Genomic DNA, 144179 nt, shown 5'->3' with positions numbered 1-144179 from the left:
AATTGAGATGTCATGTGGTTTTAGTTCCTTAGCACTTGAAATGTACTCGAAAGGATAACTTTAAATGTCATGAGGGCACACGTAGGTAGTGTCTTAATTACATTGCGTTAGAGATTACATTATATTTTTTCCTAAGCAATGCACAGGTATGTATAATACACCAAACAAAGGGCATTCTAAATGTAGTATATGAACACTTTAACATATCTAGTGCTTGCTACTACAACTGCCTTTATAAGTCTGATATGCATTTGGCGCAGCTCTGAATAATTATAAACCATTAAACAACGTAGAAACGCTGATCCTGAGAGAAATGTATAATAGAAGAAAACATTAAACGCAACGTATATTTTGAAAGAACATGTTCATACCGAAGAAAGACAAGCAATCATCAAGTGTATGAACAATTCAGGTTTTTTATATGGCCACACTGAAAACACCCACACGAATCAAGTATGTGTCTGCATATATAGTCAAGTCCACGACAATTCAATGTTTTAATACAGGATGTGTGGTTCTGCGACATATGTAGGCCAGGCTTTATACACTGATGACTGCAACTTAACATTTCATTTCTATTCAGAGTGTGTACGTAGTCGTGCTAAAGCGCATCTGAATAATTCCAAATACTACAACTTAATAACCTGACATTAAAATTTCAATCAACAGGCAATTGAGAAGTCGTACTGTTCAAAATTATATGTTAAATTGCTATTTATATTTCCTTTCATTTTTATTTAATGAAATGTCTGAGAGATTCAATATAAATGAGTGTCTGGCATTTGTCACAGTAGTACACTATTAACATCGGCTCCGTGAAATTAACGTCTGTGCAAAATTATTAGCATTTCGAAATATTTCCGGTGATTTAAAAGTTATGGTGCAAACACTTGTTCATACAGCAAAGACAACTTACATTTTCTAAACTTTGACTTACTTTATTATTTAAAAGATTTAAAAAAAGTAAATGGCCAAAATTATTTTAGACGTTTAATCATTTACGAATATTTGTATATATTTTGATATCGAGCCTGCTGAAGCATGTAGCATGTTGATGTAATGGAAATAAGGGGGGGCACGCCCAGCAGCCATACAAGTTACCCTACCATGCTATGGTTTAATGATATAGGTATTTAAAGCCAATTTCCGTATCAATAGTGTTTCTTAAATGGTGCATTTGACAAGTGCCATACATTTCTGTCACATTAAAACAGTAGTTTCATCCAAAGAACGTTTTTGCTTGTAAGTGTAATTGATTAGAATGAATATGCTGGAACAAAGTGAGACTCTAGCTTATTTGAGTTCGCGGTTTCAAGTAATTAAGTATATAAAACTGACTGCTGTCCAAGTTTATCTGAACGTTGTGGAAGTGGTAATTGTTTGTATAATTGAATTTATTAAACGTGTTGCCATCTTTATCTTGTGAAGCTATTCACCTCAGTTTTCAATTAGCATAACTTTTAGATGCCTACACCGGACACCGGACACAGGATGTGTTCTACACGCCTTAATTTAGAGGTGTCTGAACTTTATATGCTGCGTTTGGGAAGTTCTGGGAGGCCTATGATTCGGTTTCTATAGGGGACATGTGGAGTACGATGCTTAAAGCTGGCATCGACGGCAAAATAGTTGCAAATTTGCAAATATATTTCAGGACATTTAATTATATATTTCATGCCATGAAAATGTCTCCGATCTCCTCAGCAATAACATCGGCTTTTTGAGGGAGCGTCAAATTCTTGTATAATGCTCTCCTTTTACCATAATTACTTCAAGAATTTTGTTCTCTTGGTAATCGGTCGACGATATAAAACATGATCCTAATATCGTACGCCGATGACATTTCTTAAGAGAGACACAGGAATGGCTCCAAGACACCTCTAAAGAAAATAGAGGACATCGACGGCTGGAGGGGTAGCTAAAACAAGTGGTAAGTGGTAACTATGGTTATTAATGGAAATAAATAGGTTAATAACGTTGAGCAATCAATACCAATAAATTAAATGGATAAGCATTATTATCATCATGTTGTTTTTAATGTGTTTTTTTTATTATCGATTATGTATGAAAAAAATGGCAATGTTTCAATGTTTCATAAATTCTTCGTCCATCTTTTTTACAGATCAAAATCAACCTCGAGGCTCACATGTCTAAATATGTAAAACTGACGCAGGTACAATACATGTTGATTTTGGTTACGAAAGTATTAATACATGTATTTCAATGATAAATAAACATTTGTTTTTGAATCGCTTCATCGCTCGCTCGCTCGAAAACAAATGAGAAAAAAAGAATAATATAAAATTTCTAATACTAAAAAATGCACTCGATCGCTCCTATTTTAATTTATCCAATGACCCTGACATCAATTTTGTATTTCCGAAGATGTTGGATAGTGGGTCAATCTGACTTGCATTGATCAGCCTCTTTCCGCGCAACCATCTTTTATGAGTTATTACATTCGTTTTTTCGTCGATCTCATTTCCTTCTGGAACCTGAACAGAACTAGATTTTCCCCAGATTAAATTCCTCCAATAGACAGGCATTGGAATGTCATGTCGGTTAAAATATGCATGTTTTTCCTTCTTTCATGTTTAAAATTGTTGAAAACTTTAAAGAAGTCAACGCGTTAAATGTATGAACACAATTGATAAAAATATAAGTATTTCCACCAAACAAACAAACTTATTAAGTTAATTGCTGAAATATAAATACCTTAACCTTGTACGTTCATGACTACACTTGTTTAGTGGAAATGTTTGAAGGACACTTAAGTTTAAACTTAGTATGTGACCTTTAAAGTTATACAGTCGAAACCCGTTGGTTCGAACACGCTGTAAAAGACCGACTTCTTTCAACTGAAGGTTAGCATTCCCGTTTGGCTCGAATTTCCCGAGACTCGAGGTATTTTCGCCGGTCCCTGGGAGTTCGAGCCAACGGGGTTCGACAAAAGTAAATATAGTTTTCTTTTTTGTTTCCTGTAGAAAAATCTGCCAACCTTTACTTATATACATTCGTTGCAAAGAGATGAATACGCTTTTTACTGGAACTATTTTTCGTTTCTAAAATCTTAACATAATTTCGAAATTAACGAGCCTATTTCACATACGTGATCCTATATGTAGGCCTTATTTTCGAACTATATAATTTTATATATACTTTTTTATTTGATTATATTATATTATATATAAATAATCAAATAAAAAGTAACATCATATGGGTATTCTTTTGTGATGTTACTTTTTTATTTTAGTATATAGGTTCTTGAACCGGCACTTTACTATTTTATATATCTTGCATGCCGGCGGTTTGGTCACAATGATCTATACGTATGTGAAAATAAAATCCAAATGGAAGTAAATATTTACAAGCTTTATTATTTAGCGCTTTACTTTTATTACTGTCAAAACATTTGACGAGTTTCGGTGACAGGGAACATTTTTTTAAATTAAAATATGTTCAATAATAATTCAACACGATACGTCAAAGTTTTAAACACACAAATAGCGGTGAACGCGTGTTTTTAAATTTAATTATTGAGGAAGTTTGTTTACATAAAATACTTTTATTGGAAATTACGCAATGTTTTAGCAAAATAACAAACCTTTGTTTCCTTAACGACACGCATCTTACATGATTTATTGTCTATCGTCGTCAAACGTATGTCAATTCCTTTCAGTCATAGACGTCGCTTGATAAATGTCCCCGCAATTAACGAAAACAATGTGTTTTCTAAACCAAAATGTGGTTGGAAAGTTTGGTTACAAATCATAACGCAGTTTATAGATGCAATCATTGACCGTGAAAAAATGTCGTAGACATGAAGTATATTTCATTTTATTAAAAATGTAATCAAGATTATATAAAATGATGTTCCACTGCAATGGGCAAATATAATGAGGATCAATGATTGACATGTGATTAAAAGTGCAATGCGATACAAGCAGCTGTAGAAAAATGTGCCTTTTTGAATGTTTTTAACATATTTATATTATTTTTTGAACGCGACTTTTACTATCAGCTTTTTACGTCAAAACAAATTTTAAATGTTTACTGCCTGAACGGACGTGGTGGAAACATGCATTGACTGCACGTGAAGTCCATGACGAAAACGTGTGCAATATGATTTTTTTTAATCTTATATATAAATCTCTACTTTTTACGATTATTATATTTTTCTGAGTGTTTTAATGTGAAAACTAGCACAATAGAACAGTCAAGAGACGAAAATGACATTAGATCCTGGACAACATGATTATCCGTACGGGAACAAGAAATAAACCTCGTAGATGGAGTCATGCTTGCGGTATGTTAAAATAGATTTAAGATTTGTTCACAAAACTCCACAGAAACGCTGACTCTTTAGAGAAATTTATAACAAGTGAATTTAAAAAAACAACGCATTATTAAATATGAAATCAAACCAAAGAAAGACAAGCAATCATCAAGTGCTTGAAAAATACTTGTGGTTTTGTAACACATATGTCGGTCAGCCCATCAACATTGATAAATGCAATTTCCCATTTCATAAGACATTTCTATTCTGATCTTATAAGAGTCGATTCTCAATATTTGTGCCTTAGCCCATCCGTGTATATACTTCCCTCTACGACGTAATAACCAAACTATATGCCAATAAACAGGCATTTGAGGTGTCGAACTGTTCAAAATTAGTTGATTTACTGCTGTCTATATTCACTTTTATTTTCTATTATAAAATATCTAAGAAATTTAGGAAAAAAAGACTGTGTGGGAGTTGTCACAGTAGAACGCCATTGACGTCGGCTCGGTGAAACTAACTTCTGTGCCAAATTACTACGTACATTTTCTGATCTTTTATATATTTTATTTCATTAAATGTCCAATTGTTTGCATTTTTTTATTTTCATATCTATTTATTATTAACTAATACTTATATTTTATTATTATTATTATTAATTTATATTAATATGAAATATATTACAGTATAGGGTATTTTTGAATTTTGTCAAATCTCATTTTATGTCTATGGCAATGTATTATAATTATTGATAATATACATGTTCAAGTATGTATAAAATATAATTTTGGCTAGTTGAAATTATTTATTGTGACTTAAATGAGCCTTTGTCATCAAGCCACTGTGGTTTACGTCAGATCCTTAACTTCAGATTCATGTCGTAGATGGCGTCATGTTTGCAGTACGTTAAAATCGAAACTAAATAAAAACAGTAGATCCCTGAAGGTAACTGATTGAATAAAAAAAATGTATCATTTAGTTATCCAGTTTGCAATATTTTGTTCAGTAAAAGAAAATAATAAAAGCAATATGATTAATGAAGTTGTGTAGCCCAGTTATGCATCAGTCAATTGTAACCACGGCCCCCCAGGTCCGGGCGTATACCGGGGATAGCCGGGGAAAAGGGTCGTGTTTTTACTTTCCAGGTGGCCCCGCAGGGCCGGGTGACCGCGGTGGTTTTGTCATAGCGCCAAATTAAGCCGAGATTGGGCCTTATATAGAGTCTCTGGGGTGTGGGGCATTTGTCCGGGGTTTAACCATCAGTTCGTCCCCGCACGGCGGGGATTTTACCCGGGGTTGGCTGGACCGAAAGTCAAAGTCCAGGCTATTCCCCGCACCTGGGGGGGGGGGGGCGTGGTTACAAATGACTGGTGCATTATTGAGATGTTTTAGACGAGGCCCGAATTTTTTGCAAGTGTCACAAACTTGAGTAGCTACCTTCAAAAAGCCAAATGTCTTGTTGTTTTGTAAACGTTGTGTAGGCGATATCAGTCTATTTCAGAGTCGAACGGTATTAGTTCATTTCCGACAGTAGTTTGGTAATCATCCGGTGTCCCAATCATGGTCAGGTGACTACTGGAGTAAATCTGTGTACCCCCAGGAAGTACCGCATGGCTCGATGTTGCACGTTTTCAATGGACTTCAACTTCCGGCATCCCCATACGCCATTACGATAATCAGGGATAGGCACTGCACATGAGTCAAATAGCTTTTCAAATGTTTTAAAGAGAAACGCTCGTGTTTTGTGGCCAAGTTTTTTTCCGGCAATGCGTTTGAGAATACTTATTTTATCATTATAACACTCTATGATATCAAAATTTCAGAAGTAAATACAATCAAAAAAGTATTTTGGTTTTAGTGGGGTGCGGAACCCAAGCCGGTAAAGTCAAGACAGAAAGATAACAGACGCCTTCACCAGTAGGCCACAAGGACTTATACAAAAGTAATGGATATTTTGATTTAACAATACATTGATAACATCACGTGATAATGTCAATCAACCAATCACGCAACAACGACACCTATTTGCTTGTGCTACACAAATCACGCGTGTATCTATAATGACTAAGGATTACTGGTCTTAATATGTTTATAATTTGTTCAAGCAATGTTTGTTATTGTGATCACCATTATGTTATGCACCATTTGAACAACGACTTTATGACAGAAATGTATGACATTTAACAGAAATCATTCATTCGCAACCTAAGCAAGAATTTTACCATTAATTTAACAGACACTTTGAGTTTAAAAAGTATCTTGATGTGAATATAAGATCGAACTGATTAACATTTGCATTATCTAGACTACGATTATGTCCGCACTTCCATGAAACAAAAGTTTAAACGTATACTTGTGTTGTGCCTTTAGATCGTAAATGTCAACTATGTCACGTGTTTATCCCTGGATCTGAATTCCAATTTATGTTTAACATTGAATTGTGTCACAACACCATTTTTACAGCTCATGGAATACATAAAATACATAATTATATATATTTATAATAGCAATTATGTTTGCATAAATATAATTCAAATTATTTGCTAAGAAATAGTTTAACTTAGCTACATGATGCCGTTTCTAAGGCATTCGGATACATTTGCATGTCACCGTTATCAAGGTCACGTGATTTTATTCATCACGTGACGAGATCTCGCGATAGTTCTTTCTCTTTGGCGATACTGTAGCGGCCGCTACAATTCAAAAACTCTTAACAATATCTAAATTAATCGTAGTATTTTGACAAGCATTCAGCGATGCCGGGACGCGGAAGAGGTGTGAAGAGAAGACGGCACCAGGTCGACCCGGACAGGACAGCTGACGTGCCTGAACAACGCGATGACGGAGGTAAAGATATCAATGTAACCGCCCCAAGGATCACTGATTTTGAATCCATTATAAGGGAATCTAACATAATAAATGGGTGTGGTGAGGCAGTTTGTAACGTACAACCATTACAGGACACAGGGAGCGTCTTATCAACGGTCGTAGCGTAAATCGTAATCGTAAACGCATCGTAACACCATGTCTAACATTACCAGTAGCGTCACGCAATTAGCACAGCAAATGAACGTCCCTACTATCATACGCCTGGCGGGCGACGATGTCGCCGCACATGTGCCAGAATCACTTAAACGCCAAATTATCAACGGCGACTATGTAAACCTTGCGCTTCTGTTGAAAGGCTCAGTCGAGCTTTCTGACCTTTGTGGCGGAGCCACTTTACATCTTTCTAATGACGGCCGGCTTGAGACGCGCCCGAAAGAATGTAAAGATAAGGTAACGAATATCGAGAAATGGACTGACGCGTTCATCATATATAGTGCAGTGTACATATCGGCCCATAAAGGTGCAACACAGGGTTTGTTCAAATATATGCGCGACATAAGAGAATGCGCTGCACGCCAAGGCGGCTTCGCGTGGCGCGCGTACGATGAGCAATTTCGGATACGGCAAGCAATCGAACCAGCCTCTTGGGCACGTATCAACAACGATCTCTGGTGGCGTTGTCTGTTAGTCCGCGATACCGCAACTCCCACAAATCCCACCCGCAAAACTCTTGTGTGCAATTATTTTAATGCGGGTCATTGTCACTGGGCGAACTGCAAATACTTACACTCATGTGCTAAATGCGGGGAAGGCCACCCGGCGGCCCATTGCCCTAGGTCACACACGATACAAAATATCCCCCGTTACCCTGCGGGAGCGACATTTCGTGCCCCCCGACCGAGGCGACCAGATCAGGCCTAATATAACGGTGGTCGACACCAGATTCGGTATTCTTCCATGTAATTTGAATGCGACTGAAATTGCCCCATCCCCCATCAACCTTAACACACTGTCAAAACTTCTTTTAAATTACAACGAGTCTGAGGCCGAATATTTGTTAAAAGGTTTCACACAAGGTTTTAGCCTACATTATCAAGGCCCTAGACAGGAGCGTATGTCAAAAAATCTAAAATCAGCAATGTCAAATCCGCATATAATACAGCAAACAATTAACAAGGAAATCACGGAAGGACGAGTCGCGGGACCGTTTACATATCAGCCACTGCCAAACTTTATAGTGTCGCCTATCGGTTTGGTTCCCAAAAAAAGCCCCGAATGAGTTCAGAATGATCCACCATTTATCTCAGCCTCATGGCACCTCGGTTAATGATTTCATAGATCCTAATCTGACATCTGTGCATTATACCAATTTTGATAAAGCGGTGGAGCTAATACAAGAGCTTGGCCAAGGTTGTCACTTGTTTAAGATGGACATAAAAACGCATTCAAGCTCATTCCAATAGAACCTCAAGATTTTCCGCTATTAGGTTTTCATTTTGAGGACTTCTTTTATTTTGATAAAACTTTGCCTTTTGGTGCGTCGATCTGCTGTGCAACATTTGAACGTTTCTCAACGTTTTTAGAACATTGTGTTAAATGTCGTTTGTCATCGGGTTCGTTGATACACTACCTAGATGATTTCCTGGGTGGTGATAGGTCAAAATCCGCTTGTTCGCAGGTGATGAACACATTTGAAAAGATCATGCATCAACTTAATGTACCCATGGCTTCGGATAAGACGGAAGGCCCAGCGGAAGTTCTGGTTTTCCTGGGTCTGGAATTAGACACTAGGCAAATGGTGGTTAGGATCCCAGGGGATAAAGTCAAGGAGGTCATATCCAAAATCCAGGCTATACTACAGAAAGATAAGGCAAAGGTGAAGGAAATTCAATCCCTCATTGGCTCTCTCAATTTTTGTTGCAGGGCCATTATGGCCGGGCGCCCTTTTTGCAGACGTCTCATCAACGCGATCTGTGGTTTCTCCAAGCCATTTTATTATGTCCGAATTAAAAAAGCAGTGAGGTTAGATCTGGCGATGTGGCTCTGGTTCTTTGAGAGATTTAACGGCGTATCGGTTTTTCACGACCGTTTTTGGTTGTCGAATGAGGACGTTCAGGAGGGCCAGGGCGTGGTTTTGGTTTGTTTTTTTCAGGGTCAGTGGTTATCAGCGGCTTGGCCTGAAGAATGGCATAACGAGGGTATAACAAAAGACATCACAGTCCTGGAAATATTTCCTATTTTAGTAGCTACATGTATCTGGGGCCCACGCCTTAGGAATAAGCGCATTAGGTTTAATTGCGATAACTCGGCCGTGGTACACATTTTAAACACGCTAACATCGAAATCTGACAGAGTTATGTCCATTGTTAGAACGATTACTCTGAAATCCCTCCAGTTTAACCTTCTTATTAGGGCCCAGCATGTAGCCGGCAATAACAACGGAATATGCGATGCTTTATCCCGGATTCAGATGGACAGGTTCAGACGCCTAGCTCCGGAAGCAGACCTGGAACCGCAGCTTCTTCCGGTACATCTGTGGAACGTCTTCAGCGTGGAGCCGTCGACCTTTTGCGACATGCCATTGCCCCTAACACAAATCAACATATAGAACAGGGTTAAATGCACTAAGGGGTTTCCGTCGGAAACTCAATTTCGACGATGTATGGCCAATTCCCGAACATCATATAGTAATGTTTATAACATACTGTTTTCAAAACAACTGCAGTGCAAGTACGATCCGGACATACATGGTCGGCATTAATTACTTTCATAAGTTGCAGAATTTTAAGGATTTTTTTTTAAGTTTTTGTTGTAAACAAACTGTTAGAGGGATGTAGCAGGGCAGGTCGACACCCGGAAGAAGCCGACAAAAGGCGCCCAATCACACTCTGTATTCTCATTTCAAAAACGGAGGCACTTCCTTTGGTGTGTTATGATGCATTCGAATCTAAATTATTCAAAGCTATTTTTACGTTGGCATACTTTGGGCTTTTCCGCATAAGCGAGCTAGTCGCCCCTGCAAACGCATGCGCAGGTAACCAAATACGCGGGGGTGATTTGTTCTTATTTGAGGACGGAATAAGAATAGGCGTACGCTTGGTCAGATCCAAAACTAGTCAACGCGGTCCGCCTATCACCTTTAAAATACCCAAACAAAGCATTGGGCCATGCCCTGTTAAAGCCGTTACTGATTACCTGGCTGTAGCGCCAATGTCCCATACTGCCTTTTGTCACATGGACGCCGCACCCGTTACTAGGCAACAAGTTACCGCAGTCTTAGAAAAATGTATTAAACGCGCGGGACTTGACACTTGTAAGCGTTTACAAAACGCATAGCTTCCGTATAGGTAGGGCTACTGATCTCGCGGCACATGGGTGTCCTCATGATATGATAACGAAACTTGGTCGGTGGTCGTCGGATTCATAAGAATATAGACACGCCGAACTGAATATGCCATTTAGGTCATTACTTGAGTATATGTATTTAATAGTGTGAGGATTAGGACACGTTGAATTAGACGGCCCGGGGAAATAGGTTAGGAGATAAAACCTCATATACATAAATAACATTACGGATACATATATAAATATATATATATATAGAGAGAGAGAGAGATAAATATATTTCGCAGACATATGGGTCCTGGGAGATTCAATCCCGCGTCGGGCCGGCGAGAGAGCACGATCGAGGGGTATACCAGATCTGAAGCTTCCCGCGTCAATTTCCTGGTGGGGAGTCGGCGGCCTCACCTGGCCTAAATTCAGGAGGTCGTTCGAAACAAAGGTTCTCTTGTGTTCTCCACCAAAGATCATAGTCATACATCTCGGGGGAAATGACTTAACCCAGGCTCCCTGTAACGTAATTTCAAACCAAATCGCAAAAGAAATCCGCTATCTTAGAGCGGCCTTTCCAAACGTAATAATAATTTGGGTTGACATTTTGGACCGCATGGACTGGCGCACACAGTCTTACTCAAAAAAAAAATAAAGCCAAAAGAAACCGCTTAAACAGACATGGTAGGAGCTGGGTTAGGCTTACGGGCGCGTTCGATGTTCTGTCGATCGATATTGACTCTACTACACCGGGGTTTTATCTGTCCGACGGGGTACATCTCTCGGACGTCGGACTAGAGTTTTATTTAGATTCAATGAAGGACATCCTTAAAAAAACATTTCTAAAACAACCGATCATTTGCGTGGCCTAGGCATCAGAATTTTGGAGGATAAATTTATTTCATTAAATTTATTGTGGCGTAAAATTCTGTCGGTTGGTTGACCGTTGGCACATAAATATTAATAAGTTTAATATAATAAATCATTTATTGACTATAAAATAATGACTACTGGATTTTTGACCTCTACCAGCGTTTAGTTTGAGCTAGTGCCAGCTCGTGTACAACTGTTAGGTTTAACATCTGTGAACAGTTTTTCTTATTTTACATTTACAAGCATTTAGGATGCTTCAACCGTCGGTCTTACGACCGACGGGATTTTACGTCACGCTGCGGCCAAAACTTGCCACTACTTAGGTTTTTGATAAATATGGTTCATACATATGTATATATGTATATGTCTAAAGGTTTCCATCAATAAAAGTAAACATATACCCACGTTTTGTTAGTTTTTATTTCGCATGATATAAATAATGTCATCAAACTTAATTATACTCTAAGATGTTTGCCTATATATATTTACATTGTTATGGTTAGACGTTCCGCCAGCATTGATGGAGTTGCTTCATAATTCTTAAAGCATGTTTTTGTATTGTATGTAATTGTCAAAGTTATTATTTATCACATGTACAACTTGTTCACATTTTATTCTATATGTTTTTGTTCAAGGCCAAAGGCTTATGTATTGCGGAAATTGTCAACAAAAATTAAAACTATTACTGAAAACCTTAACAGAATACCCATTTATTACTAAGTGTGTTTTAATTGTTTTCAATGTGAATAAAAAAAAACTTGGTAAAAAGTTTATTATGTTTTCAGGACATATAAAGTGTCTCGTTGTTTCAGTTAACAACAAATGAAACCCTTTTATATGTTTTGTTTAACACGCTTATTCATTTGTATTTGATTGCCAGATGCCACAGTGTACATCTGCGAGGAAAAATCCGCAACTTTTATATAATTACCGGTAAACAAATAATTCCGAGGTAAAGCAGTATTTAACGGCGCAGTATTAAACGCAGTCAACAAAGAGATAAAGTTACGCAGTTAATATAGACAGAGAAGGCCATGGAGAAACGTAGTTAACATATAATAAGGAGTTCTTCTATTTAACTAGACGGTTGCTTTGTAATCAAAAGCAGGTTGTCAAATTCAGTTTCACGACATTTGACATTGGGAAATAGATAAAATACACTTGAAACAGAAACAGTGGGACATTCACGATAGTGCGTAGTGTGGCCTTGACATCTGCAGATTGTCTCAATATGGTAAACATTTGTGGGTTGTTATTTCCGAATTCTTTAAGCGGTTCAAAAGATATGGAGCGGAAACGAAATATAGTCATATTATAGTCATATGACCTGTGACCACTAAGTGTGAACTTGACCGTAAACATGCGCTCGCATGCACATTGAATAGTCAAGTTTTGTGGTCAGTTATTTCAAAATCATTCAAGCGGTTCACGAGCTATGAAGCGGTCACGAAATGTCAATTTACCTTCGACCTCTTAGTATGACCTTGACCTTGAACTGAGTTAATTGTTTTATTTGTTCTGCACATCGTCAAAATGTGGAAAGCTTTTTTGCTTAGTCATTTCAAAATCCTTCAAGCGGTTCAAGAAATACGGAGAGGATTCGATTTGTGACGGACAGACGGACGAACATGCTCCTCCAGCAAAAACAATGTGGCGCCCAATTTATGGGGGAGACATAATGACATACATTAGAGTAGAATCTTATTTGAATTTGCACGTTAAAGCAGTTACTGATTTAGACTGTCAGTTGCCATATATTCCCGAAAATATATATATATTATAGTATTATATTTGGTCATAAATTATATAATCAAAATGAAATGAAAGCAGATTCATATTAAATGTGCTTCATTAAATCTTACGCTATATCAAATCCAAGTATTTAGTGCCGCACAAATTTAACTAATGGTAGACAGTAAAACTAATAAAAGCACAATAGAAAACACAACTCCTGAAAACTTTATTATGAAAGAGCATATAAAAATAAATGGAAATTCTTGGAATACAATTTCCAGACAAATAAAAGACGAGCAAATAATGAGCAATCATTTTAAATGTCCCCTTTCTGTCCGTGGCAATAGAAAACAACAACAACAAGAATCAAGTATTTGAGAGATGAACTTTCTCTTTGGCCTTGTGGAATGCCACTTCATCCCTGTACTTCAGATGATAGGGCTCGAACCGCCGGGTTAGGGGCTCGTGAGGGTCTGTCACCCCTGGGTCGTCAAACACCGTCGAGATTATCACCTTCCGCTGGGCACGGCCGGGGTTCCGGTTAATCTTCTCTCCATGGTAACTGAAAAAGTAAAGCATATCTAGCATTACTTCTTATTATAAGACTTATTTGTTTTAGTAAAAACTGTTTTTCTTTGACATGCTCACTCAGTAATATGCAATGTTGACAATTGTGTTGCCTGCACACCACTTCGCCTCGATGTGGCTGACATTTGTGACAATACATTCTAACGTATCTCAAAGGGACACATGCTGTGTAGAAGTTTTAAACCTACAACACAGTTGACTGCAAGGGTTACTCTGAGGTACGGATTGATTCTTGATAGCAAAACTTAGGACAATTGCATTGAAAATTTACGCCAAATACATGAGATTCCAATGAAACTTCTGAAAAGTATGTCACCATTGTTATGCGCAATGGCTTGAAATTCTCAATGCATGTAGCCTGTGCATTAAGCACAGTACTACAGCATATACATTTATTTAGTATATATCTCCTTTTTAGCATCCCACAATCCATTCCCGTGCCATATTAATGCGGTGTGCTGAGTGCTGTCTTTTACACAGTTTTTACGATTTGTTTTCAGGAACGAATTATATTCCTAAACAAATTATTCCAAAAGAATTCAAAGGCGGATTTGTGTTTAAATATATTGAAGTAAATGCACCTAAACATTTATTCATGCGACTGATTCATGACGTCAATTCAGGAATGGAAATTCCGGGAAATATCGTGTTAAACCTAAGTGCAGTTTTATTGTTAAAACCACTAATAGTTCGTTGAAATATGGATTTTATAAAAAGAGATATTCAATAAAAGGATTATGACAATAAAACGTGCATCTATCTCGGCAATGTCCCATCACAATATCACCTATGTATTAATAAGCTCAAGCGCATGCCATTTTCCAAAAGCCATGACCAACGGACTCGTGTATGCAGGCCTTGTTATTAATGTCGTCCACCCTATTCTCCATGCACGCTCCCTAACCCATCTTTAGAGTGCCTCTTCGCCTTACTTACCCAATCCCGCGCCGGTCCCGTGGGTGCTGGCCATCGTTGTCCAGGGCATCGGCCCTGCCCCTTATGGTAGATCCAAGTCCCTGTCCTTCCTTCCAGCCCTGAGTCTCCAGAATTCTTCTGCCCACTCCCTTTGTATGAACTTCGAACTTGCCGATCACTGTGCTATCCTCTGGCTCGTCCGTCTTTTGTTTCTTCTTTTTCTTTACGGCTATTCCTGGTAACAATAGAAACAGGAGTTCATTAAGGAAAACATTTTGATTAAGTTTCATGAGTATGTAACCATGTATAATGCCTCTAGTTTGTTCCAAAGATTTTTCAAGATTTGACCTAAGGACCTAGTTTCTGACCCCATGTGACCCACTTTTACAAGTGGTCGAGATATGATCAAGGGGAACATTCTGACTAAGTTTGAACATTTTCTGATCAATGCCTATCAAGATATGGTTCCGGACGGACGGACGGAAGGACGGACATCGCCAAAACAATATCCCCCTCCCGAAACCTTCGAATCGGCGAGGTATAATAACAATTGGTGTGCATTTGTTTTCTCTTGTTGATATACGAAAAGATGTTCAGTCAAAAATCTAAGAGTCTTCTATAATCAGCCACAAACTCACACCTCTATTTTGCAAATGAATGACACTCGATTGTTCAAAATGAGGTACTTAATTGTCAATTTGTAAATAACGGAAGTTCTGATGCTCAATCAAACAACCCAATAGTTCATTAAAGAGTTTGAGACATGCGTTCCTATCCCTACCTGCTGTGAACCTGTCGGTTTGCTCGACTCCCTCCCGGCGCCGCTTCTCTTGTCGCATCGCAAGGAAGTCCCTGGCGTCCTTGTCACCGGCGCCAGGCTCGTAGTAGCCGCTCATATCCACGTCCCAGTCGTCCGTGGTCTGCTCGTCAAAATCTGAATGTTTTTTTTTTAAATAATACTGATTTGAAATTCATAAAAAGAAAGATTATATAAAATATTTTTTAATGTTACTGTCCTTGCATTCAACTTTCAGAACAAAAGCATTCTACCCATTATTGCGTTCTTCACAATCAAAGAAATACTACGTAAGGAAAAGTCTCTACAACATGGCAGCAGCAGTTACCTCCTTCCAGTGCCTGCCAATACTGGGCATCAGTGTAAAAGACAAGGCCACTGCCGCCTTTCTCCCACTTGAGCTCGATATCCTCTTCAAACAGGCGCTCCTTGTTCCGCTCCTGGTTTGCCGGGTCATCCATCAGCGCCTCGTGCCGCTCCCACTCCTCGCATAGGTCCTGGTCCTAGAAATGTGATATACGGGACGATAAAGAATAGTTACTGTATTCTGTTTTTAGAAATGCAAGGTATCAGGAAATAACAACATCCTAGAGGGATTAAATTGTTGTTTTAAACGTGTACTAGTATTATGTTAACATAGATACTCACCAAGGATATGAAGCAAAGGACCCATATAAACTAACCTAAGATAAAGCAACGACGATGAACTTTCCTGAATATGGTGAATATTGTGTATATTGGTTCACCATTTTCAAAAGAAATTATATGATTTTTTTTTTGGTAAATATAAGAATTCACATTTCTGGTCGAGATGCAAGTAAATGTTATTGGCATTGGCTAATGGTTTTGTAAACAACAATTATAAAACTGATACAAAAAGGTTATTCCATATATGAGCTCATATATTTATATCTCTCACTCAAAACCGGTGCAATTACAATGTTTTATTGTATTGAGTGATCTATTCGAACAAACGAGAGTAATAAATCAGCTCACAACAGGTTCCAATGCTCGACTGTTTTTGTTTTTTTCATATAATAAAAACTAATGGCCGATCCTATTTACCTGGAATTTACCTAGTGTCAAGCTTTAAATATTGCCAGCATTAATTTTAAACAAGTTGATGTAAATTGAAACATGTCATTTAATGTTTGGTTTTATACTGTTTCTCTTCATTTTCTTGTTGACTTACAGATAACGTACATGTATATTAAAAAATGCTTCTGGCAAATTACCTCCTCTGGATCTTCATCTTCTCTCATCATTTTCTCTTCAATATTGAGATCCATTCTCCTGCGTGCTTCCTCATCTCTCCATGACTTCTTTTTACGCTTGCTAGTCGGAGTGGTCCCTGTACTGGTTTGCCTATTACCCTCCTCACCATTATTTGTATCTGCCTGAGTCCGACAATTATGAATTTTCTCAGAAACTAACGAATGTCCAGATCCTGTCATCACTTCAACATTATCACATAGAACGCCTTCTCTCACATCACCACCATAATCAAATGGTACACTTCCATATTGTTTGCTAGATCTAGTTTTGGGAAATGTAAGTCCCAACTTTTTAATAATTTTGGGGGGTAATCTACACTGTTTGATGAAGTCCAGAAAGACCATTGTCGGCGTGCCAACATTGCCATTTGGCATGATGTCTGGTGGGTTTAGTTCTGGCAGGGTTTTGAGATCATTTTCTGTAAACACCTCCCTCTCTGTAGGCACAATTTTACTCTCTCCTCTTGTTAGTAATTTTGGATCTTCTGAAAATATATAACGGTACCAATTTTTAAGTCTTCTTAATACTTATTACTCATAATGTAAAAATAGGAAAGTAAAAAAATAAGGAATGCTTGGAAATAGGTGTGGTTGCTTCAACCTGAACATACAGATCAGACAGATCTTATAATTAACAGACTATAACGTGGTCAAGGAAAAGACACCCTTTGACCAAATAAAATATGATGTTAATTCTAACATATGTCTTTGCATATCAACCAAGAGTCTTAGACTCTTTCTTTGCTCATAAGGCGACAAGTCAGCAATTATAAGAAGATATCATAGTCATGATAAACACAATTAAGATCCATACAGCAACCAAAGATTTTCTAAATGTTTATACTCTTAGGGCCAGAAGTTGAACCAGTTCTGCCATCAATCAAAGACAAGTAATATCTGCTTCTATCAACCATGGATTTCAAGAAAAGCAAAACGCCTATCAAAACACAAAGGGCGTACTGAAAGGCAAAAGAAACTGGCAAGGACCAACAGCACTTTAGATTCTAATCACTAAAGAAAAATATAAAAATGAATACAGAAAAGCCTATCTTAACTTAGCAAAAGACATAGTCAGCGTTAAAAACTCCCCAAAAGCTCAGGACCTATGTAGTAGGCAAAAAAAGTGACAGCAATGGAAATGCTCCACTGAAATCAATAGGGATGAGAGACAGTGATCTCAAAGACAAAGCCACCATTTAATTTTTAAACAACCAGTTCACGAGTGCCTTTATGGCAGAAGATATGTCATATATCCTACCATTGCAGGGTAAACCTTTCCCAGACATACATAACTTCACAGTAGGAGTCAACAGGGTCTGAAAATGCTAGCAAAAATGGATGTATACAAGGAAGCTGGCCGGATCACATTCCCACTATATTGTAGATGCTGAGAAGGTTAGACCGGCCTTAGCATTGGTTTATATGGCATCTCTTCAACAAGTTGATGTCCAAGCAGATTGAAGAATAGCAAACATGAAATCTTTATTTAAGATTGGTGACCACAGCGTACCTGCAAATTACAGGCCCACATCCCTAACTTCAGTCTGTTGTAAGAACCTCAAGCATTTCGTGCTTAACCAGGTAAAGATATAAAGAAAGATATGCTCTACATAAGATTGGGTTGTCCTGTCCACATAACAAAAAATAACTAGAAAAGTGTCCATAGAACAAAGATGCCCCCATATCCCACCTACACTTTCGTGCTATTATTCTGCCAGTAGGTTATGAAGTGTGACTATAAGAAAGGCAATACCAAACTTTCCATATAAATAAAAAAAACAATCCAAGAACATGACCCCTAAAGAAAACTCCAAACGGTTCCCAATTATTTATAAATTTATACCTTGGTGTAAATGGGACTCAGATACCAAAAACCAACATTAACCAGACTGAAGCTGTTCAATGGTTTGTCAAGGTTGACTAGAGGACAACCAGTAGTACAAGCAATATGCTGAGTTATCTTGACTGGCAAACCCTCTAAGAACGTCGCTTACACTAAAATCTGGTAAAGGCCTATAGAATAGTACATGGACTAGTACAGGTATTCTAAAATTTTAAAATCTTAATCAGTCTGGGTCATTTGATGCCCTCACCCACAAATAAAAACAGTGTTTTGACCCGAAAATCTTATTTCTAAAAAGAAATTCTGGAAGTTTACTATGTTGTTCCTAAACAAACAAGCATTTTCAGTGAAAAGATATCCCCCGCCAACGATGGCTTGTTTGTGCTTGATGGCTTGTTTGTGCTTGAAGGCTAAAAAAAATCTTAGAAAGAATAAGATAAGCACATTGGTTTATCCCTTTCCGAGCCAAATTATAAAATATCGACCGGGACTACTTAATGATAAAAAAATTTAACGAAATAAATCAGAGGGATTTACCAAAGAAGTTCATTGCAGGATGTTGGTTCATATAACATTCAAGTTTCATTAAATTCTAGCAGCTAGTTACTGAGAAACGGCTGCAAACAATGATTTTTTTAATAAATCAAGGGCAATAACTCTAAGGAAAATTGACCAATCCAAAAGAAAAATAGACAGGCATCATCACAGTATGTTGGTTCTTATTTATTCCAATGTCATGAAATTCTACCAGCTAGTTGCATAGAAAAGGCTGCAAACATGGATCTTTTAATAAATCAAGGGCAAATAACTGATATAGAAATTACACAATCCAAAATATAAATAAACAGGCATCAGCGCAGTATGTTGGTTCATATTTATTTCAAGTTTCAAGAATTTCTACCAACTAGTTACTGAGAAATGGCTGTAAATGAGAGTTTTTCAAAAAATCAAGGGCAATAACTCCAAGTACAATTGACCAATCCAAAAAGAAAATGTACAGGCATCATCCCAGTATAGTAAATCATATTTATTTTAAGTTTCATGAAATTCTGCCTGCTAGTGACTGAGAAATGGCTGTGAATGTGCGTTTTTCAAAAAATCAAGGGCAATAACTCCAAGGACAATTGACCAATCAAATTTTTTTTTGGACGGGCATCATTCCAGTATAGTGGTTCATATCTATTTTAAGTTTCATGAAATTATACCGGCTAGCTACTGAGAAAACGCAGTATTTCAATATCGCCCTCCCTATTTCATAGGCGGGGGATAAAAATTGTGAAAATACCAATCTTGGTTAAACTACACTAAACACCATGCAATATTTTTTTTGAGTTGTTGAATGCAAATTAATTCTAAAATAATATATTTTGATGTGTTTTATCTTATTATTTTATGATTTATTGGGTTGTGCTCCAGCTGAGCTATAAAAAACAGGAATTGGGCATTCTTCAGGTGCTTCAAATGTTATCTTTTAAATGTTTTTTTAAACCGTTAATGGTACAGTACTTCAATATACAATCAAACAACAGAATCATAATCAACAAACGGATTAATCATGTAATGCTTGTGATGTGTCAAATGGATAACTGGAAGAACATAATTTGTTTAATTGTGTCTCCTGTGATTTATAACATATTTAAACCGAATACAAGCGTCTGCCAATCAACAGATAATGAGTGATAATCAAAGTGGAACAAAACAGCTGGTCATGGTTTATTGTAGTCTAAAATAATAGACGTGTTATACAGGATTCTTCCAATCCCTAACGTCTAAACGGGAATGTGCAAAAAATGGGGGTGTTTTAAAAATATTGAAATTGTTTTAAGTGAAGTATTTTATGGTTGAAATTGATCATAAAGAGTTATATTCATATTTTACCATGTAAGTGAAATGTTATTTTGCACTAAACAAGCATTTAATGCATTAAAACAAGTTGTTTACCTTTCCAATAAAACAAAAGTTGACTGACACAGAAAACAATTATGCGAAGGGGAACAACTCGATACAATCGTAATAGCTCAGCCTCCTCCGACAAAGCTTCGAGATAGACCTCGTTATACAATCTTAACAACTCGGCCATGGCCGAAATGTTCCGAGCGATTTAAAACTGTGCCCTAAAGCCTTGCAGGTGCCCTTCATGTATATATCGTTATGTTTTGACAGAATGAAATGAAAAAAAGCCGTCAAACTTATAATTATAAGTTGGATATTTATTTTTTTGTGTACGGAACTAATATAAAATAACATTATCTGGTAATATTTCTTGTTTTTATGATATTTTATAGACGCTATATGCTTTAACCCGGAATCCTGATCGGAACAACTACCCACTTTTGATACTAAACAATTTGTACGTGAAAGATTTGCCATATCAAAAATCTAAAAAAAATCCGTCAACGTACAATTATTTGGACTAGGTTTATTGAGGTATATATGGGAATGAGTGCATGACAAACATGGTTTGTGTATTGCAATTTCTACATTTTATATGGACTTAGCTGATTTGGACTTATATTTTAGCCATTTTCTGATACTGAAATCAATCAGATGTGTTCGTGATTAGTACAGACTGGCAAATTATCGACTTTTAGAAGCTCTGGACTAGTAGACATTCCTTGTACCTTCTATAATCTCTCAGAATTGAGCAACAAAAGTCACTCCCTGAAGCTCCTTCTCAACATAAGGCTTGATATTTCTAGGTGCTCTTTATTTCCCTTGGACAAATGACAGTCAAACAACCTACCAGAGCTCATGACAACAGTCTAATCCCTAGAAGCTTTTAAGGGGACGCTAGCCAATACGCTGTTGAAGCTCTCATTCAGTGTGACACTGATTTTATTGTCTAAATGTACAATAAACACACTTTCATCCTTTTACCGGACACGACAATTGTGTAAAAATGCCTCAAAGTGGAGATTTATGTGTGGTAACGGAAGAAGAAGCAACTAGTCAGTGAAGTTAGATTATGAAATGCAACAGGTTATTGATCATTTATTAATTACCTTTTGCAGCTGGAACTCTTATTCTAAATACATAACATGCTTGTTTCATGATCTCTCCCTTTGCATCATACCAGTGTTTCCTGTTATACATCTTAAAAAACTCTAAAAACCGTGATTCAAGGATTTTAACTACACAACATGTTGAACGTTTTTCACACGATGAATCTGTCAGCTGTGAATTCGAATTTGTAGAAGTGACTGCTTCAGGCCTATGCCTAAAATGGAAACACATAAATCCTTTGGATTCTACGAATTGAGAAAAGTAGTCTCGCAGGTCCTTTGAGTGATATTCCATCGGTATATTGTTAATAATCGCGTAGCACACAGTCGTTTCCTGGTTTGTTGACTCCATCTTGATCATTATCGATAGAAACGCTTTTTATTCTGATTTTAATGAGCGCCTCCTTGACAAGAAATAACACATTTATCAAAACCGCACTTTGGTTAGATACTACTAATAAACTTTAAAATTAAGACGGATTTATTTCCCTGATATAAACTCTTTTTTAAGATTTATACTTTTTATGTTAAGAGTAAAATTTCTAATCACAACACTCACACATGGCGAAACAAGATTTTATGGCAGAGGAAAAAATGATATCATCTAAAATGTGTTATTGGATGCATTTTTTACTATATAATGTTTTTAAATACACTTCGACTATGGTCAGGGGGCATGTTCTCCCAAACTCCCAGTTGTATGGATGTGTCTAAAATGTGTTATCATATCCTTTTTGATACATACATGATTGAACATGTACAGTGAGAAAGGCAACACAACTTTACAACTATTACGTAAATTTCAGAATAAATACAGGATATGGTTATATACTTATAAACTTTTAAAAATATCTGCAGTCGTGTTATTTTACCGACAGACTGTCCAATTGTATGTCTGACAGTATTTTAGAGTGTTCGAGCTTCCATTTGTTCTTGATATCTGTTCCATATTTTTCTATATTAATGCACTAACAATACAAATGGTTCCAAAGAACAATTTCAGGGCAGAAGAAAGGTATGGCTTACCAAGTGGCTCAAATTGTACTTTCAATCAACAACAGAAAGATACAAATAACAGTATAGCTACAACTGTTCATTAAAAGCTTTGAATATAGATTTTGCATATAGTCTTTCAAATGTTCATATTTGTTGGGGATTTAAAAAGAATATTGTACAAGAACAATATACTGTGTATACATTTATATCCATACATTTAAAAAAAACACAATAACACAAAAATAAAAATTCACATAACAACATGGTATATATATAAATAACAAAGGTGCATGTATAAGAGTACAAAATTAAAAAGACTATCTGAAATAACCTGGCCAGAACAGAACAGTTGTCCGTTCACATTTTAAAACTCATTCACATATCGGCAGAAACAATTCTAGGATAAAAGGAAAAATGAATGTATAACCACTTTAAATATATAAAATTAAAATTCTTATATATATATAATTTTCTGTTTAAAAAATATTGTTCAAAACGATTTCCCTAATTCTCAAAGAAAATATTGTGACACATAAGGATCGTTCTACGTTTTTGTTTAAAAACCAAAATGTGTACACTGTATCTGCACAGACTATCACAAGATGGAGAGTTTTCTTTCCTTGGCAATTTTGGCTCGAGAACTGACGTCCATGGAGTAGACGGGGTCTCGGGGAAGAGGCAGGCCAGATGTAGCCCTTTGGGATATGTCAAACTGGAAATAACTCTCGTCTCCCTGGATACTGTGACCATAGCAACTGGTAAAATGTGACCTAGTCAGAAAAACAGTAATGATAAATTATTGTGATAATAGTTGAAGTACAAAAATGTACATCAGAATAATTAAATTACTTCCTTTAAATGAAAATGAATCATAAAGACTTAATATTCCACTTACATTACCTTTAATATAAATTGATTTAATTAACACTTTTGTAATCTGTTAAATACTCATTAAATTAAATTTGAACAGGGACACAAAATTACAAAAAAATGCAAAAGTGACACTCAATAAATTATTAAAATACAAAATAATTTTATATCTGTTCAAAGGATTCCAACAGTTAATATGTACATGTACATGTATGTCAAACTTTGTGACTGTTACCTGTATGTGACATCAGACAGGCACCTATTACTCTGAAAGTCTGAATGAAGACCAGCCAACATCTGGTGGAGGTTATTGCCCCGTCTGTCCCCTTGGCTTTGGTCAGATATCGTTCCTGAAATAGTCACCACTACATGTAGCATGCTTTGTATTTTACAGAAAATTAGCATTGCCTACAGGAAAATGATTTTTTTAACATCATGCCTGTTGGATCATACCATATGAAATGTATAGCATTTCAGCTGGCTTTCACATATGTAATAAAAGTACTAATATCAATATTTGTCATTTGCTCCATGCATTACACTTCATTTATGCAACTTTAATAATATAAATTCGAAAGTACTATTGTCTTACTTTTGAATGATATTTTCTCCATGCTTTAATACCTCTAAAACTATTTATATTCCAGCTCACAAGTATGTGATAAACTAAGGTTGTACCTTTCACATGTGCAGTGTATGTGCTGCAGTGTAGATACTTGTACAGATCGTGAGCATGGGCGTCACCTTTCACGTCCTCGGCTGCCGTCTCCAGGCACTCCTTGATGTGGAAGTCCAGGTCTGCTAGGCTCGCCAGTGAACCCTTCCACTGTGGAGTACACACGAATGTGTTTCTCACGCATTGGTACATGATAATATAAAACATGGGGAAAAGTACTTAACATGAACTACACATAACAATATCTATAAGAGTTATTGGTGAAATGAGTCTTAGTTTTTGCTACCAAAGTTGGTCATAAACTGAAATCAGAATCAATTTCAGTTAAAAAAGGATTTTAGAAAAGCTTATGTAAAAATTCCTGATTCACTGACAGTTTTGTTTCTCTTACCAATGCATGGAAGAGGTTTTCCTGCAACTGTTCTGGGTTTTCCATGAGCAGTAGCAGGGAGATATCCGCGTGACACTGTACATACACTGTTACATCATTCAGGCCCTCCATCTCATGGGTCCAGTAACGAGAGATTGTGCTATCCGTTGACACATCGCTGCTAAAGGATGACATAATCTCTGCTGTCCTGATCTTGATATGCGGTTTCTCCATATCAGTAAGCCCCTCAGTTTCTGTGCCAGACTCTATACCATCTCTGCCTGCAGACCTAAAGTCCATAATTTCTTGGTCTATGTTTGGAACACCAAACATCTTCTGTTTGTTGTAACTAGCTATGCAGTTAGAACACCTTACTAGCTGATTGTTTCTTGAATGATTTTGAGGACTTGATTGCAGTTCCAGACAGTTTATGCACGGCTCAATGTGTGCTAAAGAATAACCTTCATCCTCAGTCTCTATTTCAGATTCATATTTCTGAGACACAGGTGAAAATGATCGATCAATAATATCTATGTTTGGGTTCACATTTTCTTTCTCTTCCTCTATTTTGTAACCATTTGCTACTTCCTCATCACAATGTTCAGATCTTACATCTAAATTAACTTTTAAAGTTCCTTCTAAATGTTCTTCCTTTATAATCTCATCTTTATACGAGCTATTTCCTACCATTCCTGTGTGAATGTCAGCTGAATGTTTCAGGACTGAGTGCACACCTTCAGTTTTCACAACTTTCGTTTCGTGGTCAGACAGATTGTCATAAGATCTTACACTTCTCTCTTCAGAAGAAGACAGATTGAGCTTCACATGGATTTGGTCTGCACTTGAACTATTTTGTGGACATGATTCAGCTTTGGAATTTTTGTTTATCTGTTCACAAATAAATTTGTGGGTTGAATCACTCTCTACAGCTGCATTAGCACCAGGTGAATGCATGTTTTGTTTGGTATCAAGCTTTACATCTTCATCTTCATTATCCTCCAAGTCACTTATGGCCGGATCAGCATCTGCAGTTACTTGACCAGTGTCATAGTTACCCTGTTCAACATTATTACCTTGAGAATCAATGATATTATTTGTACCAGTCACTGTAATATGTGTAGTTACACTATTATTAGACTGGTTCCCCTCAGTGTCAGTATCTGACTCTTCCTCATGTTCACCATCCCCAGAGGAAGGCAACATCCTGTATTTTTCCTCTATCTGCGTGGCTGGCACCCCCTCATTTATCACCTCACCCTCGCTTTCCACAGCAGACTCGCCACTGCGGCACTCGACTATGGGCACATGTGACAGTGAGGTCCTTGTACCACGGTCAACGTCACGACCCCATGGGGACCTTTCTGCACTCAACACTTCTTGTTGCTTTCTTTGAATTGCTTTCTTTTGTTCGTTGGTGAGAGATGTTTTAAGAGTCTTTTGTGTGGCTGACTGGGGGTGCTCGTGTACAGGCAAGCCTAAAGCAGGGCAAGTCAAACGTCTTGTGAGTTTGCTTGGTTTGGACGGATTTGCTTTCTCTGCTGACAACCTCATGGGGTCTTTTTCACGGGATTGACTGAAGTCTGTGGCATTACAATGGTGCCTTGCAAGGGGATCCAGGGGGCAGATGTCATGATAGTCCTTGTCTTTTAGGAATATGGTCACAATTTTGCATCCCCTTGGTAACTCATAATCTGTAAAGATAACAAAACATTTCAATTTATTACCCAGTCAATACATTTTACTGTTCTTATGTTGTATATGAGAATAAGAATAAATGACTATTACTATGTTGTTACATTAAAGCCTGGAAGATTATTCTACTTGCTTGATTTGACTATTAATCAACTTGAGCATATCATTATATCCACAATATCCCTGGTAACTTACCAATATCTTTAGTTATGTGAGGCATCTAGAAATAGAAACATTGCACTTGTGAGTCAATGGAATGGTGAAGTCATATTTGTATACAGATGGATGAAATTATATTATGTAACTATCAAAGAAAATAACATTCATTTTATAACTTTAAAAGGTGTTTAAATTAACAATGCTATACTTAAAAGGTGTTTATATTACTGGTAACAATGTTATAAATATGAAGCATCATATTATTATACGAGTCTGACATGCCTTGTATCATACCTTGTTTCGGAGGTATGTAAGGTGTTTAGTAAGTTTGGGAGGAAGCTGAGTATTCAAGACACTGAAACAATGAATATATACAGATAAGGGAGGAATCACTCAGACACAGTACAAAGAATTGGCTCAGAGGCAACATGTTACATATCATGCTATACTGTATATTGAATCTGGCCAGAGCTATTCCTAAAACCCAGATCACCGTTCACTTGAAATTTTGTTCAGAAAGTCATTTCAGTGCTATTGTAGTGCAATATAATGTATGCAGTCATTACAAACACTTAAAAGTTTTGTTAATAATGTAATGTACCGGTATGCACATTTCATATATATAACCAAATATGAATTCCTTTATGTAAATGGAAGAATCGACAGTTCATTTTCCGTCCATACATATTGTAAGGCAGGTGTGTGACTGACAATTATTTGTTTTAAAAGCATGCTTTTAAAGTTAAAATAATTCTCATCATGAAAATAAGTTATTTATGCACCTAATTGTTAAAGATTTAAAAAAATATCAACTCCAATATTTAAAAACATTAGGATTTCATAAATGCCTGGTACAGTGCGAGGCCAGGGTTTAAGTAATAACCTGTAAACAGAGCAAAAGTGTTTAAAATCAGTCCAATAAGAAGCTCATTTTCTGTTTTCAAACTTCATTTTTGGCTTCCAATACCAGACATTCATCAAAGAAATACCAACCTGTTTTTGTAGAGGATCACTCCGGCTAGGACATAAGGCCTGCGTTGACTGGACTGCAGTATCTGGCTGGCTTGCAGGAATAATTGAGACCCCGCCTGTAATGTACATGTATCTTTATGCATAGCCTTTATCAGGAAGTTAAAAGGTTATTTAACACCCTACTTGCATTAAGAAAAAGTACTGGTTTACTTTGTTTAGCACTGAAGTCACTAAATATAAGACAGGTTTTAAATCCTTACTTCAATGCCTAAAACTAAGGTGTGACCAAAATATATTACACATATTTTGACCACATACATATCCGTTACAATAATGAAATTGTCAATGTCTGTGCCTATAAAGATCCTTTTGTATAAATTTAGAAGAAATTCAAAACATGTATGTTATAAAGATATTCAGAAACAAAATGAACATCATGTATCAAAACCCATTACATAACTGTTAACATAAAACCATACACACACTCAGAATGCTGAATCTGGGACAGTATTCGACAGATTTAAGTTTTTCGTACAGACTTATACTTTCTTTGAAATGTTGTGAAAAAGTGTTTGAAAAACACCTTAGTATATATGTTTCCATATTAAACAAATCCTTATTCCCCATACCGCATTTTGAGAGTGAAAGTTCTAAAAGTTTAAACATCAGTGGTCCTTTTTGCATATATTGAGTACAGCACCAGGTAATTACGGTATTTCACTACCCCTACCCTTGGCAGTTCAGTGTATGGCAAGCCCTGGAAGGTCTGTGAGATACTGTATCCCTGGCACGCTCCTGTCACCTCCAGCAGGGTCTTCCACACACGACCCAGCTCAGTTACAAACTCCCCTTGGCTCCCCTTCCAACGCTGAAAGCATAGAAAACATTGTAGCTCATGTTGGGTGTTCTCTAGGACTTTCCAGCTGGAGTTTGGACCCTCATGGTTGACAATTTTGAGGTCTCTGATAACTAAATGGGGTCCAAACTTCTTTGGTTCCACTCAATGACAGTTTAATTTGGCACTCCTAGGGCTGCACAGTACTAGCTTATCAAAGTGGAAGTCCCTTGATTGAAAATTGAGTCAGAGACTCAGGTTACCTGCGTCATGAAAATCTTTTGCTTTTGTAGCCATTTAATCACATTTATTATATTCTTCTGTTTAGTTAGATATTCTAGAATTATTTAAATGAGTAATATCACACATGTACGTACATATTGTTAGCTATATTTTCAAATTGATGAGAACAAACACTAATTTTTATGTCAGACAACAAAAACTTTTTCTAAGAAAATGTTGTTGTTTTTTACATTTAAGTCGAACAATGCTTCAAAATACTAAAGAGAATAGAACAATTTAGAACTTTTTTTGTGGTCAACAAACCTGCATCAAAGTGAATCACTTACCAGCTTGAGGCTGTCAATGCTGCCATGAAAGGTTACAAAGGCTTCATACAGGGCATCTAGTTTCGCGAGAAGAACTGAATCTGGTAGAAATTTGCCTCCTTGAAGAACCTGGAACAGAATGTGTTGCCAGTGAAGTATGCAGCAAACAGTTGTTTGTTACTGTCTTGTTTTAAGAAATATATAATGTCCACCATATAGAAATACTAGATATAATGTGCACATGTAGAAACACTTGATATAGTATACACATGTAGAAACACTTGACTAGATATAATGTACACATGAAGAAACACTAGATATAATGTACACCATGTAGAAAAACTAGATATAATGTACGCCATGTAGAAATACTAGCTATAATGTACACATGTAGAAACACTAGATATAATGTACGCCATGTAGAAACATTTCTATGGTTTAATCTTAGAAGTTACAGTTCCTTTATATTTCAAACACATTTATATTGTCTTCAAACTACCGGTATTAGTCTACAAATGTACATGTATGTTACCCTCATGCAGACATTAATCACGTGTATGCCAATAAGTTTGCTGATTAGTTTTCCATTTAAGTGAACACTGTTGTAAACAAGTTCAAATTAAAAAAAAATATATAGCAGGGCTGTCTTTAGGTTAAAAGGGAATGGGGTTGAGACCCTTTATGAGGCTCTTATGAAGGGAAACTATGCTGGAAAAAGGAAATTTCAAATAACACAAATAACTATTTTCCAAAAATAATATCAGGTTTAAAATAGGGATTCACATTCAAATTATAACTGAATTATGTTGACCAACAGCATATTGCAGCAGAAAAATGCCTCAATCATGGCATTATTGGTTGGATTGTGTCCTCTATTTCTTTACAGCACAGTCTGAAGGTAAATTTTGACACAAAAGAGGAAAAATATCAATTATGTACTTATTCTGTAAAAAAGTGCCAAATTTCTGCCAAAAAAACATAGAAAGACAGCCCTGGCCAGAGTGAGTAGTCAGTACCAAACTGTATGCTCCGGCTGTCTTTATGCCATATTTGTCTCGTTGAAACTTGAACACCCTTGGGGAAGATCTGCTGATGGTTTCCTGCAGATACTCTGTCAAACCCATCAACTGACAACACAGCTTAACCTGGTCATCTGCCGACCACTAAAATAAAAGACAATGTTCACATCATCAAGAATGTTACAGAGTAGGAGTATTCAATCCATTAACAAATATATTGACTTTTGGATGCTGGGTGACTCTATATTATCTTTTGTACCATTTGAAAGGGCACAATACAGTTATATCAGTACCTGTCATTTCATGCCAACTTTCAGTTGAAATTAAGACCAAAAATAAAACTTGAACTACTTTATAAATAATATATTTTAATTCATTTATTAGCAGTTTGGGAAAAATAACACAGAATCACATTGCATCAAAATTTAGCATTATGGTTTATGGACCTACCAGAAAACTAGATTATTAGTTGTTAGGAACAGGACCTGAATTAACAGGTTTAAAGGAGCAAACCTGTTGTAATATATTTTGATTTAAAGGGACTGTTCACCAGATTGGCACCAAAAAAAGTTTTCTAAAACGAATCTCAGGACAATTATCTAATAGAATGTGTTATGCTTTGATATCATAATTGTAAAAAAGTACCAAAATGTAAAAAAAAATTGTGTTGAAGACCAGGTTCAAACCTGTGTTGCCAAATTGCAGTCCAGCGTCGTATCCACAGAGCTACGATGGCTAACTCTAATTGGGTGACATAATTAAGCTATACACCTACCTAATCACGCATAAGGAATGAATTCTACCCGGTAGACATACCCAGTAATCTTTTTTAATGGAAAAATATGAAATAACTGCTAAACTTAAATAAATTGTAAACTATGTGGTACTTCAGTTAGTAAGTTTCAATGCATTGTACACATTGATGCCAAGTTTATGTCAGTTTTCGACAATTTTCTCTTTTTTTCGCTATTTTATCATACGGAGTACAGCCCCTTTAATAGAATAGTTTTTTTGTTGTGAAAATTCAAATTACAATAAAGTACAATTTTAAGACTGAACTGATTTTCGTTTTGAAGGCCTGTACAAGTCATGTGATAGTGATCATTTAATTGGATATGTATATGTAATTCCAAATTTACAATAGTTGGTCAAAGTAAAACATCACTTTTTTTATATGTGTATTTTACTTTAATATTTAAAACATATTTTACCACAGCCTTATTTCAGCAGAAACTTACATTTTCAGGTTGAAAATAAATGATGGCATCTTTCAAGTCATCTTCTTCCTTTTTCAGCATGTTGTGATCATAGATGAAAAATACAGATTCATTCACCCTGAAAGAGACAAATAAGTTATTTCTAGTTCAAGTCTTGTATTGACATGTTCATGAAAATATATAAACCAATCTAATATGTTCATTTATATTTTTTTGCAGGTTATCAACTATTTCAAACCCTTTTTGCCATCAGTCACTGTGAACATGTCCAGGAAAGTCCTAAATTTATTATAAATTTATAGATCTATCAATATATTGTATACACTATATCAGTATTTGCAGTGTAGTTCTGGACTACATATCAAACCATAAATACTTTGGATTCTATTTTTAGAATTATATGATGCTGGAGTACATGTAAACACTAAATGAAAGAGGCTACCAATACAGTGCCAAGTGAATTTTATCATTATCTAAGGAAACTAATATGAATTATTTGAAAATCTATGTAATTTGACTAGAACATAAGGTTAGAAGTAGGACACTCAAATTTTTCACCACAAATATTAACAAAAAATGACAAACAACACCTGGTAAAGTAGCGACGCAAATTATGATAATAATATGTGTGAGACCTCATTCAAAAGACTAATAAATGTATACAACCTGAAAATTTGATCGGGAAAGCCTTTTACTTAAACTTAGTTGTTCAACATATTGTAATTAATTATATACAGTAGGAAACAATCGGTTTTGTAAGCAAAATGGAAACAAAATGTGTTTTTATTTTGATCTCTTGCACAATTTTTTCTTGGCCTTATTTATAGTTTCTCTACAAATTCAAGAAAAATAGCATTTCTATTAATTACACTCACTCAACAATCCTAAAGCTTAATTTGTACTGAATTTGTGGAAATTTGAAATACTTTCAAATACTCCTTTTCTTGGCAAATTTGTTCGAAAACTTGACTTTTTGTTATAGATATATATGGCAATGTGGAAATCAGTGAAGTTAACCTTTAAAGGTTTTTTTTTTTTTTTTAAATGATTAAAAGAATACTGGTTGACGGTACATTTCCGAACAGGGCACAAATAACGAACACCAGCTAAAACATGCATTTGTTTACCGTGATCGATTATTCGATGATCTAGATCAATACAAAGGCTTGCCTTGGTCACATTTGCGAAGTTTCATCTTGTTTTGTTGAGTATTTTTCTAAAAAAATGCCATTCAATGTTTATATCTTTAAGATCAAAATGTAGCACACGGGGGAATGACTTCAGAGGGTGCACGCGCATCTTTAGGTTTTGCAGTTATGTTGACCTACATTTATGATATTTATAAATAGAAATCACGCTTTACATTTGAATTTCATGTTTTGAAAAACATCAGAAACAATAAAATAACTTTGTAGCTAAGTGTTTATTTAATATAGCATACTTATTAATTATAATTGTATAACCATGTATTTTCGCTTTTCAAGTGTTCGGTATTTGTGCCCTCCATAGCATAAATTTAAAGGTGATTTACTATCTATAAAATGAACGATTTTCGACATAAAATTGATGAGATCGTGAATCTGTTCTTTGACAGATGTTGTCACATTAACCAAAGATGTTTCATACGCAATTTTAACTTGCTACAACAAAAGCTCTCCAAGATAATTGTGAAAAACCTCAAAAAGTGTTCGGATTTGTGACCTTAGCCAGTATGATTAACTTTCTGAATAATCATATACTAAAGGCAATTTACAGAAACTGATGATTGATCAATAATCTTACAGATTATCAGTAAAGTGAGGAGCTCCTTCAACTGTGCGGATCAACAAAAATAGAAATAAAACACTGTAAATGACAATCCTGTGCTATACTTAGCCTAAAGTGCAGTAAAGACAGTTGTTTACGGACAGATGAGTTCTAAAATATGAATGTGAGCAGTGTAAAATATGGTAAAGTAAATCGCACATTATTATGACATCTATGGATTATGTCCACCTAATCCATATGTCAAAGTTTCTTTGCACTCTCATCACGATAGATGGTTAAAAGTGAGAAAAATTGTCAACGAAAATAGTGAAATAGCAGACCTCCCCTTGTCGGCCATTTTGAACAAAGTTGTCACATGACTGTAAAACCATGTGACCCTTAGGTCACACTGTAGTAAATTATTCAGTGTCCTTGCAAACATATAATTTGATGTAGGCTGTGACCAATATTAAAAAATCAATCCCACTCCCAGATGTAAGTTAATGAAAATGTGCTGCAACATATAAATGCCAAATGCTTGAACACTAGATTTAAATGCAGAATTTAATTGTGTGCCATCCACGGCCATGACATAGCCATACAGTAGACGGAAGTATACCGCCACGCCTTCTTCCAGGCTCAGGAGCGGGACCAGGTTTTGAAGGTAAAAGGGGCGTCACTTATATCCTATTTGACTTGCACTCTTCCCTCAGAATCGAAATTAATTTGTTTAAAGTGTTTGACAGTGTGTGTGGGGGGGGGATGTACTCTTCCCAGATTATTTTAACAATTTCTGGCCACCAATGGTCAGCGGCATCTATTTTATTACTGTTTTCTCCTATATTGAAATTAAAAGTTGAACTTGGACAAAAAAAAAAATATTTTTTTTTTTGGGGGGGGGGGGGTGCGCGCCGGCTGCCCCCACCCCACTGCAGCCGCTATTGAAGCTGATATTTCTCTGTGGAACCAGCTGAGAGAGCACATCGCCACTGGCCAGAACTGTCATTCAAGGATCCATTCAAGGATGGCCTATAGCTGGCCATCACTACCGGACTTTATACAGGTATTTAATATTTTCACACGCTGCACGCGCTGTACATAAACACCATGTGCATACATGTAACGATGCTCTAGAGTGGGCCCTGCGAGTTGTTTGGTAGGAGAAGGAAACAGTATGCAGACAAAAGCGGCTTCGCAGAGCATAGAATCACAGACGTGAAGTGCTTTTTCTTTAAAGCGAGCGGGGAGGGTCGGATACATCCGTGTCTCGAACGCTCCTCTGCAGTTTACGAATAAAATTTGCCAGATTACTGACCAAATTATTAATTAATACTAATTGATCCACGACCATATAAACCAGATGTAGTCTATCTGTCCGTGATGTATCTTAACCTTCGAGTATTGATTGCATCGTCATGTTTGCCATTTCAACGGAAATTATCAGCTTTGTTTATTTTTTTATTAAACCCTTATCTCTTGACTGTGTGTATAACGTAGTGGACTATAGATCCAGAGGCTCGATTCAGTTGCCACCGAAGTCTTGCTTTATCTAAAAACGGATATCAATCATGTTATTCCTTTAAAGTCTAGTTCGACAGCTAGAAGCTTTGCAATTACAAATCAGACTGGTTCATCGTTTTATATCATCACAGGCTTGATGAACATAGGTATATTTAAATATATTAAGTGCATCATCCGGGTATCATGGAAACATAGCTTGAATGAGTACTTTATCAGGATTTGTTTACATTACAGAAGCGCAAACCGCAGTTGTCACATAAAAAAATCAGATATACCTTTGAAGAGGAATATATTGCACATTTATGTATTTTCTTTATAACAGATTATAATGAAATCAATCTAAACAGGAACATGTCCAACCTAGAGCTAAATAAACAGCACACACAAGACGACATTATAGGGCTTTTACAACAATGCAGTCGGTAAAACTGAAATATTGGTGAGCTTGGCTAAGTCAGTGAAAAATCATTTAGGTATTTGGAGTACATTAGTTAAGCATAAAATAGTCATAGGAAATCAGAAATAAAACACATACTAAATGAAATTGAGACAACTTTTATTCAACATGGACTAAACATACAAAAATATATGTTTGGGCAAGATACAACATTTACGAAAAACGACAATAATTCATAATGATTGTCACTTTATTTTACTGGACCTTCTTATTTTAAGTGACACCTATTTGAGTCTAAGAGCTGAAAAAACAAACGTTGTCTTTACACAGCTTACTCCAGACGCTTACATACCAAATTAGTTAGTATCTGTTACCACCCATCTAACACTGTCACCCACAACGTTGTTGTATACGTGATAATGGGCGTGCTGTTACACAGATGTAAGACTACAACAACATTCTAGATGACTACACCGCTCGTTTATAAGTTCTTGTGCAAACTGCGTCCTTCGCTTTTAAAGTCTGAAACACAAGAATAAACAAGTGGCATAAATGCATTGCAACCTGAGCAAAGCGGAACACAATAAATAACGTGTTACTTATGTCTAACTACGACTATTTAAACATAATTAAGTGAGCAAATGTAGAGTATTACTTCACAGACAAAAGGAACAAGAAACGTAACTGATGATTACTTTCACGCTCGAAGTAATAACGTCCTTGTTTCCACTGACCCGACCGATCCTATTTTGTCTTCCCGACCATACACTTGTTTGCGATTTGATCGACATGTGGATTATTTTTTTTGGAAATTCCCTTAATAGTCAACATGTTAGAATTTGACCATTTACAATAGTGATATAACCTGATATAGGTCGATTTGGTACAGAATCCCGGCTCTCAAAAAAGGTAGGACTATCTTCCTTACCCTAGGTTTTGATGATGTTAGAGGAAACACAGATATGTGTTTTGCTTAATGGAATAGTGGGTCTCTTGCTCGGTATAACACAGGAATGCCAATGACGTTTTTGTTAATTGTTTGTATTCAAATTTACTCCTTAAAATAAGAGGGTTGTTAAGTCGGGCTGATGTTATGTTTCGGTAATTGTATCTGAACATCATTGTCACACCTCCAAACAGTGTCATTTGGTCTGCATTGACATAAACCAGATTGCTCTTTTCAAAAACAATGCCTAAAGGCGTTTTACCGAATCAAGAAAAGATGTACCCAAAAAGGAAGGAAGAACGGTAAAAAAGAAGTTTAGCTTATTCTTAAACATGTGTTACTTTCTTCGTCGTTATAAAGAGCTCTTCGGAGCATAAATTTACTTCATAATATTTTTTACCATAATCATGGTATCACCGTCCCACTCCCTGGTCAGTATTGAGTCCACCTCGCCCACCTGGGTCTGAATCAGTTTCTGCCCTTCCAGTGTCACGGTCGTCTGCAATGTGACCAATGACACACATACTGATTAATCGTTTTTAGGTTCACCTAATTTAAACCATTCGTTACGGCTACTGCTTGACATGTAATTATTCACTTATTTAATAAGCGCTTGCATTTCTGTCAATTCTGTGACAGAAATGAAATGGGGAAAAACTCATTATTCAATTGCAGTCAAGATTATGCTACAATATAGTGCTTAACTCTAATCATTTAACCCAACTTAAACCTTGATAAGAAATAATGCGAATTTAACATAATTAACATGCAACGGCGGGTCTGTAGTGAGTACCTTGAGTTTCCGACCGTCCCCTGTGACCTCCTCAAATTCCTCCCCAAGGACGAAGGCGATCTCAGTGTTCTTGAGCGTTGTAAGAGTCTTGATGGTCCATCGGTCCCCCTCCACCTCGACAATCTGGGTGGGCTTGATCGCTGCCGCCATCTTCCGCATCACCATGCCCACACCTGCAAAAGAGAGGGAGTAGTTTAACACAATGTAAGAGTATAGCTTTAATCTTTGAATTAATTTTAATGACAAATGATGTAAAAAGCATGCAGTGGAAACTGTGATTTAGACCCTACCAAATTGATTTTATGTTAAATAGCGACAGGTGTCTAAACCCGATTGAAAACCCAGTGCCATAAATGATAAATAAATCTTATTATTCATGTAACAAATGTATATAAACAAACGGTAGCAGATTTTTCAACTGAAAAAATAACATTTTTATTGTTTTCATTTTACAGGGCACAGAAAAGTGTGACTTTATTTATTGTGTATCAATATTATTTAAAAAAATAATCTCTAGAGTTTTCATTCTTTTGATTTTGGCAAAATTCTTATTTTATTTTGCGTGCTTGAGACCCAGCCATCCGATCCCGCTTAACATCTAATCCTTAGCATGGCCTTATCAAATTTACGCTCGGCCTAACTGAATTAACTCAAAACTTTCTTTCATTCTCTATAAGTAAGTAACTATTAAAATAATTCTTATATTTAGTGTCCAGACTCATGCCCCCACCATCGGGATCGCCGGACAGACTCACAAGTAATAATCATGTTAGAAGACCCCTGACAACCAAAAATCCGTATTAATGGTAAATCACAACCCCTAAATTTGCAATAAGTAACGGAAATAACTGCCACTTTTATAATTTTTCGAAGTGCCTTTTTTTACTTTCCCAGCATTAAGTAAGTTATAGTTAGCCGTTTTCCATTGTTCATTTGTTGTTTAATTGATCTGCGTATGTATCCTGTATACAGTAGCACGCAGGACTACATATTTTTGAATAAAGTTTCAAAGTTTCAAAAGCTCGTAAATGAACATTGGCTGATATGACGCCATTCGCACTGAACGGCCTGCCGACAATAAATCGTTTAAAAGACCACTTTTTTAAGAAAAAAAAATAACTTTAAAGCATTCAGTCGACAATACTGTAGATACATGTAAAACATGCAAGATATTCAAACAACTATACTTTCTTTAGTGTCGATCATTATATATTGTGCAGAAATGGAAGCAAACTATGTTCACGTTACAAAATGTTATATTTTCAATACTTGTATATTCAATTAAGTTTGAAATTCCCACGGCATTTTTCCATTGGTTTTGTGACCGCGTGTTAAGGTAGTTCAGTGCTATGTTGTACTATGCTTGTGACTATATTAGGATACTTGTTACCTAAAATGGAACAGCAAACCCTCAAATACTGCCACTTGAGGTATTTAGGTGATAACGTTAGGATAAGATGATCACAGCAACATGTTGTGACTACATTCTGTATAAACCTGATGTAGGATACTGTAGCTAATGTTTCAACGAACATGGTGCCTGTTCAGTTGTTGTTGTTGTTGTTGTTTGTAGGCGCACTGGCTGCCATTTGACTGAGTCATTTAATTTGAAGATCGATGTACTAAATGTCATTTAATAACCAAATACTGACAAAATTAACTATTTCGGACAAAACCCTGGTCACGTATACCGTATCCTTAAATCTTATCTACATAAAGTTAACCCGTTATAATGTTACTTAATTATTGAATGGAATTCGCAAAATATAACCTGTTAGTGTTTTGCAGCATGAAATGGTAACAGGTGGCATTTCTGGGCACTCTCAAGCCTGTTTTAGTCTTATATGATATTTATCTTTCAGAAAAAGTTTCGCGAATATTAAGTAGATATTTTTTTATCTAGATAATTAAAGTTCAAATTAGATGGTGAATAAGAATCAAACGTTATCGTGTTGTCTTAATGCAGTAATTAATAGTCAACCATACACTATACTTAAACATCTACGAAATAAAGCAAAATCAAAACTCTTACCCACGGCCTTCATGTATTCATCAAATCCTGTGGTATCAACCAGAGTCCATTTTCCTGCTGCAAAGTCAGCCATAATGTATTCCTTAGACAGACTTTCTCTCGTGAAAAAAAATATTGGAATATTATCCACTTGTACAAGCAGTATATCAAACCTAACCACGTGGTTACAATGCTATCTCTGACATTCACTTGTATTTCAAATACTGTTTGTCTGATATATGGACTCAAAAAGACTTATAGACTGGTGCGAGAGCTGACCCAATTACATATGTAAAGTTTGGAGCAAAATTTAAGAACCTTTCTCACGACTTCCGTTATCCCCGTGCCTACACGCAATGTTCCTGGGATTGGTTTTGTAAGAACCACTGGTAAGAAGATTCTGTTGCTTCAGGCTGCCATAGTTTATCCAGTTACAAATGATGGGAAATCTTTTAGGTCTTGAGATGTTGTCTCCAATCAATAATTGTTTCTAGCTCTCTTCAGTCATTTTGTCCCCAAAGTCGTGTCAATTCGTCAGACAAAGACAAATAGCTTGGAAGATTTGAATGCCAGTGAACATAAAACAAAATTATATAGGTCGTATTAGTTGTACTAGCATTCCGAATCTTGAGATTTTGACAGTTTCAGGGAAAAAGTTGCCATGATTCAAATTTACACAGCTGCATGCCCCCAACACCCAAAAGATTATTTATAATTATTTTACGATTGTTTTTAAAATATGCCTCTTACGGTTTAAAAGATTGACATTATTATGCCATGTGGTTTGAAAGAATGGCATACTATAGTTTGGGAGTGCTAAATTTATGCTGATCCATGTTTCTTTAATATTACATTAACAAAAGAAAATATGTCAAACTTTACCTTGTAATATGTTGGATAGGATCGATGGTGACATCCAGCGGCCAGCCTAATTATCCTATTCAGCCTCCATTTGGCTGGCCAAGGGTTTCACCCCTTTATCTATTCTGGTTGCATAATCGCCACTTCAGCCTCCTTTGTTATCTTTTACCATTTCATGCCGCATTAGCATGAGTGATGGTTCGCATTCGTAGTATACGATGAGCAAGCCAATTGAGTTCGATTCTTCGTACATCCTGGACATGTCGCAACAAAACTTGACGTGAAAAAATACGTTTGAAAGTTAATCCACGGACACAAGTGTTGCATTTATATGTTTCAAAGTGACCTATGTATCTGAAACTTTCGTGTACATATATATATAACAATTAACCGTTCGATGGCCGATAAGCGTCCAGATTAGATAAATGGGCTTATCAGTTGCCTGTTACGCCGTCGAGAATGTTGAACGTCTTTGTTTTGTGTTCTTCTTGTGAACAAAATAAGCTGACAGAACAGACAGAAAGCCCATAGGCAAAATCAGTTCAAACTAGTCTCGTTATCATGGAAATGCTTCTTAGATTTGCAGTGTACTGTGAGGGGAATTACCCGATCTGGATACGAAAGGACTCCCCTTCAGCGTTTCATTGTCAGGAAAAGTTTATCATTTTATTACGCAATCAAGAAATATTACACCTATTTTTCATTAACCTTCGTATATATATATATATATATATTCGTCCGGTCAATTAAAATATTAGGCTACATACAATCTTAAAACCATGGTTGTACTAGAAACACCGATACACGAAAGAAATCCTGTGTTTAAAACGGTACTGACTACAACATTTCCCCAGTACTACCCTTTTAATGTCGAGCACCAGACGAAGAAGCTACTGGTACCAAAGTGTATCTTTTTTGGTATGATGTGGGCCAGGGTTGAACCACTGACCCTCCTCATGCGAAGCTCTGTTGTCGTTTATCAAGGTCTGTCCGTGGTTCGTTATTGGCTTGCATTATGGCTTAACCCCGCCGTGACGTCATCACGACTTATATAGTGTTTAAATGCCATAAAAGACATAAGAAAGAAGTGACTGCAATTCGCAGGCAAATCCAAATATATGAAGACTTGAAGAAGAAGAAGTAAGGTACCCTGAATGTAGCTCTTTGCAAATACACCACTTGTTTCTTTAACGTGCTCGATGTAAAGCACCGTTACACGGAAAACAACTTACCTGGGTTTAACCAGTACTGAGTACACCATTTCCCCACTTTTGATTACACCATTTTCCTATTATTACCCTTTTAATTCCGAGCGTTAGGCAATAGAGCGACTGGTACCACATTTTTACCACTCTACTTCCTACATGTTTTGTATGCTACCGGGTATAGACGGTGTCGCCAAACTGTGTGACGCATTCACGTTATATATACCATGTGCTCATCGCAAAAATCGTAATTCATATATAATATTATTTGGGTTATTCTAAAATAATAGAAAAAACTCCTAAAATGCACTAGTTTATTCAAGAAGTTTTTAGATCTCCTAAAACCTGTGTTTTCAAAATCGGATAACGTTAAACAGTCGAGCAGATACAGATAACGATATTTCTTATAAATACATACTGTAAATGTGACATACAGTGTAACAGCTATATAATTTTGGGAGAAATTTGAAAAATAAAAAAGGTATTTTTCAATTATGTTTCTTCTTACATTAATTAACATTTCTTACACATTGACCAGCCTGGTTTTGAAATCATTGACAGTTACTTCCCTTGTTTATAGAACTGTATTAAATCATTGACAGTTACTTCCCTTGTTTATAAAACTGCACTTGTTCACAAAGATTTAAAAATATATATATTTGATGTTTGGTTTGTTTTCAAAAACTTATATATCTTTTTTTTTACATGGGTCAACAATGAACATTATTTTTCGCTTTAGTGGCTCGATTCTAGTTATTCTAAAATGCCGTCCAGTATTCTTATATATATATACATATTGTGTTAGGGATAAATTCAAGGTTTCTCACACCTGGTACCATACTGGCTGTAGATCCAACATTATTTTTAAAAATTCAGTGAAAGATTGATCTGGTATTCTAATCGTAATAATAGATTAATTATAATACTAATAATTGTACTTTATTTAACGAGTATAATATATTACTCATTGATAGATCAAACTCAAACAGAACACAAATCACAAACACATGTTAAAACATGCATTTACTTTAAAAGGTGATCGATAATTTTGTGATTAAAATCAATAATGACGCTTGCCTTAGCAACACAAGAGTAGTTTCGTCTAGTTCTGTTGAGTATTTTTCTAATAAATGCCATTCATTGTTTTAAACAGCGAAAAATTCAAAATGTGTCATATCTCTGCTAGAAATCATGTTTTACATATATGAAGTGTGTGTTGCATTATTGTTAATAATAATTTTAGGCACATGTATTTTTTCGCAAATTGACTTTGGCAGGAGTTAAGTACCAATTAAGTTTTTAATGTTAGTTTGTTTTCATTTCAGTTTAAATTAAGCACACACATCTTGTTCAGAAAAGTGAATCACTGGCCCAAAAAATGACTACAATAACAGTTCATTCTTTTGTCAAAATTTAGCAAAACTTGTTTAAAATGATGTATTATTTTAGAAAAAAACATCATTTATGAAGTATTTGGCAGTTGTGTCCTCTATAGCATACATCAAAGCGTGATTTACTTTCTGATTTACTGATTTACAGTGTTTGACATATTATGATTGAGAACCAGTACTTGAACAAATACATCTCATATAATTGTAAAAAAACTCCTTTTAAGTATTTGGATTTGGGTCCTCATTCAGTATTTCATATAAAACACTTAAATATATTTTTTTATAAAGTGGTCTTCTATGCAATCATATCACTAAGCAACAAAATATGTGCAAATATTTTCCAAACAAAACATACAGCATGCTATACTGTATGGTTATAATAAAACTGATAATAATAATAATTTTAATAATATATGTGTATATACAAATACATAATGATATTTTTACAATGTGGTCATCTATGCACTCTGATAAAAGTAATGGTATGATACTAATCATTAAAACATAATCGTCAAACACACTTAAAATCTATAAATTCATAGTGTCTAACATTATAATAAAAGCATTGATCTAACATTAGAATCTAAGCATTGATGTAGAAGAAACAGAACACCTCAGCCAGCATTGTATGAGCATAAGATACTTCTGCTTAAATCCTGCCAAAGAATTGATATTTCTTTCATAAATAGGGTATTACTCCACTTTCCATTGCAACATATGGGACAGCTTTAGTTACATATTAAGTATACTTTTCACATAAGAAATATCCTTATTGGTGGTGAAACTCAATGTGTCTGAATTGTTTTGTTTTTTGCAAACAATAAAAAATTGCATATAAAGAGTGAGCGTCAAAAAGCTGTTTTGAACATGAAGTTTTAATGTCATAATCATTTTGGGACTAAATACTGACAATAACAACAATTTCGGACACAAATCTGGATAGAATAGCTGGCATTATAAAAGGGAAGAGATGTTCAGTTTATAGGTTTGTTCTTGGCACAATTTCGTAGTGATTTAGGAAATACGGTAAAGATCAGTGACTGAGCTTATCCAAAATACACAATATGTTCCAATTGATTTCTAGCTGTAAATGAAAACAGAGATTCAAGTACTGCTATGGTATTTAGAACCTGTCCATAGGTACTTGGCCTTTCTATGACATCTGTTTGTGACCAGATTTTTATCAGAATGTTGTTTTTTCTTGTCAGTATTTGGTCCCAAAATGACTTTCAAACATCATTTCAGACCAAACAATGAGTCATATTCCTGTGGTAGAACTAGGACCCTCACTGTACTTGAGGGAAAAGGGGTTGCAGCTGTTAGAAGCAGGAATTTCAAGCCAATGGGAAGCTTATCGAAAGAAAAGAAACTGCACTATCAAAATCAACTCTTTTTTGTTCCAAAGGATTCTTGCAGTGTCTGTTGTGAGATCTCAAAATACAGTCCCCCCTCCCCCAATTTCATTGAAAAAATAGAATAGTTAGGAAGAAATTAAAAATATATTTTGGTTCTACTTTGTGTGAAACATATTATTTTATATCTCATTATCAATACTGGTATTGAAAACCTAGTGTATAATGTACTTGCAGAGAATGGTCCATGAGATAGAGAACTTCTATGGTGTGTATCTGCTGTATTGCCTCAATGAGCGATACAAGGGTAGGACTTACATCGGTTTCACGGTTGACCCAAATAGACGTATCAAGCAACACAACACAGGGGCACATGCAGGAGGTGCATACAAAACCAGTGGCAAAGGGCCATGGTGAGAACATATGTCATACAAAAACCATACCCATTATTACTTATGAAATTGGTTTATAATGAAAAGTAATACAATTAGTACATACTGGTAGTTACTTGTTTCCTTATAATTTTAAGAAAATGTTAAATGAATATATAATGTATTGACTGTGCTCATGTATGTTCGCTTTTATTAAATCAATTACACAGCTCTGCAAAGTAACTATTGTTGCAGGTATTGTACTAGATTGAACAACAATGAAAACAATTTACATTTTTAATTTATTTTAACATCACTTTCATTTGCCACTGTTAGCAAAATAAAACTTGTACATGTATTTTAACTCAACCTTTTTTCTTCTAGGGAAATGGTGCTGATTGTTCATGGGTTTCCGAATGAGATATCTGCATTAAGGGTAAAATAAATATCCAGTAACTACAATGTAATTTGTGATCACTGTAAATGAATGGAAACAAGTTCACAGACTGTTTTATAATAAACACTTGATTTCAAGTTTTCAACCAACTTTGTCAGCACACAGTAGAATTACACTTTTTTCAGAGACTCAGAATTATTAAACGTTGAATTTAATTTTAGAAATAAATCCCATCTTTCTCCTCAGTTCGAGTGGGCCTGGCAGCACCCAGAAAAATCCCGGAGGTTGAAACATTTGACTAAGAAAAGAAAAAGCGAGAAACAGTTTGACTACAGATTCAGGTATCATATATGCAAAGTTATAGATAAAACACACACACACAATATCTGTGTTTGCATTACAGCTCCATAAACCAATGCCATATTGTGTGATGTGCTATGTTGTTAAAGGATTGTTGTACGGCATACAGGTATACATGTAGTAACAAAGGAATGTGCACAATTACTGTATAGCAACAAAACAAAAATATCAACTTAAAGATAAGTTGCAGTGAAGTGCCAAACTTTTTCATTTAAAACCCTTTTGGTAAATGTTTCTGTAATGAAGTGTAAGTAGACTGTATAGAAAGAGAAACATTTTCATTTGATTCCATTATAAATACATACATGTATGTACATGCCATGCTGCAGAGACTCAATTTTTTTAGCTTGACAATTCAAAGAATAAGGAGAGCTATACTACTCACCCAAGCGTCAGCGTCACACCTTGGTTAAGGTTTTGCATGTAAGCACCTTTAAGTTATTATCTCAGTAAATACATTATTGAAACTTTAGATATGTATTCCCCACTATCTAACCTACTATATAAATGAATTTTTTGAATATAATGCTAATTATGGGTCTTTATTATTTGACTTATAAATTCTGGTTAAGGTTTTGCGTGTAAGCACACATAGGTTAATATCTCAGCAACTACTTGATGTATTGCATTAAGACTTTATACAATGGTTCTCAACCATCCAACCTACTTAATTAACCAAGTTAGATAACTCTAATTTGCATTTAATGCAAATTAATTGCCCTTTATTATTTGACATAGAAATTCTGGTTACGGTTTTGCATGTGACCTTTTTCAAGTCAATACCTAAGGGAATACATCATGTATTGCATTGAAACTTTATACACAGGCTTACAACCAATCAACCTTCTTAATTAATCAAGTAAGATAACACTATATTGCATATTTTATAATTTATGCCCCTTTATTATGTGACTTAGAAATTCTGGTTAAGGTTTTGCATGTTAGCACACATAGGTTAATATAATATCTCAGCAACTACTTGATGTATTGCATTGAGTCTTGATACAATGGTACTCAACCACCAAACATAGTTAAATAACCAAGTTAGATAACTGTATTTTGCAAATAATGGCCCTTCATTATTGGACTTAGAAATTCTTGTTAAAATTTTGCATGTAACTACATTTATGTTAATATCTCAGCAAATACATCATGTATTGCATTGAAATCTAAATTTACAGTGATCCATGCATGTTTCGCCAAATCTTTTCAATCCTCACACTGAAAAGCAGCGGAATAGTCGAGCGCGCTGTCTCTGTGACGGCTCTTGTTTTATTAATCTTTTAATTTAAAAAGATTGTATCATTGTTTATATTGTTTTATTAACTTGTGCAACAATGTCATAATCAGTGAAATTTTATTACCACACAGAATTGTGTCTGAGATGTTGCGGACAGCCCCCTGGAAGAGACTAGCCCTGACAATTCGTTGGCTGAAACAAGAGTTTTCCAGGGATTTCGACCCCAGCCTCACCCCTCCCTTACACATGGCTTTGGCATATGGACCTGTCAGAAGTACCAAAGTGAAACCAGGTTAGGATTTTCAACTTCTGTTTATCAGTGGCACACTTGTGCCATTATTATGAACACTATTGCCTCTGTTTATTCTCAACTCTATAGATATTTGGAAATGAAAACAGCCATATTCTTGCTTAAATGTTCAACCTTAATTTCTTAATGAGGCCATGTTCTAATGTATACAAATATGCAAGGTTTATGATGGATAATCTAATGCTGTGATATGTTTGAAAGGCTCAACAAAGGGAGGTAAATCTCCAAGCAAATCTGACAAAGGGAACAGCGATGAGATTGCTGTACCTTTAAGACGACATTCACGATGTGCTGTGTGCAAAGACATTTTACAGGTACAGGTTTGTCATGAAGTATTCACAAATGAATAAATTGTAAAGTGGAAAACAGTTTTAATGTGAAATGTTTGTATCATTTTAATGCAAATTTCACTCACTATTCTGGTCTGTGTTCTTAAAAAAATGCAAGGCATATTTTGCTTGTATTTCAAAGTTTGCATCATATGTCTTTGACTGTAGCAGGACCCAGATGAGGTAACAGTGAGCTGTTACCACCCCAGGTGCATGATGGTGTCCCACATTGTGTGTCTGGCAAATCGTTTTCTGTCCCGGGAGCGAAGAGTGGTCACCCAAGGAGAGCCAGAGGAGGTCACTCATATGGTTCCAGTGGAGGGAGCGTGTCCTCGATGCTCCCAGCCCCTCTTGTGGGGTGATGTGATCAGGCACAAACATGGCTGCTACCAGAACCTCACACAGGTAACTTAAAGGTTTATTCTTTAAAAGTATACAAGTATATAATGGTAATAGCTAAAAATATGTCAAATCTCAAGTGCCAGTTTGTTAAATTAACAGAATATATAAGGTATGTTTTTAGCACTTTATATAATTGTATTAAATTTGTCTTAATTTGTCGAAAGATTAGCAGAAGACTTGCTCAAATGATTAAGTCATTTGGACTAGATGTACCATCATACTTCACATCTTGAAGGCATGTTACTGTTGTTGCAGGCATTTGCTATTGATTACCTGAACTACATGTGGTAGTTGATAGACAATAAATTATCAGTTGTTTTCAGAAAGCTGATGAAGTTGATGGGGAGGAGATAGACCACTGGTCCAACGATCTGCTGTCCCAAAAGCCACCTTGATCTTGCCTACATGGAAATAGTCACCTTGACCTTGCCGGTTTTGGAACAGCATCCTTGACCTTGCCTATATGGGAACAGCCACATTGACCTTGCCTGTATGGGAACAGCCACATTGACCTTGCCTTTATGGGAACAGCCACCTTGACCTTGCCTGTATGGGAACAGCCACATTGACCTTGCCTGTATGGGAACAGCCACATTGACCTTGCCTGTATGGGAACAGCCACATTGACCTTGCCTTTATGGGAACAGCCACCTTGACCTTGCCTTTACGGGAACAGCCACCTTGACCTTGCCTTTATGGGAACAGCCACCTTGACTTTGCCTTTATGGGAAAAGCTCCATTGACCTTGCCTGTTTTGGAACAGGCACATTGACCTTGCCTTTATGGGAACAGCCATGTTGACCTTGCTTTTATGGGAACAGCCACCTTGACAGTACCTGTATGGAGCGGAGATGGAGTCTTTCTCATGATTGATATAAAGGCCATATAGAGGTGGTGTTGTACATCTTGAATTAACTCCTGCTAGTTTCTGAAATACTGTGACTGTTTCTTAAGAGAGTGAGTGTAATGGAAAGGAAGCATTACAAAATATGGATGTTCATCACAAAAGATAATCTTTAATACGAAATTCCAATATGAACTGTAATTAAACACATACATGACTGAGAGTAGATCTACAACAATATTTTGAATATATTTTATGTTCTTGAGTAAGGACAGATTATGAATAAAATTGATTGTGTATGTATACGTGTGTTTTAAAAACAAGTTGTAAAACATTTTTTTCTTTTCCGTTCTAAAGTCTTTTATATTGCCTCTTCAGAAAATAACTTATCACTTCTGTATGTAAATATGAACAGGCTCAAGTTAACTCTTGATTGTAAATATATTGCTCTATATTTGTCAAATTCATCTTCATAAACGGGTTGATTTACGCGTAACTTTGTAAAATAAACACTTGACTTAGCATTTTATATCTAACAGAAGCTCAGAAATGCAGTTGCATATATTTTGTTCCATGATATTCGCAGTGTGATGGAGTACATGTATTGTCACCACTTTCTATAGACATAAACTGGCTGCACAATCCACACATTACCGGTACTTTCTTTTGTAGCTTATTAATTATAAATGCAAGGGTTTTTTTATTGATTTTGTTGGATTGGTGTACCGTATGCACTGCTCATTTTAAATATGATTAATAGATTCTCTAATGCATCATATTTTTTATGATCCACCTGTATGTACACCTTATTAGCATGTTGCTATGACTGCTTCTTGTCTTATTGTTACCATGAATTATAATTTGTGGGTGTCAAAATAATCCTACAGTAGCCAACATACGTGTCCTGTGCTAAGGACTTGAGTAAACAGTCATTAAATGGCTGTCTTGTAACTCGATACAGTGTAAGCACGGCATGGTTTATTTGCATATCAGCTACCACTTTGTTCTTATAACATGTCAATGTGTGATAGGGTTAAACTTTTCGAGTTTGTTCAAATTTACCATTAAAGAAGGATCAAACACTTATAACTAACCATTATACTGAAAAATAAATAAAATTGATACATGACGAGTAAAAATGAAAAATATTTATATTGATTGCTTAAAGAAGATATTAATTTATTGGTGACATTATAATACTATGAATGTATTTAACTCCTTATTCTCTGCATACATTCTTATCAACTGTACCCGATCACCTGCTATTGACATGTGCTCTATATAGATCTGTTTATATTCATGTTGTTGCATTTTAATGCAAGCTGTATGTTTTAAATAAATGTGTTTTGCATTGAGTCTAGTTACACACTTAGAGATTTTAGCTGGGTTTTAAAAAGGGCAGAGTGATGCAGAAAAGGAGGACAGGATGATAAAAGTGATATGGGCACATTGTATTGGCCTGTGAAGAATCGAACATTGTAAATTTGATAAAAAAAATAGAAATGTGTTTAATTGAAGTTTTTGTGTCGCCTGAAAAGACGACATATAGGGGTTACTTTTGTCGGCGGCAGCGGCGTTGGCGGCGGCGTCCGCGTCCCATTTTCGCTTGTCCGGGGTATATCTCCTTAACTATTAGTGGTATCAACTTGAAATTTCATATGTAGATAGATCTAATTGAGGGCAAGTGCAGTGCACAAGAACTGTTACTCTTGCTCCCATATTTTTATAGTTATTGCCCTTTGTTATTGTTAATGCTTAAAGTTTTGTCCGGGGCTTATCTTGTAGAATATAAGAGTTATCAACTTGAAACTTCATATGTAGATAGATCTCATGGAGGGCAAGTGCAGTGCACAATAACAGTAACTCTTGCTTTCTTAGTTTTAAAGTTATTGCCCTTTGTTAATTTTCATGCTTAAAGTTTTGTCCGGGCATATCTTGAAGAATATAAGAGTTATCAATTTGAAACTTCATAGCTAGATAGATCTCATTGAAGGCAAGTGCAGTGCACCAGAACGGTTACTCTTGCTGCCATATTTTTAGAGTTATTGCCCTTTGTTAATTTTCATGCTTAGGTTTTGTCCGTGGCATATCTCGTAAACTATAGGAGGTATCAAACTGAAACTTATTCCGTAGATATATCTGATTGAGGGAAAGTGCAGTGCACAAAAACCGTAACTCCTGCATCTGTATGTTTTGAGTTAATGCCCTTTGTTAATTTTCAAGCTTAAATTTTGTCCGGGGCATTTCTCGAAAAGTATGAGTTATCAACTTGAAACTTTATAGATAGATAGATCTTACTGAAGGGGATCGCAGTGCACAAAAACTGTATCTCTTGCTTCCATATTAGAGTTATTGCCCTTTGTTAATTTTCATGTTTAACTTTACCTTGCACACTTTTTTAGCTCACCAGAAGACGAAGTGCTCAAGGTGAGCTATTGTGATCGGTCTTTGCCCGTCGTCCGTCCGTCAAAATTGCTTAAAGAACATCCCCTCTGAAACTACCTGGCCAAATTCAATGAAACTTGACAGGAAGCTTCCTTGGGTGTCCCTCTACAAAAATACAACAAGGGGTTACGATTGATTAACAACAACAACAACAAAATGGCTGACTTCCTGTTTTGCTTTTAAAAACATCTTCTCTGAAACTATCAGTCCAAATTCAGTGAAACTTTAAAGGAAGCTTCCTTGGGTGACCCTCTACAAAAATACAACAAGGGGTCATGATTGATCAACAACAACAGCAACAACAACAAAATGGCTGACTTCCTGTTTTGCTTTAAAAAACCCATCTCCTCTGAAACTACCACTCCAAATTCAATGAAACTTTACAGGAAGCTTCCTTGGGTGACCCTCTACAAAAATACAACAAGGGGTCACGATTAATCAACAACAACAACAAAATGGCCAACTTCCTGTTTTGCTTAAAAAAAAACATCTCATTGCATGACCCTTTACAAATATAAAACAAGGCATCGTCATCAGTAAAGATATGTTTAAATTGCAACATTTTTTATTGATGTTTTATCACATAGTTGTTCAGCCATCATAAACCGGTCTGGATAGCAGTTTAGACAGAAGCAAGACAGAGATGCTCATTTCACACCTGAAAACGTATTAATCCATTATCTTCAAATTATTTCTCAATGTCATTGACTTCAGTATTTATTGTGCTCATTTTTGCTTATATAACCAATTGCTTGCTCCTGGCTTAACGTTGTTACCTTCAGTTCAAATGCCACCTACACTTGAAAGTTAAATGGCAACATCATTGTCTATAAATGAATAAAATGCCAATCTAACAGCTATAATGTCGACAGTAAATAATTCGTCAGGCGACACATCCGACTCGCGGAGTTCTAGTTTTAACTTTCAGATATATTAAGTTTGTATATATTTATATTCATATAAGCTTTTAAAAAAAAGAAAATAAATATTTGATTTTCTAAAGCATTCAATTCCATGAAGGCAGAAGGGTGTCCATGCTGCTCTCCCGGAGGGCAGGTGGGTGCTCCCAATTAAGGGCTTGGTGCAGCACCCTTAAACCCTTCAGTATTCATATTTTGCTAACTATTTTTTGTTACCCATGCCTATATGCAATATGCATGGCTACAGAGTTGCCTTCTTTTTAATGATTTGTTTACTTATTTCCTTACACCCCTACTGCCGCGGTGATTATGTCCTTCTATACATCTGTTAGCTGTACGTGTCCTTAGATTCTATGGTTTACAGGGCAGGCTTTATTTACAATTTAATTTATTGTATTGAATTCAATTTAAACATCAATATAAATCCATTTAAGCATTGATTGAGGAATGTGGACCGTAAAGATGATTTCCACTGTGCCCCCCTTTCACGGATAATGTCATTAAGCAGTCAATTACGTATCATTGTATTTCAATCTTGGTTTTCTCGATATATTAAGTGCTTTTCTTTTGAAAAGCATTTGTATAGGAGACACTTGTCGATGAGATTTTCATAAGAAATTATTTTATATAGTTATTGAAATCTTGCCCATGCATCTTTGACATACGGTATAAAGATGTATGAAAATTATTACTTTGTAATAAATAATGTATAGGTATATAAATGAGCATTATGTTGTCTATGTATAATCAATTGTAAAAAAATGTAAAATAACATAAGTAAATATTCAATATCACCGTTTTTTCGGACGATTTGCCTCATATTATAAGGGCAATTGTAATACAATATATTTATTTGATATGGTCACTTTATTTTAATTGTTAAACTAATTGAAACAGGTCATTTGTTTGGCTGCAATTGACATAAAACGTTGGATATCTTGAAGCATTAGGTATACCAGGCATATGTGGAGTTGGTCATTATTCACTCCTATCAGTTGATGATATGGATCTTCATAATGTAGTTTACATGTTTCCCTATGTGTTTTTCTTATTTAAACTGCTTATGAACCACTTACATTATTGAAGTGTTTTAATAGTTGATATCTTGTTTCTAAGCAGCCAAGAATTCTTAATAGGGGCAGTATAATTATTTCCACAGGTATCAACCGGAATCTTATTGTCTGTCAATAATATTGATATAGAATATAAGGCGATTACTTTGGATTGTCTCTTGCCTTTACAACGCCGCTACCTTACAGAATACATTGCTTGTATGTTTAAACTTGAACTAATTCCGTATGGATCGATCGTCAATTTTAAAGCGGCTCAAATAGCGTTTAGTGTTCGGTAAGAGGTCTTCCAATACAGCGATTCATTAACAGCCCATAGACTCAAGCCTGGCAACAGGAGGGCTCGGTGTGATAGGAACTTGATCCTGGAGGTGTTACCCTGACTAATTACCCCGGTATCTGTGCCAGGAAATTGAACAACTGGAACTGTAATGTTGTAGGTGACATGGGACTGTAAACCTTGGGGATTTATGACATGCAGAAGATGAACGGTACCGTCACGGGCAAAGGTTTGTATACGTTAATTATGATCTATTTTGGGTTTAAAGAGCTCTCTACCTTGTGTACAGGGGCATAATGATATTCATCGTAAACAAAATGACAATCGTTATTTGATAGTTATCTATCTAGCACGTATACCGATACCCAAGTAGACACGAATTACCATAATCACGAAATGCCTGGCCAGAAAATGATTGATACTCGTACTCTTTATCACTATTTCCACAGTTCGTTCAAAAGTATTATATTTGGTTTCCAGACTTTTTCAACTTCGCTGCGTCTTGTACTGAAAGACTGCAAATCTCAAGTGTGGGAACATTTCAACGTCATTACAATAACTTAATGCAATAAAGTATATAATAAGCTTATATCGAGCAACAACCTTTTCACTTTAGATTGCATGCAAAAGTCCTTAATCTGCGTTAAAAAATTGGCTCTGTACCAGTTTCTCATACAGGGCTGATGGTTAAATAGCTGACCGTTTCCAAGACCTTCACACGCTTATATAAATGTTGACAACCAAAACATCCATTGTGTGGTCTGTACCAATAAATGTTAAACGATTTAAAGAAAACAAATTCATTTGATTATTGCTGTTAATGTGTTGGCTTTAAATTAGTTATGAATGACAAAGACCAGGTCATACTGGATACGATTTATTTGCCAGTTGTTATTATTATTTGTTATAGGTCCCTTTATTTGAAAACGTTAAGCCTCTTAACTTTCATTAAACTAAGCAAAATCTTGTATTCTTGCTTTAATTCTCTAATTCTTTAATTTAATCTTATGAATGTGGAATTTTAATCAGCTCTGTACAATTGCGTTATCTATTTCAAAGCCGATTTTTTTCTGTGATATTGAACTATTGATCAAACTGCTAAATTAGCACCATATCTCGAGAAAAAATCTACTTTAATCCATTTTATCATTTTAAGATAGCAGATCATGTGGGCAGGAACGATTTCATTTCGATCCATTTTGGTATCAGATAAATAGAACTTAACCCTAAAGATATGTTCCTTAAAGTTGTCAGGCTAATCGTTTAAAGGGAAAGTAATATATGTTATCTCATTTTCAGTAAGGCCGAAAACTGTTATTTGTTTCCACTAACATCTCGTAAAGAAAATAAGGTAGGAAGGAATAACTTTTTTCTGATAACCGGGAATCTGGACCAAACCGACCTATATCCTTGTATATCACTTTTGTAGAAAAAATAAAATATAAAATGGATTTTTTTTTAACTTGTCCCGACTCAAAAATTGCATTTTTTTTAGGAAATAACGAAACAAAGTCCACACTACGGCAAAAAAGAAGTGAAGGTTCACGAGGAAAAATAGAGTCGGTAGGGTTAGAGGAAACAAACGTTTATTTATACGCATGAGTGAAAAATCGAACACTGACTTGTAGACGACTGTTATTTTATTTGATATTTCGACCATAAGAGTATTTGTCAAATGTAAATACATTTTGATTCAAAATCTATTTACATTTGACAAATACACTTTTTGAACAATACATCGACTTCCTTTAATATACACCTACTTCCTTTAATAGTGAATGTATGCTTTTACCCTCAGCATGATGGCCATTTACCCGAGCAGCACACGTCCAAACCAAAAGCCCGTATATAATCGTACCGAATAAAAACCAAAAGCCCGTATATAATCGTACCGAATAAAACGTGCTATATCAAGGAGTTCGTGATGATTTATTAAACTTTTTATATTCCAAAGGTGGGAATTGTCGGTGTGATTATAACATAACGGATTTGCAATCTGTAAAGAAAGAATTCTCTGGCGTTCTACTAGCTTTGCATATTGTCCCCAATCAAACATGTTTATATTATTTGATAGTTAATTAAAGTATCATCAATACAACATATATACATCACCTATTAAATATACATTAGAATATGCATTGCCACTCAGTATATGAGTTATAAGAGACTATAGCACACAAAAAACAAAACTATACATTACTTATTTAACATCTAAAATCGATATATACAAAAGTAAGAAACTAGAAACCAATGCTAATCTTGTTTTAAAACTTAGTTAAATCAAACAAAATAAAATACTGAAAACATGAACGCGCACAAGCGTGCATACTTATGAAATGGGTGTAAAAAATCTGCAAGTCTCAAGTGTATCACCCCGGTCAGACCGTAGATGAACTGATTAGCACTTTATATGTGGTTTGCAAAGTTGCAATGATGTAACATGTCATTACTAGAAATTGCAAATCCAACTTGATTGAGATTTCTAAGTTCTCATTTAAGACAATGATGCTAATTACAACCCGTACTTAAATGACCGTTCTTTAATTACCAACAGCTAGTAGATATCGGGTTGAAATTACCATTACTATCAATTTGCTATCTTAATTGTTTTTAGTTTGAATGTACTGGTTCAATACTTTTTCAAAGCAATGCGAACTGTGTTTTAGATTTTCTCACGTGATTCGCTCAATCTGTCAACCTGGCATTTGTTACCAACAGGGCTTCTGTCAGACAATCTAGATTCTAAGTCATAAAGTGTCACAGGAGGAAAATCCCTGAGCCCTCAAGGAGAAAGGACTGGGTCTATATAATCATTTTATAAGATATATGCAGTTCTCCACTATCGTTTGGTGTATTCTCCGCAGACGCCGAGTGCAAATTCCACATCCGCCACCTGGACGATGTTGTGGACAAAAATGGCACCAGCATCCACAGAGCGGACCTGGAAAGGGCGCTGCGATACAAGCATCTCGATATCCCGGAGTTCAAGGTCGCCGAGACGCTTCTGAGGGGCGGAATTGACCTTGAAAATTTGCCATGCCAAAAACCCAAAGTAGTGCGAATGTTCGTCTGTTCGTCAGGACAAGGTAACCAGCCCAATTCTCATAATTGTAAACATTTTAAGAACAACCATCTATTTGTAAATAGAATGATAGATGGTACAAAGATTATTAATATTTGAGTAATTTTAAAGTTATTGAGTAACGTATTTGAAAAATAAAGTAGTCTCGTGTTTGCAGATTTTGAGGCGGAGCGTAGTTATCTGTTTGAGAGCGTGTATCCCCAGGTCCGCGAGTACTGCCGCACCAACCATGGAGTGGACTTTCAGGTATGTGTAGCCAATTGTTCTCATCTAACAATGTACTGTACATTTAGACAACACATTTGTTTTTTTGTTTTTATCTGTTAGGAGTGTGAGGGTAGGGGGGATGGTACAAGTGGTCTAGCGGTATGCACGTGTACAATACGTGTAGGTGTCCACTTCCCCCCCCCAAGCGTTCGCGAGTTCGAGCCCAACAATTAGGGCACCCGTACTGCGTTTTAGCCAGGGGCTGGACTTGAGTGCGATTTATTACACTTCACATTACTCTTATTACATGATATGCCTCATAATCGAGCTGTAATAATTTATTGTTAACTGTCTTTTTGTGAAATAAGGCGTTATTCCAGTCGGTGTATAGACCGTGTTGTTTTTTAGTTGGTGGACATGTACTGGGGCGACTCCTCGATGCCGGCATGTGACCCACACAAGATGGCCGCCGTGCACGAAGAACTATCACACTGTCAGCAGACATCCATGGGACCTAACTTCCTGGTACGCTCTCAAACTTTACACTCTTCATACTTTCTTATCAATAATCAAATGAATGAATTATACACAGGAATTTTGCACGACCACTTGTCCGCTTAAATATATATAATATGTAGATATTTCTTTGTGTTTTTGAACTAGCTCATTGCTGTAGTTTCTTGCACGGTGTTTTTTATGTGACCTGCTTTTGTTTTGCAGCTGTTTATCGGTCAAAAATACGGAGAGCCTCACGTGCCGGTGGAGATTCCAACTACCGACATGGACAGTATCCGCTCCGCGTTGGAAAAGAACGGAACTGACGTCACTTTGCTGGACAAGTGGTTTCGGAAAGAGATGAATGGAACTCCAGAAGTATATCGACTCGTTGATATAAATGGTAAGCATTCATCCGGCAAACTTTACAAACTATACATAAATTAACCATTCTTAGCGTATTGAAAGCTCAGATGACCCCACGTAACTCCACAACGGGCTCAAACGTCCATTTTCCTGGACCTATTGCAAGAAAACAGTATTTCTTTCAAATTTAATGAAAATGATAAAATGTACGCTTAATCTTAACTAACATTAATAAATGACAGTTTTGTTTCATTTCACAGGAGATTTCTCGCAGGAGTTCAGCGAACTTGTTCGATTGCTACAAACGGGATCGTCACTGACGAAAAACGTCCCTGAAATAAAATGTCCAATGTCAGGTATACAATCTCGTCAGTCATGGAAGTATAAGATACAATCCAGCGGTTTACAAAATAAAATAAAATCTTATCAAATAAATCAAAATCAGACGACTTAAAGCTTTTGACATACATGAAATGAATGGTGTACCTTCGGGCTTCGGGTATAAGACTATGGAAACTTTGTATGGACACGTACATGGACATAGACATGCAGACCTGTAAATAAGATGGTATTACATTTTGAATGACTGAGGTTTTTATGTTATTGCTTCAGACTTCGAGCTGCTGGTGCAAACAGGAATACTTGACCAGGACCGGAAGAGCAGGGACGTCAACTGTCTCGTGTATGTCCGCGACATCCGAAATATCGACGAGCACCTGGGAGCCAAGAACGCCGCAATGTTTGTGGACCTGGACACTGCGACGGGCACGTGGGACGCGGGCCGGAAGGGCGCCATGACGGCTCTTCGGTCGGTTGTAGAAAAAGGCGTTACTAGCGAAAACATGGTTAAGGCGGAAATCGAATTAAACGGTTGCACGCTTGATGAGGAGAAATCAGAACAATACGTGGCCGAAATTGGCAGACATTTCTACGAACGAGTGACACAACTTGTCAACCAGAGAATGCTCGAGCGAACACCAATGTACAAAGATGAACTGCTGTACGATATATGTTTGCACTGGGGTCAAGTAGGAAGATACACTGGACCCCTAGTGGCCCGCAAAGAGGTCCTAGATAGTATCAAGGGCTACCTTCTCAATGAAACCGACCAGCCACTTGTGTTTGTGGGTGCCCAAGGTTCAGGCAAAACTAGTTTGATCGCAAAGGCTGCAAATGACATAAACGAGGCAATTGCTAATTCTGACATTTCGATGCCAACATCCCTCATCGTCAGGTTTGTCGGGGAGACCGGCCTGTCGCGGGACATTCAGCCTTTTCTGTACAACGTGTGTCACCAACTGGCGTACGTCACCGGCCGTCGCCGCCAGGATGTGCCGTCCGAGTATCGCGCGCTCAAGAACCACTTCATAGATCTCGTGCAGCGAGGGGAGTACGGGGGTATGCTGGTTATTCTCATTGACGCTCTTGATGCAATGTCCAGTACAGACAGCGGCCATAAACTGGACTGGTTACCGTCTAGATTGGCATCGAATGTGAAAATTGTGATCACTGTTGACTCTGAAAACGAGGATATGGTTTCGAGACTTGAGAGCAAGGTGGAACAAGGCTTGATCGAAATACCCAACTTCACCGACGTAGTCTGTGAGGATCTTGTAAAACAATTGATAATAAACTGTAGCAAAACCAAGAAAACGGTGTGGTACGATGAATGGCGACGGATTCAAGCAATATTTAAGTCAGTATCGTCGCCGTTATACGCCAAATTGGTCTATGAGCAAATGGTTTGTACGTGGCGGCCGTTTGACGAAGTTAGCAAAGAACCTGTGCCAAAATGTATCGAGGATCATATCACGAAATTGTTCGAAAAGCTTGAGAAACGACATGGGCGCATATTTGTTCAGCGCGTTCTGGGATATTTGACTGCAGTGAGTAACGGTCTTAGCGAGTCTGAGTTGGAAGACATTTTGTCATTAGACGAAGATGTTCTCAATGACGCATACGAGAAAGTGGGCGAGTACTGGAGTATTCGGCGAATACCACAATTCTTCTGGCCACAGCTACGATACGATCTGGAACCATATATTGCCGTACGACAGATTGACGGTATCGCCACAATTACGTGGAGGTACAAAAAGTTCGCCGATGTCGCCGCTCGGAAATATTTACCTGATAATAGTGAAACTGTGAGGCAAATGTACTCCACAATGGCTGATTATTTCCTTGGCGAATGGTCCGGCACCCGCAAGAAACCGTACCAACATCCACCCATGCTGATGGCAAAGTACAAAATAGTAGACTGTGACGACGAAGGCTGTCGTCATGTTCCTTCACAGCCGTTGTGGTTTGGACAGTTTCTTAAGTTCAATACCAGGAAGCTTAATAACTTACCACATACTTTGCTGAAGTCTAGACGTTACGAAGATTTGAAGGCGTCAGTATTCTGCAACTATGAGTGGATTGCAAGCAAGCTGCGAACATCTACCGTACAGCGACTGATAGCTGATTTTGAAATGCTGGACGATAGAGAAGCGAATTTGGTAGCCGATGCGATTCGAATGTCCAAATCCGCACTTGCAATACGACCAGACGCACTTGGCACCGAGATAACGGGTCGTTTATTACCTCATATACACAAGTATCCATACATCAAAGATCTTATTCGCCAGTGTGACCTCGACGTTCAGCGGTGCTGCCCGCTCGTGCCAAACTCGCAGATCTACAGCGCCCCTGGTGGCCCTTTACAGTATGAATGTGACGTTGGTGGTTTTGATGACAGCAACCCAATTGACATCGACGTCTTTTCAAGCCCCGATGGAATACTTCTTGCTGCCAAGCCGACCTACAGCAGTCGGTTGCGCGTCTGGGAGCTCTCTAACGGAGAGGAGCGTCCAGATATAATGTTGCCCTTAGGTGCCGTCCGCCCATCCCGGGGAGGCAAATATATTAACATCTTTGTTGACGACTGCAAGTTGAAGACTTACCGATCCGATTCTGGTGTTTTCCATGGCGAAATGAGTTATGGTCCTGGAAAAATAGCACATGTTGACGTAGCGAGCAAGTATCTTGGACTTGTTCTCCAAAAGGGGGCCGGGCCTTACGTGTTTGATCTAGAGCGGAGTGAAATACTGCACAAATTCAGCTACCACACGCATGCAGTTGCAATAAGTGACAATGAAGCTTATGTTCTGTTCAATGCTGAAAGAAACATTCTGCTGTACGAGCTTCCGACTATGGAGAGACGGTGTGTTGCCACGGCAACGGACGTCGCTCATGACATCATCTTCATCAATGACATACCTAAGTGCTACGTAATGACAAAGACCAAATTATTAGAATCAATACAATTTGATGTTGTCAACAGAAAATCGAAGACGAAAACTATCCTTACAGACATGGAAGCTAAGGAGTGCATCCCATCAAACTCGAAGAACTTACTGATCGTCCGATGCAGTAAAACGCTGCACGTGGTCGACACGGTATTGGATCGTGTGCGAGCCCGGTTTCAGAAACTTCCGCCGGGCGTTTTTGTAGATAACAGCTCGCAGTTTAGTGGCGCTGGTTTCACTCCTGACGACAAGATGGTGGTTGCGGCACGCTACACGTATCTCATTATTTGGGACGCAGCAACCTGCTCTCCGATCCGTGTTCTACAGTCAGCGGTATCGCCAATGGTCAAGATATTTACGCCAGACAGCATAAACAAGGTGGTAACTCTGCTAAAAAACAACTCATTTCAAGTCTGGGACCTGGCAAACCTTGACCGAGACACGGATCACTCCGCCGAGGTCCACCAAGGTGCCGTCGTCTCAATGGCGGTCTCGTCCAGCACGGACTACATCCTGTCCCATGACAATGCCACGCCGGACGCTAAGCTGGTGTGCCTGCGGACGGGGAAGGTGGTGGACACCCTGCAGCACAGCGACAACGTCACGGACCGCGTACTGGAGGTACTGCTGTCGCCGGACGGCCAATACGCCGTCACAAGGGCGCGCCTCGTGGACACCAACGGCGGTATCGCCTCCACGTTCGACCTGGTCACTGATGATGTCATGTGGGAGGTAGAAACAGCATCAAAAGTGTTCCATGCCATGTCCAACAGGTAATGAAATGGCCCCTGTTGTGTAACACACCCGAACACAATATTGCCAAATATTTTCGTTTTCTTGTGGTAAGAAGAGTTTTCTACAAAAAAGATCCCCAAACATGCACTTGAGTTAAAAAGGAGTAATAAGTATCAATCTCATCTCTCACTCTAACCAGTTATATTGATACTACCTAAATGCGGTCCCCTTTTGTTAATCATTATGCTTTCTACTAATGTACAACTGGCTTTGCAATTGCAGGTACATTGTGTTCAGTCCTAGCTCGCATACGGCTGCGTTTGTCACCTGCGCCTTCTATAACCGATGTGATTGGAGCGAGAACATATATAACGTGTTCATTGTGTGCCCAGAGACATCTTCAAACTACACAATTGACTTTCCCTACCACACCGAGTTTGTTTCACCGCCACGGATTGTCACCGCTGGGAAAGATTCCTTCTTCGTCGCGGTCGTGCAGACCAGCGAGCGCACTGTTGACAAGACAACAAAACGCGAGTTGTCGCGCTGGAATGAAGTCCGCTTAGTCGTACAGAGGATGGATTCATCGCACAACCCAGAAGACCTTTTCTTGTACAGAGTTCAGAACTGGTCTAAGGAGGTTGGGAATAAAGATGTGTTTTTGGATTTCATTCCCGTGAACGAAGAGAAGATTTTGGTTGTGTATGCAAAAGATCTAGCTTCTTATGAGTTTGTCACAGATAAGGGAATTGTTCCGCCAAAAAATGTCAAAAAGGGAGCTTTTATGTTCGATGTAAAGTACAAAACTCCTCTCAAGCATTTCCCAGACTTTCTTTCTTGTAGTTCAAGCTTACGTGGTTTACAAATATCTAGTCAGTTTACCTATATCATGGACAGCGACTTACAAGTGTTCAAATACAGTACAAACTCATTCCACCGACAGATCACATCGTGCTCATTTGCGTCCGGTACTGTCCGCCCTGCGCTTGATGGACGGTACCTTATAGGTATATCAGGGGACCGACGGACCATCGTCGTCGTGCGAACCTCGGACGATAAGCCACTGGGCTCCATGTACGTGCACGGGCGCGCAACGTGCCTCGAGATGGCCGAGGATGACCGTACCGTCGTTGTCGGGTGCGAGGACGGAAGAATCATGATCATGAGCCTCATTTTGGAGTTCGCCGATCCGCTAAGAGAATACATTGAGAAACTTCCCAGCAGAGTCGACGACGAGTTTGAGGAGAATCTTATACTAACTGATGTCAGGCGCCTGTCCATGTCGACGCCCGACCAGCACAGACTGTCAGCTCGGCTCCGGGAGAAGGCGCGTGACGAGGAGCGCCGACCGCCGTCCTACACGACGCTGCAACGCGCCGTTACCATCTCCCGCCAAAACAACCGCTACAGGAACACACCTTCCTGTGCACAGCAGTGATATCGTGGAGCACCGTAGCATACAGTCGACAAAAATGGTGGACACTTTTTAGAAAATTGTTTGAAAATACTTTAAGATATAGCAATTAAGTGATACAATATGAATGATATTGAGAATAGGCCGGCTTCATTTGCCTAACTCAGGCAAATATTCATCTGCAATCGGGGCAATCAACTATTTCTCCACTTTGTTGTGCTTTTTTGGCACCTAAATGATTTTCTTCATGACTTTGATTCAAGTGTTGTAATTGTTACACGTTATCTTATACATACAATTCATTGTTACTCTGTCAACCTGAATCATTTGCTATTTTTGTTTATGATACATAGTTTATTTTTATAGTTGAATAGAGCATTTATTTAAGTGTTTAATCTTATGATGATAAGGTCTTGCATTGCTGCCAAGCAACTTCTGTGATATATGTAAGGTTAGATTCTAAATAAAATTCAATAGCAAAACAATAGATTACTTTCTACTTGTGCTTGTGTATACATATTAATGCTCTGTTATGAAGACAGCTTAAAGCTGATCTATATCATTCATTCCATTTCCGGAGAATAAACCAATACCATTTTGAGCAGCTAAGGTAGAGTTCTCTCTGGTGGGGCTCGAACGTGTGACCTCTTGAATGAGAAGGTGGGCAACTGACCATCTCAACCTCAAAAAACACTAATAGTATCTGGTAGCAAGAGCCTTTCACATCCAGCCTATTCAAAACATTAGCTCTCATGAGATCTGGATTAAATGATAAGTAAGTAAGTGTTGTGTGTTTACTTTTATTTCAATAACATCAAGGGAAAAACTCAGACAAGTCTAAAACAGCTCTCTACAATCAATAATGTGACAGATACGAAGGCTAATTACTCAAATTGCATTCAAGTAGACTACATCTTCAAGTAAACTACAACTGAGATTCATAAATAGAACAGCACTAACAAAGAGCATTTGGGATTAAAAAAGAGAGAGTTTAGGGGTCCTTGTGTACTAGTAAATTACCTGTAGAAAGCAATATGTATATAACACAATAGTTATACTGATGAAATGAGAGCCCTTATTACATAAACACACGCATTAATGGCCAGACAGTTCTTAAATATGCTGGTTTAAAGCACCAAATTAACTAAATATACAGAATGCGAGTCTTGTGGATCACATACAAAAGCAATCTCAAAAAGTAACAAAAAAAGATGTTTAAGTAATCACTTCATTTTGTGCAACATCAACAACATACTAGTATAATAATAACAATTTCACAATATCAAATTTAGATCTAGTGCCTATCCCTCATTAGAGACAGTTTAATAACAGAATCCAAAGATATAAATAAAATGTGTATATTATATTCAACAATTTATCAAAATATTTAATATAATACTAAAAAGAATATCAGTGTTCTTAACATTTATTGAGAGTAAAAATTAGAAATAACGAGTTGAATAATTGATAATAAATTAGATTAAAAATGTCTGTATTTATAAGATTGTTCACTAAGCACAGTGGGAGGGTTAGAGTTTATCTAGTAGGCGTGCTTCTCCACAAACAGCGACTGTCCAGCAGCTGCACTCTGGATGTCACCCTTGTATTGTCCCATTGCAGCAAGACCGTTGGCCTGAAAAATAGCAAAACATATTTAAACAAGAGATGTTTGTCAAACATTATGCCCTCCCCTCCCTGAGCGCTATGTTGTCAGGATTATTTGGACAATGGAATGAAATATGCATGGACCTCCAAGTCAAGTTTTAGGGCCATGGGTGCAGGCAGTGTCAAGTTATCACACAGACAAGCATTTTGCTTTCAAGGTCATTGGGACCTTCACCTTTGACCCGATGACCCCTTAAATGAATAGGGGTCATCAACTGGTCAGGCCCTACCTACAAGTCAAGTTGAGGGCCACCGGTGCAGGCATAGTTGAGTTATCACTCAGACAACCTTTTATCATTCAAGGTTAATGTGACTTTGACCTTTGGCCCAATGACCCCTAAAATCAAAAGGGGTCATCTTCTGGTCAGGCCGAACCTCTAAGTCAAGTTTGAGGGCCATGGGTGAAGGCATTGTCGAGTTTTCACTCGGACATATTTTTATCATTCAAGGACAATGTGACCTTGACCTTTTGCCCGATGAACCACAAAATCAATAGGGGTCATCTACTGGTCAGACCCAACCTACAAGGCATGATTGAGGGCCATGGGTGCAGGCATTGTCATATTAACAGACAACCTTTTATCATTCAAGGTCACTGACCTTGACCTTTGACCTCTAAAATCAATAGGGGTCATCTACTGGTCAAGCCCTATCTTCATGTCAAGTTTGATGACCATAAGTCTAGGCAGTGTTGATTAATCACTCAAAAAAGCTTTGGTCTACTAACGGACCGACCGACCGACATGTGCAAAGCAATATACATCTCTTCTTCGAAGGGGGACATAATAAAGTAGTTGGTATTGAATGCAGTTGGTACAAATACTAACATTGAGACATTGCAATTTTCAGACTTTATTCATTTGCGATAATGCCATTTCAACAGCAATTATGAGACCTTTTCACTGGGACTGCATATTAAGATTTTGAGTTTCATTTTTACCACAGAAACCACTTAAGTGACTGTGTACAAGAGCACCGCAAGATGATTCTGATACTTATCTAATTTTCTCAGTCAATCAGGGGCAATAACAATAAGCATTAACATACTTCACAATTCTAAATGTATATATATTAACAATTATATACCGGTAGTCAAGGCAAAGGTTAAAACTTTTCCATAACCAAAGACAGTGACACTGTGAAGGCTATAGTATAATATTACCTGACGTTTTTCAATGAAAAATAGACAAGCTAAAAAAATCATGAGACTTATTTCTTTTCTGTATTTTAACAGCAAAGTAACCAATAAAAGTACTTTGTATATCCTTCAAGCTCCAATCTTCACTATCATTGTGCTCAAAATGAAATGAGACTTTACCTTAGCCCTCATCAACAGCTCATTCTGTGCAGTTTTGACATTATCATCCTTGCCTTGCCAGGCCTTGAGAACAGAGGCCTGGAGGGCACGTCCGTATGAGAAGGTGAGGGCCCAGGGCTTGCGGCCAGGGAATGCGTTGATAGCGCTCAGGTTGATAGAGGCATCCTCCTCTGACTGTCCACCAGACAGGAATGTGACACCTGTACACGAAGATGATGCCATCATAAAGCAAACCAATTACAGGATATTCAACTACGACAGGATATTTATAGGGCTTTTTTAAACTGAAGTGTAACTGTTCACAGTTTAAGTAAACTAAAGAGTGACATGATTTATCTTGCTGTAAATATAACAACATATGTATAGGTAATAAACATTTCAAATTTAATAGTTAAGGAAGCACCTGTAGCTTGATTTTTAAAATTGTGATGTCTGTTATCCAGGCATACCCTGGGTGCAGTTGGGAACTTTTTTTTACACATAGATGTAATAGAGATCTTTACATAGTGTAGAGTCAAACAACTTTTACACAAATGATAAAAGTCACATGTGCTATTACATTCCATAGAGCTAGATTTTAACTTTCATAAAGAATTCATGTGAATTAAAGGACTTTTGGCACAAAGTTAATATTTCTGCATAAATTCATTATTGACATATAGCTTAGTGAATTTTGTTTGACTGCAATATCCAAAACATCCTGTGATGTGGAACATTTATTGTTGATGATTATTCAAACAAATGAACATAAAACAAGCTATACCTGCCACAGCAGGTGGTACGGTGCGGCTGAGAGCAGTGACGGTCGCCTTTGCAATGTCCTGGGCAGTGTACTTTGTGGTGCATGACTGACCAGCCGTCACCATGTTGGGCTTCAGCAATGTACCCTCCAGAAACACATGGTGGTCAGCCAGGGCCTTGTACTGGAACGCCAGCACCTGGAAACATTGTACATCTTATAGTAACATATCTGTTATGAAAGGTTAATGCAACAAGAACACAAGAGAGACACTTGACAATTAAATTTAGTTATTAGAAAAGCTTCTAAGAAACTGATAAAAGAATAATTTAAATTTACACGATACCTATTTCACGCTGGTTCGCCTCAATTGTAACTCACATCAAACAAAGAAAAGAATTAAAATTATTTAAACATAGGGACTTTCTATTCTCACTCATAAATGTCATGCAGATTTAATCTCAGCTATTACCTGTTCAGTGACTTTCTGTGCGGTGTACAGGTCATGCGTGCCATCAGGGAGAACCTCTGGCTCCACTATGGGTACCAAGCCATTCTGAAAAAATGAAAATACATCATTTGTATTTGGTAACCTTCCACTTTTTTGGTTTGCCCAAGAAACAGTTTTCCCAACTAACACATGTTATAACTATCTTACACTGGTATGACCTAAATGCAAATCACAACTAAGAGGCAAATCACAATAATGAGAAAACAAAGAGAAATCTAAGGTCTTTGTAATGCATATACCGGTTGATGCAATTCACTGTCAAGAAAAAAATGACAGGGCATACAAATACACATGCCCATAAGGCTGGAACTATTTGGTATTGAAAATTGATTAGCTCAAAGTCTGTTCAAGTGATTAAATTATTATAGTAAAAGTGACTTGATATTTCTCTGCAACAATTGTCTCAAGAAAGAAGAAATAAACTGACATTTTTGGATGATTTGCATTTTCCATTCTATACCTGAACCAAAAAGAAAGGATGTATAAGAGAAGTACATAATCTGACAAAGAGTGTTGATTATGATTACTATTTAAGCATATGCTAGATTGTTTTCCTTGTGCACAATAAATGCAGGAACGCATAAATGATGACATCTACAACTGGTAAAAGTCCTAGAAAATAGAGATTTGAATCAATGCCAACTTTTCTAGACAGGAAACATCCTTGGAGGTGAATTAGGATAACACTGCTGTCTAGTGATATTGATTCATGGATTCTGCACAAGCATGCAACAGTGATTTCTGGGATTCATTTCTGACAGCAGTGATGCATGTTTGTGAGTGAATATGTGATAAAAGTAGAATTTACAGCCAAAATCCTTATTCTTGGTATATCGATCTACTGCAAACCACTAAAACGTCTGTTCTGATTAACTCTGATATACCAGTACTAAAATTCCAGGTAGTCTGATCAGAATGATAGTAAGAACTACAATTGCCTTAACACATAAAGCTTAGGGACAAAGATTACAAACACAAACACATTTTTCCTAAATCAAAAATACATAAGTAACTAGAACTGTAAGCCAAAGGCTAACGAATACCCCCCAACCCTTCCCTGTCTAGGTTGTTTGCCCTGGCCTTAGTTATGGTATCATTAGAAAGCACAAGGCAATAATACAGGTGCACAAAATCACATATACAAAGGTTCACATCATGGTGATGGATAGCTGAAAGTTTGAGAAAAATATATTGAAAAATGACAAAGGAGTAGGCCACCAAAGCGAATATTGTAACAAATTTAAGGCCTGTATGCACCTAACTTCAGGACTTTTGATGGTCTTTTTAAGGACAAAATCAATTAAAGGTCTTTTTAAGGCCATGCAAACATTCTGATTAATACAGGTGCACCAAATCACATATTCAACAGTTCATATCATGGTCATTGACATCTGAAAGTTTGAAAAAGATTTATAGAAAAAATGAGAAAAAATGACCAAGGATTAGGCTAGACAAAGCTGTATAATTTTTGCCTATTTTAACTTATTCAGGGGCCATAATTGGAGACATGATCATGTGATTCCAACCACACTCACAGGGGCAAATGTTCTCACCATGGCTAAAAGTTTGAAAAAGATTCATTCAAAAATGACGAAGGAGTAGGACGAACAAAACTAATTTTACCCAATTTAACTCATTAAGGGGCCACAACTCCACTCAGGATCATGTGACTCCCACCAAATTCATGGAGGCAAAGGTTTACATCATGGCCATTAATATTTGAAAGTTTGAAAAAGATTTGCTCAATAGCTTCAAAGAAGAATCCTGGACAAAGCTAATTTTGCCCAATTTAACTCATTAAGGGGCCACAACTCCACTCAGGATCATGCGACTCTGACCAAATCCACGGAGGCACAGGTTTACATCATGGTCATTAATATTTGAAAGTTTGAAAAAGATTTGTTCAATAAGACGGACAGACAGACGGACAACCCGATTCCAGTATACCCCCCCAAACTTTGTTTTGGGGGGTATAACAACTCGCAACACAAATACATGATGCATCTCCTTGATGTAACAATAATTGCCTTAAGACATTACAACAGAAGCTACCTGTTGACAGATGGAAGCATATCGTGCAAGGACGTTTGCGTTCTCAATCATGGCCTGGTATGATGGGTTGTGGGAACCAATCTTCAGCACACACCGCCATTTGGCAAACTGGGCACCATCCTTCTTGTACTGGGCACACCGCTCAGACAAACCATCCAGACCTACACATTGATCAATTGTTATTAATGTTCTGACTTCAATGTAAATCTATTTAGCTATGTTGCAGTGTACACAATAAGATTCGAAATAAAAATAATAAGTGAATTTTAAGAAGAAAAAGTAGTACAGTAGCTGATCAGTTACTTAACTATTTCAAATGGTTCTACTGTAACTTATTGAGAACCCTGATGTTGTTATGAATACAAACTGTAATTTTCCATATGTGGTATTTTACCCCTTTTTTAATATAAGCTCTATCAATTACATGATGTTGTATTAAAGTAAGATTTAAGCATCAAAAATGTTTAACATGTAGTTGCAAGAAAGAGTGTACCTTGTGTTGTACATTCATCATCACTGCCAGCAAGGGGCACAACTCCTTTGTCGACCTTGATGCCGGGAATCATGCCTTTCTGCTGGAGGACCTTCACGAATGGAACACCTGAAAGTAAAACCTAGATGTAAAGCTCATAATAATCTTCAGATTTACCAATCTACATATAAAACTGATTTCAATGACTTAACTGTAAAATGAATGTTTATCAAAGACTCTTTTTTTACGTACCATCTTTGTTTTTCTGGTAGAAGGTCTCGTGGAACATGATGACACCGCTGACATTCTCCGCCAGAGCATCAGGTGAGGAGAACAAAACTTCACGGTAACGTCTTCTGTTTTCTTCTGTGTTCTCTACACCAATTGGTCCCAGGCGTTTACCCATGGATCCTACAGTAGCATTTACATGAAAATCAACATCATTTACCAAAAAAAATCAAAGCAGTACATTTTAACAGGTTTCATTGGTTATTCTTTACCAGAAAAGTCAAACACATTAAATTTAGACTTTGAAATAAGCACCACTCAAGCAGCAAGTTTATGCAAAAAAAATTTTTTCTCATACCGTAACACTTTTTCACTTCATCTTATAGTTGTACAATTCATTTCAAACCTGTTTGTATTCACATTTCAAATATGATAGAAAAGTTTGTTACAGGTCTTTTCAAGTAAAAATCGAAATTAAGTATCTAAATGTCACTCTTGAACTGCGATTACAAAGTTTACTTTACTGTTGACTGTTTTGGGGATAAAATATTTACAAGTCAAAGAATCATCTCACCTGTAGACTCATCAGCAGCTAAGATTCCCTTGCCGGGAGCCGTAATGGCATTGGCAATCTTACGGAGTTCATCTTCCTGCTCCGGAGTCAAGTACTGAGGGAAGATAGGCATGATGACCTTTTCTGTTGGCTCTTTTACACTACAGAATAGATCATAATATGCATTTATTAAGTAAGTGTAATCCAAATTACACCACATCCCCCAAGCAATGGTCAAAATAAGAATTGGTAATAGCAAGCAAAATAAAAGGTTCTTTGAAACAATTTTTTGAAATACCAGATTTCTTTACACAACTTGTATAAATAAACACCAGACGGTGGTTCGACACTCTTAGTACTGTTTGCAAGGCCCATCAGTTAAGTTATCCATAAAATGTGGAGAGCTAATATTTCTTTTCTGTTATCTGTTTTTTTTCACTGTTTGCTTGATTTAAGGTTTAGATATCACTAAGTCTTATAACTATTTCTTGACACAAATTTTGTTAGTTTGGCCTAAAATTTACATAGGATTCAGACTTTAGTCTGGTTGGCTTCAATCAATCATTCATTCTATATCTAAGGCACCAATATTTTTCAAAAAGATACTTAGTGATTTTCTCTCACTGTCAGCTTATGGATAATAATAACTGATCACTAAATCCGTTACTGAATTTATACCTTCAATTTGCTGTAATTTATTGACTCTTTTTCTAAATGTTTAGCATATATTAGTATACAAAAAAAACCTGTTTGGTCATCTACAATTTTTAAGCTTTTTGTAATTTCAATATTCTGATTACTAATCCAAATAATCATGATTTTGAAAGGTGATATGATTTGTTTATCAAATTTTTATTATATCAAAATTTATTGAAAAAAATTCTCCTATGATCAATCAAACTACTTGTTGTATTCTACAAAATTAAAGGTATTTATTTTCTACATTTGGGCAAAAACTCAACTTATTACAACCCCATTAGCATCACATGTGCCCTTCTATCTCAGATTTCAGTCAGCACTTTGACTTTACAGCATGAAGTTGATTCAATATAATAATTACATTTGTGAAACTGGAAAGAACATTAGTTTTACCAATCATTCAACTAAACGCTACTGAAAGATAAGTCCCCACCAGTAACTTTCAGCTCATGCTATTATGATGGTGCACAAGACCAAATCATTAAACATCAACTGATTAGAACCCAAGCATTTGCCAAGGTCAGAAAATATTTTCATTTTTTACTAATTCAATGGCATTATATCCTGGATACTTGTTTAAATTGGAAACTCATAGCAAAGAAGTTCCTTTTATTTGTTCTGTTCAATAAAACGATAGAAAAAACCGTAAGCACTCACCTTAAATGAAAGAAACCCGGTAAAAATGTCAATCAGGAATCAGCACTGCTTGCTGTCAAACTTGTAGAAGGGTCAAGGTTACCACAATGTCAAGGACGACTACTCAATTTGTCACTTCCGGAGAGTAAGAGAAGGGACGTAACTCTTAAAAGCGGAAATGTAAACAAACAAACCATATCTGCAAATTTTGCTTTGTTTTTCAATAGGTGAGTTTAAATAAATAAATCAAAATTTAGAAAATCCATTTGTTTTCATGGAATCGAAAATCAGAAAAAGATCTAACATATTTATGGATTATATGCATTTGTCATATATTTTCGCGACATCTCCAATTTCAAACCGAACTTAACGGACGTTTTATACGGGGTTCTTCCAATCCGTGCAGGACGAAGTGAACCATTTCACAAGTGAACCAGTTCCTTAGTGTACCAAGTGAACCACATATGTATTATATAGTGGCTATTGTGTGATGGCACACTGCCTGAAAGGTGATAATAACTAGTAATTATCGCCATTTGAATGCAAGACTTCACACATTTGCTACACTGTTAAAGATGTTTATTTAGCTGTTAGAAATTGACTTTTAAGCTTCATGACAATTAGTATAGTAGCTATTTTATGATAGTAACATAAATACAAGAGATGCATAAACATTATGATATTTATTACTTGATGCATTCAACATTATTGGCTATTACTAAGGTGTTTAAAAATTCAGTATTTTGTTATTATTATATCATAGGCTCAGATTATCTTTAAAATGCTAGCGAAATGCAGATGGATCCAGCCAAAATGTCATGAAACACCCACACTTATTTGTTTTTGGTACATGACTGAGGTGTAGTCCAAATAATTGTACGTTGACGGATTTTTTTTAGATTTTTGATATGGCAAATCCTTCACGTACAAATTGTTAAGTATCAAAAGTGGGTAGTTGTTCCGATCAGGATTCCGGGTTAAAGCATATAGCGTCTATAAAATATCATAAAAACAAGAAATATTACCAGATAATGTTATTTTATATTAGTTTCGTACACAAAAAAATAAATATCCAACTTATAATGATGAGTTTGACGGCTTTTTTTCATTTCATTCTGTCAAAACATAACGATATATACATGAAGGGTACCTGCAAGGCTTTAGGGCACAGTTTTAAATCACTCGGAACATTTCGGCCATGGCCGAGTTGTTACGATTGTATAACGAGGTCTATCTCGAAGCTTTGTCGGAGGAGGCCGAGCTATTACGATTGTATCGAGTTGTTCCCCTTCGCATAATTGTTGTCTGTGTCAGTCAACTTTCGTTTCATTGGAAAGGTAAACAACTTGTTTTAATGCACTTAATGCTTGTTTAGTGCAAAATAACATTTCACTTACATGGTAAAATATGAATATAACTCTTTATGATCAATTTCAACCATAAAATACTTCACTTAAAACAATTTCAATATTTTTAAAACACCCCCGTTTTTTTGCACATTCCCGTTTAGACGTTAGGGATTGGAAGAATCCCGTATAACACGTCTATTATTTTAGACTAGACTGAGGTGTAAATAACAAACATAGAGAATTTTTGAACATATATGGAATAAAATTCAACAAAGTAGGATGTATTGATAATATATTCATTATAAGGATTAAATAAAAAAGTATTTTGTTTTTCATTTTTCTTTTCCTTTTTTCAAAACATTGTTATATCAAAATACATAATTCTAATAAATAAACACTTTGATATGATTAACAATTTATCCATATCATCTATTAAATCATTTATACTCAGGAAAATAAACTCTGAAACATAATATCTAATTAAGAGAATATTCCCTATATAACATATAGATGGTTCACTTCGTCTCACCAAGTGGTTCACTTAGTCCTGGTTCACTTAGGAAGTGGTTCACTTCGTCCTACATTCCTTCCAATCCCTAACGTCTAACCAGGTTTGTGCAAAAACCGGGGGGTTTAAAAATATATTGAAATTGTGTTCAGTGAAGTATTTTATGTTTGAAATGGCTAATAAAGGGTTACATTTATATTTTACTATGTAAGTGCAAAGTTATTTTGCACAAAACAAGCATTGCCATTGGCCAACAACTTGGCAATGCCAATGGCTGAAGTGTTCCGATTGTTGTAAAACTGTGAACTGTAGCCTTCATGTTTATATCGTTATTTTTTGTTAGAGTAAATTATAAAATGAATGACCCATCAAACTCATAATTATTATTGGATATTTATTTTTTGTGTACGGAACTAATATAAAATAACATTACCTGGTAATATTTCTTGTTTTAATGATATATTAAAGACGCAATATGCTTTAACCCGGAATCCCTATCAGAATATCTACCCACTTTTGGTACAAAACAATTTGTAGGTGAAGGATTTGCAATATCGAAAAAAAAACTGTCAACGTACAATTATTTGGGCTAGAGCAATTAATGATTAAATATACTGCACATGATCAGGTGCGTATTGGCGTTCATGTGATAATGATATGTTGCGAGTGCATGTATGTTTCTGTCAGTTTGCTATCTTAGTAATTCATGTCAATTACTGAGACTGCTTCAAATAAAAGATTGTCGAGCAAGTGATAAAGGAGATGACTACACCAGAATTCGGCCTACAGAAGCCTGACAACCTGACACTAGCAACAAGTAATCACAGTGCCCAGATGATCCAGTTGACCTTGAATTTCAGTTAGAGCATGAATTCATCAGTCCTGTGTCTATCAGGTTGTTGAGTATGTGAAGCAGACCTAGATCAACGGATCCTATGGTGTCCAGAGATTGTGTCTTTGTTCTGAGAACAAATCAGAACAAACAACAACATCAATAGATGGCATAGTAGCATCAATACCACAGCTGGTAGACCCAACCTTGGATTCAATGTATTGTTCCCTCTCCTCCGTGGTGAATCTGAGAAGTCAACCTGCAGATCCGCTGGTTCAGCAGGCATCTTCTCACCCACATCAAACAGAAGCTAGGACTGCTACAAGGAGGACGAGCTCACCACCACCTCACTTCTTAAAGTTCTTCAAACACCCAGCAACATCGCCAGATTTGGACTTACCGCTCCATCAGACACTGTTCACAATGATGACATTACAAATTAAACAATCTTTGCCATATACATAAAGGATTGTTGCTAAATAAATAAGTATCGTTGAAATGTCGACTCGGAAACTAACTAATGGGCATTTATGTTTATTATTGACTTTGTCCTATATTACATGAATTTCATAATTTGACCATAAGTGAAGCTTACGTATTGAGATTGTTGTGTAAATAATGTACATGCTATACTGGGTTTTATTTATTTAACACCATCGAAAATTTCTTCATTTATTAACAAAAATATTTTATTCAAGTTCCTGTTTGTCACATAAATAAATTAAAAAATATGCAACTGTAACCTATTGAGATTTTTGTGTAAAATATGTATAAAATTATGCTAGAAATAAAAGACTTCACACACTCTGCTTGACAAAATACCCTTCAAAAATATGAAATCAATAAGATGGTCTACTGAAATTATTTCTTTCTTTGTGGTTGTTCACACTTTATACATGATAGGACATAATACTAAATAAATGCATAACAGTGTGTGTATACCTCGTGATAAATTACGTCATATATGCTATGTCGGAATGCAATATTTTGCTTAAAATAAAGACTTAAATCAAAGATAACTTTTCGCTCACTACACCATTTTAAATGAAACAAAGGCCAGTCTATGCCGCTTAAAGAGCCCCACCTTTGTTTGATAACCGGAGTTTGATAAGGTGATTAGTTTCATCAAACACTTGGACAAACCTGTTTCCAAAACAATGTTTCGACAGTGCTCCGTCAAACGGCCGTATCGTGAAAAGGTTTGTTGAAGTTTTATAAGAAACTAAACTCTCAATCAAATTTGGTAATAAACCGAAGGCGGGGCTCCGTAAGTGGCATAGACTGCGCTATGTTTCATTTAAAATCGTAAAGAAAATGAAAAGTTATCATTGTTTTAAGTCTTCAATAAAAGCAAATTATAGCCTTCCGACGTAGCATTTATGACGCAATTTATCACGTTGTATACACACACTGATTAATTGCTAATTTTAATAATGTTGATAAACTGTAAAAATATGTTGACAGAACAACCCGTACCCCTTTAATCAATGCAAAAGGCAGTAAACACTTGTAAAATCAGTAACAGTACTACTTTCATTAAAGAAATTTATAGTTTGCCGTGATTATCTTACAAAGTCTGTTAATACATGCAAGATTCGAATGTTGATCATGTAGTTAGTTTGACTGTTATTTATGCTTCACTTTTTGTTCTATCCTACTCCTAAGGTAGTCCACCCAAATGAATGTCATAGACGCTTGGATGGATTTTACACTTAGCAGTCTCCAGACAGATATACATAAATACATATACATGTCAAAATGATATAAAAGTATCCCTGAATGCTCATTATTGTGGCTAATGCGGTAGGCTACTGCTGATTATAAATCATACAAAGTGGTTTACATAGTTTTTAAGGCCTGATTGTTTTTCACAGTGAGATAGGATTTCCAAACGACAAATATACCTTTTCAGTCAGTTATTATAGTCTTAAAAACAGAAACAGCATCCAATAAGAGCCAAGGATACATTTTGGTAAACTTTAAACTAAAATGGATGGAAAAGTTCAACTCTCAATTAATCGTAATATAATAACAAATATTTTGTGCATTTTTTTTTTATTAAACATCTTTTCCCCTTTTATCATTTAATGCAGCTGAAACTGAAGTCCACTAGTTTTGAGCACAGACCAACTCCAAAATCTGTGGGGTCTGCATGGGTCTGTGAGATTCTGGGCTCAAAATTGTGTCTCTCATGCATTTATGGTTTGGGCTTACAATTCAATGTAGTTTTTAACCAGAATTAGGAATTATCCTAGAAAAAGTTGACTTATTGTTTGTTAATTAACATTTTGAGCTTATCTCTATTGTACTCCTACTGTGATAAGATAAGTATTGTCAAATAAAAAAAACCTGTTGATGGCGTCAACCTATTCCTGGAATAGACCCCTGAACTAAAACAAATATTGTTTTTCTAGGATTTCCCACAAGCCAGGGGGATTTCTTATTGCTCAATGGCTTCCAGAATCAGCCAGACAGTTGGGGTTCAGCTAACGAGCAGGAATGTTCTCACACTTGACGAACTGGAATTGTATGAGCTAACTCAGTTGGCTGGTGTTGTAATGGACCCAGAGACATTCAGGTATATAGTAATTGTCATTTTAAGTTCAACTTGTATTTTATAATAAAAGATATTGGCCCACTACTTGCATGATACATGTATAATACATTTATTTACAGGTTTGATTTTGTTATCTTGACAAAACCATGTAGGTTTTTTACTTTAAATAGCTTTTAACTGTTGTTATAAAATTTAATTATGAAGCTTGTTTTCATCAATTCACATTTAATAATTTTTATTATGTAAACATGCTATTTTTGATAATAGGGCATTGTAATGAGAATAACGACAATATCCAGATTATGAACATTCACCCAGCCCCAAGGGTTGTGTTACATAGAGATATAAAGGAAAAAAATTCTTGTATGAAACCAGAAGGCCTAGAGCTAAGTATTTGGTTTGTAACACATTTTTCTATCAGAAACAAACACACACTTTATTAAAAAAAATATTCAGTATTTTATTATTACTGTTATTATTATTATTAATTTAATTGGCAGGCTCATCCTTGACCTGCTGAAGATGAATGTCTCACCACAAGCCGTGCTGCAAATGTTGAAAACCATGTGTGCAGGCAAAAAGAAGGCACGTGCAGGGTCGGAGGATGGGGGTGAGGCAGAAAACATGGCCCCTCCCCGTTCAAGACAGGCTCCCAGAATACGCCACCCTAGTGCCGGTAGCTCACGAAGAACAGACCCTAAGAGATGATATTGACTGTCACATCCATGTATATTAAAAAAAAACTTTTAAACAATGATTTTAATCCCAGCTGGAAATGTTTTTCTGAAAAACAAGATATTTGAATTTCCTAAAAAATGAAAGTAAAATTTAAACATGTTTACTAAAATTTAGTGAAGTTCATCCAAGGTGTTAAGCATTAGTTTTGTGTTTTATTTTGCAATGTGTGATATGATATTTATTTTAATACTAGACTCACTAGATTAGAACATTAATACTTCTTGTAAGAGAAACAGTACAGGTGTAAATGAATGTGTTTTACCACATTTTTACATGCATGTAGTCTATTTTATTTTTGTACATAATAATATACTACATAATATGATAATAATGTACTACATAATATGATTGTCTTTTGTAATAAATTTAAGTTGGAAAAAGTACATTAGATATTGTAATCAGAACATCCGAGCAGGTCATGTTGTGTCACGCAGTCTGAAATAGATACTGAAATAAAACAGAAATGTAATAATGCTGCATACAAGGAGCAAATTTATGGATCTTCAACCTACCGGTATTCTTAAAATATAAATTGTCTTGAATTAAAGTCATTTATCAGTGTGCTTTAACCTTTTTATGTTATGTGTTATGAAAATTTGGAAATCATTTAGCTCAGAGGTTGTTATGCTGCACCCAGTTTGAAATCATGTCGGTCATATGTATTTAGGGAAAAGCACCAATGCCCTTTTTATGTGATATAACTGCAACTCTTATGATTTAAGTGAATGGAAAAACAGATTGTTCACCACATTGAGATGGCATGTTTACAACAAGATCCAGGTCTTTGAATCAACATTTTGGCTTATATTCTTCTTAAACATCTTTCATGAGATTGATCTATCCTTGGCGTGTATAAGAAATGCCTGGTCACTCCTAACCTTCTGGTATTTTATTTACAATCTTTACAATGGGCCTCACAGCAAAAAGAGTTGATTTAAACCTTGACAAGGAAACTTTCTCTTGGCCTCTAAAAAAAGTATGATTACTGGCCTGGTATTCGATATGATTCTTATCCTTATTCTTAGATATGCCTCAGTGATTTCTTTCAGTCTATTGGCCAGTTATATTTACAGTCCAATCAAAACACTCAGATTCTACTTTAAATTTAAGTCAAAGCAGGAAATTGAATGGCTGGCCCTTGGTCTGTTCTAAGGAAACTGACTCATACGATCTATAACAGCTTACTGCAGTCTCTACATTCAACTAGAGCTATCGCAGGGGTGATGACTATCCAAGCACGCTGACTTGGCAAGGGGATATTATTTATTGATTCAGACAGATATCAAAATATAAATCATAAGTGATTGATTATTTGATTATTTCTAGGAAAGTAATTCTTTTTTCTCACATATGGGCATCAGAATATTTATCAGCATGACATATAAGACCATTGTGAATATTGGTCATCTCTGGTGAAGAAACTAGGTCACTAGGTAAAAAATAAGAACATATTGTAAGTTTCTTTTTCCTTTCACAGAATCGTCAGTGTTCATCCAATATTCAAGAAACTTAGACAAAATATGTCTAAGCATGATATATAGAACCAAATCAAGAAATACCTGAATTAATAATATCAACCAGTTTTTATATGGGTCATCTCAGGTGAAAAATCTTCAATCTTCAGGAATCTTGGGTCAAAATATTTCTCAACATGACATTTTGAACCAGTGTGAACATGGGTCATCTCAGGTCAAAAACTAGGTCAGACCATTGTGAAATAGGGTCAGCAGCCATTACTATTTTATCTATAAACAAACATCATGCTGTAAAACTTCATTTATCAAAATGAAAGGTCAAGCTTTATTAACGTTTCCACATTAACCATATTGTCTTTTAAAAGAAGCCTCCTTGACCCGGCTGACTCATAATACTCAACACCAGGGTTAGTATTTACATGTGCCTGTTTGACACAAAGTTACGCTGTAAGTTATTCTTAAGTTATTGAGATGAAACAATTTGTTTATGTTACTTACAACAACCTTGACCCTACTGACCTCAAAGGTATTTGCAAAATATGTCTTCATGTAAGCTTTCTACACCAAAGTTTCATCATTATTCATCAATTCTATCTCAAGTTCATGAGAAGAGACCTTTTTTATTTTTAGAAAGTGACCTTGACCCTACTGACCTCAAAAATATTCCTCGGCCATATACAACATGGGGGGCTGACTGGCCAATCATTATAATGTCATATGATGTCAGTGGCGTGTAATATATTTTAAGTATTACACATGTGTACTATAACATTGCTATACTTCACGATTTTATCTAGTTTTAGAAGATTTCTTTTTTAGATTGTTCCATAAACTCCCATATAGCCCTAATAGTAACATTTTAGTTCAAGGGCACATAATGACTGCTGTCGACATAAATATGAATATACGGCATAAAAAAGCTTTATGGTGATCAAGTGAACCAAGTTTTAGAACAGTCCCTCTTAAACTGTGGAAGTTGTTTACTCCACAAACTTCAGTTCCATAATAGCTATAAAGTAAACAGACCAAACGCTTGAATGACTGGGGCACAACTGTTGAACTGTGTAAGGCACTTATACTTAATGTGGATCATGAGTACCAAAGTCTCCGAATAATCCCCCTAAAACTGCTCCATAGACTCGTTATAAACAAAAACAAGAATTTCAAGTGGACCTGTTGAACGACTGCTACAAATGATGATCACTACATAAAGCACTAGTATACTTTACCATGATGAAGAGTACCTAGTTCCCATACAACACCTATCAATCTGTAAAAGTAGTTTGCTTCACAAACTGCTTTGTAGCTTTAAAAAGAATAAGTTAAAGGGCCATAACTCTTTAAACAGTTTGCCATAACAGATGAAAGTGTGTACTTCACGGTGTTCTTGTGTACCAAGTTTCAGAACAATCTGTCAAAAGCTCTAGAATTTTTTTCTCCAGAAACAGTTTGCAAATACCTGCTTCCCCGTGACTGTCAAAATTTGTTTGTGGGTATATAATAACCAGATATTTGCAGTCACAGCAAATATTATTTCAAGGGTAATGTGAATTAAGAACAGTAATAACAAGATAATTTAAGTTTGTATTTATTTTCTACACAACTTGTATCACATAACTGATGAAAACAATCACAGTACAAGTTTATCACTGGATAGTGGAAACATGACTTTTCTATACAAGAATCTACAACAAGTATACCATTAAATAGCACATGTAACACAAAGGCATGGAGATTCATTAGCAGAGCTTTAAAATAACTTATCATTTCCTTCTTATTCAATTTCAATTTATTAAACATTTCTCTGACAAGTAATCAACATAACTAGCAAAATTATAATTCAAATGAAATGTTTGAAACTCATTGAAAATAAGAGTCTTGTTCTGCCATTGTTTCTCGCTTTATATATATTGGACAAAGGAACATCTTTTAACAAGCAATAAGCACATCCGTTTCCAGACCTTACATTAAAGTTACAGCATAATTATAAGGGAGTTATACATGTCTGCTAAAATCTTAATATTGGCTAGGTTAAGCCATCTGCAGCCAACTGTATAAAACTTGGAAAATTTGTCCACATCTAATCTTTATTCCTGTTTGCACATTTAAATGATATTATTGGTTAGTAGTAGTTATTGGATAAATATTGACCAATCAATAAACATTTTAGCTTACTTTGAACAAACCAAAAAACAACTAGTTTTATAGAATTGGCTACTGCAGTTACTCCAATATTCTTACACACAAATACCACTTAGAAACTATGAATACATGGAAAATAATGGGGGAGGGCTTTTCATTATAAACATAAATTTAAAACATAACAATTGGCTTCACAACACTGCAAAACATTATTTGAGTAACAAAACAAAAACTGAACAACATTGTACAATACATCAACAAACTTTTACAAAGAACTTATATAAAAGCCTAATATCAATAAAATACACCCATTGATCATCATATACATATTGCTGACTTCCAACAAACTGTTAAATATACATCTCTCGCCAAAAAAAGCAATTTTCATTCTTTTAGCGTACTACAACTATATATCTGAAAATATACAATATTTATAAATAGAATAAACACTAAGGTCATAACCACGGACCTATACAACGGTTTATAGGTCTGTGTAATAACTAAATAAATATTAAAAGATAATTAAAATTGTTGTTACCCACATTTGCAAATGAGCATACTTTTTCAGCACACAGTCACATAGTCACCATTTCTCAAAGAAACAAATTGTGTTTCTACGTTGTCATAGCAATGATACAGGTCATCTAAAATGGCTAACAGTGTTAATTCATATCAATTAATTCAATATGCTAATTGAAAAAATAGTGATCACCACAACATGTTTTGAGTGTGCCTTGTCACAATAAATATTCAAATTTGTAGAATCGCAGCATCTTAAATGAAATACTAAGCCATTTCTTACCCTAAGTAGTATGTGAGAATATGAATGATAAACACAACATGACTAGGGGGGAACTTTTGCTTCATCCAAGACAACAGTGTCCTTTTTCAAAATTAGCTAAATATATAGCTGTAAATGAAGTTTGGTACTGTTCCTATCCACTAAGTGGGTCTTCGCGGCAGTGTATGGCATACATGAGACGTTGTGTCATCACCTCTTGACTCGAGTATTGTGGCAGTTTGATCATGAACATGCATGTCTCTACTCTGATATATCGCTCATCTGGGGAACCTGGATAAATGAACAGATTTGAAGGAAAGAAAATTCTTTAATATTCATTCATTCTATTTTTTTTAAGTGTGAAAAAAACTCAAATACACAATTCTATATAACAGACAATGGGTTTGAATGAAAATATTGAAAGATCTGCTACCCAAATTTTTTAACTCAATTCAAACTGATTAAGACACTTTCTCATCCAAAAACAAGTACTCTTACATTTAAATTATACTAATTCACTTACAAGATACAAGAATCATTATTTAAAGTCGGGTATATGATAACAAGAAACATTAGCTCAATGAGCTATTTTCTGACATAAAGTGGATAGAGTGAGTGTATGTGAAGACAAGTAAACCAACTGCCTACCTCCCTGTCCATCCGGAGGGGCTATCTTCATGGGGTAGGGAGGCACATGGGCCGTATCAGCTCCCCCATCCTTGCAGGGGCACGTCTGGGGGATGCGTTCTTGATTGCTTGCAAACTTGATGAACCTGGCCAGGTCCTCATCCCCCAGGGACTCTAGTGCCAACCAGAAGTACTTGATGTGCCGGTCCGTTTCCATCAACCCCACCTGGTACATTGTGTGGGCCTGCGAGTACAAACAATATAACGCATAATTTTACATACTTTAAAAACAAATGGATGGTTGTTTTGTAAGAAAAAAATGACGGCTCCCCCTATGCACATCGTTACAGTATGTTGAATATAGGCATATGACCTTTGACCTGAACTATTTGTAACATGCGCTCTGCGCATCGTCTCAATATGGAAATCATTAGCAGTACTTGCATGCGACACATTGTCTCGGTATGTAAAACACATGTGGCAAGTTTTTTTAAAATCTGTCCATACAAGAACAAGTTACAGACCATACAGGAGAAGTTGAACCCAACACACAGATGGGCAGATGGTGTGATTTTGATTCGCCAACCTTTTGGGGCATACAAATAAGTGTTGCTTTTAATGAAGATATGATTGCATAACAATTCTTGTGCAATTTTTAGAAAACGGAAGACAATGAATTATGAATTACTTAATTTTAAATCCATAATAGGTCAGCTACTGGTGAAGTGCAACCTATTTCATGATAACATCATACAATTTTGCAGACTTTATACAGACAAGATTTTTTTTTCAAATATCCTATTTGACCTTTGACTTATTAACTTGAATAAAACAATAAGGGTCATCAACCGGACTAAGGTGACATATCACTGGAGTACTGGCCCAAAAATAATGGGGGTCATGTTCAAGGGCAAACTACTTATGGAGTTTCATGGTCATTGGTCAGTCTGTTCTTAGTTATTATGCAGACAATGTTTTCAAGTAACAGTTGACTGTTACCTTGACCTTTCAAACTAAAGGGATCATCTACATATTAAGGCCAACCACCCATCAGAAATTTCAACAAACATTGTTACAGGTATTTCAAAGTAGCCACACTAATTTCAAAAAACTAAAAGGGCAGGAAATGACATATTCAGAAGATTCTAAGATGCTCAGTAATGTTGAACGTACATTTCATTTTTTTTTCAATATTATCTTCATCAATGGAATATTACAGTACCATTAGTGTTGTTTAATCTCTTGAAGTAAAGTTACTAATTTTATTATTAAAAATAAAATGGGGATGTTGATGTTACACTTGAGACTGGGCTTGAACACAGGGTCTTAAAACATTTCGGGGAAATAAGTCTAAAATCAGGCCATCAGTTTCTGACAAAAATATTTTCACTTTTTCCTTGCTATGGACCAGAGTTGAGCATATAATACAAGTGTTTAAAAAAACTATGAAAGCTGCCCGTTGAAATTGACTGAGAAGTTTAAGAAGTTTAGGACATTTGAAGCAATTATTGACTTCTACCATTGACAACAGGCCAGCCTCAGAGCTGACCTTGTGCACCAGATGTGCTCTGGTGAGCTGAAATAAGTATAAGACAGACCTAGAATGGACTAATATCCTATGTTTCCCATCAAGAACTAGACAATCAATTTGACAGCCAAAATGTATCTTTTGCCCCGACCTTCAAGAAGTCTATGCTGACAGCAGGAAGCCCACAGGTCCTCATCTCCATGTCATGGGGGGCCATCAATGTTAGGAGCTGTAGGGGGAGCACTGTGGCCACACCCGCCTTCAGGGCCTCAATACGTTGCTGGTTCACAAGCTCCGACTGTCGTAATTCACGAATAGCATCTATGTACTGCTGACGGTTTTCCCAACTTAAAATCAAACATTCAAAATTAATTAAACATTCAAAATCCAGTGAAAGTCATATGTAAAATACTTAATATCATTTAAAACTAATCACATTTAATTGTTGCCAAACAGATTGTCAAAATATTAAGAAAACAAGACATTGTCAAAATGAGGTGGATTGTAACAATGTCATCCAATCTGTCTGCATAAAGTACAACATTTATATGTTTCAATCTATAAAACATATCAACTGATGAAAAAAAAGACATATTAACCATTCATAAGACCAAACAAATCCATATGAAAACAATGAATATGTATACAAGAACCCTCCCTGACTCGTTAAGCACAACAATAGGCCAATAGATCAATTATCCGGTGATTGAAGATGACCTCGACGACACACGTACCAATTAATGGATTAGTGTCAACATGTCCTGTGTTTTACGACCAGTGTCCCGGACAGGCAAAATAGCTGACTTACATTGGTAAAATTAAGATAATCGATTCCGAGATTGACTTTCCGGGACAAACATGCACCCTCCGTGACTCCATGACAGAGATACGATTTCCGGTATAATCCCGGACGTCCGGGACGTTTTCACATGTATGTATTAAGTCTTCATTCTGTCTTACCTGACAAGTATGTGCCTGCCGTTGGGCACCAGCTGTACTTCCTCCCCGGAGAGTGATGGATACACAAACCTCGGGTAGACGTCCGCACACAGGGCCAACAACTCTCCCTCGCTCTCGGCCTGACACAACAAACAAAACAAGAAAATAATAAATACATATTTTACTTATTTGAAATTGATTAATATTCAGTTAACAGTAGCATGTACATCTCATGAAACTGATTTGTCTGTAAGGTTAGAAAAAATTGGAGCAAAATGTTTTTGGAAAACATCATGGCTTTTATAAGCAGACCTATAAATTTAACAAACACAGTATTAAAATTAATGAGAACATGTTATAAACAAAGTGTTATAGAACAAGAGTTTATTTTATAAATACATGAGTAATGGAAAGAACATGTGAAAATCATTCATTTTACAATCTACATGTGTTTCAATAAGTCAGAGCAAAAAAATATTATTTTTAGAGTGATCAGTCTACACATATATTATCAGGCACCTACCAACTCTATCTTCTTCAGGTAGTTGTAGGTCAGGTGGTCAGCCTCCTTGATGTCCACAACAGAATCCATGGGAACACCCACCAGCGCTTTCCAGAATGAGGCCATCAGGTCCAGGCCAATAGGGATGTCAGCACGGATGGTGATACCCAACAACTACAATGTAACATTTGCTTATCTCCTGATCAGTGAAAATTAAATGGATAATTGCAGTCTGACTGTAATGCGCTGTTTTTGTTTATGAAATTTCAATTTATCAGTTGTTGGGAAATGCTTAGCTAGCTATCTGTCTATTCACAATAAAACACTTAAAACATTATGAAAGCCTAAAAACAACAATGAAAATCTACTACATCTTAAAACCAGCATAATTATATTCAGTGTTTTACTGACAACTGCATTTTTATTTGTAGGTAGTTTACCTGTCCTAGGAAGGTGACAAGATTCTGTTCTGATTGAGAGAGGAGTCCTGGTCGGAGAATACAGCGGCCCCTGTTGTTGGGCCCAGAAATGGGAACCAGCAGACCTAGGAGGGGCTCTTGGATCTCACGTGCCATCTTCCACAGGAAGTGACGGAATGAGCCACCTGTAATGAATAAATTTCATCAATTCTTTTTCTTTGAGTTATGCTACACATTTTCTATATGGTCACAAAGAACCTTTGACACTATATCTATATAAACTTTCCTTATGAATTATAATAATGAAAAATGAATTTCTATCATCTCATCTTAAAGGTACACGAGTTCAATAATTGCAAATGATGAAATATGGTTATTTCTTAAAGAAATTGGAATAACTTGTTGAATTTTACTTCTAAAATAGAATCTTCTCTAAATGTTATAAATGATTTTTTCAAGAATAGGCTCACAAGACGAAACACACTGCATACATAAATACCAATAAACATGGAAAGGTATCTCGTTTCTTGGTGTTTTAACTAATACACACTTGTTCCATGGACCTCCTCGCCAGTGAACTTGACGTTGAAGGCGTATGTGGGGTCTCCTCCAAGGGCCAGCCTCACACACAGCTGGCTGGAAGGTACCTGGGCCAGCTGGCGGTATGCCTGACAGTAGCTTGTGTTGGCACACACCTCCTGCTCTCCTGGAAACAACATTCATACACATGTTGGAGAACACTATTTGTTGGAGCAAAAATATGATTCATCTTCAACATTCTTTTTATTTTGTATTCTGATTAATACATGTATTTTACCAAAAACATGGGTTATTTAAGAAGCATATGACTATCTGACATTGAAATTTCTTACAAGACTTGCTATATTATATATTTTAACAAGAAAGGACTTAAAGCATCATTCTTGCAAACTTGTGTTAATTTGAACCCCTGATTCCCTTGAAAACAGTGTATAAAATAACCTGTAATGTCTTCCAGTGGATCTAGGCTGATTTCTGGTGCAGCCTGGTCTGGTTTTCTCTTGGCTGTGGCATTCAGTATTCTGTTTATGAGAGCACACTTGGTGTCATAGAAAATGAGACCTCTGACCTTGGACAGGAGGGCAGCAGTGCTGCGACTGTAGGTCTCCTGGGGTCGTAGGTCAATCAGGGGCAAGAAAAAGGTCTCCAGAGTGTTGTTAAGGGACTGGAGGAAGGCAAACCTCAGGCGAATGCTCTCTATTGGAATACCTACAACAACAGTAATATTTCGACAAAGAATAATGCTGTAGCCATTTTATGTCATTGATTTTAATATGTTTTGTTTAAACATATGTATTTGAACCTCATGTACAGAATACAGTACATAAATGAAATTAAACAATAGAATCTATAATAATAATAATGAATAAAAAACAAACTATGAATAACTAGATATATTTTTAGATACACCTACATATCTGTTCAAGTGTATATAAGTGTACAGGATCCAACAAACATAGAAAAAATTACTGTTATTTCAAAGGCTGACTAACCTTGCAAACATGCAAAGTTCTCGCTGGCGAGGTCAGCCTGGGTGACCAGTATCTCATGTGGGTGGAGCCTGGCAGGGGTGACGGCCAGTCGACGACAGAACGAGTTCACAAACTGGGTCAAGGATGCGTCTAACTCTGGTGTCCACTGGCGAGAAAACTGCTGCGCTTGACTGTTGTCTAGACATGCACACCTGAAAAGATTTGTGTTGTACATGTGATGTTTCTGTACATAAGAAGAGTCTATACAAGCTGCTCTATATTATTAAGATTTTTACAGTAATATGTGTAAACTGTTTTAGACATGGAAAACAATATTCTCAGTACCACCTGTGTGATACTACTGGTAATAAAAGTACCTCTCAAAGTGTATATCGAAGCCACACGAGAGGATGGCCCTCCAGACTGCCCGCACGTCCTGCTTTACCATGTCGGCCACATACTGCAGGAACCCATCCAGAGTCAGGCAGTGGCGCTCCTCTAACTTCTCAACACTGTCAGACTACAAACAAACAATCTTGTAAAGTGGTAGTTAATTAACTTTATCTATTTTACAAGTACATGACATTGTATCTGAGCTACATGTACATCAAAATCAATATTAAAGTTATTCTATAGCTGACTCAACGAACATTTTTTCAGTTTTATATACCAGGGTAAATTGATGTTTGTTAATAAATCGAAACCAGACCAAATCATCTATGAACATTTAAACTATATTTTATACTATTAAATAACCTTTGTTGGTTTTTCTGTGTCTGGGACTTCATCCTTTTCACTTTTCTCTCTATACTTCTTGTCCTTCGATGATGGTCTAGAAATTCAAAGTATAAAGAGTAATGATGCTTTTATCTTACAAAAGGAATAACTATCAACACATCAACACATATATCTTAGGTCAGTCTTCATCTGTCAGACAGTAAGTGTATAAAATGCTTAAAACTATTCAAAAGCAGTAAGCACCCTTTAAAGATGCAATTCAGTAGCATGACAAAGCATAACAAAAATAGTGTAACATATAATACAGAGAATCTTTCTGATCAGTTCAAATTACAGTTACTAACTTACTATCAACAGGCATAAATAGCTTGCTAAATCTTGTTTATCATTCAAGATTACTTTAAATGAAAACAAGAGCATCATATCACTAGTAGATGCCAAAACTTGTGGGTTTTTTTGAAAAGGGGCATAACTCCATAAAATATTATTTAAGCTAGAGTAATTGGCTTTGCTATACATTTGTGTACTGTCATTGGCAAAATGAAAGTGTACTAAACTTAATCTGAATACCATGACAGCATTTTGAGTTATGATCAAATATGTTTTTGAATGACACCACTGCTTCCGCCGCCCCGGCTATCTCAACTTTCTTAAAAAAAGGACATCCTTACTTCTCCACAAAGGCTACTAGTTTCTCCTTAGAGCTCTTCTGTGGTTTCTTCCCTTTACCCTTTCCCGCTCTGTCACTGCTTGGGGACCTGATACAGGTAACACAGTGATCAGATACAGCTTTACATGGCCTATTACAAGAGCTCTAGTTCTTTGAATCCACTACACATAGTGGTTATCCTAACTAAATACGATCATATCTTTATGGAATTTTACACATATTTAACAATGTTGTCTATAATTCTGCTTTGAATTGAAAATGAAATAAGGCTTTGGATGTACAAGAAAAATCTGGGTCATATTTAATACAAAAATACATGCGTATAAAATCCACCAACCCCTCTTTGTCTGGAGTGAGGACCATGCCATATCTCCTAAGGACCTGCATCACCTGTTCTGTTGTGGATTTCTTGGGAGGGCGAATGTTGCTGAAGAACGCACATAGCAGATTCTCTGGTGTGTGCTGCAGGATTTGCTCCTTGCTCAGGCAGATATAACCCGACTCCTGCCGAAACTCTGGGGATCCGTGACGCTGTTCAACGATGAAACAACTTGTGAACACTTCTGTAAGAGCAAGAGTAGCGGCATCTCCTATCTCTGTCTCATCTTTGTCTTGAAAGAACTTGAACTTAAGATAATTCTCCAAAGGAGTGTTTGCATTGTCTTCCTGACAGAGAAGGTTTGGCCCAACCATGGCAATGCTGGGCATCTCCAACACATCATCCTGGTCTACTGACGTGCCTTCAAACAACGACTGACTTTTAATTAAGCTTTTCTTAATGTTCTCAATTTTGGTCTTAGACATGACTGACACAACAGCATATCCCCTAAGTTTTGTTTCTCTGACTACATCGGTGTCCTTGTCTGGGGATTCTGGTTCTTCCTCTTTTGATTCTGTAGTGGCTGCAGCCTGTTTTGTTGCCTTATCTGGTTCACCACCTTCCGCTGTTGCTCCAGCACTTGTCTCTTCCTCTGAAGGCTTCACCTCAGCCTCAGCCTCTGGCACTTTGGCTGTAGATTCACTTGAAGCTTCATCCTTTAAACCTGCAGGCTTTACACTTTCAACAGTATCATATGGCAAGTAAATCTCATCTCTATCAATACCTCCATTAGACTTAAAGATAGATCTCAAAGCCTGTTTGACAAACTCAGGGTCTAGTTTTACTGGTATACCTGTGATGATAATCAGTCTCTGGTGGGCTGTTATTGCATTTAGCACCTGGTTGGCATCAGACACAGCATTCACTAGAGCAACTATTCCATTCTTCTCATTGAATGCCAGGCATCTCAGAATATGTGAGACAATGAGAGCCCTATGCATCCACAGTTCATCTTCTGGCTTGCCACCTTTACCATGTGGTGGCTTTGGGTCTTTACCACCCTCTCTCTCCTTCCCTTCCTTGGGAGGCCCGGGATCTTTGTATGGCCCTGGTTCCAAGGAAGCCCCAGATGCCAAGACAGTTGCCGATGCCGAGGCTGATGCAGTGGTAGCACTGGAGTCACTTGCTGATGGTGTGGCACTGGAACTGGCTGATCCTGCAGGAGCCGTGAGGTCCACCTCACTCTCACTGGGGCGCCGAGGCTCATCTCGCTTCTGGGCACTGTCTTTTCTGTCACGCTTTGCCTTCAGCTTCTTACGCCTGGCAAAAAACGTATTCAGACTATTTATGTAACATTGTTTCTGTGTAATGTGTGGTTACAAACATTTGCAAGTTCACACATGTTTTATATAAAATTTTATCAAATGTTTCATCAATGTGTAAATTTTAACTATTCATGAATGATCTACAATTCTTTTAATGCAGTCTAAAATTTAAAATCTCAGTAAAAGTAATAGAGAATTTTGCAGAGAAGTAGCAATACGTTCATATATGGAAGTTATTGCAATGTACATTATGACTAGAATACAATGCAGATTACTTTGATGAGTGTGTGGGGCTGGCAGGGGGGCGGGGCACAAGGTCTAGAGACAACCCATGGTCCACTCCTCGGGAACGACCCGTGGGTTTGTTCAGCTCCCCTACAGCAAGGTTCAGCTCCATCAGTGCATGGAAGTAGGTGGAAAACCTTCCCTGGTCTGTCACTCCAATACCCATACCTGTAAAACATGTTCATATCATTATTCTTTTCAAAAGAACCTACAATAGTGTCTTAACTGATATGATAAAGCACAATATTGTATATTTCAACCATGCTGACATCAAACAGGTTACACCCTATGTTATCGTCTTTTACACATGTATTAAGATTGTAAAAACCACACAATAGGACGATGTTGTTAATCATTTAATTACTCGTGACTTAAGCTTACAGCCTACAATTATTTATTTTAGATTGATAACAAAGAGACCAACAATTATGTATTGCAAAGTGTTGAAACAAGACCAAGACAAACCTGTGCCACTGGATGTGGTTTTAGTTTCCCAACCCTTTGTTTCAGTCTCATAGAGGATCTTAAGTTCATTCTGGAGTACAACCATAAGGCCTGTGTTGACATTCAGGTGTGGATGGGGGGACGGGAGACGGGTGCCATTACACCCCTCACTGTTGTGGTACACCCTGATCAGCTGGGCCAGGGCTTGAAAAACATACTCCTTCACAAGCGCAGGGGTGTCTGTCCTCCAAAGGTACAGACAGATCTGCTCAATCATGTGACTGAAGACTGGTGGAGTTATCACTATGTTATCAAGGTTCCACAGGCTATCATTTGGACTCTTGGTCTCCACTGGTTTGTGTTTATGCTTTTGTTGTTGTTGCTGTTGTTGTTGTGACTGGGATGAACTGGAGCTGGGCATGTCCCACAATCTGCTGGACTCTTCCTGCTTGGGCAGGGCACAGCTCTTGATACCACACCCATATTTCTCTGTGATCAGGGTCTCAATGTATGCCATGGAGAGGAGAAACTGTGGGGGCAGGGCGTGGATGGTGATTATGATTCCAGGGGGTGGGGACACCCCGACCTTGATGTGGATACAGTCACTGGGGATGATGGCAGGGGTGTACTGGTCTGCCTGGTTACTGGTGGAGGAAGTATCACGTGGGTAGCTCACTACCTCCTGTTTCGATACCTGACCTGTCTTCTTGATTCGCTGGCCAGTGTAGCAAAATATGCGGGCCCAGGGAGATTTGTACAGGGACGTCCTGAGTAAGACAAAAAACAGACCTAAGGAATTGCCATTCAACATACATGTTCATTCAAATGGGTTATATCTTTTCTTAATTTCATACAAAGGAAACTCTGAACATCTACGAATGGAAAACAATCAATCACAATCATGTTCAGACACAACACATATCTGACTAACTTACTCTTTCTTTGTGGACTTAGGGTCTGTTTTACAGGACACAACCAGGCAGGCAGCCCCTGGGAAGTACATGTCTGTCTGGGTTTTACTCTCACTCACTGGGAACTCTTCATAAGGAAACATCTCAGGGGCCGTCTGAAACAAGTCATTAGTTCATAACTATGGATGTTCTACACATTACATATCTGAATTTTAACAACATCATTACAATAATAAATGACTTGTGCTTTATCTTCTAACACCTAACATTACAAACCTGAGCCCCAACTTGCCTAACACGACACAGGAAATGTTCACACAAGTTCTAATTTATTTCCAACGATAATGAAAGTCTTTACAAAGAAAATGTTAACAATTGTATAACCTGAATTAATTTCTTAACTGTTGACATGTCACTATCATCAAATGCAAGGACCATAACTCTCACCTAACTATGTGCAGCTGCAAACAAAATCCCAGGCACACACCTAATTCACCCTAACAACATTACCCAAAGGTTTCATGACCCTAGGTCATATAGTTTTTGAGTTTTGAATAACACAACTTCAAAAATGCAAATTTATAGTAATTGAAGGGCCATAGCCTTCCCCTTACTATGAGTATCTGCAAACAAAACCCCAGGTGCACAACTTCATCATCTCAAGAACATTTTCCTAAAGGGGGTTAAAGACTCTAGTTAGATATTTTTTTGTGTTTTGAATGACTGAAGTTTGTATAATACTTAGGGACTGACTCACGAATGAAATGACAAGGGCAAATCCCCACCAGAAATGGGAGCATTAAAAAGATATGGCCCAACAAGAGTGACACTCACAAAATACGCCCATCAATAATTTCTTGGATTCTAAGACAACTTACTGTCACATTGGCCCTTTGAGAAGCAAGCTTTTCAAGAAGCAAATGATTTGGCACAATATGGCATTAACAGTAGAAATTTTTTATTTTAATTCGAGGGTTTCGAGTCAAAAGGTGCTAAAATGTCTATAATTTTCATAGGCACTTAGAACCTTTGGGGACCACGCCCAAATCATGCCCAAAGACGATCAACGTGTTCGGGATTTGAAAAACAACATTCATGTAAAAATCGTCTCCAAGAGATGATTCATCCTTAATCGTACCCAAGAGACAATCAGTGTGTACTTGGCAAAGCATTTATACCGGCAAACATTCTTGGTAAAGATTTTATAGCTACAAACCGAGGGGTGAATGCGAAAAGGTTCTAAGTGACATTAAATAAAGAAGCAGATAGAACCTTTTCGCTTTCACCCCTCGAAACATTTTCAGCAAGTTTGGTGAAGGTCAGATGAGAATTGTTCAAGTTAGAGAGTAGACAAAGCTTAAATGGGAAGGGCAGTAATCCTGAAGTGCTTCGGGGCATTTGGCTGATTATCATACTTGACCGATTTATTTTACCAACAAATATTTTCAGCAAGTTTGGTGAAGATCAGATGATAACTGTTCAAATTAGACAGTGGACAAAGCAAAAATGGCAAATTTTGACCAATTCAAGGGCCATAATCCTGAAGAGTCTGGCTGGTTATAGAACTTTGCCAAGAATATATACCAACAAACATTTATAGTAGCAAGTTTGGTGAAATTCGGATAAAAACTGTTCAAGTTTGAGAGTAGACAAAGCTAAAATGGCCAATTTTGATAAATTCAGGGGGCCATAACTCTGGAGTGCCTAAAGCGATTAGGATAGTTATCGAACTTGACCTAGATATTTCACCAACAAACACTTTCATGAAGTTTGGTGGAAATTGGATGAGAAATGTTCAAGTTAGAGAGCGGACAAAGCTAAAATGGACAATTTTGACAAATTCAGGGGGCCATAACTCTGGAGTGCCTAAAGCGATTTGGCTGGTTATTGAACTTGACCGAGATATTTCACCAACAAACACTTTCATGACGTTTGGTGGAAATTGGATAAGAAATGATCAAGTTAGAGAGCGGACAAAGCTAAAATGGACAATTTTGACAAATTCAGGGGGCCATAACTCTGGAGTGCCTAAAGCGATTTGGCTGGTTATCGAACTTGACCTAGATATTTCACCAACAAACACTTTCATGAAGTTTGGTGGAAATTGGATGAGAAATGTTCAAGTTAGAGAGCGGACAACATTGTGGAAACGCCCGCCCGCCCGCCCGCCATGGGTGTTCCCATAATACGGCCATCGTAAGATGGGCATATAAAAAAGAATATACATATTTGAATGTTAAATCACAAAAGGTATATGAACAAAGATTTATACAGTGGATATATTTTTATACATGAACAGTAGAGTCTCACCTGTAGGCATGTACATATCTGGTTGGTAAGCTCTATCAGGTAATCCTCTCCCTGACCGGCCGCCCTTGCAATCGCTGTTGCCAGCTCATGCTTCAATCTGAAATGGCAGCCGTATATGTACATACAGAACAATTGATCACAAAAGAATCTGTTGAAACAAGACTCTGACCATTTGAAATCAACCTCTTGTGTTCATAAAGGTACTACGGTAAGCGGTTCTTTATTAAATGTAACTCAGAATCATTCAACCCTTTAAAAAGTAGGATAACAGACTATATCATTTTTATTGAATGGAAGTTTATCTATAACAATATAGCAACCATACCTGTCTACATTGCTGTACATGAGGCTGGGGAGTGAGCAGCTGTGAGAGGCGAGGCAGTGTTGGGCGGAGTCCGTGAGCACCAGGGACTTGCCAGTGATTGTCCCATGCGGCTGGGGAGCCCTCAGCAGCTCATTGGATAACAGCTGGATGTTCTCTATGTCCAACTCCTTGAAACAGTAATATTCATTTGTAGATACAATGGTTACATGTGTTTGAAATTCACTGGATCTTTGTTAAAAGTAGGTCGGGATTTGGGGGACCGATAGGGGCCTCCCAAATCAGGTTTTAAAGGGGGCAGACTAAAGTAGCCAGGTGGGCTGACACTATTTGTTATTATTTACCCAGCTACCAGGTTATTATGAAAACCCTGTAGATATGGTTTTCATTGTCTAAAATATCAACGTTACATGTAGTTCACATCTTGTTTTTTTTTTAATTACTACAAAAGGTTCACAGATTCTACCACCCATTGTATAAACTGGAACTGCAACAGGAGGAACAAATATCCCCACATCCTGCCTGGACACAGGAATGGTAAACTATTTCCATCTGCCTTATCATCACCATTTTCATTTTTTGGTAAAATAAATTGGAAAAAAAATCTATACCTTCATGAAACATTTTTGAATTGCTATCAAAGTAAATCGTGATCTATATTTCATAGTGTTAACCTGTGTACCCAAAATCATTTAAATCCATTCTAACTGTCTGGAATTGTTTAGAAGATTCAAAGTAAAAAGGGGACAAAACTCTGTAATAAATGAGTGGTTTGTAACCAAAGTCAAACATGACCTGTATTTTATTGTGTTAAACTTGCATACCAAAAACTATTTTAATTTGTCAATTCTTTAATGAGTTATTGTAGTGCAAATTCTGTGTTAAAAGGGAGCCATGATCCTGTCAAAAATAGCTAGTTGGTAACCAATGTCAAACTTGATGTGTTTAACATGTGTTCCCTGTATATTTAAATCTGTTAAGCATTTCATGAGTTATTGTATGGACAAGACCAACAGAGCCACTGACAAGCTCACTCCTATAAACCACCTCCCTCAAATGTTGTTTTGTGGGTTATAACTTCATTATGTTGATAGTTTGTCTGGAAACAAGAATATACAAGCTAAGATATAGACGTTTGACTTGTGAATACTAAGCAGTTCTAATAATTGAGTGTTTTACCTGTAGTAGTGCAGCACTTGCAGCCATCCCTGATGCGAGGCTTGAAGAACACGAGAAGGCTCCCATAGCGGAGGAGTTACAGTGGTCTATCAGCTTCAACAGGGCTGTACGACAGTACATCCTGGCTAGAGTTCGCTCTGTCCTCATCAATTCTCTGTAATGTACACAAATTATGATCAATTAACAAAACTAATATATAAAAAGTTTACTGAAGCATGTAACATAAAAGACTAAAATAATTGTGCTTACCATTGTTTCTTATTTTCTGCACATACAACTCAAATATCAAGTCTCATACAGATGAGATTAAGACAATCGCAAGTCTATGAATGAAAACATCATATATTGCTTCAAAACACATAGCAACAACTTCTCAAACCTGTGAATGTTGACATTGCAAGTATCGAGTATTTGTCCACCAGTGATGGTTGACTTTCGATGCCCCTGGGGTGGTCTCTCCAGGGAGTTGAGGGGATACCAGTAGCGGACCAGCACACCCTCACTCCGCAGGTATGTCTCCACCTGAACCAGCTCATTGCCCTGGTATATTTAATGTTCAACAATGATGTCAGTGTTAAAAAAAACATATTTCATATGTGTAAAATCATGAATTAGCTCTATAGAATGATTACACACCAATATGATGTTTAATTTAGTGCTGTTAGCAGAATGTTTCCATTGACAATATTTTCAGTGATGATATCCCAACATTAAACTTGTGAGCAAATATCGCAGGAATGCACTAAATGATCTTAACTTACCGATTCAACATCTAGCACAGTGCCAGTGAGCCCAAATGTTTTAAGCATGGACCTGACAGCAAACTTTGGGAGGACTTGAGTGGCAGTGGCGCTGCCTCCCGTTGGGTCCTTGATCACGACGGTGGTTCCCTTGCGGACACGATCGATGGTAAACTTGGCCAAATCCTCCTTGATGTCCTCAATTGTTGGCAGGTGGAGGTCCCGTGGCATTCCACCATTCTCCTCATACAGGAACTCCACTGTCTGTCTTGCTATATCTGTCATTCCTGCCAGAGAAAGAATACTATTACAAATGTGGGTGAAGGAAAATCTTGAATGTGTAATTGTGATTTTTCTAAGAAATGTTATGGCAAAGTTCATATCTGACAAATCAATTATAATGCAATAGAGTTGTCTTCGCATGTATGTTATCAGTATATTTATTCAACAAAAGACTTACTGATCAGATGTATTATTTATATTGTCAATTTCAATATCAGCAATAAGTACCCAGCTGTAGAGCCCCTTTGATCTGCTCCAGGCCATCTTTCCTCTCAGCCTCGTTCCTAAACCTTCTTCTTATAACAGGGAACACCTTCTGTTCCCAGGCCTTGACAAGAAGGGCGTAGTGATCCTCCTGACTGTGGTCCTCCTCTGTGGATTCCTCATCACTCAGAGTGTCCTGGGCAGGCAGGCCAGCTCGTGGGTCCGGCCCTGTGCTCAACATGCTGTCATAGCTTTGGAACAACTTGTACACCTTGCTTGCCTCTGGGCTATATTCTAGAAATGATATCATTTTGGTCTTATTACCAACCAAGGTGTGTTCTATTCATCAAACCTATCTATTGATAACAATGCTACATATTTTTGGCATTAAAATTTCCACATAATTTGTACATGTAATTATAAATAATGCACATTAAGAGGTACTTAACTAAGATGTTGCATTTTACTGCGAAGGTGCAAATAACTTCTGTGTTTTAAATCCTGTGTTTTACTAGTTTACAAGAAAATACCTACCTTTGAGGGGTTTAGGTATGGGAACTGTTTTACATGCAGGCCCAGCAGGTGTGGAGATGTCAGTGATTTCACTGAGGTTACTGGGTGTGGAAGGGGCAGAAACTGCCCCCTCACTATCACTATCCGACGTTGTGTTGAATGGCAGGTGGTTGAAACTTTCTCGGATTTCTCGTGTCAGGTCATCAGCCTCGTCTGCAGCCTCCCTGTGCTGCTGTCCCTCGGCAAAAGCAAATGATCTTGTACCAAAGTTAGCCTTCACCCTTGTGGCCTGTAATGGCAATTGCATAATTCACAATACACAGTACTTGATACAATGCTGTAAAAAAATGTTATCAATGCATTCAAACAAAGGCAAATGTTTTGCCATCAAAAAAGCATCAAAATTAAGATTTAAAACATGTACTTATTTCATTGAATTTAAACTCATAACAGTCATTTTTCAATGTGTAAAAAAACAATTTGCAATTAAGTCCTCTAACTATGTGTACCTTTTTCTGGATGTGAACAACTGGGTACATGGCTCCAGCCACATCATCGATCCAAGGCTGGAGCTTGCGGCCATTATAAGTGAAGTAGACCTTCCCCTTGGGTGTTTCCCCGGGCATGGGTGCATTACCGTTCCTTTCCCAGCCAATACCAGCAACATCGCCCGCCCCAACCGTACAGTCCAGCCTCACACTGCGCCACTGTAGAAGGCTTGCTCCATTGTAGTGAACTGCCTTACCATTGCTGAAAAAAACCCATAAAAAGTTTAAATTCAAATCATCAATTTTTGTTCAGTAGGAAATACACATGAATCTTTTGTGTTTGCAAAGAAGGCTAACATGTTTTCACTACTTTTTGGCAATACTGTAAATATTTTAACTTTTCAACACCTCGACAATTTTACACAGGTTATTTTTAAATCTAAATGGTCTGATTAATGAAACTTTTTAAAACTGTTTCGCACAGGGGAATTTAAAAGTACATGAACAAAGATAAAATTTATACTGGAGAAGTTCACTTACTTCAGGAAGAGGCAAGTCCCCACAGGGTTTGTCCATGCCCCGTCCTTTTTCTCAGCCACAGGCGCAAACCCAAATGACACAAATGCAGAGCTCTCTTCTTGGCTGTCACCAAAGGAACAGATCTCTAACTCCCAGTAAAATGAAGGAGCCTAAATGAAAAACAACAATTTAGGTCAAAACATTGATACATGTGAATACACTGTATTACTAAAATACATGAGCTGAAACCAAAACAGTGCAACCATTTTTTTATTCACAGATCACAAAAAAAATGAGTGCATGATTTTATATTAATAGACGAAAGTTGAATGTGAAATAGTTGCAAATATGAAGAGTATTGATACATAAAGAATTTTAGACATGCAATTTGCTAACAACTAATGCTTTATACACCGGTAAATAAAAAGCAAAACTTGACTACATGTATACCGTAATAAATGGTATAACCTGTTGTGGTATGGGTATGTTGGCGTACACAATGGTCCCCCGTGGGAGGCCTCCACCTGCACTCGGGTCCCCCAGGAAGGTAACCCCAGACAGACTGTGGGAGAACAGGCAAGCCCGCACAGGAGGGAAATTTCGGTTAGGGTCCCAAGTCATCTCCTTGTTCTGAAAGTAAACCCATGTTTCTCTCTTTGGTAAGGATCATACATATTATTTTACGACATGAGAAATAACACAAACTAGAGCTGTCACAGGAGTGATGAATACCCCCAAATGCCGCCTGGACACAGGAATGGCAAACCATTTCTTTGAAAAGAGGCCATAACTCCAAGGTTACTGCACACTGCATCTTCTTTTATCATGCATGTATTGTTTATTTCTATTTTTACTAACAGTGACCTTGACCTTGGCCCCACCAGCCCCAATATCAAACTTGACCTGTTTCTTCTGATGTTACACATGTGTACCAAATTTTTTTTAAATCTGTCTAGCCTTTCATGAGTTATTGTCCGGAAACCATGAAAAACGACCGACCGACCGACCGACAAGCTCACTAACTTGATCTGTATCTTCTGATGTTACACCTGTGTACCAAAAATTGTTCAAATCCGTCTAGCCTTTCATGAGTTATCGTCCAGAAACCGTTTTTCTTTTTTTAGTAACAGTGACCTTGACCTTGGCCCCACCAGCCCCAATATCGAACTTGACCTGTATCTTCTGATGTTCCACCTGTGTACGAATTTTTTTTCAAATCTGTCAAGCCTTTCATGAGTTATTGTCCGGAAACCGTTTTTCTATTTTTAGTAACAGTGACCTTGACCTTGGCCCCACCAGCCCCAATATCGAACTTGACCTGTATCTTCTGATGTTACACCTGTGTACCAAAATTTTTCAAATCTGTCAAGCCTTTCATGAGTTATCGTCCAGAAACCATGAAAAACGACAGACCGACCGACGGACCGACAAGCTCACTCCTATATACCCCCTCAAACTTTGTTTGTGGGGGTATAATTAACTAGACATCTATTTATTCACATTTTCCATAAAAATAATTAATTGAATAGACATATGTATTTTATAGACATTATACAAAAATACTGCAATGTTTATAATACTGGCATGGCACATTCTATTACAAACATATTATATTTGCATGACACATAACAAAAGTAAATCGGTACAAAGGAAAAAATCATAGAAACTATAATGTGGAGATATTTGATCACAATGTTACTCTGCTAGGTTATGCCGTAGTCAGAGAATATGAGGAAAGACCCCAAGCGGCACGCCAACGACATGTGTTAACCAAATAAAAACTAATGCCTAATGCTGTGGTTATGATAATGTTTTGCGTAATTATATCCTTTATCCATATCCTTCACAATTTTCGCAAGATTCAAATTCTGAAAATTCCTAATAGCCAAAAATTAGGGGATACACGGGAGAAACCTAGTGAACACTATTCAGGCTTAACCCTGGCCCCGAATTACATTCCAATTTTTGCAATTGTAACCAACAGCATTTAATGGATATATTCCACCAATAACCTGCACGATCCATCCTCCCAACCCCATGGTCAAGGGAGATAAAACCTTGATTAAAAAAATACTGCAATATGATTTGAAGGAAAAACAACAACAAATGCAATTGTGTTAAAATTTCAAATCGTCACTAGAATAAGATACTGCTTCTTTGTCAAAGTCTCAGGCACAAGGCACAGATATAATACTAGAAATGACCTTTAAATGTGAATGTGTCAGTGCCTTAAAGTAGACTAAGCTGAAGGTTTGTGACAAAAGTTAGAAGGACTGTGTACAGAGGGCATATACTGTTGGGTTACAACAAAAAGCGATTTTGTTTTTCCATTGTGGACTGCATGATATTTACCATTTAACAGACAATTGGAACGACAATGTGTGTGTTTAGAATATTTATACATGTACATAAAATCAGCTTGAAAGATGATTGTTTTGGAAGTCTTACTATAGTTTCTCAACCACATGACTTACCCTGCTGTCGACCTTGCTGGGTGGTGGGGGTGGTTTGGCACAGTCTCTATACAGAGTCCTCAGTCTCTCACAATGGGCCTCAACCACAGGCTGACGTAACCCTGTGTAAAATACAGGAGGGTAAATACATATGTTTGACTTAAAACATTTGCAAACAATACATTATTGAATGATTTTCTTGCTTTCTCCATCAGTGCATCATTTTAAATGATTAAAAAATACAAAAAAATGGGAATTTCCCCTTAAAGTACATGTATGTTATCGTAAATGACTGCACAAAACTGCAAACAACAAGTCCCACATTTCCTACCTGTGCTGCAGTCCTTGGCAAGGGACTTGAGCATGTCAATGGTGGAACCACAGTGCTGTATGAACTGCTTGGTGAAGTCTATATCCTGGAGATAGAGCGCCAGCACCCCACACGCCCGCGTCTCTAGCTCACCTACCACTCGGCAGATCTGGTGTGGAAAAACAAATATGTGAAATGTTCATAAATTATTATATTAAAACATAAAATGTACTTGCTTATTTTCAAGTCATGTCTGCATTTGCTATACTCTCACACACATTTTAATACACTTTAAGCCCGATAGAATTTTTCAACAAGGTCTTAGACAAGATTTTAGATCTGTATTAAGAGAGGGAATACAACAGCTTTAAAATAACCTGATATAACCCTAACAAGGATAAGGTTTCACACCTTTTTCTACTTCACCCATTTTTCAAGACATTAAGGTTACCTGGTTTGATATGCTATTTCCATCATCAGAAAATGGCATAGCCTGCTGCAGGGCAGACACATTATCATCATGGGGCAGCAGAATAGCCTGCATGGCTGTCACCACTGCATCAGTCAGGGACAGGCAACGGCTGGCAAACATCTGCAAATAGATACACCATTTTTGGGACACTAAGAGAAGCATATGTGGCATAATTTTGTTTTATATTCTGACTGCACACCTCTCTTATCCAACTGTAAGTGAATAAACAGGGGCTGCAGAGACATAGCAACCTGTTAAGTACCCACCAGCTCTACACCAGTTGACAGTCAAACTATTGATGTGTCATAATGGTTTACATACAGAGAGCTTTCTAAATATAGCACATTCATTATCCTGTCATAGAATACTGCCAAAGAACCATAGTCATCAAAGCACAGAAATGGAATTTCTGACATGTAAGCAAACATTGAAATGGGGAAATTACCCTGTTTCTGACTGGCTGTACACGGGAGAAGGGGACCTGTATGTTGTCACTATAGCGTGGGGAGTATGTGCCTGGGGGGTCGGGGTCCAGCTTCAATGTGACCAGCCCTGTTTGCTGGGACATCGTCACTACAGTACCTGTAGAATTCTCAACATTGGCCACAACCTACAAGAAAGATAAATTGTAATTTATCACAAAGATTATTGATATTACATCAACATGACCTTAAGGGCCTAGTTTAAGCCTTCTATAAGTGACCCCACCAAATCTGTGTACAGTACACAACCTCTGTGTATTGATCTTAATTTACTTGCCTTGATCCCACTTACCAGATTTCTGTTCTGAGTATCCTGCTGTGCAGTTTTGGAGGTTTTATTATAAAAATGGACCTCAAATGGCCTTGAGCAAATTAATGAAAACACAGGAAATTGGCCCCTACTGTGACACCAGTGCAATTAGCAGACATGGGATTATCATGCCAAACATTCCTTAAGCTAGGCCTTTAAATGAAAGCCTCTAATTTCAGCATTAAAACCTAATTTGTAGAAGAGGTACAAGAATACAAATTAATAATGATGCTGTCTTCAAGTTTAAATAACCAAATAAACAAAACAAGGTGCCTTTATATACAAAAGGCTTATTTAAGGAATGCATATGTAAGTCCAGGTGTTTTACCTCAACCTTGCATCCTGGTTTGATTGACTCCTGGAATCCTCCGAGTGCACAGAGGGCGGCATTCACCTGCCTCGCCATGGACATGAGCTGGTGGGAGTGGCAGCGTGGGGAACTCAGACCCTCCAGAGAGTTCAACAACACTGGTAGGCCTGTGAGCGCATTGGTTAGCACCTGAACAAACAATAGTGAATTATTCATGGTGAATTGTTTATTATTGTACCTACTAATTTGTCCATGTATACAAAGGAAAACAATGCAGAGCACCAATATTTGTAATTCACAACTAATCACTACGCTCTTTTAAATCTTTATAAATAGATATTTTGAATCCCTATGTTGACAACAAAAATTATACATCAGCCACTTTGCCACCATGGCCATCACAATACCTTATTTTTCAACAGGCAACAAGCCCAAAACAAATACTTGTATCATAATTGAAGCCTGCTATCATACCCTGTGAACAGCATCTGACCAGGACTTCCCGGTGTCCGTGTGGTAGTCTGGGGTGTTCAACAGGCTGTGTAACAGCTCTATAACCTCCGCTGCCATACTGTTGGCCACATGGCCACTGATAAAGGGACGCAGAGGGTCAGTCCTAAAATACATAGAAGAATCGTTTTAATCATAAGCTGGATCAAAAATGGTTAAGCACCAAAGGTAGGCCACAAGATGAAGCAATTAACGCAATTAAAATTTTGAGCAAAAATCTCCATGCCACAGATAAGGTATTGCTGATGCCTTTTTTCTGCATGATAAATCCACATACCTAGCTAATTCAGAGTTTTTGTCTCTACAGATGATCTCTTTCTCTGTCTTTTTCTTGTCTCCAGTGGAGAGATCTGTGGGCGGGGAATCAACTGGGGGCCCTGTGGACACAACCAGTCCCATCTGGGCCCAGCGGGCTGCCTTCCTCAGGGCTGTCAAGGCATCCTCTGTCACAACTTCTGCCTTGTGGTTCTGATAAAAAAGATTTATTGAAAAATCCAACACAAACAGTCATAACCAATTATTGCAGAACATCATCATTCAGATATAAGATGTACATTATATCGCATGATGTATCCAATAAACATGATGTGAATGGGATCATTCCTATGTCATGTCACTTGTGGACAGGTTGTCTGTCGGAGGACGCTTTTCAGCGAAGGTCAAAGTAATACATGTGATTATACAACACTGTTGTATTATCTATTGATGAAATACAATACCTGTATGGACAATTGAACAATTTAATGACAACCAGGGTCATCTTAGTTATTGATGAAATACAATACCTGTATGGACAATTGAACAATTTAATGACAACCAGGGTCATCTTAGTTATTGATGAAATACAATACCTGTATGGACAATTGAACAATTTAATGACAACCGGGGTCATCTTAGTTATTGATGAAATACAATACCTGTATGGACAATTGAACAATTTAATGACAACCGGGGTCATCTTAGTTATTGATGAAATACAATACCTGTATGGACAATTGAACAATTTAATGACAACCAGGGTCATCTTAGTTATTGATGAAATACAATACCTGTATGGACAATTGAACAATTTAATGACAACCAGGGTCATCTTAATTATTGATGAAAGAAAATTGATATGATCTTGAAATTCTTTACCTGTTCAATAATTTCATAAGGTTATCCAATTTTCCACTGTCATTAATTTTCTATAGGACAATTCCCTTACCTTAGTCATCTCCCTGTCCAGTCTGACCACCTTCTCCATGTTTGGACCGGGACCTCCCAGACGGAAAGGTCTGTTGTCTGAACTGTAACAACATAATTATACAGTAAAATACTTACATCCAAAAGTATTACTTTCATGTAATTTAAAAGACTAAACACCCTGATCGTAAAGAAAATCAGAATGACCAACTTTAACAAAAGGCGGAAAGAAGCCAAATATATTTTATAATGCTATCACTGTTGCAAAACCGGGATGATATCACACAGAACAAGGACAAAGCAGCATAACTTTATCAAATAAATAATCTCCTTACCTGAGAAGAGGTTGGATGACTTCATGTGAGAACTGATCCTCTCTCTTGTGTATGAACACTGACAGACGGCCATTCTGGATGACCACATCATCACTGGAATCCTTATCTTTGTTCAAGTCTGAGTCCATAGACTGGGTACGACTAGCAACAGTTGCCAGATCACCTGGAAGAAAAAAAGTTATAATTATCATTCAAATTAGGTGCAGTCAAATCACTTTATAGATCACCTGGAAGAAAAAAAGTTTAATAATTCAAATTAGGTGCAGTCAAATCACTTTATAGATCACCTGGAAGAAAAATAAGTTAAATAATTCAAATTAGGTGCAGTCAAATCACTTTATTGATCACCTGGAAGAAAAATAAGTTAAATAATTCAAATTAAGTGCAGTCAAATCACTTTATGTAATCACAGTAGTATGACTATTATCTAGAGTAAGTGTTAAACAATACCAGTCTACAAAGGAGTAACATTGGTTCACTAGTAAATTTCTCTTAAAATAGACACCAGTATTGGTTTTTACTCGGGGAAAAGACTAAGAGTGAAATTCTGCAAGATATCAATTTATCACACAAACTACATGGATACCATACATAAGGTGTATACAAACCTGGCACAAGAAAGTCCCCAAGTCTGGCCAGCAGGAGTGATACAATCTTGGCAGGTGGGTCAGAGATAGGCCTGGATGTGTTCCAGTGGCTGGCTGCAAGGGCTTGACCCCAGGCGGGAAGCTCCACCTGCTCACACTCCATGGCGTCCATCAGCGGCAACGCCACCCGACACAGCTGCAGAATGATCAACACGAGCTTTGGCGAGGGCCTGGAATAGATTTAAAATATTAAATGGTCATTTAATATTATAGTTACACAATGTTAACATATCAAAAAGAGAATATTTAAAGCTATATTGCCATCAACTTGATAATAGTCCTACCTCTGATCTAGGAGCAGTGAGAGCAGTTTGGAGACACAGGCAGGCTGACTGAGGATGGCCTTGCCCATGTGAGAGCGGGAGAGGTTATTCAGAAGGGACAGGACCTCCTGTAAGGCCTCACTGCCTGCCGCCTCATTACCACTAGACTCTGTCGCACGTGCCAAATGGTTTGTTAGGAGTACAGACACCTGCCGAGCCAGACCAGAGTGCTCCAGGTCTTCATAAAGGGATCCTGCATAAATAGAAGAGTATATAAAATACTATTCAATCTATAAAGTGCCCACGGTTTAGTATTTTTGCCTTATCAATCATTGATGACAAACATACATGTACAACTAGCAATTTCAATGCAATAACACTTGTATTAAGCATACTGAAGAAAGGAAGTACTTTGTTTTAAAAGAATACAATTTCTAAAGAGTGGCCCTTAACAATTACTAACGTTTGCACTAAGGTGAGGACATGTATATACGAAGTTTAAATGTTTCAGCCTACCTTCCTCTGTCTCCCACATGACACATCTATTAGCGAGGACCTGGAAACCCGCCCAGGCCATGGCGGACACACGTTGTCTGGTGGACTGGCTCTCTCGACACTCCGACCGGTGGGATGCCAGGCTGCATAGCTTGTCCAGCAAGTGAACCAGACCAGAGCGTACTAAACACTTCTCCTCAGCCCTGTAGATGAACACATTTGTTTATTGATCTAGATGAGAATAAAAACTTTGCTGTCTGAGCTTTAAACCCAGAAGCTTATCATACAAGACCATTTGTAAGCAATGGAAATTGAATGATATTAAGAGTACTTGTTGGAGTTTATTTAATACCATAATTATGAGTGTCATGAAATCCTAGTATCAACAAATAACATTTAGAGAACCTTATACTAATATATGAGTTATGTTATTGACATTTTTCGAACAATTTTTAAACATGTTCATGTTAGTACTGAACATCTATGACCAACAATGTGTTATAATACACCTATAAATACCTGGTGTACGGTATGATACAGAGAAGTCCTATGCTGTTACAGCAGGCTATTGGATAGCGGGAGACAACCTGTACCACAGAGGTCATTGTCTCAGCAAACGCCTCCCGCACCTGGCTCACCATGCCACCACATGTCAGCTCCTCTACCCTGGATATAAAGAATACAGTTTATTTGAAAACTTTTGACAAAGATACAGTTGTTATTCTTTTATAGCCAGAGGTACAAATATATGGAGAAAAAAATAGTCAAAGGTTTTAATCAAATGTTATATCAATAACCTATATTATATTACATCATGCACTTAAAGGATCATTGAACAGTTTTTTGTTTTTTTAAAACACATTTTAAGTTATAGCACTTCAAAAGGCATGGGATATGTACAAAATCTCTTGAACACAACATTTAAATCATTCTCCCCACCTTGGTCCATGTCGGAGTACAGATGTGACGGCGGCCACCAGGTGAGTTGCTCCACCCACCCTGGAGGCAGCAGACAACAGTTCCTTCATGTGGATGAGGGCCTGCTTCCGTGTATTCCCACGCCACCAGCGTAGCTTAGCTGTGTGCAGGAAGGCTGCTGAGGAGACCTGAAAATTTGGAAATATATTTAATCATACCAAACTTTATGTAAAAAACATGTCAGAATGATAATAAAAAAAATAAATACCAACAAGGTGTTCTTCATGTGCACTCCTTTAATATTATTGAACTACTCCTCACAAAACATGTCACACTTTTATATTGATTAGTTGTTTGTAGAAAATACTAAAACAGAGAAAGTCTTACCTCTATTCAACTGTATTGCTAAATACTTACCGCCTTTTCTGGGTCAGACCCTATAAAGCTGAAGAGCTGACCAATGAGGATAACATGTGGGGGAAGGCCCTTTCCATCATTCTCCTCTACCAAGTCTTGTAACAGGCTCATAGGGCCCGCCTTCTGCTTCGGTCTGCGTCTGACAGTGGGGGATAATTATGTGATAACGTCAATAAAATGTTGGCTTGAACAATGCACAACAAATAACATAAAACTTGAATCTGTTTTCCTGAACAAGATATAATATAATTCTTGAGCAAGTGATTCATTATCATATTAACCTAATTACAAATTAATGAACAATCATTTGAATACGCATTAAGAATACCACTGGAAGCTTTCGACATTGAATTAGGCATATCAATGCAAATATATTAATGAAGTTTCAACAGACTGCAAACCAGATTCAAGTGAAACCCTTTTGATGTCATTACTAGAAAAGAAACATACCTGTGAATTTTCATGAGGTCAAGTATTGTATCATCCTGGAAACTGTCGACACCCGATGGGGCCGAGACACTCCTGGTAACCCCGGTATAGTGTACATCTGTGTCAGACTTCACCATCATATTAGAACCTGGCATTGCAATATAAGCTAGAACATTTAGTATATGGTGTTAGCATGGTTATCAATAGGAGTAAAACAAACAAAGACCAATTGACCAATGTACAACAATGTATTTCATTGTAGCATACAGCTGTCAAATTTTAATAAAAGAATTCAAGGAAGGCAGTCAAATGCTAAACAATTTAAACAAATATCGCCTCTGAATGTTCAAGCAGACTGTTAGCTCTAACCGTAACCCTAAGTATAGTAAAGTCAACCTGTCTTGATGGCCTGTATGCACTGTGAGACGGTGCGTGTGAGTGTCCCGGTGTCGGCAGGGGAGATGTTCACGTGCAGTAGCACGTCTAGACGGGCCAGAATCCCCTCCACCAGCTGTCTCGTCCGGGAAAATGGATCCCCCTCTGGACCCTCAGGCTGCATTACCTCCTCATGCAGTCGTGTTCTGAACACAGAGACACAGCACTACTTTCATAGAGGGAAACTCATGTATGTGCCAAATATATATGTTAAATTTCAGCACAGGCTTTGTGATACTAATAAATTAAACAATGATACAAATCAAACAACGCAAGGTATTTTTCAATCATTCAGTGGTATCAAATGGCCATATATACAAGGTATTTCAAACTTACCTTAGTTCCTTCACAGCATCCTCCAGTTTTGCAGGATCAACAGAGATGTCCTTCACAAAGCACAGCATTGACAATGACTTCAGTTGACTCTGGAAAGAAGAAGAATAAAAAATTCAAAGATAGACAAATTTACCCGTTTAAATTAATATAAGCTAAAGTAACAATCAACAATATAATTGTTTCAAAAATTCACCAGTTATTCATAGTAGCATACATTTTAATATATTTTTTTTTTTTAACAATAATTGAGGCAAAGCCAACCTCCTGCAGGTGGTAGTCGTGGAAGAAGGTGGGAGTGTCGAGGGTGCGGTCCTCACGTCTGTCAACCACCTCTGTATGCCAGCGCTGTTCCAGATCAGCCAGGGCCTACAGCACAAACACACGGTCAAGTATAAAGCGTGTACAAATTGGATAAGGAATAAGAAAAAAGACAGCTGTGTTAGAATGCAAATGCTGTAGCCAAAACAAAATGATCTCTTTGTTTTTACCACACTTTTCAGGGGACAAGCTGAGTCTAAAAACAATGGCTGTATGATCATTACTATGAGTGTTATAGTAATACCTGTAGTTGTCGAGTAAGGGCGTCAGTCTTCCTGCAGATCTCCTCCATGACACACTGCAGCAGCATAAACTCGTCCGTCTGGCTCTCCTTAGCTGGCGTGAAGAAACGCACAGTTTCCTCCAGTCCTAGGTGCTTAACAATCGCTGACACCACACGCTCCAGGATTACATCTGGCTTGATAGCTTCTCTAAAATGTAGTTATTTCTCTTATATACACGTCAGGTTTTATTTCTGGCCATTGATATTGCAGATATTTTGTTATGTTGACAATGACAAAAAGTATTGAGTTCCATCCAAAATTTTGACTAAAAATTTCCAATCAAATTCTACATTTTTTTTTAAGATGTCTGATTGTTTTTTTGTTTTGTTTTTTAGAAGTACTGTAGTTTTTCTTTGTTTAAGTCATAAGGGCTCACAAGTTAATGGTTTAAAAGAATGTTTCAGTTGTTACAATTTGTTGAGATATGCCTTCCATTTTATCCATATAGAATTATGCTTCGAAGTGGGTACTACCATCTCACAAAGCTACATGCCAAGTACTGTTTATTGTTTTCCCTCATAAAGGACCTAACGTAACATGACCAGTGTGAAATGTAGTCATAATAATGATTTCAATCAAATGTTCCAAACCTCATGCTTGGCCTCAGGTGTGGCGGGTGTCTGGGGGACATGCCAATCAGGTTCTTCATGATCTCACTGGGCAGCTTGATCCTGGGTATGCGGGGGCTCATGGGCGACTGGCTGGGATCTGCTGGGGTTGGGGCTTTAGATTGGAGCTTGGGTGAGCCCGGGGTTGTGCTGAATGAGCCAGACTGCCACACACACCTTGGGAATACAAATCATGTATTGAGACTAACCACATAACAGTTTATAACAGACTGGAAAAAGTAATACATTTAAAGACAGCAACCGAAAATATTCCAACAATTTAATAGAAATATTTTTTATCATTTTTATCAATGCTGTTAATGGTGAAAAAATATAAGAAAAGAAAAACCATAACTGTATTTTAATAATGGATTTTAACATAATTGTAAGACGAAACAAACCATCATGAAGCTAAGAATATGAGCTATTTTAGCCATAAAATACGATATACAGCTAATGATACCTCTGTAGGAGTTTAGACTTGAGGAGGTGTTGACAGGAGTCCTCGTCGCGTGTTTTCTCTGGCCCCTGGTACATGAGCTGCAGCATGGTACAGGCCAGCACAGATAAGCCCAGGGCTAGGTCAGCCAGGAATGGCAGACCTGTGGATATCTCCTCTGGTGTCTCCTGGAAAATAGTGAAAAAAGTATTTCACTAGAACCTACAAAGTGTATTACTCTGCATAAATGTTGACAGATTTTGCCCATAGAAAGAAATGTTATAATATATTTCATTAGAAACTCTTTGGTGATAGAATTGAACTTGAGCTATCACAGTCGTGATGAATACACCCAGATGCCGCCTGGACACAGAAATGGTTAAAGGTCAAGTGTAGGAGAGAAAAGTGAAATAAACGGCAGGAGCACAACAACTTAATCAGGTGCTGACCAACATTCCTATTAAGATTCATGAATGTAAGTGCAATACTTTTTTGGAGAAACACGCCACACAATATTTTACAGACCACTTTTTTCACAGTAATTGCAGGTGAACGACCAACATTTCTATGAAGTTTCATGACATGTGTATGTGCAAAACCTTTGCTACATGTGACAGAATATTTTTAAACCCAATTTTTTACTAAGTCAAGGGCCATAACTCTGGAAAAGACAAAGTATAATGTAATGACATAGTGTAATGTTACTGAAATGGCAGTTACTCAACAGCACATGCTGACTAAAATACCAATGAAGTTTCATGATTTTATAAACAATACTTTGGTGATTAATGAAACACCATTTTTTCAGAACTTTTTTACTGAGTCAAGGGTCATAAGTCTTGTTAGCCCAAATGAAATGTAACAAATATGGCTGGTGCACCACAGCCCTTGCTGACCAACATAATTATGCATTTTCATGTGTGTAGATAAATATTCTTTTGAGTTGCATATGACACAACATTTTTTGAGAAGAGATGTGACGACAATTTTCTACCAGAAAAACCGTTACCACATAAAACATATGTACATGTTTGCTCTACAGCCAACTTGAAGAAAGTGAGGCTTAGGCAGATATTAATTTGTTCATCTTAGTTTATGTTTTATGATTCTTTCAAAGGAAGTAATTTGCCACAAGGTCAATGCAAAAATGTGTTAAGCACTAGTGCATTTCCATTGTGAAACTGAAACCGAAAGTAAATAAACTTCCAGATAGCAAGTGTAGGATTTAAGTTCAAGGGCCCATGGAAAAGTATGTCAGACAATAGTACACACCATGAGTATAATGTTTACCAAGTATCAGAACAATAGTGGCTAACTTGTGGAAGAACGGTAGTTTTCCGACCTAAAAGTCCCATAAAGGAATAATTTAAAGTCACAGACCCTTAAACAGTTCTTTTTATTGTATGAATTTGTTGACTGTTTGACCCTTTATGTCTCTGTTGCTAAAAATATAGGTATATATTATATGCACATTTATCACCTACATTAACTTTGTTGTCTGTAGTATATTTCAATCGCCATTCACATCATGTTGTTTTATTTGTTTGTTCACAATGAATGTTTATGGCTGGTGGCCTTCATCAAATAAAGAATCACAAATAGATTGAACTCTATGACTTGGCTCATGCTCACAACTATGATGTTTGGCTGATCAGGCACAAGCACGCTTCATGGTGATCGTGTGAACAAGGTAGTTCTCTTAAAATATTTCAATAAAAAGTGTAAAATTTGAAATTTAAAGGCACATACCTCTTCTATGATAAGGTTGGGGCTTACAAAATTTATATCACCAAATATTACACATCATGGTGACATTGCGTATCAATATCAACACAATTCTGTAGAAGATCAATTCACAAACCAGTATAGTTACGGATGTAAAATTTAAAGACACTCTAAAGAAAATAGGTGGTTACTAACGAGCAATACTACGAGCCTCGTACAATCTTAAACAAATTGGCTGAAACTGACAAAAATGTGTTAGGGACTTGTACACTTCTTGCTCCACAAACATTTTGAAACAGACAGCTCGCCAGACTGACCAACCAACTGTATAATGACTCCAATACACCCCTCTTCAAACTTTGTTTGTGGGGGTTATACAGTGTGAAGCGTAAGAATAATATATACCTGAGCTCTGATGGTGACAAGGAATCCCCACATGGCTTTGTCTGGTGTGTTGTGTTCTCGACCACTCCTCATCTCAAATGACATGGTCACCGTGTCCCCTTCAACCTGCAATAGTACAGAATTTATAATTGAGGAAGCCACTATTCATTCGTTAAACTCTACCTCCATTGTCAATGGTTCTCCCAAGACTTCATGTTTTTCTCCAGATTACACGTTTCTTCCTAGACAACATGTTTCTCCTAAGACTACTTTTTTTTGCCTAGACTACACATTTCTCCCCAGACTTCACAATTTCCCAAGACTACACATTTCTCCCAATACTACACAATTCCTCAAGACTACAAGTTTCTCCTATAGACTACTCATTTCTCCAAAGACTTCTCTTTCTCCCTAGACTTCACATTTCTACTAAAACTACTGATTTCTCTCAAGACTACATGTCTCTCAAAAGACTACACATTTATCCCCATACTATTCATGTCTCCCCAGACTACTCATTTTACCCAAGACTATACCTTTCAGTAAAGACAACACATATCCCTAAGACTACACATTTCTCCCAAGACTACACATTTCTCTCAAGACTACACATTTCTCCCAGGATTACACATTTCTCCAAAGATGACATGTTTCTCCCAACACTAGACATTTTTTCCAAGACTACACATTTTTCCCCAGAGTACTCATTTTACCCAAGACTACACATTTCTTCCCAGACTACTCATTTTAACCAAGACTACACGTTTCTCCCAAGACAACACGTTTCTCCCAAGAATACACATTTCTCCTAAGACTACACATTTCTCCCCAGACTACACATTTCTTCTCAGACTACACATTTCTCTCCAGACTACACATTTCTCCCTAGACAACTGGTTCATAAATGATAAGAAGTAGCTCTTGCCATCAATAGGTATATACATAGTTATGAAAGAATAAACTACAGTTTCATGTATATAGGAACTAGTAAAAGCTTACATGTAAGTGTTTACATTTGTTGCCTTACAGCAAACCCAAATTTATTGAAATTGCCATTTTATTTTAAAAATTTTAGTACAAACATCAATAATTGCATTTGGTTTGTTTTAAAAATTAAATCAACGTTACATGTACCCTAACTAAATCTTTTGGCCATCCAGACCCGAGGACACTACGACTTCCAAAGCCAAATGTGTTCCCTCCGTACTCAGCAAGCTTCTTGGATGTGGTGTTGGCTCCAGCATAAAGTATCATCTGAAAAATAGGAGAATATCTGTTTACAATCATCTTGACAAGGGTCAACTTTTTTCAAATGGAAGTCAAGTTATTAAGGAGAACAAGTACATCTAACTACAATTTTCTACATGTTGTTCTATTTATATACAATTGTAACATAATATGAAATGCATGAAATAAAAACAAAAACCAAGATAAAAGGGCTGTCACCCATGTGTAAGAACTGCCAGGGTTGAAACTGTTTCATGAATTTATATAGAAAAGGTTTATAAGTACCATATTTGAATTTTGAATTTTATAATAATATTCGTTATGACTTTATAGGCATAACGACATTTATTTTTAGGAAATAAACCGCTCTATTTAAGTTCTGTAAGAATTGTTTAAGTAGTCGCAGTAATACACAACTTTGTAATTTTGACGCATTGTGGTCGTTTGTTTACACTTTCTGACAGTCGGAAGTGCAATTAATTTTTATAGACTGCTTTCGATTCTGGGATCGAATGTAATCAGATATCAAGATTTAAGGCTGAAATTATTAACCAGTCTGTCATAGCTCTTCCTTTCCGTTTTCGTCGTCTGTAGGATAGCATACAAAAATTTTAAATTTCGTATGATCCACCACCTTTCTTTCCCGGAAGGGGAGTCGGTAAACGATTATATAGATCCAAACCTAGCATCTGTACAATATACTGGTTTTGACGAAGCTGTTGCCATGATTCAAAGATTAGGAAAAAATTGCAAATTGTTCAAAATGGACATCAAAAATGCTTTTCGGCTAATTCCCATTAGGCAAGTCGATTTCGAACTGTTAGGCTTTAAACATAAAGAGCAATATTTCGTTGATAAGGCATTACCTTTTGGCGCTTCTATAAGTTGCAGCACCTTTGAAAGTTTTTCAACGTTAATAGAATATTGTGTTGGAAAAAAAATGTCATCAGGCGAGTTGCTGCACTATTTGGATGATTTTTTAGGGGGGGCCAAAAATGTAGAGGCTTGTGCGTCAATCATGCATATTTTTATAAATACTATGGCGGACATAAAAGTACCAATTGCGGAAGAAAAAACGGAGGGACCGACCGAAATATTAGTTTTTTCTAGGCTTAGAGCTGAATTCTAATAACATGACTGTTAAAATACCGCGAGATAAAATAGAGCAGGTCATCGAAAAGATAACTGTTGTCTTGGCTAAGCAAAAAACAACATTAAAGGCTATGCAATCTTTAATTGGCTCGTTAAATTTTTGTTGCAGAGCTATACCAATGGGTAGACCTTTCTGTCGGCGCCTAATTGACTCAATATGCGGTTTAACAAAACCGTATCATCACACAAGAGTTAATAAAGATATAAAAAACGATTTGTTGATGTGGCTCGAATTTTTTAGGTTGCATGACGGAGTTTCTATCTTTCACGACAGTTTTTGGATATCAAATGAGGATGTAGAGTTTTCCTCAGACAGTGCGGGAGGCGTAGGTTTGGGGTTTGGAATATATTTTCAAGGTGAATGGTGCAGTGCAAAATGGCCCGACTTCTGGCATAACTCAGGTTTGACTAGGGACATCACGTTACTCGAGTTATTCCCTATATTAGTTGCGTTCTTTATTTGGGAGGATAGGTTCACAAACAAAAAAATAAAGTTTAATTGCGATAATGCAGCGGTGGTTCAGATTATGAATAAACTTTCGTCTAAAAACCCCAATGTCATGCGCTTGGTTAGACTTCTAACCCTAAAATGCCTCAGATTAAATGCAGTGATAAAGGGACAACATGTTAGCGGGAAAAGTAACTTAATTTGCGATGCATTGTCTCGTTTTCAGTACGAGAAGTTCAGACTATTGGCCCCAAATGCAGAACGCGAACCGCGACAGGTACCCAGCCTTCTTTGGAAAATATTCAACATCGAGCTGGAAAACTTCTTGCGGCCAGAATAGCTCAGAATACACAATTGGCGTATGCTACTGGCCTGAACGCGTTCAAAATGTTTCGTGAAAAGTATATGATCGATCGAGATTGGCCAGCTAACGAACAACACATAGTTTTGTTCATTGCGTATAGTTTTGAAATAGGTCGCGCAGCGAGCACTATCGCAACATACATAGCAGCAATTAATTACTTTCATAAACTTCATGGATGGTTTGATTTTCAAAAGTCATTCATTATACAAAAAATGTTAGAAGGTTTTCGACGAGGTAGGCCATCAAAAGACAACCGCGCCCCCCTGACGAAAAACATCTTAAGGGAGGTATGTTCTGTACTAACAGAAGTTTGTTATACGTAATACAAGGCGAGTCTGTTTCACACAATGTTTACATTAGCATATTTTGGCCTTTTTCGCGTCAGTGAGTTAGTTTCGAGTAATTCCACGAGTAACCCGACATTGTTAACGGATGATTGCAAAATCAATTTGAAAAGTATTTCAATCACGTTAAAAACACACAAAACAAGTCAAAAAACGACTCCATTGACATTAAAGCTCCCAGCAGAAGCGGAAAAAACAATCTGCCCTGTTTTGGCGATGCGTGAATATTGTAAAACACGCGCTTTATCTAAGGGCCCTTTGTTCTGCCACAATAACGGGAGGGCGGTTACCAGGCAGCAAGTGGCAAGTGTTCTTTCTAAGTGCATTCAAAAAACTGCGTATGCGAGAGGCCATTACAGAACGCACAGTTTTAGAATAGGCCGGGCTACCAATTTGGCTTCATTGGGTATGTCAAATGAGCAAATTATGCAACTGGGCCGCTGGCGTTCGAATTGCTACAAGCGCTACATAAGACTGTAGCCAGTGAAGGCAGGATTTTACAGTATTTTTTAAACCGAAGAAAAATATATAGTTTATGTGTCTACAACATCTAGGTCTATCATAGGGCTGCTATTTACCACTTTTCAGACATCTGGATAGTTGGGGATTCCCTACCATATTGGGGTGGCGTCCGGGCGAGGGACACGGGGAAAGTGAACCTACGCACTTCATGCAAGTTAGGATGGTACGGGGTAAGGGGCCTTGGGTGGCACGGGCTGCCCCGTGCCATCGAAACTAAGGTATTGTTTCAAAGTCCACCAAGGGCTGTTTTTATTCACCTCGGTGGTAATGATCTCGTGTCAGAGTCAATTTTTAGACTCAAAAACATCATAAATAAGGAGCTCTGTTACATTAGAACCGCCTTCCCGGCCGCCACCATAGTATGGATAGATATAATTCAACGCCGCAAGTGGTTGGGTGCGAGCGATGCGAAAGCGATCGAACACAAACGGACGCGAATAAATAGATTGGGGAGGTTGATAGCTGCATCCGGGGGTCCGTCTGATGCGATTACTTGCGACCTTAAGGCAGGAGATCATTTCTTTAGAAATGACGGCGTCCATTTAAATGACTTCGGAATCGAATATTATCTCGATTACCTCAGAGACGCGATTTTAAAAATAAGTTAAAAACTTGAGCTGCTAATTATGTCGGGCGAATTTTTGGGGAAAACCAAGTTTCTGTGGTGGAAAAATTCAGCCAGCTGAGAGTAGGGCAACATTTAATCTACATGATCACTATATCAGTCAATAATCTTTTTGGTTAAATCCAATATTTTTTATGTTTGTTCCCAACTTGAAACTTGATGGCGGGGCTAAGCCCCATACCCATCGGTGAATTGGTGGTTACAGACAAACGGGCAAAAACATGTTAAGACGATAATTTACCGCAATATAATATACAAGTCCTTAGGTTGTTGCTCTTGTGTTATGGTAACACCTATGTTGCGTAACCCTGCAGGTTCTTGCGTGTTGTGTCTAGTAATTTGTGCGTTTAACCTTTAAACGCTGTGGAAACAGTTTGCTTTGCGTTTTGATTGCGTGTCAGCAGGCTCTTGCGTGTTGTGTCCAGTAATTTTTGCGTTTAACCTTTAAATGCTGTGGAAACAGTTTGCTTTGCGTTTTAATTGCGTGTCAGCAGGGTGTGTATTGCGTACAAACATTGCGTTAAGTTTAACTTTAAATATTTAGCAAAGGGGGGTAAAAATACAAATTATCTGCCCTTATCTCGGCTGGTTGTATTTTTAACAGACTGCTTGGCGCCTTAAAGCGAACCCTTGCAGTTCCGTTTTTTACGGCCGCATATGTCCACTTTTTGTTTTGAATTTTATTACAATAAGTACGTAGTACATTGATGTTATATATTGCGATGTCATCCACGATATTGTCTCTGTTTAAAAAGTTGCAACTCAATAAAATGATATGTTTAAGAGCTGGCGTTTGTTACAGTTTATTTCACTTATAAAATAATATGCATGAACTTCAATCATAAAATCAAATATCTATTCTCACCTTATCATAGTCATACTGTGAAGCACACCTGTTGTCAAACCTCAGGTAAAGGCATCGTGCCCCTGGGATGTGTATGGTCTCCTTGAACTTGTAGTTGTCCCGTACGGGGTGAATACTCTCCAAAGTCTTCCCAGAGGCCCAGGGTGCAGGAATCTTGAGCCCAGCCAAAAACCCTGCCTCCTCACCTACATCCTTTATGCCCACTCTGATGAGATAAAGACACTCATGTAGCAGCTTTTAGGATACCAGGCTGATAGGGACGAGGTGCAGATGTAGTAAAGCCTAATGTAGCAGCATTAGGGATAAAAAGCTGATAGGGGCGAGGTGCAGATGTAGTAAAGCCACATGTAGCAGCATTAGGGATAAAAAGCTGATAGGGGCGAGGTGCAGAGGCAGTAAAGAGGCTGATAGGGGCGAGGTGCAGAGGCAGTAAAGCTTCATGTAGCAGCTTTAGGGATACAAGGCCAATACGGACAATGTGCAGACGGAGCAAAGCCTCATGCAATTCAACTGCCAACACTTTGTTTACGTTACCTTAGTTTTTTCTTTAAACTCAGAACAACAAATTAAATGTTAAATTTCGACCAAAAATCAACAATTGACGTCATACCTTTCCACATTCTGGCCTATGATATCAATGATGTCAGAGTCTGGGTCCACCTCCACATCTTCCTGTAGTATGGCCTGTACCTGGCTTTTCAACAGCAGAGCAGCCTGCAGGCAACAAAGGAAAGACAAAATGTTACTATTACTTTCTTCAGATTGTATTATTAATACTTAAAACGTTACTAGTATACATGTTATAAACATGTCACAGAAACAAGAGATGTCACAGTAAGAGACAAATGTCCCCAAAGTGTCTTCCAGTTAAATGGATTATGCAATTACTAATATGCCTATCACGAAAAGCTATCATAAACTTTAAGACTATGCCAGCCCCAGAGTGTTTGATACCAAGTGTTAAGGAGTGTTGCAGTAAGAGGTAGGGACTTGGGTCTTGCAAACGACACATTATCTTTATGTAATGAACACATGTGCTAAGTTATTCTTAAATCCCTCCCAAGATGACAAAGTTAAAGCTTGGACACGGTACGGACACTGGACGGACAAACTTACACACTCACACTGAGCAATTTTAATATGCCCACCTTTGGGGGAATTAAACAATAAAAAAAATGTTACTTTTTAATTGGAATTCTATTAAAATTGCTGCTTCTGGGAGACAAACTCTCTAAATCTAATAAAACACATGCTATAACATGCCATAACTGTTACCTGGCTAGAGAGGACCACCAGCTCGACCAGCGTGGGCATGAGCGTGTCAGCAAGGCCGAGACACTGCAGGTTGGTATGTGTGAAGGACGTTACAAGGCCGGGTACCATATGGCCCAGCAGCGTTGCCTTGGCGAGCCGCTCTAGGCCCTGAAGTCGCCCCTCCAGGTCCTCAACGCCATGCTGGATCACACCCTGGCAGCATGTCAACAGAGTCTGCAACACCTGTACAGAGAGGAGAAGGTATAAAAACTCAGTGCTAATACAGCTTGTTTGTAAGGTTAACAGGTCACTTAGAACAAGGTTTGAAAATCTGATAATATTTACTATAAAAACTTTTAATAGACAAACAATAAGAAGTTGCTACAGACCAATTGGCAAACAGTTTACCGTAAATGACTGGGTATAAGACGATAGGGGGTATTAGACGCAGGGAAAAAAATCTGTGAAAAATCCGAGAAAAAAACTTTTAATCTATGTTTTTGGTTAAAAGACGCATAGAAAAAATGTCAAAATCGTCCGGCATTTTCAGCCACCATGTTTGTTGACAGTGACAAAAAAAATTTTTTTCGTGAAAATGGCGATGGTTATCTTTAAAACCATACGACTGTCGAGAATGAAAAGTTATGTTAAATGCAAAAAATATTTTGACAGTGCCCAACTTTGTTTTTTATATGTAAGTTTGATTATTGTTTAATTCAGTTTATTATTCAAAATAATATTGAATACCGTAATTCACAAGAGTTCGGACACCATAAATTAATTATTTTTTTCGCTCTCCGAATACATAGAAAATTATCATTTTTACATTTTATTTACATGTTTGTTTAACCTGCCTTTTTTCTTCATGTTTGGTTTTTACCACTTATTAATTTATCCGTAGTAATCAATGGTCATAAACTTATTTATTACGCCTATAAGTGTAAATCCTTCATGAAGTTAATTAAAACACCATTTTATACATGCACTGAACTGAATAAACACATTCTATTGGCTTCAGATCAAAGAGTCTCACTGTGTGACGTCACATAACTTACAGTTATACCCACGAGGATCTCGTGGAGAGCATGGACATTGCTATGCAGGATTAATGTACGATTATTGCTTCATATAGTCTATAAGTGTGGTACAAGTTTGAAAGCTTATTGGCAGATCGTTTTACAAACATGCCATGTCGATGTTTTCTTAATCCCTTGATTGCCCTTGTTGTTTGTTTAATCCTCAAATAAATATATCACACTTCCTTTTCAACAGGCAATAAATCGTTTAGGATGGGTAGTAACTAATTAAATTGTCACAGTGGTGTATACGGTTAGGTAATCTAGCCAGGCATTGTAAAGATAAAAATCAATAATCTTCGTCTGTGAAACTTGGTAACTATGAAAGTTATGATTGATGTATTTGGGAAATAATAATGGGTGTCCAAATATTTAGAGTGTACGAACTCTTAGGTGAATTATCGTAACTTTAATCGAAAAATATTTTTGTTGAAATTATAAACGTCTTACGATATACCGTATCCCGATCTTCAAGTGCCGTTTTAACCCGTATATACTCGATCAATATGACGCGAGTAACATCCCTTTCTACATAAATCTAAACAAACTCTCGGCTAGAAATTGACCTCAGAAAAAAAGTTCAAAAAATTGTTACTGGGTATTATACGCAGGCATTTTTTTGCATCAAAATCTGAGGGAAAAAAGTGCGTCTAATACCCAGTCATTTACGGTATTTACATATTTCTGAAAATTATGCTGTTCAATACTAAAATTTGCCTCACATTTATAAAGTTGCAAAATTGAGTATGTTCATGGTATATACATGTGTATAAGTAAGCATTATTGTACAAACTTAACTCCTGTCTATAAAAATATAAATGTGAAATCATTACCTCACATGCTCCTTTGAAAACATTCTTCGCAAAAGTCTTAAGGATATCTTGAACCATCTAAAATGAAGATGTACATTCAATCAAAGATGGTAATGTCTTAACTTTACTAAACCAAAGAATTCTGAAAACTGGTCAAAGAATCAAATCGCAAAACTATAAAAATTATGATAGGATACTTTTATAATGACCAGTATCACATCCTGGTTGATGTGTAAACATGTAAGAAATGATGTATACGTCACGATTATGAAGCCTTTGAGGCAGATGCATGTTAATACACCAAAATGTTTCATTTTGCCTTTGGGGGCTCAGGCTTTGCTTTGACTATTTAAATAGTTAAATGCCTATTGTTTTAATTCAAACAATACACAATACAGTATTCGGATATTTTCATCATTTAACTTTTGTACATGTTTATGTTCATGGGAAGGAATTTCATCATTCATGTTAATATTGCATTGGAAAGCTGAAGATGCAAATTATTATGCAAGATCTTTTATGAATTTTCAAACAAGAGGTAATGAAAATATTGGTTTATCAAGAGGCATAATTGACTGACATAATTGATCATCATCCAGTATTTCAGTACAACTGTTAGGACACATGCACATTGCCATTGTGTCCAAGGTTTCATTCTGAATGATTTCCAAAATACAGCTATCATTAAAATCATTGCACTCCCACAACAATGCTTTTGAAGACACTAAATCTATGACAATATGGCAACAACTTTCTTCGTAAAAAGGTGAACAAAAAGAAGCTATACCTGCAACTGTTCCTTATTGTCACTGTTAGTTTCCCCCTGGTCTGGTGAGGCATACAATACTGCCTCTCGTAGCAGGAAAGACTGCAGGGACATCAGGTACCTCTGACATGGACTGGCAACCTGAAACATTACAATAGTCTACAATGTACTCTCAAACATGGACTGGCAACCTGAAACACTACAATGGTCTACAATGTACCCTCAAACATGGACTGGCAACCTGAAACACTACAATGGTCTACAATGTACCCTCAAACATGGACTGGCAACCTGAAACATAACAACGGTCTACAATTTACCCTCAAACATAGACTGGCAACCTGCAACAATACAATGGTCTACAATGTACCTCTGACATAGACTGGCAACCTGCAACAATACAATGGTCTACAATGTACCCTCAAACATAGACTGGCAACCTATAACAATACAATGGTCTACAATGTACCTCTGACATAGACTGGCAACCTAAAACAATACAATGGTCTACAATGTACCTCTGATATAGACTGGCAACCTAAAACAATACAATGGTCTACAATGTACCTCTGACATTGTCTGGCAATCTGAAACAATACAATGGTCTACAATGTACCTCTGAAATGAACTGGCAACCTGAAACAATACAATGGTCTACAATGTACCTCTGACATAGACTGGCAACCTGAAACAATACAGTGGTCTACAATGTACTTATTAGTCTGTGTTATGCAAAAAAGCCTTGAGAACTCAATAACGCATGTGCATCTGATGAGCATTGATGTATAAATTCTTACAAGAAACTACTACAACAACAGAGTACTAGTGAATGTAAGCATATAATAACACAGAGATGTAGATTACCGGTATTTCTGTGAGCATATTGTCAAACTGCTGTTTGTCAGAGTTGACCCCTCGTTGTAGCAAACTGTTTGACTCCTTCAATGTCATCTTTATCAGGATCATAATCACATCATCTGGAAAGCTGGAATATAGTCTTCCACATTATTTTACGATTAATATTTTTCAACAAAATCAGCATGCTTTCAGGTGAAAAAATTAAACTTAAAGAACTTAACAGATCAGATGCCTTTTGCAAAACTTTTAGAAACATAATTTTGAAAACTTTATTTCATGAGAACATTATTTTCTTCAAAGTTAAATTAACACAAGTCTTTGTAATTATCAATATTGCATAATCTACAACTACCCACATGTACATGTACAACGAATTAACTACCTTATATTGATATACTGTTCAATGCGGGCAATCTGGCCCTTCAGTTGGTCTGTCAGATCTTCAAGTAGCTTGTCCCTTAGACAGCTCAGACCATGATGTCTTCCTATAACATGAAACAGCACATGGTTTAAACACTATTTTGTGTAAAAACATATAGAATTATGGACTGAAATTTATACTTTAAATAAACTGCATTTCATCTTTGCAAGGTTATCAGAAACAATCAAACACGGAATCAGTGCAAATACAAAAGCAAGTGGGTGTGTCCATGGCCTGTCAACAGAAAGTGAGCTGACAAAAACAAATCCAAATGAAATACCCATCACCAAGTGTAAGATATTGTAATATCCTTTAACCACCTACCTTCAGCCAGGAGTTGCCGCATGAGCTGTATGCGGGCCTCTCTTGTAGGATACAACACCATAACGCCATTGGCCAGCACGAGACAGGCCTCCCTCTGTATGGGTTCTACCTCAAGATGGGGGAAATCCTCTGAGTTGATTGTCACCAGGTTCCATACAGCAGTCCTAGCCAGAGATTAAAAAGCATCATAGTGTCTGTTTTATGCCTAACTTGTGTAAACTTACAAAATATATATCCTTTAATGATTGCAAAGCTAGTAATTGCAACATTATCCTAATCATGTTCACTTGCATAATAAATATAATCACAATTGTGCTGTTGGTGATTCCAGAAAGCCGAAAGAAAACCCCTTTGTCCAGCTTGGTGACTATCAACTACAGCAATTTCACATTCTGCCTTATTACAACTTATTTTCTAGAATCTTAAAGGTCTACAATTTGCTGTGCAAAACCCATATAAACATGGCAACAGTTGAGATCATCCAAAATACAATATTTTTAATGGAAAAAAATCACACCATATTGTCAATACCTTGTATTCTCTATAAGCTCCTGTTGATTTGTTTTCTCAGGTTTGAACACACTCATCTTGAATATCAGCTGTTAGTGAAATAAACATTTAGTACATTTAAAGAAGTTAATTATTATAAATATTTGACAAGTATTTATTCAGAAATCTGACAAGACAAATTTTACAGGTTGTACATTTCTTGATTAAGTGGGATAAGATGAACAGGATTTGATTATGTTAAACATATACATATTTAAACTGAATGTATGTTATAATCTAAAAACCAATGCGTATTCAAGATACTACACCATATTATCTGTATGACTTCAACAGCACAGTCAATGATCTTGGAGAGAGATAAGTTAAGCAAGGCCTGCTATGCATACATACTAAATATACATGTAAAGTTACTTAAAACTACTACTAAGACTAGCTATGGCATTGACTTGAGTTAGACCTGTTTCACCTTGGTTACACTCATCAGTAACAAATGACACTTGTAACATTCACATAGTCTATTGTTACCTGTAGGACAATAAGGGCACAGATGACAGTCTGTGAGTGTCCGGTGTTGAGTGAGCTGGACAGAATGTGACAGATGCGTGTGAGGTTGGTGAAGTCTACAGGGTATTGCTGGAGGCTGTAGGAGCCGAATGGGGTGTACATGAGGTCACTGTGCAGCTGGTGGAGACACATGCTGCCCACATGCTGCAGCAGACGCTGGATCACCACACCCAGGCTCACATCCTCACTGCTGCCAGGCTCTGTACATAATTTAAACATGTTTAATTAATTCATTACATTCATGTCATTTCAAAATCAGCAAATTTTATGAATTGTATCAGTAAAAATCATAGGATACATTTATGCTTACATTAACCCTTTACAGCCCCATACAACAGAATGGTTTTGACATTTGTACATATTTGGTAAAATTGAAATTATGTTTAAAACAGTGTATCACTAACACACGAAAACCTTCACTGTATATACTAGAGTATATATAAATTACAATATAAAGAGGAACTTTTTTCAGACATTGCTTAACAACATCAAATAGTTTATATGTAAGACAATATCAGCTGAGGTACATGTGTATGTAAATACTGTACCCTTCTTGTCTGACTGTGTCTGTGGGATATGTAGCCTGGCCCTGATGTGGTGTGGGGCCTGGTGGCCGGGGTTGTGGAACTGATCCACCCAGTCACTGCTACAAGCCCAGATCATGTTGTTCAGCTGGTCAAAACACACACCTGAATAGAAAAGAATTAGAGGCGTCATGAAGTGTGATGCCACGGCATTCCTGCTCATAACATTAAATAAATTGTTTTGTGAATATTCTGAAGTAACGTTTTCAGATATCATGCATATTGAATGTATGTACGTACCGAGTGAAGTTATGGGTGCCCCACGCGCAATAGCACAGCTTGGGGCATCCATCAGCTCTGGACGCTGGGAAAATTGGCCATCAGACAGGCTGAAACAGTGGTTGGTCGCCAGAGCTACAAACAAAACATCTTTCATTCATACCAGTATTCAGCTTTCATTTTGGATAAATTCTTTAACATGAGTCAATGAATTATGTAAGTCCTTATAATATACTGTGAAATCATAAATATTCATGGGACATTAATTTTCCTGGATTTTATTGGTTGGCTTATCCACTAATTCAAGATCCCAACAAAATGTTGATCTTTAATTCTGAAATCAAACTGTCTATGTAAAAGGGTATACATGAATATAAATGGTCGTGGTATACAATTTGTATACAGTGTTTATATTACTTTTGATATTATATATTCTTTTAGGATAATAACTTAAAGTCAATTATTAGTACTTGCATTCAGTTTTTTGTTTTGACATTGCCAGAACATTAAAACAACCTAATGTAAAACATGCTGAATATTAACCTCATGTGTTTGAGCATCACCACTTGACTTTTTTTCTTTAATCAAATACTTAATCAATTATTTCTGAGCTGCATAATTATTAAATGCAAAGGTAACAAGCAGACTTCCCAAAAGCCATCGGTCCGACAGACATGACTGGCAAATTTTGATCCAGTCCGACAATTTCAGAACAAAACTCTTTTCTTTATTCCTGGTTACCGGTTTTTATCGGTTTTAGCATGAGGGCCTTAGAAAAACATAACACGTGTTTCATTGGTCGCTTTCGGCACAGTGCCCATAGAATAACCAATTGGTGCGCATGTTACATACTGTCAGTCATTTGTGCATCCAACATGGCTTCTCTAACATTTTACGAATGGCAGTCAAAAAAAGAGATAATTATCAATCGATGCACGCTCTGAAAGGACAATGAATATGAAATGAAATGTCATGAAATCATTCTTTCGTGAAATGGCAAAGAAATAGGAAATGACTCGTTATTGACTAAGAAAAGCAAGTAATAACCTGCACTGATGATAGTGAAACTCAAACCTCCAGAAATATTAACATTCCATCCAATGAAAGCTATGGTAACTTTGCAGGAGGCATTTATTACTTCAATCCTTAAAAATATCTTTAAAATAGCTCTACCTTTAAAGAAATAATTTATTCTGTCAAAAAATAAATAAATCCATAATAAGGTTTCAAAGTGTAAGACATGCTTGGTAATCTAAATTGACCACTGTAATATAATATTTGGCATGTTCTAAAAGGCATTTTATTTGAGAAAAAATATAACTGTTGATAAAAGTTTATTTGTACATCCACTGTCCATGATAAATTTAACACTTTTAGACAGAGTCTATATGTGCCTGCATATAATCGAACAGACAACACCAGAACCATTGGCATCACAGGAGGTTGTCACCCTGTCCACACTGAAAATGTCTCTAGCATTTTTGAGCAGGGATTCCAGCAAGATACAATAGACCTCGCCTCAGAATTTTTACATGTCTGTCTGACAATGAGATAATACAGGATTCTGTAAAATTTTATCATATGATTGAAAGTCCTTACATCAGGCTCTTGAAATGGGCATTTAACACTCTTTGTGACAAACAGGAATTTAACCCCAATATTGATGAGGAGTGTATCGAATATCAAGATGAACTTTTGAATTTTGACAGACTGATGATTTATATCAGAGACATACTATAAAGCCTTTATTAAGAAATAAGCTGCTATTGATGAATAAAGCAATGTTATTACTTTGTTTTTGATCCTTTTGTTTCGGTCTGACAGATTTTCTTTCGGTCTGACAGATTTTTATGTCTTGTCAGACCGAATGTCTGCCCTTTTTTTTCAACTTTCGGGAAGTCTGAACAAGTTAACATAAAATAATAATTTTTTGAATGAAATAAAGATGAAATCAAGATTGACTGATATTAGCTTAACATTAACATGAATAACTATCAACAAGGACTACAATACTAAGAACTACGAACATGAGAACAGTACATGGGCACATTTACAGTATATGCAGTAGGACACTTAATGTTTCCCTTCCTGTATGTGGCTACTGGTATCTTATATGACTGTCTATTCAAAATCAAACACCCTTACTTTGTTTTCACAGTTTCCAAAAACACTTGACATTCAATTGCTTCATTATTTTGTATCCTTGATTCCTTATATATGACCGTTAAATTACCAATCAAGCGATAACTGACATGGCTATCTGTGCTAACTGGCATATCGTCATAAGAAAGTGTCATGAACTGCGAGATGTAGTTAAAACATTGCACGAGGTTGGTGCACGATGATTTTGCAGACGATTTAGGATTGCAGTTTCGATTTTTAGGTGTTGTTTGTAAAAAAAAAATATGAAAATAATTGACATTTCAAGTCCACGAATATAAATGATTTCACAGTATTTGAACTTTCATCACCCAGATCAATCCCCTGATCTTATGTATTTACTTATCTGGAAGCAGGATATCATAGTTTGATAAAAAGACATTAAGTTATTCTTCAAATACTGGTTATCAAACTTTTATCATACTCATGCCACTAGTATAAGACTGTTTACAACTTCAGACATTCAGAAAGCAGATTATTATTGCTTACATCTGAGCGAGGACAGTCCCCCTCCACTGCCAAACAGTGACCGTGCTGCGCTGCTTGCATTAGCCCCGGGGAGTGAGGTGAGCAGAACCACGTGGCTGCCCTCGATCAGTATGGGAGTCCGCATCAACACCTTTAGCAGGAGGCCGCAGGATGTGCTACCGGACTGCTGGTTACCTGAATCAGACAAGCCTACCTTCCAAAACAAGATCAGTGAATCTGCATACTGCTTAATTTTTGTATAGATTTTGTTTTTGCTACTATTAGTGATTCCACGAAAGTGTAAATTCAAAATTTTGCTTATTAACACATAAAATGCCTTTGATGCATTGAATGATCATGGCTTTAAGTGTGCCCAAATCCAAATCAAGTGCAATGTCTTTAGCCTGTTGATTGACTTCATACATCAAAGAAAACCGACTGCAGTCATCGGAAATTTGGCATTTACTTTGACTATTGACATATCATCATCAAATAACTACATAACAGGTGGCCTTATAACCTGGCAAAGCATCCATACATGTACACTTTGCATTTTTTTTTAAATCAACTGCCCAATAAAATTATAGGTTTAAGATAATGCTCACAAACACAGCATGGTTTCAAACAAATATCTTTGAAGCGCCAAAAACTTAGTTTGAAACTGCTTTTGACCTCGCGTTACCCAGATTCAAACTAATAAAGTATTTTATCAAGGCAAACATTCTGATTATGTTTTATGAAGATTGGACCAAACATATTGCAAAAGTATAGCCTCAAGAGTGTCCAAAATGTTTTCCTAAGATTTGACCTAATGAACTTGTTTTGACCCCATGTGATCTAGTTTCAAACTTATCCAAGATATTATAGAAGCAAATATTTTGAATTTATTGATGATTGGACAAAGGCTTTAAAAGTTATTGATTGAAAAGACCAATTTGAAGTAATTTCTATATATCTAAAGGGCGATAACTCTCGAGTGTCTTCAGTGATATGGCTGGTTATCGAACTTGTCCGAGATATTATGCCCATACACATTCTGAGTAAATCTGGTGATGATGGAACAAAGGCTTTTAAAGTTATTGAGCATACAGCATACTGGACGCTGTCTGCTGCCTGCCCCAACTGCCTGTTTTCCGCAGGTAAAACTATGATAATTATGTCCCTTTTTTAAAACGGGGGTGTATAACAGACCTAAAACTTGACCTAATAACTCACTTTCTGAGCACATGTGACTCAGTATTAAATTTGTCCAAAAGTTCAACAAGGGAAACATTCTGATTAGATTTGATGAATATTGCACCAATTATAATGCCTCTAGCTTGTTTCTAAGATTTGACTTAAAAACCTTGTTTAACAAGTGGTCAAGTTTCATCAAGGGAACATTCTGACCAAGTTTGAACATTAACTGATCCATCCCAACCAAGATATGGCTCTGGACAGAAAAAATGTGAGAGGAAAAACATTTAATTGTGAAAATAACTGTCCAATGGTCTCAAAAGCAGAATAAGACAGTACAAAGACAAAAAGGTAAGTATCATGCATAATCCTCCAATATAAATACCCTCATCTTTCTTGGCTGAGCCGTTCTCTGCCCCGGCCAGTGCTGCAAGAGCGCTGGTGGAGCCTCGATACATGGGTCGCAGCCTTGATATCAGGGTGTCATTGATTGCCTTGGCATCTGTTTCTTTTTTTGTTAAGATCAATCTTGGCTTCACAGGTCTGAGGGACTGGTTTTCACTCTGTACAGGTTATCAATATTGAAGTATTTAAGCAAAATATTGGTTTGAAGATTTAAGCATATAAATCTGATATTTGGTAGACAGGCAGATTTCCATTTAAAAACTATCCAATACTTAATAGTAAGCAAATAAATTGAACTAGTAACCTTATTACTAGGGTTAAATACCCTTGACAATGAAGCAGCGCAATTCTTTGCCAATGATAATGTAACATTATTAAATAATGATACAATTATCAAATACCACTAGCAGTTCAGGTATTAAACTGCTTTATTTAATCTTTATAAAAAATCACTGTTGTTTACATCTTATGTGATAATATCCCTGACAGTACAATTGAGGCTTATAAATATAAAAAGAAAAGAAAACCTGGTATTCAAAAGTATCCACATAAACTGGAATCCCTTTTGAGATTTTATCTCCACTTGAAGCCGGGCACCAAACCCAGTAGAAAAGGGCTCCGTCACTGCAGAATGCAACAGTTGTGCTGGGCCCAGACTCCAAATAACTCTCTGGTTTTGGGATGGTGCTTAATGGCTGAGGTACAGAAAGGAAGTAACATTTACTTATGTTGTAAATTACAAGATGCTGCATGAATAGTACTAGAATAACCTACTACAAATATGTCCATTAATATTGTAAAAATTAATGCATGTTTTGCTCCCTTCATTTTGCAGTATAATTTTCATTGGTAGATAAGCATAAATGCGGCGGATGATGCCTTATTTCTGGAAACTTCATAAGAGGAATTTGTTCAGAAAATCGTTAAAAATCAGGTCAATATCTAATACATGCCATATTTTTTAAGACAATTTTTGGTGTGATAATTATACTTTTACAAGCAGTTTTACTGAAAAGCAATGTATTTCGTAAAATTATGTTGTAAGAAAAAAATTTGTGCAAGGCAATCTAGACTTCATTTTTCCAAGACACACACAAAGAAAAAAAATTAGAAAAACGGGGGATATGGATTTTTCTCCCTAGCGAAGGGATATGGCATGTATACTGCTTAAAATCTAGAATATAATGTGTATATACATGAACAGAAAGTAAGTGGTCCTTACCTGTAATGTATATTTGTCTAGTATTTGAAAAAAGTTTGCATTTTCAGCTTCATTATCATATGCCTGTGGTCGGTACAGGAGACATTCATTTCCTACTGCAATTTTTCCAGGACCAATATCAGTGTTTCTGTTGTAAATGTACCCTCTGTAAAAGCAAATATAGATGTATATATCTATGGTTTAGGAATCTTGAATAGTCAGTGTAAAACTGTAAACCAAACAACATGCTGCAAGACATTAAGATATATACTCAGAATTCATGAAATACTACATGTCCCTACATCTACTAAAGCTTCGTTAAGTTTATTTTCAAATAAGAGCATTGCTCAGGGTAAGAAGTAAAAACATACCTTGTATTTGTGCGTTTGAAAAAGGCAAAAAGTAAAATATGATCTTAATTGCTTTTTACTTTGCTAAGCAATGTTAGTGCTTTATGTTATTTTTTCTTGTTTGCTTTTTATTTTTACCTTAAAGAGCCATGGAGTCCAGTTCCAACCTTAGCAAGGCCTTTTCCACTGGCATTGGTTGTATACAGGAACATTCCATCACAAGAAAGGCTTCGACCAACTTCTCCTTCATCTTAATTAAATGATATGTAACATATTTATTTCAACATCTTGCATATATATATTTTATTAAAATCAATACATTATACTGTAAATTGCATCATGACATGTTAAAATATATATCAGTTCTGCTAGTATTGTTACAGAAAGATACTGTTTATTATATGCATTTGAATGCTTAAAAGTAATGGCTAATGATTGTATTTAAAACAGATCATTTATGATTAAGTTTGATAAATAAAATACTTTTGTCTTTCTCTCCAGATTCCTTTTCTGTGCTGAGAAGATCTTCAAATCCCCAACACAGTATGTGCTTGGATCCCATCAAACTTGGTACATGTCCCTGACCACCCTCTGTTTGGATCAACTTTGAAAGAATATCAGCCACGGGAAGACTGACAATGTCTTTCAATGTCAACAGTAAATGGACTGTATGAATAAATGTCTTTAGATGTCCTCTGAAAAAAATGTGCAATAGAAATATTAATGTACCAACAAGGCCAATCAAGCAACAATTGAACATTATATTAATATAAAAGTTTTACTACAAATTTATCATATTTTATGTGAGAAACATGTTCATTTTGTTTTATAAATTTCATCAAAAAAATTACTCGCAAGAAAGCTGTATGTACCTTGCACTTGCAAGTGCAACTAAAGCAGAAGCAATTGTTTTCCGCTGAAGTTTGTCTTGAACAACTTGACTGTCATCTGATTCAGTTTGTTCCCCAAGCCAGCTACACAGAAGATTCTCAAGACCTTTTAAACAATCTCCAGGTTCTTTAGACAAGCTTAAGGGTGCACATTCTTGTAACAAATTAAGCAATACCCCAGATGTCACTCCACAAAGATGAGGGTCAATGCGGCTTTGAGACTGCAATAATGGCAAAACTAGCAAAACGCTGACCCTAGTTGAAAAGCTTGCTTGATCTGGATCTTTTAACAGTCCTTGTTTTCTTAACAGAGCAATGGTCTCCTCAGTAGTAGAGCTTTCTTTTTCACTTTCTTCATCCACTGTCATTTGCTTCTGTGCATTCCACAATCCTCTAAGTGCATTCAGTCTATATTCAAGCAATTTTGCATATGCATTATTATGTGTTCCACAAACAATGAGCAGCCTGTTTGCTAGATCTTTGGGGTCCTTTAAGTCAAAATTGATAACTTCATTTTCTGCATCTTGCGCATTGTTTACATCATGAGGAAGTTCCACTAAATCCGTAACGCGCATCAAACCGTCGTGCAAGAAGAGCGTTTCTTCCGTTACAGACAGCCATTGGCAGTTCTCTTGAGTTTGGCCAGCCATTTTCTGTAGTCCAGCAGTTTATTGCAATGACTTCATTCATGTGAGTTAAAAATACAGATTTGTCAAAATTATAAGTGTTTTCCGAGTTTCCATTTTAATAGGTGCTTGATTATGACATTGAATCTGTCAAAAATGGTTAAACCGGTTCTGAATGAAGAGGATCAGATTCTATCCCATTTGGTAAGTCCCCTTTACATCGTATTTCTTGTTTGTACAGTCACGGACATATAAACCATGTTTTCATCATTATGACAATAAAATTCCTTACATCACTTTTAAAAAGGGATTAGTGATTTAATAAAAAAAGGATCAAAACCGTTTATTGTATGGAAGAGATGATGCATTCTTGAAGAAACAAACTTTATCATGTTCCTTTATCTTGGATGTCTTTTTTTTAATAATTCCTGCTCATTCGTAGGCAAAAAACTTCAATTCCTAATTGAGAGTCAAAATAGCCTACTTTTGCCATTCTGAAGGGCACTGATCCCATTCCCAAAATGATGGGGACAAAAAAACCACTGGTATATCTTAATTCTAAAATTTGTCCGCGCCCATTGTACGGGATAACATATATACGTGCAGAAATAACTTTATTCATTGTATAGAAGACCTGTTTTTCATGTATCATTCCAGAAAGCACTGGAAGTAAACATAAAAAGGAATTGGGTCCAATTTACATTGATTGCAAACCGCGCCGATACGGTTCAGTTGAAGAACGTCTGCTTCGGGTGCGGAAGGTACCGGCTTCAGTCCCTGACCACGTCATACCCGACCCTGCCTGGCGCTAGGCAACAGATTGTGGAACTGGGTGATTGGGAGTGCTCGGCACTGCATTGTTAAAATCCAGGGAATTTGAATCTCGCGTAACAGTGCTTAGCAAAAGGCCCCCTGTAAGAACCAAATAGGACTTTTTGAAAAGTGCTACCTATAGGATGTAGGATCCGCTTGTATCTCAATAGTTAAGTGTTTGTTTATTGCAGTGTCACCTCTCTCAATTAAGGTCAAGCCATTTAGACACATTGCCCAACATTACTATCCTATATACCGTACGAGTGGCATGTAGGCAATCGGTACGTATTCATTTAACAAGCTGCTGGGTTCAATCTGTGACATTCTGCCAAGCTCGAACCTTTGACCTCTAGCCCCGCAGACGGACACCCTCAGCACAACGCATTGTTTCTACACAATGTTTCATCAACTCTGCTGATACAATAGTTGTGTTTGAAAAAAGCGGTCACTTCTAACTCGTGTCACCTTTGGTATACACATTTACTTGAAGTCGTCGCGCAGTCAATGATTGACATTCTCGTACACCAGTGCAATGATGCTATGCGTACAGGGGTTAGCTTTTTAATTGTCAAACCTCTAATGAATTAGAGAGATGATTGAGGGCAGCCGTATAAACTCAAAGAAACATACTATTGATTACTTTCATCCTCGTACGCACTGGTGGACGCGTTGATACACGTCAGTTTAAATCAATCGTAAATCTGTATGCAGATATACAGTTTTCAGGTGAGTATCTGAAGCATTTTAAATCAGATGCCCGGAATTACGAACTTAACGAAACTTTTTAAGATCTAAGTAACTTACATAAGCCGCGCCCATGCTAGCTTAGTGACTACTAGTTAGTTTGTGAGACGTACATATGTCAGGAGGAGAACAGCGGGAAATATTCTGTAAAATTTATCGCTCAATCTAGAATATCAAAGTGTTTTGTTTTTTGTTCTTGTAGTTCACCGATGAGGGAAGAGGGAACCTGAACACTGTGTGGACGTATGAGTGCTAGGAATGAGTCCATTGCAAGCATAGCGAGCACAAATATGTTGTGAGATTTAAAAAAGAGTAAAATAATGGTATAAATACTTTTAGAAAAAAATAAACAACTGCTAAAGGATTTTCTTATTAAGGTTGCAATAAAACAACCTCTCGTTAGACTCTCGTTTGTTTTGTTTGTTTTGTTTGGCATTTATTTCTTCAAACATTCATTTTCCAATTTTAGTGAGCTTGTGTGCGCAGCAGCGTACTTTGCGTGAATGTTGCCACAGCCTTCCTTAAGTAACTACATGTGTTGCTGAAGCAGTTTTGTTTGTTATAATTACTTTTCTTAATTAACCAAATTCTGTTTTTCTATTAATACGTGGTACGAAGCATATTTTAATCATTGTGAGTTACGTCCCCTTGTTATAGTTTTTTTGCGTTGGTAAATCGTTTGAGAAAAAACGTGTTTTTTTAATCAGAAAATAAGCCCAAAGACGTAATATATTATGAATCATTCGATTGTTTTCATGCAAACTTCTTGTTTTATTTCTATATTTTATGAAACAAATCTTATTTCTTAGGACAAACACTTAAAATCGATATTTTAGTAGTAATGCAGGTCTGAATTTGTAAACCGATTTTTACAGTTGGATATTTCGTACATTGTTGCATTCATTATTCTTTGTTTTGCAATTAAGTATATACATTTATGTTATTACAGTTTCGACGTGCATGTAATTGCGATCAATAAGAATACATGGATAGTCTGAGCTCTGGGCTTTTGTTTTTCTCTGCGCCTTGGACCAGTTGCGGTTATAACATGTAAGTATGGCCGACAGTAGGCGGGGTTTCTTTTCCTACTTTGGACGTTGACAGTGTTATAACTTTTAATTAACAGTGAGACTGCATTTTTTATAACGTTGTGCTTCTAAAAAGCATTATACCATCAAATAGTTGTGTTAACTGTTCGTCTAGCTGATTTATAACTACCAGAGCCCAAGGGCACTTACCATGTTGTGGTCTTACTCAAAGATTATTCAAAGCACAATATACGTACATACGCTAGGACCTAAGCTTATGAGTTAAGTTCAACATACATGTACTAGCTAGTGGTCACTTTCAACACTGTTTTCATGAGGAGACGCATATAATAAGAACATAGTTGAATTTAAGACTTTATGAGACTGTTTTGTTCAGTAATGAATGCCTTGGTTCAAAAAGGCACACTACTGAAAATGGCTCAGTTCCAGAAAAGGGCACACGTACAATTTTTGCTGGTTAATATTTTGTCTTTAGAATTATGACCGAAGTCTTTCATTAAAATATGTTATGGGAAAATCCGCTGTTTTAAAAAAGAAGAAATAAACAGTTTTCAAAATGACTTATTTTACATTTGTGATATGGGCCTAGTCCTTTCTGGTTCTGGGTATTTCTGGCCGTCATCCGTTAGGTAATGGTAAGTTATGTAGAAAACCCTTGGGTGAACTGCATTAGCGATTGCACGATAACTACATGCAGCTTGTCATGAAAGGGAGACTACTGCGTAGGACATTGGAAAAGCGTTGGCTGTGACCTCGAACTTCCAAGTATCGACTGCACCTGTTTTTTAGATTTAATCGAATATATTACTAAATATATTATATTTGTAGAAATGCCTATTTCGGCTAAAGAATTAGAAGAAAAATTGAAGAATGAGATACAAGCAACTCATTTGGTATGACAATTTGATATAATTAAGTAAATCCAACTATTTTTTTCATTTTTTCTTATGCTGTTCAATTCAACTTTCTATAAATTTCGGACAAACTTTTCGGATTTTTAGCAAGCAAATATTTTCCTATGCGACCCTTTTTCATGAAGTATTTTTCTCTCAATTTTAAGTTTCGTTTTAATGTTATTTACCATTGTTGTTAGTAACTTGCACATTTATACGTGAAGATGCGGATCTCCCAAGTCCATTTTGGCATTAACTAGTTGAGTTTCACTATGATTTATGAGGGGCTTAGCCACAATAACGGCCCTTTTTAACATTTATTATGTTTTTAGTCGCCAAAAAACAACTCTGAAGAGACTGTTTATATGGAATGTTGTGTAGAATTAATCATAGATCAGCGGTCTATAGAAGTTGATTCTTTACTGATGTAGTGTGTTTTACTGATGTAGTGTGTGTGGGCTAGAACTAGTCCACCTAAATGTCTGTCCTTGCGCAGAGAATCCTCGTGGCCACAATTTTTTAATTAACTCCAATTTCTTATTTAGACGAAAATATTATTGCCTACTATTCAGTTGGTTAGAGCTCCTAGTGTTCCAGCGGTCATAGGTTAGAGCCTCACACTGGGCACACTTTTACTCCAATGTTTACTTTACTGGTGGGAGAGGTAAACGGCAGTATTGCCTCAGAGGGCTCAGGTTTTAAATTCAAGCTTCATATACTGATAGATCTCATTGAGAAGAACCATAACTCTGTAGCAGCATTTTTGTAGTTATCACACTTTGTTAATTTCCTTTGTTTTCCTTAGTCAAAAGGTGAAGTTGGGACAGTTCTTAATTTGGTGGGGGATATGGCAGTCTGTGAATGCTCTAGTGTAATCTAGTTTTTAAAAAAACACCCACATACATGCCATATTTTCTGGAGACCATTCAGGGGGATTTGTTCAAAAGGCTGAAAATTCAGGGGGATTTTAGTTGTATTCAGGGGGAGTTTTTTAGCAGGTCTTAGTTGGCGAAATTTTTAAGTATTTTTAGACGCAAGTATGAAAAAATGTATTCACATATAGTTTGCTTTGAAAACCTCTAAACTTTTTCATTATACAGAATTATTTTATGTCATGATTTATCATATTTTTATGATACACTGTCATGTCATACTGTAATGCACTTGCAGAACAAAATATGTCATTGGAAAAATATGTTTTCGAGACAATTAAATTTTTACCTTCCTCCAAAATCTTTAAAAAATTGTGCTTAATTCAATCGGCTTTGATGACTTTCAGACAATAAGAGAATAGAATAAATATTATTAATTTCTTCCTTCCAAAAGAGTAATATTTCTTTGCCTTTGAGAATTACTACAAATTAATTGATCACTTGTTGTAAAAGTTTCCTTTTGGAGAGTTTCACTCACATACTGTGGTTTCACTTTGTCATTATTGCCTGATGTGAAATTTAATTTTTTTTTTTTTTTTTTTTTTTTTTAATTCCGGGGGATTTTTATCTCCCGCCGGGAGACCGGGGGATGGATCGAAATTCCGGGGGATTTTTCCCCCCGCCGGGGGATATGGCATGTATGCACCCAAATAATGATTTAATATTTTTCACATTCAGGAGATTGTAGATACATCAGATGGATGTGGGGCCAAGTTCCAAGCCCTTATTGTGTCTCCACAGTTTGAAGGGAAACCATTGATCCAGAGACACAGGTGAAAATAAAGTGTATTACTTCAGCAGTGGCGCTATTAGTTTTTTGTTATTATACTTTTAATAAGGCGTTACAAGGAAAAAAATTACTCATATTGTAAAAAATATATTAAAGAATGTTTGAAGAACAATTTTTAATTTATTCAAATTATACTTAAGGTCAGAAAGCTATATTTTAGATTTTCTTGTCGCAAGTGAAAGATTGATTGTACAGTATGATTGAACTCTGAAGATAATTTAAAAATCCAATGCATCATCGATATTTACATGTTATTTTAAAACTTATTTCTACCCTGTAGATTGGTCCATTCCACGCTAGAAGAAGAGTTGAAGGATATACATGCTTTTTCCATGAAAACCCTCACTCCAGAACAGTGGCAGAAACAAAACTCTTGATACAACGACTGTGTTTACAGAAATCTTTTATAAGTAGCTAATCAAGAACACTGCACATTGGAATTACCATTACAAACACTAATTATGAATAAAGAAAAAGAAAGACAAGTAGTATTATATAGTATTTAATTACTTGTTTTTATTATAAATCACAGTTGAAATTATACATATGACTACAGTACCAATTACAATATGTATGTAAATTGCTTGTTAGATTGGGTATTTGAAGAAAAGGAGGGGCTGTTACAGGAATCCAAATCTAAGGTATCATCACTGTTGAATTTATGAGAATAGAACTGCATGCAAGCCACTTTTATCTGTGAAGAATTGCATCTCAGATTGTAATCACCAATGCAATGGCATGAAAACCTGCAATTTTTGCTTTAAGTTTTACTTAAAAAGGGTTTGATAAAGTTTGCATGCAAATCACTTGCTGATTAAAGACGGTTTAAAATAATAAAATCTGTGTATTTTTCTATGTGTAAACTTCTATTGTACACATTTCTCAACAATTTATAACATCACTGGTGCCCTTATCCTGTGTCCAAAAATCAAGTAACATAATTCACGACACAATGTAATGTCAATTTTGACCCAGATTTTACTCACAAAATTTACATTAAGTTTCGCATGTTACGATGACGTAAGCCATTACCATGCATCTATGTAAATATATGTGCATGCTAAACATGTCATATAAATGTTCTTCTAAGCAACATCAACCATTTTATAGTTATTTAAAAAATAAAAACAAAAATATTCAAATTTATTGAAAAACAATGAACGATGCAGTGCCTTGCATATTACCAGTCGTGCCATCTAAAATTCATAATGACTTTATCAACATGATATATCAGTGAATTATTTTAAGTGAAAATATTACTTTTCATACTTAAGACAATTCTGTTTAAAAAGACAATTCTGTTTACTTTTTATTCATTTTCATTATTTTCTGTGATGTACATAAATAAATTATAGAATATTTTGTTGCCTTTGATATTGAGTAATGACCCTTTGTTCGGTACATGGGTGAACGTGTATGAAGTGAATTTGTACATTGTATGATATTGTGGCATCACCTTCAGGAGAAGGCCTCAATTATGTCTGACTGAAGAAATATCAGGAAAATAAATCAGATTAGTGCGTAAACAGAAATACAGATATGCATTTGATTTTCATTTTGCATTTGATTTCTAATGAAAACTGATGTTATTTCTTTAAACCTTACAGATGAAATGTAACAGTGTGTTCTAATAAGTTAAATTAAAGTGACACTCTTATTCAAAATCAATACATACACATGTATATCACACATACATTTTGACTGATAAACCTTCAACTACTTACTAAATAATGCATTTATGGGAAATATTAATTTCTGCTAACAAGATTGTAACTGTGTTTTTTATAGCAAAATGCGCAAAAATATTAAATGATTGGTGAACGCTATAAGATTTACCGTGGTCTACTATAGTCTCATTAGGTAGAAATACAGTGTTTTATGCTGATTTCTTTCAAATTAAACTTGGTATATTTTATAAGAACCTTTGTTTTCGACATTTATTAAAACAATACTATTAATTGTGGTAAATCTTATTTGGGATTAAAAGTGCATCTTTAAAGGTTGTTCAAGGATGCAGAAAAAAATACAAACACAGACCAATACGTAGCAAAGGTATGAATAAAGGGTACTGCATGCATATAAACATGAAAACATATGCATATTCGGAAAGATAGTGGCCTATTGTAGCCACAAAAATGCGCGTATAGGGAACTTTTTTAACATTTGGATATTTTTTGTGCAAAAAAAGAGGCGCGAACAAAAAAATCGTCAAAGACTAAAGCGGCTGTTTATATGGACTAATAGTGCCTTAGGCCTTAGGCATTTGTAGTTCGGTTGTCGGAGAAAACGCATCTATTATAATCATATGCGTATGCAAGGGAGTCACATTTTCCCAGGTAGACGGTAAATTGGCCAATATGCCAAGTTACTGTAAGTGATGATTGCCCCCGAAGTGGTTCTCAAGTGTGATTAAAAGATCCCCAAATGGCGTACCATAAGGTTTCGTTAATTGTCCACAAAGAAAAGTGTTACAATTGTCTCCTTACACCAGCTCGACAGAAGCGTTTTTTACTTCTTTTGTCCGAAATAAACGTAGTCAATTATCATGATTGGCCATAAGATATTAGTACTGAAAATCGTGTATGGCTTTCTTCTGTAATGTACTATAAGATGGAATAATACTGGCCGATTGTTTTTGCTCTTAATTATTTTATTCCGCCCTTATTTGCAGTTCTCCAGAAGTGTTTGTACTGGCTGAACATCATTTTGTTTTGTTTAATAATGCGTATATAAACCTTAAATGTGTGACATTACATTTAATAAGCGATTTCATTGGGTCTTGGCCTGCAGCTCCTTATAAAACTTTATTTATGTTGTGATTCGATTTTGGCCTAGTAATTAAGGCATCCGCCTACGGAGCGGGAGTTTGTGGGTTCGATCCCCGGCCGCGTCATACCGAAAGACGTTAAAAGTTGAAACAAGTAGCTCCCTTCCCTTGCGCTCGGTATTTAAAGGGTAGTGCTTGGAAAGGTGGTGTACTCAGTACTGGTTCAACCCAGGAAAGTTGTATCCCGTGTATCGGTGCTTTACACCGAGCACGTTAAAGAACCAAGAGGTCTCTTTGCAAAGTGCTAGGGTATCGCACCCGTATCCCTTGTATCTCACTCCGTTTCTTCAAGTCCTCCAATGTCTGGATTTGACTACGAATTGCTGTCACTTCTATCTCATGTCACTTATGACATTTAACCACAATTTAAGTCGTGATGGCGTCAAGGCGGGGTCAAGCCATAATGCAGCCAATGGGCGCGGGCAGACCTTGATAAACTCAAATAAACAAACGATTCGATTTTAGTGCAGAATTTGACAGACAGAGCAGTGAGCTTTGTCTAAAACCTCAAGCCCTAGAGCTAATTGAAAGTCCACCAATCTTTGTCTAAAACCGCAAGCCCTAGAGCTAATTGAAAGTCCACCAATATTTGTCTAAAACCTCAAGCCCACCAATCTGTTTTTCTAAAGCCCAATGGCAAAGACTTCCGATCAAAGGTGATCGTCACATAGCTTGGTCACTAAAATATGGCCCTTCAGTCCTTTGATATTGTTAATAACAAATGTGGCCCTTCAGTCCATTGATATTGTTTAAAAATTAAGAAAAAAAATAATTAAAATCGATGAAATGGCATTTCAATAAATTTCTAAGAGTGTAATATGAAAAAATAGCATTATATAGTATTATCAATTTTAAATATCTTTTGTTAATTTTTAAACAATATTAATGGACTAAAGAGCCACATTTAAAAAAAAATATTTTTAAAACAATATCGAAGGACTGAAGGGCCATATTTTAGTGACCAAGCTATGTGACGATCACCTGTGCTTCCGATTTTTGGTATTTGCATTTTGTTATATTTTTATTTTTATCATTTGGACAGTTTTATGTTCCAAAGCTAAGAATTGCCAATACCAGAAATTGTAAAGAAGACTGTTGCTATGGTATGTAAAAAGTTAAAAAAAAAAAGGAAAATGTCAGTATTGTTTTTTTCTAAATAACAATGTTAAGTCTTGATATATCATTTTCCGTCATCAGGGAGTCGTATTCAGGGACATGTTTAAAATACCAAAAAGGCCTTATCTGAACAAGCACTGCGTGCGGCGCTAGAATTGTTTTCTTGTTTTCACTATTTGTAAAAGAAAAAGTCAAATTATTAGATTCAATGGTGTTACCTACGTAAACACATGGATGTGAGATATGGGGTTTTCATTCAGCTCCAGATATGGATAGAGTTTACTTGATTTTTTTTAAACAATAACTTTATGTCAGATATCAAACATGTAATGTTGCTGTTTACGGAGAACTAGGTAAAGTACCATTAGATCTTGTGCATAAAGAAAGGATATCAAGGTATTGCTTGTCAATTCCACTGATAACCTATTGTCTAGATATTTTGAATATAACCGAATGTAAACGATTTTTGGTGTTAAAATGTTAAAAAATGCTGTACGATCTTTGATTCAATTATAGGATAATATGTCGATTACTTAGTTACAACTGTCGAAAGTTATTGAACGCGTTTATAACTAGCATTGGCAAAAGGTTTATGCAACTAAAATTGATTCGTCAAGACATAAAGACAAATAAAAGCGAATATTGGTCATGAAAAATATCTTTATAGTGTCACTAATAATAACATAAACACGCTCTTAGTAAATTGTGTTGTGTTGTGTAGACGCTTATTGTATTCTTAATAAGCTCAAAAATAAACAAAATTGGATTGCAGAAGTAAATATTTTAAAACGAGCAATTCCAAACAGTTGGAAAGAAGCTCTTACATCGGGGTTTTCTACAAAAACAAACTTCAATCCAAAATTACTAATAAATATCCAAAATATACCTTTTAAAGATATGACTAATAAGCAAATATATCAAATCTATATAAATCAATTTTATGAAAAGCCCTACATTCACGACCATTGGGACCGACGGTTACAAGAACATATTTGCTGGAACTCTTGGTACTATATTGTTTTTAAGTCCACTGTGGATAATAATTTCAATCTTGTAGCAACGAATTATATTTATTCACATGGAAGTTGAAGGATTGCCCTTTACGTATTTATTGTAATTAAGTAGAAGACTACGAACACGTCTGTATTAAATGTCCATTTTTGACAACTTTCTGGAATGCTGTACATGAGATTTATAAAAGATTTGGAATACAGAATGAAATTAAGAATTTAAGATATATAGTGATAGGTTACAATTTGACCAAAAAGAGTATAATATTGTAAACATTGTTTTAATTCAGATTGCCTATTGGGGGCAGTATTGCATCTATAAGACCTACTTCATTTGTAAAAGGAGATCCATACCGATAAATATTATATACCATTTATATAATATTGGAAAGTTCTTCAAACTCACTTGAACACTAGAAGCATTTCTTAACGTTTTTGAACGCTTTTGTTAATGAAATTACAATTTAATGTTAAGGCGTTTTCAAAATGTTTACTATGCACTAAGTTGTTGAATGATATTGTTCCACTTATATATATATATTTCATGTTTGTTTTATAAAAAAAAATGAACGGGTTGTAATGAACTGGCATTTCTAAAAAGAAAAAAAAAAGATTGTGTTGTTCAGCCCATAAATTCCTTACAGAAGTAGGACGATTTATAGGACTTTATTTATTAAGCATAGTAAGTCGTGACCACTTGGGCCTGTGATCACAGCGTGTTAATAAACAAAATATGTATGTTTTGCTTGCATTCTTGGTCATACCATTACTCTGCATTATCACCATATCATGAAGAATTGGCGTTTCTTAAAGTATTTCTAATTTTAAGTACAAAGAAAGGTGGTAAAATATTTGTTAAGGCGTCTTCTCCTTCTTTGGAAATTTCATCATGTAAAATCTTTCTCTAGATGTTTAATAGCTGCACTTTTTCCCCGACAACTCACCTTTAAATGAAAAAAAAATATATAGGTATTAAAATCCTATATACTAAGGAATAAGTTCTCGGTAGCATTGAAATTATCATTTCCCAACGACCGTTTACAATAATGTGCTGGTTTTACAGATCCCTTTGAGGTAGGGAACGAACTATGACTGGGCTGAGTTACCAAAAGCAAGTCCGCAAATGCATTATACATCAATTTGCAAGTTATACTGGTTTTAATTATGGTTTGTTGGCTAACAGGGTTCGATCTAATAGGGCAAGTCTAACCCAGTTCTTATTCGAATGCCCTTAGAATAGGAGGATCAAAGGCGGAGATGGTTGACATTCTCTTTGAATGCAACATGTCCTGACATGTGTTAGGAATTGCTCAAACGCATTTTAGCAACATGCCGTGTGTTTTTTTACACGCACTGAACTTGATCGGCCTCGGCTGACGTTATCGACTGTTTTGAAAGGCAGACGATACAAAGAAAAAAGAAAAAAAATCAAATATTTGAACATTTTTCTTTGCTTTGTTTTTCAAATATTGATCAGATAACATTGTTAGACATGCACATAAACAGTTGTGTTCATCGCTGACAAAATGCTGATTATATCGGAGGAAATAAACAAATTGCGTGTCCTTAGATTTCGTAATTAACATGAACAAAGATGGAGGAAACCAAATGTTTTATCTTGGATCAAGTTCACCTTCAGGCGACAAACAGACGCCACGTGGTAACAAAATACAGTCTGAAGTTGGACAATATAACAACGGGACTAAATCACAAACTTAGTGAAACTCTTTAATGTTTAAAGCTATTACCTTGGGTATAATAATACGTATGGAACGTCACAACTTACTCATGTTGTGACATCTAGCACCGTCTTTTTAACATGATAAGACGGTAATGGACAATGCATCGGTTGGACATAGTTAAACATTTGACATAATCATATGTCGCTTGAACATAGTTACATGTCAGTTAGACATAGTTACATGTTGGTCTGATACCGTTTGATATAATCACATGTCGGTTATACATTTTAACATGCTAGTTAGGCATAGTAACTTATCAGTCTGATATAATAACAGTTAGACAAAATAACATGTCCGATAGCATATAGGCATGTCAGTTAGAACAGATAGCACACTATGTCACAACATAAGAGGGTCGTG

At 36.7% G+C, this 144179-nt stretch overlaps 9 protein-coding genes across 12 annotated transcripts; 4 read left to right on the top strand and 5 right to left on the bottom strand.

Moving 5' to 3' along the window:
- Positions 1-13257: 13257 nt before the first annotated feature.
- Positions 13258-21818, bottom strand: LOC128231939 (G patch domain-containing protein 3-like). The gene is made up of 6 exons (XM_052945198.1): positions 21467-21818; positions 16583-17106; positions 15676-15850; positions 15333-15485; positions 14573-14786; positions 13258-13610 (listed from the first exon to the last, which is right to left on the bottom strand). The coding sequence occupies exons 1-6, from the start codon at positions 21816-21818 to the stop codon at positions 13415-13417; spliced, it is 1614 nt and encodes a 537-aa protein (XP_052801158.1). The 3' UTR covers positions 13258-13414.
- An 833-nt stretch (positions 21819-22651) lies between these two features.
- On the bottom strand, positions 22652-32951 carry LOC128232640 (uncharacterized). 3 transcript variants are annotated; one of them, XM_052946313.1, is made up of 13 exons: positions 32908-32951; positions 30842-30938; positions 29601-29747; positions 28606-28713; positions 27932-28069; positions 27223-27317; positions 26524-26584; positions 26266-26290; positions 24400-26069; positions 24011-24158; positions 23568-23682; positions 23053-23232; positions 22652-22955 (listed from the first exon to the last, which is right to left on the bottom strand). In XM_052946313.1, exons 1-12 carry the CDS (start codon positions 32922-32924, stop codon positions 23058-23060), a joined length of 2796 nt encoding a protein of 931 aa, XP_052802273.1. In that variant the 5' UTR covers positions 32925-32951; the 3' UTR covers positions 22652-22955; positions 23053-23057. The 3 variants fall into 3 exon arrangements, with proteins under 3 accessions (XP_052802273.1, XP_052802272.1, XP_052802274.1); XM_052946312.1 differs by having other exon boundaries at positions 22652-23232; XM_052946314.1 differs by having other exon boundaries at positions 22652-23232; positions 32786-32913.
- A 1671-nt stretch (positions 32952-34622) lies between these two features.
- Positions 34623-38480, bottom strand: LOC128232718 (sodium/calcium exchanger regulatory protein 1-like). Its single transcript, XM_052946428.1, has 4 exons — positions 38256-38480; positions 36224-36396; positions 35831-35929; positions 34623-35006 (listed from the first exon to the last, which is right to left on the bottom strand). The coding sequence occupies exons 1-4, from the start codon at positions 38326-38328 to the stop codon at positions 34953-34955; spliced, it is 399 nt and encodes a 132-aa protein (XP_052802388.1). The 5' UTR covers positions 38329-38480; the 3' UTR covers positions 34623-34952.
- A 2445-nt stretch (positions 38481-40925) lies between these two features.
- Positions 40926-48735, top strand: LOC128232034 (structure-specific endonuclease subunit slx1-like). Of its 2 annotated transcripts, none has more exons than XM_052945375.1 (8): positions 40926-40969; positions 43281-43456; positions 43799-43850; positions 44058-44152; positions 45543-45703; positions 45923-46035; positions 46222-46455; positions 46776-48735. In XM_052945375.1, exons 2-8 carry the CDS (start codon positions 43284-43286, stop codon positions 46845-46847), a joined length of 900 nt encoding a protein of 299 aa, XP_052801335.1. In that variant the 5' UTR covers positions 40926-40969; positions 43281-43283; the 3' UTR covers positions 46848-48735. The 2 variants fall into 2 exon arrangements, with proteins under 2 accessions (XP_052801335.1, XP_052801334.1); XM_052945374.1 differs by having other exon boundaries at positions 46219-46455.
- Positions 48736-52002: 3267 nt separating this feature from the next.
- On the top strand, positions 52003-62285 carry LOC128233067 (NACHT and WD repeat domain-containing protein 2-like). Its single transcript, XM_052946944.1, has 8 exons — positions 52003-52240; positions 54876-55097; positions 55251-55339; positions 55709-55825; positions 56021-56198; positions 56422-56517; positions 56774-60221; positions 60466-62285. The coding sequence occupies exons 1-8, from the start codon at positions 52207-52209 to the stop codon at positions 61619-61621; spliced, it is 5340 nt and encodes a 1779-aa protein (XP_052802904.1). The 5' UTR covers positions 52003-52206; the 3' UTR covers positions 61622-62285.
- A 98-nt stretch (positions 62286-62383) lies between these two features.
- LOC128231615 (fructose-bisphosphate aldolase-like) lies at positions 62384-70622 on the bottom strand. Its single transcript, XM_052944642.1, has 9 exons — positions 70492-70622; positions 69157-69296; positions 68607-68765; positions 68376-68483; positions 67883-68043; positions 65792-65875; positions 65344-65518; positions 64581-64780; positions 62384-63230 (listed from the first exon to the last, which is right to left on the bottom strand). Exons 2-9 carry the CDS (start codon positions 69266-69268, stop codon positions 63138-63140), a joined length of 1092 nt encoding a protein of 363 aa, XP_052800602.1. The 5' UTR covers positions 69269-69296; positions 70492-70622; the 3' UTR covers positions 62384-63137.
- Positions 70599-76837, top strand: LOC128231616 (mitotic-spindle organizing protein 2-like). The gene is made up of 3 exons (XM_052944643.1): positions 70599-70697; positions 75574-75737; positions 76217-76837. The coding sequence occupies exons 2-3, from the start codon at positions 75610-75612 to the stop codon at positions 76422-76424; spliced, it is 336 nt and encodes a 111-aa protein (XP_052800603.1). The 5' UTR covers positions 70599-70697; positions 75574-75609; the 3' UTR covers positions 76425-76837.
- A 2670-nt stretch (positions 76838-79507) lies between these two features.
- On the bottom strand, positions 79508-132014 carry LOC128230622 (probable E3 ubiquitin-protein ligase HECTD4). The gene is made up of 69 exons (XM_052943059.1): positions 131260-132014; positions 130871-131082; positions 130526-130637; positions 130059-130203; positions 129364-129531; positions 128817-128994; positions 127277-127450; positions 124649-124762; positions 124373-124513; positions 123786-124024; positions 123282-123349; positions 122751-122914; positions 122388-122490; positions 122012-122132; positions 121169-121288; positions 120403-120459; positions 118515-118736; positions 117850-117953; positions 117240-117444; positions 112827-112946; positions 111714-111818; positions 109608-109771; positions 109127-109321; positions 108497-108683; positions 108196-108300; positions 107935-108023; positions 107560-107744; positions 107185-107311; positions 106735-106873; positions 106339-106505; positions 105919-106065; positions 105421-105602; positions 104926-105157; positions 104603-104811; positions 103995-104157; positions 103682-103763; positions 102752-102942; positions 102439-102580; positions 101983-102153; positions 101308-101472; positions 100842-100982; positions 100412-100559; positions 100102-100202; positions 98096-98257; positions 97649-97797; positions 97130-97370; positions 96642-96909; positions 96132-96401; positions 95643-95908; positions 95261-95421; positions 94882-95035; positions 93706-93872; positions 93381-93477; positions 91095-91225; positions 90181-90926; positions 89706-89883; positions 88124-89425; positions 87788-87874; positions 87135-87210; positions 86756-86898; positions 86400-86590; positions 85849-86115; positions 85418-85573; positions 84889-85052; positions 84470-84622; positions 83968-84086; positions 83159-83354; positions 81501-81723; positions 79508-81143 (listed from the first exon to the last, which is right to left on the bottom strand). The coding sequence occupies exons 1-69, from the start codon at positions 131925-131927 to the stop codon at positions 81007-81009; spliced, it is 13176 nt and encodes a 4391-aa protein (XP_052799019.1). The 5' UTR covers positions 131928-132014; the 3' UTR covers positions 79508-81006.
- Positions 132015-135255: 3241 nt separating this feature from the next.
- On the top strand, positions 135256-138486 carry LOC128232027 (bolA-like protein 2). Its single transcript, XM_052945367.1, has 3 exons — positions 135256-135402; positions 137013-137107; positions 137405-138486. Exons 1-3 carry the CDS (start codon positions 135340-135342, stop codon positions 137499-137501), a joined length of 255 nt encoding a protein of 84 aa, XP_052801327.1. The 5' UTR covers positions 135256-135339; the 3' UTR covers positions 137502-138486.
- The last annotated feature ends 5693 nt before the right edge of the window (positions 138487-144179 follow it).

The sequence above is a fragment of the Mya arenaria genome, chromosome 4, assembly GCF_026914265.1.
Source record: "Mya arenaria isolate MELC-2E11 chromosome 4, ASM2691426v1".
In the NCBI taxonomy this organism is placed as follows: Eukaryota; Metazoa; Mollusca; class Bivalvia; order Myida; family Myidae; genus Mya; species Mya arenaria.
Note: the sequence above shows the minus strand (reverse complement) of the source record. Positions and strands in the feature narration are given on the sequence as shown.

Excerpts from the sequence above, each read along its gene's own strand:
- LOC128232027 (XM_052945367.1), top strand. The coding sequence starts at position 135,340 with ATGCCTATTTCGGCTAAAGAATTAGAAGAAAAATTGAAGAATGAGATA. Across the intron at positions 135,403-137,012 it reads AGATACAAGCAACTCATTTG|GAGATTGTAGATACATCAGA; the intron begins GTATGACAATTT and ends TTTCACATTCAG. Across the intron at positions 137,108-137,404 it reads CCATTGATCCAGAGACACAG|ATTGGTCCATTCCACGCTAG; the intron begins GTGAAAATAAAG and ends TCTACCCTGTAG.
- LOC128231939 (XM_052945198.1), bottom strand. The coding sequence starts at position 21,818 with ATGGAGTCAACAAACCAGGAAACGACTGTGTGCTACGCGATTATTAAC. Across the intron at positions 17,107-21,466 it reads AAGAGTTCCAGCTGCAAAAG|AAGATCCAAAATTACTAACA; the intron begins GTAATTAATAAA and ends ATATATTTTCAG. Across the intron at positions 15,851-16,582 it reads AAGATGAAGATCCAGAGGAG|GACCAGGACCTATGCGAGGA; the intron begins GTAATTTGCCAG and ends TCACATTTCTAG.
- LOC128231615 (XM_052944642.1), bottom strand. The coding sequence starts at position 69,268 with ATGCCTATCTTCCCTCAGTACTTGACTCCGGAGCAGGAAGATGAACTC. Across the intron at positions 68,484-68,606 it reads CTACCAGAAAAACAAAGATG|GTGTTCCATTCGTGAAGGTC; the intron begins GTACGTAAAAAA and ends TTTTACTTTCAG. Across the intron at positions 65,876-67,882 it reads ATGCTTCCATCTGTCAACAG|AATGGCTTGGTACCCATAGT; the intron begins GTAGCTTCTGTT and ends TCATTTTTTCAG.
- LOC128232718 (XM_052946428.1), bottom strand. The coding sequence starts at position 38,328 with ATGGCTGACTTTGCAGCAGGAAAATGGACTCTGGTTGATACCACAGGA. Across the intron at positions 36,397-38,255 it reads TGAATACATGAAGGCCGTGG|GTGTGGGCATGGTGATGCGG; the intron begins GTAAGAGTTTTG and ends TCTCTTTTGCAG. Across the intron at positions 35,930-36,223 it reads GGGACGGTCGGAAACTCAAG|ACGACCGTGACACTGGAAGG; the intron begins GTACTCACTACA and ends GTCACATTGCAG.
- LOC128231616 (XM_052944643.1), top strand. The coding sequence starts at position 75,610 with ATGGCTTCCAGAATCAGCCAGACAGTTGGGGTTCAGCTAACGAGCAGG. Across the intron at positions 75,738-76,216 it reads ATGGACCCAGAGACATTCAG|GCTCATCCTTGACCTGCTGA; the intron begins GTATATAGTAAT and ends TTTAATTGGCAG.
- LOC128233067 (XM_052946944.1), top strand. The coding sequence starts at position 52,207 with ATGCAGAAGATGAACGGTACCGTCACGGGCAAAG. Across the intron at positions 55,340-55,708 it reads ACCATGGAGTGGACTTTCAG|TTGGTGGACATGTACTGGGG; the intron begins GTATGTGTAGCC and ends GTTGTTTTTTAG. Across the intron at positions 56,518-56,773 it reads AATAAAATGTCCAATGTCAG|ACTTCGAGCTGCTGGTGCAA; the intron begins GTATACAATCTC and ends TTATTGCTTCAG.
- LOC128232034 (XM_052945374.1), top strand. The coding sequence starts at position 43,284 with ATGGTCCATGAGATAGAGAACTTCTATGGTGTGTATCTGCTGTATTGC. Across the intron at positions 44,153-45,542 it reads CAGTTTGACTACAGATTCAG|AATTGTGTCTGAGATGTTGC; the intron begins GTATCATATATG and ends ATTACCACACAG. Across the intron at positions 46,036-46,218 it reads TGTGCAAAGACATTTTACAG|CAGGACCCAGATGAGGTAAC; the intron begins GTACAGGTTTGT and ends CTTTGACTGTAG.
- LOC128232640 (XM_052946312.1), bottom strand. Across the intron at positions 27,318-27,931 it reads CATACACTGAACTGCCAAGG|GCGGGGTCTCAATTATTCCT; the intron begins GTAGGGGTAGTG and ends TGTACATTACAG. Across the intron at positions 26,291-26,523 it reads TTACATACCTCCGAAACAAG|ATGCCTCACATAACTAAAGA; the intron begins GTATGATACAAG and ends TTCTATTTCTAG.
- LOC128230622 (XM_052943059.1), bottom strand. The coding sequence starts at position 131,927 with ATGGCTGGCCAAACTCAAGAGAACTGCCAATGGCTGTCTGTAACGGAA. Across the intron at positions 106,506-106,734 it reads GGTCTGACCCAGAAAAGGCG|GTCTCCTCAGCAGCCTTCCT; the intron begins GTAAGTATTTAG and ends CCAAATTTTCAG. Across the intron at positions 85,053-85,417 it reads CGAGGAGGTCCATGGAACAA|GTGGCTCATTCCGTCACTTC; the intron begins GTGTGTATTAGT and ends TATTCATTACAG.